The sequence below is a fragment of the Drosophila gunungcola genome, chromosome 3R, assembly GCF_025200985.1.
Source record: "Drosophila gunungcola strain Sukarami chromosome 3R, Dgunungcola_SK_2, whole genome shotgun sequence".
In the NCBI taxonomy this organism is placed as follows: Eukaryota; Metazoa; Arthropoda; class Insecta; order Diptera; family Drosophilidae; genus Drosophila; species Drosophila gunungcola.
In genome coordinates, this window is record NC_069139.1 from 6,137,686 (window position 1) to 6,272,666 (window position 134,981).

General features: G+C 40.3%; 11 protein-coding genes and 1 non-coding gene across 15 annotated transcripts; 8 read left to right on the forward strand and 4 right to left on the reverse strand.

Annotated features, from left to right (window-relative positions):
• Window positions 1-21,819: 21,819 nt before the first annotated feature.
• Window positions 21,820-22,351, forward strand: LOC128262972 (uncharacterized). Its single transcript, XM_052997582.1, has one exon. It carries the CDS (start codon window positions 21,823-21,825, stop codon window positions 22,240-22,242), a length of 420 nt encoding a protein of 139 aa, XP_052853542.1. The 5' UTR covers window positions 21,820-21,822; the 3' UTR covers window positions 22,243-22,351.
• A 412-nt stretch (window positions 22,352-22,763) lies between these two features.
• LOC128259441 (uncharacterized) lies at window positions 22,764-23,884 on the forward strand. The gene has a single exon (XM_052991819.1). The coding sequence runs from the start codon at window positions 22,871-22,873 to the stop codon at window positions 23,294-23,296; it is 426 nt and encodes a 141-aa protein (XP_052847779.1). The 5' UTR covers window positions 22,764-22,870; the 3' UTR covers window positions 23,297-23,884.
• A 5,754-nt stretch (window positions 23,885-29,638) lies between these two features.
• LOC128261295 (pituitary homeobox homolog Ptx1) lies at window positions 29,639-51,083 on the reverse strand. Of its 2 annotated transcripts, XM_052994918.1 has the most exons (5): window positions 50,234-51,083; window positions 45,996-46,777; window positions 38,362-38,502; window positions 37,236-37,489; window positions 29,639-31,295 (listed from the first exon to the last, which is right to left on the reverse strand). In XM_052994918.1, the coding sequence occupies exons 2-5, from the start codon at window positions 46,525-46,527 to the stop codon at window positions 30,693-30,695; spliced, it is 1,530 nt and encodes a 509-aa protein (XP_052850878.1). In that variant the 5' UTR covers window positions 46,528-46,777; window positions 50,234-51,083; the 3' UTR covers window positions 29,639-30,692. The 2 variants fall into 2 exon arrangements, with proteins under 2 accessions (XP_052850878.1, XP_052850885.1); XM_052994925.1 differs by lacking the exons at window positions 45,996-46,777; window positions 50,234-51,083 and adding an exon at window positions 39,903-40,613.
• Window positions 51,084-64,346: 13,263 nt separating this feature from the next.
• Window positions 64,347-72,449, reverse strand: LOC128260679 (cytochrome P450 4c3). Its single transcript, XM_052993867.1, has 8 exons — window positions 72,058-72,449; window positions 68,442-68,557; window positions 68,263-68,379; window positions 67,720-67,879; window positions 67,561-67,630; window positions 65,367-65,655; window positions 65,017-65,296; window positions 64,347-64,862 (listed from the first exon to the last, which is right to left on the reverse strand). Exons 1-8 carry the CDS (start codon window positions 72,290-72,292, stop codon window positions 64,522-64,524), a joined length of 1,608 nt encoding a protein of 535 aa, XP_052849827.1. The 5' UTR covers window positions 72,293-72,449; the 3' UTR covers window positions 64,347-64,521.
• Window positions 72,450-75,318: 2,869 nt separating this feature from the next.
• On the forward strand, window positions 75,319-75,483 carry LOC128252985 (U1 spliceosomal RNA). Its single transcript, XR_008267360.1, has one exon. It is a non-coding gene; the product is annotated as a U1 spliceosomal RNA (small nuclear RNA).
• Window positions 75,484-78,419: 2,936 nt separating this feature from the next.
• LOC128266309 (prosaposin) lies at window positions 78,420-84,519 on the forward strand. The gene is made up of 7 exons (XM_053002748.1): window positions 78,420-78,625; window positions 78,756-78,852; window positions 81,041-81,323; window positions 81,398-83,225; window positions 83,289-83,758; window positions 83,818-83,959; window positions 84,026-84,519. The coding sequence occupies exons 1-7, from the start codon at window positions 78,577-78,579 to the stop codon at window positions 84,028-84,030; spliced, it is 2,874 nt and encodes a 957-aa protein (XP_052858708.1). The 5' UTR covers window positions 78,420-78,576; the 3' UTR covers window positions 84,031-84,519.
• A 70-nt stretch (window positions 84,520-84,589) lies between these two features.
• On the forward strand, window positions 84,590-86,581 carry LOC128266314 (fibrous sheath CABYR-binding protein). The gene is made up of 3 exons (XM_053002754.1): window positions 84,590-84,861; window positions 84,918-85,006; window positions 85,272-86,581. The coding sequence occupies exons 1-3, from the start codon at window positions 84,590-84,592 to the stop codon at window positions 86,144-86,146; spliced, it is 1,236 nt and encodes a 411-aa protein (XP_052858714.1). The 3' UTR covers window positions 86,147-86,581.
• Window positions 86,582-87,162: 581 nt separating this feature from the next.
• Window positions 87,163-92,515, forward strand: LOC128266316 (alpha-protein kinase 1). 3 transcript variants are annotated; one of them, XM_053002759.1, is made up of 6 exons: window positions 87,163-87,839; window positions 89,117-89,672; window positions 90,209-90,318; window positions 90,396-90,758; window positions 90,876-91,325; window positions 91,503-92,515. In XM_053002759.1, the coding sequence occupies exons 2-6, from the start codon at window positions 89,132-89,134 to the stop codon at window positions 91,809-91,811; spliced, it is 1,773 nt and encodes a 590-aa protein (XP_052858719.1). In that variant the 5' UTR covers window positions 87,163-87,839; window positions 89,117-89,131; the 3' UTR covers window positions 91,812-92,515. The 3 variants fall into 3 exon arrangements, with proteins under 3 accessions (XP_052858719.1, XP_052858717.1, XP_052858718.1); XM_053002757.1 differs by lacking the exon at window positions 91,503-92,515 and having other exon boundaries at window positions 87,170-87,839; window positions 90,867-90,999; XM_053002758.1 differs by lacking the exons at window positions 87,163-87,839; window positions 91,503-92,515 and adding an exon at window positions 87,850-88,692 and having other exon boundaries at window positions 90,867-90,999.
• A 912-nt stretch (window positions 92,516-93,427) lies between these two features.
• On the forward strand, window positions 93,428-95,698 carry LOC128266313 (transcription factor SPT20 homolog). Its single transcript, XM_053002753.1, has one exon. It carries the CDS (start codon window positions 93,513-93,515, stop codon window positions 94,770-94,772), a length of 1,260 nt encoding a protein of 419 aa, XP_052858713.1. The 5' UTR covers window positions 93,428-93,512; the 3' UTR covers window positions 94,773-95,698.
• Window positions 95,699-97,970: 2,272 nt separating this feature from the next.
• Window positions 97,971-99,746, forward strand: LOC128266315 (uncharacterized). Its single transcript, XM_053002756.1, has 3 exons — window positions 97,971-98,105; window positions 98,169-98,420; window positions 98,811-99,746. The coding sequence occupies exons 1-3, from the start codon at window positions 98,088-98,090 to the stop codon at window positions 99,633-99,635; spliced, it is 1,095 nt and encodes a 364-aa protein (XP_052858716.1). The 5' UTR covers window positions 97,971-98,087; the 3' UTR covers window positions 99,636-99,746.
• A 2,293-nt stretch (window positions 99,747-102,039) lies between these two features.
• On the reverse strand, window positions 102,040-103,769 carry LOC128266317 (activating signal cointegrator 1 complex subunit 2 homolog). Its single transcript, XM_053002760.1, has 3 exons — window positions 103,598-103,769; window positions 102,963-103,210; window positions 102,040-102,897 (listed from the first exon to the last, which is right to left on the reverse strand). The coding sequence occupies exons 1-3, from the start codon at window positions 103,607-103,609 to the stop codon at window positions 102,447-102,449; spliced, it is 711 nt and encodes a 236-aa protein (XP_052858720.1). The 5' UTR covers window positions 103,610-103,769; the 3' UTR covers window positions 102,040-102,446.
• A 16,779-nt stretch (window positions 103,770-120,548) lies between these two features.
• On the reverse strand, window positions 120,549-123,212 carry LOC128266312 (protein tailless). The gene is made up of 2 exons (XM_053002752.1): window positions 122,308-123,212; window positions 120,549-122,178 (listed from the first exon to the last, which is right to left on the reverse strand). The coding sequence occupies exons 1-2, from the start codon at window positions 122,381-122,383 to the stop codon at window positions 120,899-120,901; spliced, it is 1,356 nt and encodes a 451-aa protein (XP_052858712.1). The 5' UTR covers window positions 122,384-123,212; the 3' UTR covers window positions 120,549-120,898.
• Window positions 123,213-134,981: the final 11,769 nt, after the last annotated feature.

Below are 134,981 nucleotides of genomic sequence, written 5' to 3' on the forward strand. Positions count from 1 at the left end.
CAACTTATAAAGTCCACTCGAAAAAAAAGATTTGAAAAAAAAAAAAAACAATTATACATTTTAAAATTGCTTTAAACATCAATATTTAAATATTAACCCAATAAAATTAATAATTTGTGAAAATTTGAAAAGAATCTATTTTTTTTTTCTTAAAAAAAACAGTTTTTTTGCCAATTCTATTTAAATTGATACATTTTATTTGAGTGCATGCACTCGAGCCAAACAATGATTTGTAATATGCAAAATTCCCCTGCATTTTTATGGAGTGCCTTTGCGAACTATCACCCAAAACCACCCACTTTCCCACGAACATGTGTGCTTATATGGTCGGTCTTTGTGCTTTGGAATTTTATGCGTTATTGAATTTCACTTAAAGGCAACTCATGCTCGCTTATTTATATTGTCTGTGGGCGTGGGAGTGGTTGTATGGTTGGGAAATGCCACTCGAACCAAGTTCAGACATAGTTTTTGTCTTCGGGGGCCATGGGATATATATTTTCGCATGTGTCTGTTCTGCTGGAAAAACCTGCAAAAAATAATATTCATATGAGAGTGGCTCGAAAGTCTTAAAACTCTATGGCCCTAGAATCTTTGGTGTGGCGAATATGATGGGCTAAACGTTGGCTACTCATTAAAAGCTTGAAGAGGGTTCGACACTACGGCAGTTTAAGAGTTGAGGTGTCGAAAAAGTTTGTTGGCAATTAAAGGAGTTTCCATTATATTTCTCCATGGAATAGAGTCGCTTTCCTTGGCAACATTTTCCAACAGCATACCAAATGGGGCAACATACAGAGTAGTTGTGGGGCAATTGACAGAAGCGTCAAGCCGACACGACCATGGCAAATAGAGTTCTGTGTGTGGCGGTTGGTGTAGCCAAACACACACTCCAAACAATTGCCAAGCAAAAACACCCGGCCTCGCTCTGGATGGCCGACAAAAGGTTTCCAGTTTCCGGCAGGCGGCACTAACTGAAATTAAACATGAAAAATGCAGCAGATCGAGTGGCAGTAGCCTAGCACACTGCAAAAAATATATGGTATATATCGTAATATTAAAATTGTTAATAAAACAGTATAAATATTTAATATTAAAACAACATTTTAATATTAATGTAGACAACGCTTTTTTTCTTTGCCTCATATAGATGCTATTCAAATATAGAAAATTTAAGAAATTAATAATTCATTTTTAATGTCATTTTAATCGCTGTGCTGATGTCGCTTTCAGCTGGCGTTTCAGTTGTCAGTTGGTCCTGGCCAACCAAAAATAGCAGCCGACGTCTAAATATGTATGCACACTATGTTGTTGGGTTTTCGCTGATGGATTCAAATTGTAAATTATGCAGCATGCCAAATTTGAAATGCAAACAACTAGACGGAGATCACAACAGGCCCACAGCTAAGGCCATGTGGGCAATATGCTAGATTTCAAAACGGACTGAAGCCAGAAGTTCCTAGAGTCAGATTCACAAATATAATTATTGGGCATAATCTCTGATAACACGACTGCACTTACAAGCTTCAATGAACTTGTGCAGCCATATACAAATTTAGTGAAACAATGCATTTTGCATGTCTGCTAATAATCCTTTAAGCTTGGTCTCATTAGTGTATTGCATCTAAATACAATTTAGCAAGTTTGTATTTATTATCCTCTTATAGGTAGCTTATAGATAATAAGCAGGAATGTAATATTTACTTGCATTTAATATAACAATAAATATGAAAATTTAATTCAGGCTTATACATCTGAATTGAATTTGTGCATCAATTAAGAAAATACACATTTTATGCAGACTATGCTTTTAAATTTATATATATATTACTGGATACGATTAATAAAATTGGGATTTATAAATTCATATTATTTAGTTAGCTATTAAATATATAAATTGAAGAGCAGCATAAGGTTTTTATTTTAAGTTATATATTAATATATATTAAAATATTATATATTATTTATTTTTGTATTTAAAGCTTTAATTGCTGCTTAAACCCTACACCCAAATGTCAAAACAGTGTGATGATAGAAAAGAGTTATTGAGTAATAATTTTGAGGATTTTCGGAACACCCAAGCCGCTGGCACTTTAGTTGGCAACTGAGAGAAAGTAGAAATGGCACTGAAAAGCATAAATAAAAGCGAGGGTCGGTCAGTTGGCCGAAAAATATGCTTGTTCGCCATGCAAATTGCGAGTGGTAAATGGCAGACTGCGGAGGAGCAGAAGATTGGCCAAAAAGTGCTCCCCGTCGGTCTGCTGATGCGCTCATAATTGCCACCAAATGCACATTAAAGCCAAGTATTTTCCGTGAGGGCGAAATGCTATCTGTGGACAGGGCTTTTGGGCTGCTTTTTGTTCCATTTCCGCAGCACAATGTTGTATTTCATAACCCGGGCATCCTGGGCGACCATGTAATCAACTTGCTGAATTAGCATTATAAATGCGAAAATGTGGAAAGTTAGATGAACGATGGGAGGTGGTAAGTGGAAAGTGGCTCATTAGCCGGCACAGCGTGAACTGCACTTAATGTGCTCTGTTTGCGATTGTTTTTTCGGCATTCTGCTCCTGCGGTTGCACTTCATTGTAATGAGCCAGCAATCCGGGGGCTTTGAACCACAGATCCCCATCGTTTTTTTTTTTTAGTTTTGGTTTGGCTGCCCCACCACAAACCGCAAATGCCACAATGAGCGGACAATAGATACAGATACAGATACAGCCAGGGACAAAGATACAAATGCATAAATAAGAAGCTGAAAAAGAAGCCGCAGCAGCTGCAACCCAGCAAAATGTCAACGAACAGACATGCAAATTCCAGCTGAGACAACAGAAAACAACTTAACTGGGCAAACGGCACATGAAGTAAAACCAAGATACCCGCAACCTCGCTACATTGTGAGAAACATCGTAAAACGACGGCAACCCGGGGGAATTGGTATCGATGCGACGAGAAATGAACCATTCGCAGGACATGCACAACCTATCCAGCTTGAGGCTTCAGTCCGCTTGTCACTCACTAACTATACCTCCTCTCCCTCCGTTTCGATCCCGGATGAGTAAACGGCACTTCAGGAGCATCGGGTAGCCCAGCAACCAGCACAAAGCGGGAATTCCGACCGGCAGCACATGAGCAGCTGACAAGGAATAGGTGAAGCCGTCGATGGAGACAAAAAAATCCTGTCCCATTCGAATCAGAATCGCATAAAAGGGGCACAGAGAAAATAAATGTGTTCAAAACATACAGTTTTAAATATTATTTAACTTGGAAGGAAAAATTATTTGAGTCAAATAGTTTTAAAGGGAAAATGTCAAGGTTGCATAGCAAGGTAATCGTCTAAACTTTAAACAAAACATATAATTAATTGAATATATTTTAATTAAACTTGAATTATAATGTTATATTATATATATAAATATTAATCAAAGGTGTATTTGGTTTACAAACTATTTGTATTCATAACCTTACTATTAAAGAGTCTTAAGAACTTATTAAAAAAATTATTAAGAAGTCTAGAAATCGTTTAAAAAAATAAAAATAATTATGATAATTTTCCATATATGAAAATGTATATACAAATTATTACCTTTTTAAACTTAAAGTTAGTTAAAGTCATAAATAGAGTTGATTAGCAAATAAAATAAATTTTAAATTAGCAAAGCTTACTGAAGGGCTTACTACTAGGAATGAAATGTAGACAATTAGGAAATGCTGTAAAATAACTTTTGGAACCCTTGCCTTCTCTAATCCTGTTTCATAATTTTATAACTTTAAGTGACAATGCGTTGTTGTTGCGTTCAGTGTAAACTTTGCGCCACTATTTCTTGTTGCACAAATGCCTTTGGCTGGTGTCAAAGGCGGAGCGAAAAACGTTGCAGGGTGCCAACTGTGCGTGTACCAGGGTAAAACCAACACCAACACCCGCAGCCCAACAACAAGGACATCGGCGAAAGGAAGCGTTTGCTAAATTGCCGGCGAAGGCGTTGGAGCCGCTACAAAAAGGTCACCATTTCAGGCTGGCGTGACATCCTCGAAGTAGCAGCAGGCACACGTTTTAGAACCCCCAACTACACAGTACACAATACACACTGTGAACACACACACACGCACAACTCAAAAATTGGGTGCACTTGAACGCTTTCGTGTCTCACATTGCGTATACGTGATGTTTGCGTTGTTATGCCCTAGAATCCAGATGGACTCGAAACGGAGTCAACAAGTCTGTTGTTCCGTGGGCGGCATCTGGGAAAGGGGTATTCACCCATCGACATGCCGAATGGCAGTTGTTTACCTACCCTTGACCACTGCACAGCATGGCCCTTAAATTATTTTAATGCATTCCCAGTTATTCTAGCCTCTTGTCGCCGCCGAAATGACACACAGAAATAATATATTTCACAAACTTTTGTGGCACGCAGCTGGCAAGTGTCCGGCTATCCAGCTTGGAGTACGGTGTCTGCAGTCCAAACTATAAAGGCAACATTGTTGCCGCAATGAAATGTCCTGTCTTGTCACATGAAAGTGGGCAACTTGCGAGAATGCTGAACGCCTCTCTGCTGGCCAGGCGAAAACAAGTTTTCGCAGCATGGCCCGCTCTCCACTCCCCCAACTTTCACTGTTCCTCCAGCGACATACTTTCGCAATGCTTTTATTCGGTTTTAGTCGAAAGTAGCCGGCCCAAGAAAAGGACAGTTGCCCTTGGGCGGAATTTGGTCCGCTCCTAAAAGCATTTGTCTGGTTGAACAACAAAGGATACGAACTCGTGTTCCTCCCTGAGTCAATTTTTAAAAGTGCGGCACCGTATAATGGGCTCCCAGTCCTTTGCGTTATTAGTCGGGTATGTGGATATGGGAGAAGTGGCTTGGGAGAGCTCGAACGGAGAAATAATTAGATTGGACCCACCAGCGGGCATTCAAAGCACGACAAATTCAATTATCGGTATTGCAAACGGCAGTTTCTTAATGATGACAGCGTAAATGATCAGTTCGCACGGATTAGGTGGATGCAAAACTAATTCTATCATCGTTTGATATGATTTAATCACATGTAAGGGAAATTCAAAGTACTTCAGAGTATTTATTTCAGAGTATGCATATATATGCTTTAAAATGTAAAAGGATTCCGTAAAACTAAACGACAATGATTGGCTGTATTTACAATAAAACAAAATGCTATGGAAATTATATATTTCTTGTAGCCCATTGAGTTTTATTTTTCATTGCAAAATAAAAAAACAATACATAAATTATTGCCAATAAAATATTTAACAAATTATTCCGATTACAATTTAGATCAATATAATTTATGTGTCTAAATTAATAGGATTCATGTGCATGCCTAATTAAATAAATTAATCATATTTCCATAATGAGTAAAAGAATTTGCAATATCCAATTTCATAAGAGAAACATGTAAATGATTTTCCCACTCATGGAGTCAAATCATATCCAATAAGCACCCTTGAACATTAATTCACATCACACCCATATGCATAATTTATTAAATGTCTTTAATTGCTATATCATGTCGAAGCAAATAAAAAAAAGCCTGTTACGATATCATAATGTATGCATTTGTTTATCAATTAGGCCTCATGCATTTTTCAATTGCACCCTCTGAAATATGCATCACGCAAGCTCCCGCAGCCTTAATTGCGCGAAATAATGTATTGATTATTGATTTAGTTGGACGTGGGGAATGGTGTAATTGAAATGCAGGAGTACGTGACTGGAAAATGGGGGGTTTTTCAAAGGGGGCAGAGGTATCTGGCCCCGGAGTGCACTTGAGTGCAGAGTTATTCTACTGACTAGAAAACTGTAAGCAGAACAAACAGCAAAACTGAGGACAGACACTCGCGGAATGCGAAATAAGCTGCTTTATGGAGAGCCCATCCTGGCTTCCTGTGGGGTGTTTGCCACATCTCCTTCCTTATTTGCTGGCTAATGCATCGGGGAGGAGTCGGGCAGAAACAAAACAAAAGTCCGGCATTGGAACTCGCCATAAATGCGGAAGTGTGCGCCGCGCTTGAAACTTTTGCAGCACCAGGCAACAGGATACAAAGGACGAGACGAGTCACAGCCACATGTTGGGAGTTTGCTGGCAAAGTTTTGGCTTTTAAATGGCTTTTACTTTTTTGCCGTATGGCTCCCAGTGGCGTAATAAAACACAAAGGTAAAAGGTAAATCGAAGTAGAGCCAGCTGCCGGAGCAACAGCAAACTGCCAACCGACGTGGTCACTTTTATGCTTGGCCTTAAATTCCAGTAGATGAAGACGTGGCCCCATAATCGTCGGCTCGCAGCTGCAGCGGCCACCAACAATGAACCCCAGATTGGACAAAGTTAGCTGGCCAAATTGTTATTAATTGAGCTTTATAGTTTTTCGAAGCAAACTTCGTTAAACATTTACCGTTCACATTCACCTCACCCCCTTTTCAGCATTCCCTGCCATCGAGTGTTCGAAAACGTTAATAGAGTTTGCTGAATAATGCATCCATCAGGGATGCTAATGACAGCTTCAGGGGCAAAAAGGAGCGGCGGGCAAAACTGCTAACGAGGTAAGTGGACACTGCCAAAAACATTACTATAGTTTAATTAATTTAATTAATAGGATCTCAAAATTGAGAGCGAATTATATAAACGAGATGCAGAACGCTGCTAAAAACTTTTAAGATGGGGTATGTTAAATTCAAAACTGCTATGCTACATTATATATATAAAATATTTTATTTCTTGTTTCCATATATATTTATTGAAATTTGATTAGCAACTTTTCTTATGTGTATTCTGATACAAAAAGAGCCCATAGGTTTAACGAGTCCAGTATATTTTTTTTTTATAGACCTTCCGATAGAATGGCTGCATTATCCCCCGCAAATTCTTCGTTTCACAATGGCCAGGATATAATCTAATTTCGGTTTGACGTGCTGGCAATTTCAATTTGGAGAACTGGTCACACACGCAGTGGGCAGTGGGCGTGGTCGCGGTCGTAATCTGGTCGAGAGATCCGCCCCCCAGGGCCGTTGCCAATTTTTGGCGCCTACATTAATCGAGTTCCTGGACCGAGAGTCCTTTTCATTTGTGTCCGGGTCACAATGGCGGCGGTCACAAAGGTCTGCGGCTTGTATTAACCAGATGAAGGTTATTTCATTTGCTTTTAATTTAGTTTGGCAACAAAAAGGGGCAAGGCCTTTTGTGGATTTCAATGGCTACTTGTTGCTGCCGCTGGCGGTCTTGGGCTTAAATCGCAATGTAATCCCTTGTGATTTCTTAAGACCAGGCTCACAGTAATTTTTTAATGCGCCACAGGGGAAAGGTATTTGCGGACAAAAGGATTCCGAAAGGCAGGGACATGTGGGGTTATTTTGTGGCAGCCCCAGAGGCCGGGGTAAAACTCTTCCTTTTTTCCCGCTGCAGTGTATGTTGGTGGGTGGACCGCAGTGTGCAACTAATTAGTCGAATTGTGCACACAATAGAAAATTGCGGTGAGCATGGGAACAATGGAGTGGCCAACTGGCTCATTAATCGGCCCTAATTAGGCGTGCCAAGGAAGCCGGACTTCCTGTTGACTGCATGCTAGCATGTATCTAAATGGCGCTCCATCGAAATACTGTTCAGCTTGCCAGCCACCGATTAAGTACTGCAAAATCACATTGCGTATACGCACGGTGTGACCATAAACGTTGTTTTCGCCTAGTAATTGGTGGTGGTTTTGAAGAGTCGTAGTCCTAAAATTGCGAATAGCCTTTTGGGTCAGAACATCCATCAGTGGATGGAAGCCACAACTCATCGGGCAAGCGAGCTCATTGAACCGCAACTCAACCATCAAGTGGCGTTCCCATCGAAGGCAAGTGGCATTCCAGCACTGAGCAAAAAACATTTACTAATGAAAATGTGCATTGAAAAGAGCAGTAAGAAACCTTTACTTTTAATCTATCTATACAGTTTTCAGTTAGAATTACTGACTAACTCATCTTTCTGATGAATTTGGTGGAATTAACCCTTCTCTAAATGTAACATGGTTTAATATTTTGTCGAGTGAAACGAAATAAAGTGAATTGGCTAGCAGGCAGGGGAATCTGGGCCAAAACGACCAACAGAAACAGAAACAGAAACAGAAACTGAACAGGATAGGGCTGCTGGAGATGGAGACCGCTGGCGGGTGGAGTCGAGATTGCATTCGCCGGAGCGTAGGATTTGCCGCTCGCAAAGGGCCTCTGGTTGTTCCCAACGCCAAATCGTCGAAACGAGTATTAGCCATGTTGCCCAGTGGGCCAAGTTCAGGGCATCACTCACCGTCCGAGTTGGATGCGATTTTGAGTGCCAAACTGTGTCGATAATCAATCAATGTGCATATTCCTCCCACTCAGTATGGGAATACATACTATATACGCCGAATATATACTTAAGCCATTCCATTCCGGACCCACGCTTCTCCGCAGGTGTTTCCTTGGCCACAACGCCAAAGTTTGCAGGCAAATAAACAGCGGCGGCGATGAAGGGTTCGTTTTGAGGCGGGCCAAGAAATTGATTTATTCTGTTGGCAAAGTTCGGCTTTCTTGAAGAGCCACGGCAACAACAACGAAGAATACTCGAGAGCACTTCCATTGTTCAAGGACTTAATGAGTGAAACTTTTAGCAGATTTTAGCCGGCCACTGGCATTATTCATTTGGCACTTCTCCGAGCTGAAAGCAACTCCTTGTGAGGCTACGCAAATAGCGGTCGTAGCTGTTTGACTTCCTGCCAAGATGTTCACCTTCTCCTTGGATCCTTGTCCGATTTTTTAACCTCCCATCGAAACACCAAGTTGCTGCTGCAAAAGTAAACTGCAATGCTTTCCAAGCAGCAGACCGAAGTTTTTTCCAGCTTAGCCGTCGAGATAAAAACTTCTACACTACGAAATATATTTTTATTAGTTCCTGGTAAAGTTTTTGGGAAACTTATAAAAATTAATTATAGACGGTATTTTCTTTTCACTAATCCTACACAGTAAAAATGATAATAAAAAATGCTTTACACCACAATGGCAATTACTGCGTTGTCATTTCTTAGTTATATTTCATGTCATTGGGGGTTTAGTTTAAGTTTATTTGAAATGTTAGTATTAAAGATATTTTTAATTAACGAATAAATTCATTATTTTCCTGATACGATAATTTAAGTTTTATTTACTCTTTAGCTTTTAACTTTTTTAAGTATAATTTAAAATTGATGAAGGACAGAAATTAGAAGTATACAAGATTTGCGTAGGTATATACAATTTCTTGAAGTGCATGCCAAAGTAACCAATGTTGACCAGGCCAAAGAATGTTGCATGCTAGCAGGTTGAGCTCGAAAGACGGTTAAACATTTTAACCAGAAGTGCTCACTGGGCTAACGAAAAAATATGGCAGCCGATAAGAGTGGCCACTTTGCACCCCAATCTGGGTGCCGAGCTGCCATCTTCCATCTTTTTGGGCTGCCGTAAAAGGCTGCAGCAATTTATTATGATCATTTTGAATAATTCATAAAATGCGGCCTGCTCGGTCCTTCAGCTCCTGCACCTATAACCCGTATGCTGCCCTCGAATGCAAAAAGGTCCTGCTTTTGCCTTTGCTTGTGCCTTTGCTTGCATGACAAGTTAAGCCACCAGGGGACAATATCACTTTGCCGCTGCCACAAGGAGTGGCAGAAAGCAAACAAGCAAAATGTGTAACTAAATTTGTACCCCACATGGCTACACATTTACATGGCTATTGCTATTGGTATGTGGGCCTGTGCATGTGTATGTGAGCGGCATGCATCGTTTTTCATTCTACGGATTTATGATGAAGATGCTTTTAAAATGTTTCAACTGCGCTGCGCTGCCAGTGTCACTTTGGTCTTTTGGGGACTCCTGTCTTTGCCTTTTCCCCGTCCTTTTGAGTGGCCCAATACGATTCGAAGGAAACTGGGTGAATAAGTGATTTGGGAACTCCTCCTGTAAGATACCTATTACCCAATTTAAAATGTTGACTATTTTCTTTGCCTTAAAATAAATAAAACTATTAACTATTAACTCCAGAGGGTTAAGAATCTAGTCGTCAACTGATTTTCAGAACTATTGTAAAATCTGGTGGAGTATTGCTTACTAAGATTAATTCTGTGCGCCGTGGTTTAAATACATATTATATAATCTCAAATGTAACCCACTTTGTGCGTTTTAAGTCTGCACTTATCTAATATACCCCTTAAGTCTCTGCATACCTTGTGTAAAAAGGAAGCTCACTGTAAGCTGCGTTGAAATCTAATTTGTAGCCCTGCCCCTGACCGAAGTTACCACATATACCCCCTACTGCCACTCCCCCTTCGCCGCCACCGCCCCTCCCAAAGGCATTGAGTCAAGCCAAAATGGGTTTTAGCGTACGAATTGTGGTCGTGGCAGGAACGCAAAGCCAGCGAGCAGCAAGACTATACACCTATCGAGGACGAGGATGAGGACCAGGAGGAAAACTCGAATCCGAATTGGCAACCTACCCGCTCAATGGCAGTTTCACGGACCGCTGCCGCCTCCATTCGGAGTTGATTGTGGGATGCCCACTTTTTTTGGCCACCGGATTATGACCCTGATCTGGTCATGTGTGCAGCTGCGTGTACTGCATCGCGAAGCTTTAGTTTCACTTTGCCAACTGCATTCCCATCGCCATCGCCATCCCTGCCCAATTCCACCCATTCAACCCATTTTGCAATCTACCAGCCAGCGCCAACGCCACCTGTGTTTTTGCTAACTTTCTTGTTTCTCTTGGTTATGGGTTTATGGGTCTCATGTGATTGTCCGCTCGGTGTGTCATTAAGTTTGGTGTTTTTGCATTCCTGCATTCGAGAATCATCCCCTCGACAAGGACATATCATGGCGCAGGATGCTTTAGAGAAGAGGGTCAAACTTGCATACCAAATCCGTTTTATTTTTGCATATTTGACGTTCTGGTCGCTTGGCCAAAGCTTATCAGATTCGGTTCTTAGTGCTTGGGTACACATTGAATTAGAAGCTTAAATGCCAATGTCATGTGAATTTAATATTTGTTTTTTTCAAAAATCATCTGTTTTATTAATTTTTTCGCCAAGGATGAAAGAGTGAAGGAAGGCATTTTCCGTGCATCAGCAACTTAACTGAGCTGCATGAAAAGCCCTGCTTCGAGTTCTTCGACGAACTCTACTTTCACCTGCGGGAACTCGATTTTAATTTTTTTCGATTTGATCTTTTTTTCTGTTTGGTAAAAGCAGCCACTTTGAAAATTTGCCTTTCTGAAATTCTTCACTAATTCGGTAAATGTTTTCACTTTCTGTACATTTTTTTTACTTTCTGATTTTACCACCATTATCTACGCGGTTCGTGTCTTCGATGTGTTTAGTTTTGCTTGAGTTTTTACAGCACTGTATTCCGGCAACGAAAAATAGATGGCGGTACCGTCGTCTTATCCGATACTAGAACCTATATGTACTTTATGTAAAATACTATGTAGAAAATAAGTTTTGTACATTTGTGCTAAAGTTTTTTCACGCACTTGGCAATACTATGCATTACTGCCGTAAGGGCACCAGAAAAATTTTAAATAAAAAACAAACAGTAAACTTAACAGTTTAAAAAATAGAGAAAGTTTAACAATAATGCAATTCGTCAGTAAATAAATGATTATACAAAATAAGAGTTATGAAAGCCCTCGTTTTTCCGAACACCACAGAATCTGAAATCTTTTAGTAGAATGTCTATGCTAAGAAAGTGATAAAGAAAGTCCCTAATTCATAAACAAATATGATATTCCCTTTCAATGAACTTATATTTGGGCAGCTTTCTAGAGATTTTCATTATAACACATTTTAATTTATTTAAACTATAATATAAAACTAAAACAAAAATGCAAAGAATGTGAGTGATATTGTTTAGTTGTTGAATGATCAAGGTTTTTTTATTTCTTCTTTTTGGGGTTCACTTTCGATCCGTGCAGCAGAGGAATATTGCCTGACTCGTCGAAGAAAGCTGCGTCGCACAAATTACATTAAAAATGCAAAAATTCATAAATTCATGACGTGTCGCCGTGCCAGCCCCCCAAGCTCCTTTTTCTCACCCCTTTTCGCACCCCTTCCATGTTGTCCATAGCCCCCTTGTTGCTCCTTTCGTTCCATTGTTGTTGCTGGTTGTTGCATGGCATTCCTCTTGGCAAAACAAAATGGCGCATGGCAGGGGGCGGCAAATGGGGCTATGGCACCCCCATTCCTACACCCTACGCCATCCCCACCCCCCTCAAAACGACTTGAGTTAATTATTCATGCAATGTCGTTGGCAGCCAGTGCAAAAGGGACTGGGACTGGGACACAGGCAGTGTTGGAAGGACCCTTTTTAATATTTATGAACACAACCGATTCTCTAATTATAATTAGGAATTGAAAAGTTAGCACAAAGCAACAACAGCAACAACAACAGTGGTGCGGCGCACGCAACAAAAGTTTGTGTGCACTGAATCATAATTAAAGGGGGGAGCACTCCACCCTTAAAAAAGGGGGGTTGTTCGATGGGGGTGAACTCTGGCAAAATGGCGCACACAATAGCATTTTAATGGTGGCACTCGAGTTCCGCTTAAAGATATACTCTTCGAAACACGAAGTGTCTCTTTAACTGGAGTTCAGGACTCAGGACTCAGGACTCAGGACTTGGGACTTGGGACTTAGATATTCCAAGCATGCGACGTGATTCTCCGGCCGAACCACTCACGTTCCATCCGATGGAGCGTGTCGCCAGCTCAGAGAACGCACAAAATATTGACACGATTTAATTTCTTGTTTGTTTGTTATCCCTGCCAGCAGCACAGAACCAGAACTGAAACCCATTTGAATATCCCTAATCCCCGGCCGCCGAGGCAATCGCTTCCTGCTCTTCTAATTACCCAACAACTCAGGGGCGTAATGAAGCAGCTCGTGGCGCGATTTGCTCCACGTCACGCTTCAATTTTACCCAAAAATTGAAAAAATCACCGAAGAAATTCTAATTTGCCCCCGTCTATTTGTGGCAGCGCGATCGTATTTCAAATGAAACAATTGAGCGAAGGCGAGTGGGCTGGCGGGGCGTGAAATTGATGCCAATTATGGGGCACGCCGGAATCTTCATAACTTTCATCAAACTCGCTGGCCTCTCACTGGAAAAAGTCATAAGGAAATTGTTGTATTGGAAATTAGTTTAAAAAGTCTACAAAATGGCAGGTTGTTTGGTAATGAGATACCGGTGTCTCTTTTATTGGAAGAGTTAATGATTAAATCAATTTAAAATACATGAAATGGTATAATTTTATTAAAACTCTATATGCAAACGTTTCTTCCAGTGCCATGCCATGTCAACTTGCGGCGGAACCTGCCATCTCGGCGAAATCCACTCCACTTGATCAGCATCTTCGCTGGATGATGGGCAGATTACGAGGGCGCATCTATTAATAGCGGACATCGGAGCGAATGCGAACGAACCCATAAGTCACATCGAACGGCAAGAGTCCAAAAACGTCGAGGCGTCTGCTGCCCGATTTCCCGACTTTCCGCTTCCCGCTTCCCGCTTTCCCGATTTCGCCGGCTGTCTCCGTCTTTGTCCGCTCTGTTTTTTAGGGCTTAAGTGGGCTTAGCCCGCTCGACAAATGGTGCAGCGGCATCCGAGTTTTGTGTCCCGTGCCTGGAGCTGTTTTATGTTCTAGCTGCAACTGAGTGCCACAACTGAATGCTGCACGCTGCATGCAACATGCAACGTGGGCTTAAGTAGGCTTAACTCGCTGCAGCAGCAGGGCGCGTTTTATTTTTAGTTGCAATGCGGCGCATTTTCTCCCACTGCAGTCCATAATTCCCGCATCGACTGCAGTTGATTTTCCCTTAATTTGTCTCAAGTTCAGCGAGGCTTTTCCTGCTACTTTTCCCGGCTGCCACTTTCGCTTTCCTCCATTCGCGCCATTAACTTAATGCCTCGAATGTCCTTGCCGCGATGTCTTCGCCCCTTCTCCTTGTTCTTTGCCGAAATTAAAGTGTTTTCCTCACGACATTTACATACAGCATTTAGCAAACATATGGCTGCGAGTAACTTCATTTATTTCGTGGCAGCCACCCCGTGGAAAAAAAGCATTGGAAACCGAAGCGGGCCGGCCGCAATATCCATAAAATGCGAAGATAACCATAAGTCCTGCTTAAGTCGCCTGTTTTGTGGCCTTTGGGACGGGGAATTCCGCTGCAGAGGGTGCACTTGGAAAAAAGAGTGTAAAATGTTAAAAAAAAAAAAACAAAACATAAGTTATCTTTAAGTTCTGATATATTACAAAATATATTAATAAGTATAATGAGCATTAAAAGGTTAAATTTAAATTTAAATCGACAAGATGTTCGATTAAAAAATAGATACCAAATACACACTTCTTACATTTTTTGTGTAAGGAGTTTCTGAAATATAATTTTAAAATAATTGTTCACAAGACTTTCGAGGTGGATAATAATACATGATACATTTTTTATTAGATTCAGTTAATAATGTAACCAATTGGTGTTGGCTCTTTATGAAATATGTAATTTCATGAATGTTTAGCAAGGATTCAACATATTTTTCAAAGTGTACGTATGTGCCTGGGGTGCGTGAACGTCCATCCTGCCCCAGGACTCCCCCAGTGCCTCCCCCCTTGCTCCCGCTCCCTTGCTGTGTTGGTTCATCTACATAGCAATAAAATAAAAGGCGCTGGCGCTTCTCCTTCTGCGGATGCTGCTGCCAAGGCATTAACCTAATTTTATATACATTTAATTTTATTTTATTTAATTTTAACACACACACACGAGGGTGGGAATGAATTGGGTTTGCCCGGGGATAGCTCACTTAATGGGGTGCGGGGAAATCTGTATAAGGATATGTGCTCACTATTCGCCAATCTGGTCTGGATCAGCGAATCATCCTGAACAAACTCGATTATCCTGCGACCAGTGTCAAGTGCATTCGCGGACAGTCGTAAAGCAAACGAGGCAGCATATTTCTGCACGATTTCCCGGGGCCTCTCCAGTGGGAATTTTCATCCTCTTATACCCCATTTATGCCACTTTTCCCAGCCGTCGACAATTTGTGCGACGCTCGTGCGCATATTTCATAACTTTTCGCATAAGCTGCCCCAAGATAAATGTGCACAATCGAAAGCTGCATGGAAACAGCGGCAAAACAACAAACAGAAAACACAGAAAGGATATAGAAGGGGTAAATAGGGGGTAGAAGGGGCTAGGAGGGGGTGGGGTAGCCAATTTAGAAGCGATTTTTGAATAACTCGACTTGCGAGAATTGTTCGTGCGGCGTTTAGACTTTCTGAACAAGATTTATACAGCAAATGTGTTAACTTGTACATCATTTGATGGAGTTACTGCAGGCCGCAGGCAAAACTTTTTTGGCCCAGCTTTTTATTTATGGCAATTGGATTTGTGAGTTATGTTTTTCTGGTGGGAGGTGGAGGAACAAGGATCTGAAAGTGGGCGGCGTGGGCTTATGAAACTTTTTACTCAAAAAATCTAATTTAAACGGAGTCTGCCGAGTTTAACTGCGGCTTTGGTCAGTTTTATTGTTTTCTTGGGAGCGGCTTTGTGATGAATTTGCATCTAAATCGAATGGTCGAACGGCTCCATTAAAAGGAGTAAGGGAATGGCGCTGGTATTGCATTAGCATAATCAGCCGGACTCAGGGGATCAGGCCTGGCTTAGAGGTGTACCTACATATATATGCATATACTTTTTCCTTTCAATTTAATTTCAAATATTTTTCTGCATTCCAAGCTGCTCCAAATGGAGATTCATAACTGGCAGGGCTTACGGCCAGTGTCTCGCTGTTTGTGAATTTCGAATGGTCTGGGCATTCCACTGGCCATCCGAAGGTGCAGTTGCTTCTCTCCTTTTGACCGATTACATGGCCCGACCTGCACCTCAGCCTCCCATTTTCCAAGGACCTCTATCTACGAGTAACTTTTACATTTAAATTTTCATTAAGTATTCTGCATACGCATAAATAAACTTGGAACGTGCTCGAAAGCGCACACATGCAAAAAACAGGATGCACATCCTTGCACATATATGCAAACTGACACAACAATCCCTTTGTTGTCCTGGTCGGCGATGGGCGGTGGGCGATGGGCCATGGGCGGTGGGTGTGGCATGCAGATTTTCGGGTGGTCCAAACAAAAACATGAAAAGTTTGCAAAAATAAATTTATATTATGTTCATAAATTCATAGAGCCGCTGGCACAGCCAGATCCTGCAACAGGACTTTGGTGGCCCATTACACACACACAAACACACACACACACACACACACACAAAGAGACAGAGAGGCGATGTCCTGGCCGTTTTTGATATGCAAATTTCAGCAGTCGCCTCCTCCGGCTGCGTCAACACCCAAAATAACAGCCAATCAACTGTGGCAGGACATGGCCAGGATGGCCAGAATGGCCAGGATGGAATGGAGCAGGCAAATGGGTGGCACACAGTATGTAGGCCTGTTCATGGCGTAACTCGCAGCAATCCTTTCAACATGTTGGCCTGCATGGCTCCGCTCCGCTCCTCCTGCCTCCTCGGAGGCCATTAAAATCATCATCACACACCTTGGACAAAGGGTTGTCCGCCAGGGGAGGAGTGGGGCAGGATGGAGCTGGAGTGGCTGGCCGGAACAGGGCTGCGGCATGTTTGCTGTTTGCGACGTCCACACCAGGATAAACTGTCCTCGCGAGGCGAAACTACGACACTGAAATACCTTACACAGAAATCCGCGAATATCAACAATATATATGTTTCTGCTTGTACTTTTATATATTTATCTTTAACTTTTTTCGCAGCAAAATTAAAAATATAGTTAATTATGACATATTTTAAAGGGGAACATATAATTTTTCGATAGAACCTTTTTGTCAAATTTTTGCCAATATCAGAATGGACACATTTAATCTTCCAAGCATGAACAATTTTGCCAATACTCAGAACTTAAAATCATTATTTATATTGCCGATAGGCTAAGAAAAAACTTCAGTTGCTTTTATTTGTTCAAAGCCTCGGGAAATAATGGTCGGAATGTGGAATTAAATTACATTCACAGCTAAAATGATGTAAGTTTTCGAAGTAAAATCATGATGTTATAAAAAAATGCCAAAATTGGTGTTTTTCCAAAACAAGATCGAAGTTGGTAAGGCTGGTTGGGTTAGTTTCCGAAACGAACTTTATGGGCCTCATAGCCACGATACCCTTAGCCAGAAAAAGCAGCGAATGACAACAGCAACACTGCCATCGATGTCCTGCTTCTGACCCGCCTCCCTGCCCGCCCCTCCCCCTTGTCCGGAGTGTCGACAATGTTGCTTCAAAAATATTGCCACCGCAGCACATTTCATGTTTGTTGTAGCCGGGCTCTGCTGTTTCTGCTCTTCTGCTCTTCTGCTGCTGCGTGCATTTATAAATTATGCTGAACATGTAAAGTGCCATTTTGAATATGAAATTTGATGCTTTTTTAAGCCCACCAGCCTGACCAGCAAAGGAGCCAAGGGAGCAAAGGAGCAGCCCCGTTCCGTCGGAAAACGATGGTCGACGTCGACTGCAGGCGACACATCCTTTGTTGACTCCGGAATATTTTATAAGCGAGCTGAAACTGTTTTCACATATTTTAATTACTTGCAGAATGCAGTGGACATTTTTCTCCATTGCCCCGCCTGTCTAATTTGGCCTCATCCATATCCATATTATTTTGCTGCCCGTGAGGGAACCCCATTTGTACTCATTTCGTGGAGCGAATTATGGGGTTCGGGGGGCCAGCTGCAGCTAATGGTGAGTCATGGCTGCAATTGCTCTTAAGCCAAATTGCATTTTGGCCTACTCACACCCTGGTGGGCGACCAAAAAAAAAAAAAATACGTCCAGAAAAAAGCGAAAAGGTCAGAAAATCAATCGGCCGGCCCGCCCAAAGCAACTAATTCATTTAAATCTAGCAAAATCTGAGAAAATCCCTGGCAACGACCTTCGGGATTTTAAGAGATTTCACGAATGTCAACCGAACGCTTCAACGCCAAAGGCGAAAGCATCTCGCCGGAGATGGGAGCGGACAGCCGGATGGTTGGATGGCTGGATGCCGGACACGGGCAGGAATCCGGCCGGAGAGCCCCGCCCCGCCAATCCGCCTCCGGCCCCCCGAAGTTCCGGGCCATGGTAAGCTAAGCAAGCAAATCACCCGGCCGCGCAACCCGTGTGAGCTTTTGGCTAAAATAGTTGGCAACACCACATTAAACAATGGTGGCCCACAAGCGGAGCGAAAGAGACAGGGCATGCGTATAGAAAGAGAGGGAGCATGTGAGCAGAAAGAGAGGGGGCTAGCTAGCTTGCTGTGCGTGCGAGAGAAAATGAGGCAACATCAAAAGTCGCAAAACTTTAGCAATTTGAAGCTAATATGTTGACAATCTAGCCAAGGGAAAGGAGCGGGGAAAAAAGCTGGGAAAGGACGAGGAAAGGACGAGGACCAGTGGCGCCATCTATGGTTATGTGTATTTAAGTCACTGCCAAAGCCACGCGAAAAAGAGGGGGTAAGGGGAAATCTGGAGGAATAGGACCTGCTAGTGATGAGATTCACTTGCCAAGACTTCTGAAAAACTATTTCCTGTGATGCTTTTTTCTTTACAAATAAATTAATTAAAAAATATATTTTTATATTAAAAGTTCCGCAGAAATCTTAACAATTCCTTAAATATATTTGCTCATACATGGGTTTTTAGATCAGCTTTCAACAGATTTGAGTGACACTTTGATTTGGTTTTTGATTGGAATTCGATTAGAATTCTGTGACACCTTTAATAATGTCACAATAATAATTACATTATCTGGTCTCAACAAATTTGGTCAATAATTCAATATTGTGGTTAGGAAATTTGCCTATTTACATTATATTATTGTGATTATACAAATTCTAGTATTATATTTGTGATAATAACAAGAAATTTGAGTATTTCTATAATTATAATTTTAAACGGTTTTTTGCCTGATATATACATTTCGTTTATATTTATATTTTATGTTTTAAGTCGATCTTCTTCTTGTTCTCCTCTAGCCCTGCAATATTTTATTAATAAATTTCAGCTACTGAATGTGTGCTGCTGGTTTTTCTTACGCTTGTAGAAGGAACACAAAGCTCCCAAAGAGGGGGCGGAACGGAGGGGGCGTGGCCGGCAGAGGAATCCGGGGACAACTCGTAAAAAGTGGATTTTACTGCTTAACTCGGGCACATCAAATGAAACAAATGGAAAACGCACACAGGGCCAACTGGAGTCACGAGCGGAAAATGCAGAAAATGCGGAAAAATCGGAAGGCGGGGAACGAACGAACGAGCTTTCCATATAAATTCGCCCCGTCTTTTTTTGCATAAATAAAATAAAATGCAATATTTTCCGCTGCATTTCCGCTGTGGCAGTTGCAGTCGGGCCAAATCCCTTGCACAAAAGTCAGCAATCAAAACAGATTAAAATATGATTTGACAGCTCGGCAAACAAATATAAATGCAGGCAGCAATGCCATATAGATATTCATATCGCGTTTGGCATTCACTTGCAAGTTTCAGCCGATTTCAGTTGGCATTTCGATATTGTTTCCATATTTAACTAGAGCCCCCGTCAGGACTCCGGGATCAGGATATATCTTTCTGCAACGTAAGCCCACGATTGTGCGCTGGCATTTTTATCAAAGCGCCGCCGCTGCCTGCAGCCTATTAAAAATTTAAATCAATTTTCAATATGGATTCCGCATATCCTCCGATATCTTTGGCTGACACTTTTGTTTTATTATTACAATGCCCCTCCCCTCCAAAAGCCCAATCCATAGCCATTTGCGCGTTAAGTTCCTATCGCATTTCTGAACTGTCACCGTTTGTATCTCTCGTATCTTGGCAATGAATGGCGTTATTCGCGGCTTTGCCCGCTTTATGTTTTATGAACCCACCTCCGCTCCGGTTGCGATTCCCATTTCCACTCACCTGGTGGCCGAAAGCCGGGTGATTGCAATTATCAGTTAATAAGGACGACTAACTGACCCCAAGCAGATTTGCTGCAATTAGCCAGGCCGCAGGCTCTCGTTCGCAGGAGTGCGTACATAAGTCGCCAAAGCCCGAAATGCCGGGCAATAATTAAATTATCATTAACGATGTCGGTTTAGCAGGGTCACATGGACATTAGTTAGGCGGGGTAAATGCGGGGGACTTTGAAAGCCTACTAATAGTAAAGGCTAGAAGGGTAACTATCCTGTTTAGGATTTATAATGGGCTTCTATATGATCAACATTATAAAAATAACAACTTCAATATTATATTCAAAAATAATAATTTTCTAAATATTTTTCTAGCCCTAGAAACAGTTTCAAGAATGCCAAATAACATGAAAAAAAAGAATTTATAAGAAACTAAGTTACAATATACGTTGAAATTAGTTAGCAAGAAAAATAAATAAATTGTACAAGTCTCTCAAAAAACAGACCACCAACTTTTAACAACCAATTCCGCTCCAAAAATCCAGAGCCGCACCGCAAATCACAGATTTGTGCAGTTTCGACTAACAAATTAGAAATTGGAAAATATATGAAAAGCAAAACCGAAATGCCGCTAAATTGGGCTCGAAATGTAATTGTATTTGCATTTGTGCTGAGCACAACTGTACTTGGAATTACGTGTGCTGTGCAAATCCACGCAAAATTCCAAAATTCCAAAGGGGGTGGGCTAAAATCGGACCGAGAGGGTTGAAGTGTGCTTAAATTCTCATTAGACGCATTAGTGGCGTTGACCAGCTGCCAGGTGAAAACCCCAACGCCCACGACCACGGCCACGCCCCCTTTTTGCACCTGACCAGGCCCGAAATTCAATAATAATAATTGATTGCTTATTACAAACGCACTGCATATGTGTCTCAAATTTATGGGGAAATTAAAGGGGCAGGGTGGGTGGTATTTGCTAATATTTACGCATTAGTTGTTTGCCGATTTGCCTCCCTCTAAAATCCACCCTGTAAATTCCAAATGACCAATGCACCTGAAATCATCATTAAATTTTAATGTTTTCATTTCGGTTTTGTGCACGCAACAATTTTAATTATTAACTTTATAATTATGCAAAATCACGAATTACATTAGAATCACTTTGTTATGCCGATTTGGTTTACGGCCTCTTTGAACGAATTCGAGTGAGTTGCGAGCTGATGTGGCACTTCTAATCAAGATCCAGATGAATTTCCCTATCTCCTCGGAAATGCTGCCACAATTATTAAGCCCAGTGGAATTCAATAATCAACTGAAAGTAATAATAGCAATGCGGTGATGGAAACTTTGTAATTTTTTAAGGCGATTTAAGATGCTCTGTAAATTGTTATAATGCTGGAAATTAAAAAAGCATTACGTACATTAACTTTTAAGATTAATAATTAATCTATGTTACAACTGTAGATATTCGAAAATATAGGAAAATAATAATTAAATATTAAATAAAAACAAATGGTATTCGATTTACACACATTAAAAAGTAAAACATGTTTATTTAAAAGTATTTTTTTTTGTTTCTAATTTAATTTGTAATTTGTTATATCAAGCAGAAAAAACCAAAAAACACAAGGTATGGTTAAAATTTTTTTTGAATGTTATACATATTTTCGTTTTTAAGTACTATATTTTTGTTATCTCTTTATGACCTCTTGTGTGTGATTTGTTGGTCTGCGAAATAGTTCCTTGGGGAAAATTAGGGAAAATACAGTTGGACTACAGCGATAAGTGGTCTTTATAAGGCCAGCTTCCCTAATGGACCGACTTCAGTTGAACAAATTACGCGCAATGAGAAACCTCTTAGTTTTGAAGTTGATGCTTGTTTTCCTACTCGGAAAAGTACTGGCGGACAAATCCCAGAGTTCCCATGCAAGTGTAGTGCTGGAGTCCATTCCAACCAAAGTCCTGATCATCTCCAGCGTGGTCCTGATCACCTGCATTTGGCTGGGATGCGCCTATTTCATGGCCAATCGTCACCAGAAGGCAGTTCAGTATCTGCAGAAACAAGTCGACGAGCTGTGGCTGCTGCAGGCGAAGCCCTCCGTCTGGCCCCATGCCCCTTTCATCCCAAATCCCCGGGAGCCGAATCCACCGGAGTACATTCCGCCAAAGGATCCGCAGGAGCAGGAACAGGAGACCATTCAGACGCAAGAAAGGGCCGAAAAGGCCAGGGCATTAATGGAGGCCAGAAAAAATGAAAAAGAGTGAGGTGAAATGTGAACTGATAAATTACCTCATTTATTAATAGATTTTTTTCAAAATAAATTATTATGTGTTTTAAAAATGTATACTTTGGAAAACAAAATAAAAACAACAATATTCAAATAAAATAACCTTATGTAAAAATATGTACATATGACCCTATGTGGCTTGCAAAGAACTTTTCTGTGAAATAAATTTACACTACCGTACATTTAAAGTGGCTATTTTTATTGTACACTTTGCTAAGATACAAGTAAAAACAAAAATATATAAATTTATACTTTTGTTAATTAAATTAAATAAAATAGATATTAAACCATACTTAACCGGGAATTTTTTTTGCAAGAACTTTTCTGTTATGTGTTTTGACGTTGCTAAAGTTGTGTTTAATACTAAAATTTTTTTTATTTTTAAAACTTTTTATTTTACTTAAACATATCATATACATTGAATCTTTTTTATTATCATTTAAAGCAATCTATTGTGAAACATGTATTGTTTTCCAAATCAAATATAAATGGATTTCCTTAGTAGGCCCTGAGTTTGGCTAAAATTTAGTGTGTATCTTCAAATTAGACTTGAGTTTAAGGCATGACTTGCGAGTTGTGAGTTGCACGCAGCGAAGGAGTGCAATATGTTGGCCTATCTGTTGTCTCTGGGATGGCTCTTGGCCCAGCTCATCCTTCCACCCGCAATGGGCTTGTCGGAGCAGTTCGAGTCGGTCAACTGCTCCAATCCCTTCACCGAACTGACCTCCTGCGGCCGCATCAGCCCAAACGGATGCTGTGCCAAGGGATGTGTGAGGAATCTCCGCGGAAGATGTGTCCCCGAGCAGTGCACTACTTCGTGGAATGCCTGGCTCCGAAAACCGGTAACTATGAGCTGCTATTTCCACTGGTTCCTGGTGATCTTCGCCGGAATCATCACCGCCGTGATGATGGGCCTTGTGGTATGCAATGTGGGTTTTGAAATAAGGCGACACCTCCGCCAGCGAAGAATCCAGCGGTTCAGGCGCTTCAGGGATTTGAGTGGAGTCTCCATCGGATCCACTCAGTGCTAGGACACGTGTGAGCAGCCAGGAACTTAAGTATATGGGACTGGGTCTGGCACTGGGACTGGGACAGGAAGTGCCCGAGGGATTTACCATAATCTGCAATACATTAGCGGCAGCTTTGCTCTGGATTCCAATTCAATTCTTTGGGTATCTTAGGCCAAAGCCATGTAAATTACGATTCGCCACCTCGGAAATCCTATTAGTAGTTAAAACCTGATTAGGAAATACTTGCGGCTGGCTTGGGTTCACATTCGACATCGGCATTGGCATTGGCAACTCGGGTTCGTTGAAAGCAAATAATAATAAATGGCTCACATGCGAAATGCTTTGTGGATGCCCTCCAGGGTGACAGCTCCAGTCGAAGGTGGAGCTTGGCATTCAGATGGCGATGGAGTCGAGTCAAAGGTGCAATAACCCAACCGAACGGGCCACATAAAACTAAATGGCTGCTGGTTGCGTTGCGCTGGCACTCCCCAAACCGCCACAGAAACCCCATCTACGAACCCTACGAATCCACTAGCTATTGCGGTGGTGATAACACCCATAAGGGTACACTAGAGGTCAGACAGAGAGGAGCTTAGCTGAAATTATACAAACCGGCTTGAGAAAATATATTTTGATCAAAGTTTACTTCAGTTATAAATTCAATAGTTCAACAAAGCTATAAAACTAATAAAATATGATTTGTATACATTACTTCTGATTATTTTCTTGTTTTTATATTATTTTTAAAATGTAACTTAAAATATGTTCAATTCTAATTACTTTTTACAGAGAGGTTTCAACAGATTTCCAGCATCAATTTTCCTTTCAAAGAGTTTTCTTTCTGTGACAGAATATTTTGAAAAAGATATTCAAGTTTCTTTGTATAACCCCTGCTGTATTTATATGTGCAGATATAAATGTATATGTTTTTAGTATAACAAAAAGTCAGTCAGGCATGCAGCCAAAGCTAAACGCGCTGCCAACCGCGCAGAAAATGAAATGGAAAATATTGCTGGGAGCTGGGAAAAGGAAAAATAAAAAGGAAATAAACGAGCCAAAAAGGAAAAGCTTTGCGAAAAGGTTGCCCCCATCCACACACATATATGTGTGTGTGTGTGGGGGGTCCTGGGTAGCAGATTTAGAGGTTGCTTATGTGTGATTTAGTACAGCATGCGCGAATATGGCGGCGATAATTCTTTAAAAATTGGAAATTGTTTTCCAATCGATTTCGCATTTAGCCAAAAAGCACTCAACACAAAGACACACAGAGCTGGCCAAAAAAAAGGGGTGGGGTGGGGGTTGAGGAGGGCAGACGAGTGTCTTTTATAAACTTGTGTAGTTGGTGGCTCACACACACACAATTGCAGGGCCAACACACAGATACAATCACTCCCCCACACGAGTGTGTATTTATATTTTATAAAAATGTATGAAAAATACAATATTTCGTTATTTTTCACCTGGCTGCAGCTTTGAAAAGGATTTGGCAGCTGAAATCATGGATTTGGATTTGGCTTTGGCATTGGCTTTCTGTGTAGTTTGTTTATTTCCCTGGCTTGTCAAGTGAAAAGCGTTTGAACGAATTTCAGGGCAGGGGAAAAACGAAAGAGGTTTTCTGTTCAAAAGTTCAGGCGCAATTCAATTTGAACACTTGTAAAGTCACTAAGATTACAAAACCAAATATATAACGGGAGGAAAATGTAAGCATGGTTTAAATTTGGTTCTGTTAATGAGATGTATGGTTTTTTAAGATTCGGTTTAAACGAACTTTAATAAAACCGACTCATAGTAATCAAAATAAATAAACCAGAACAAAATTAGAAGGAACTCTTTAAAAAGAAAACAAAGATTATATGTGCATTTAAATACTTTTTAAATATATTTAATTTGTTCTGTAGTTTTCCAAAAGCTATGAGTGTTGAAAATTAAGAAAAACCTTGTCAACATGAATTTTATAAATTTTTTTTCTAGTGCACTGACTGCCTTTTAACCACATCAACCGCCTATCCTCATTCACCCAAGTTTATATAAAAGCGATTCCCATTTCTTGATGCTCGTAAGCAACCAAAACATTTGCTATCATTGTGTGAGTCCTGAACAAAGGACTACAATGGGCACAAAAGGTTAGATACACACACATAGCAGGGGGCGTGTTTCGGTTTTTTTGGGGTGGACCCAAAGGCGCAAGAAGCGGAGTGGGCGATTCGTGACATATTTTATTTGCACAATGACAATACGAGTTACTCGGCAGCCTGAGAGGAAGGCTTGGGGGAGGGGGGAAGGACACCCGCAACCCGCCATTACGCAAACACACCCCCTTTTCCTTTTCCTGTTCCTGTTCCTTACCACCCACACCAGCCCACAATTACAGTTACAGTTGGGAAAAGGAAAATTGGGGAGAGGAAAACAGAAGCAGTAGCGCACAAAGTAGTAAAATAAGTGCAAAGGATAATGCGAATTGAAATGACAAAACCCGGAATAATCATTGGCTCCACACTCTCAAAGATACAACTTACCAAGGACAAGGGGATGGGATTCTTGCGGAGATGGGGGCAAGACCGAATGGGGTACACAGATAAAGGGCAAACCTTTTAGCGTTTTGCCGCCGGCTTTTGCACACAACTTCTTGCCCATTGTATCAACACCAAGACTGCTCTATAAAAAGTTAGTATCGCAGATAAAACAAAAGTTAAGATTCGCGGCAAAGTATATTAAATGAGAATTAAGTACAGGGTTTTAGAAAACCGAAAAGGCGTTTATTACTGATTATTTATATGATTTTCGTATGCCAGGTTCTTGATTTTTATTAACACAATTTAATTGGCATATCAGATAACTTCCAGATTAGTCGCAACTTATTCATTTATAGAAAATTGTTTCTTAATTTATTTTAAATACTGTATCAATTTTAAATAAAACTAAAAATATTACATTAAAGATGTTATAGATAAATGTCAGATTAAACGTAACTTTTATACTTTGGTAATGTTACTTTAACTTACTTTAACTAAAATGCTTTACTAATTTTGATATAAGCTTATACTTACAGTAAAAGTAGTATAGTTACGCTCATTTTTGAATTTTTCTTTAAGGTATGCATGATATGTTTTATCTGCTAAATCAGTTTTTATTTTAAAACCCAATAAATTCTTGTATACAAAAAACTATAAATATATTTTACCCTTTTACGTTTCTCACTGAAAGAAAAAATATATATAAAATAATTTTTAGAAACAAGAATAGCCTCTGGTCCCAGGCTCTCCGGTTTTCTTTATGCCTTTTAAGTAAATTAAAATTTACTCATTTTGTTGCCAAGTCCAAAGCCCCCACACACTGGCAAAAAATCGCGCGCATGACAATATTGTCAATTTTATTTGCCGCCATTTTTATTGCAATCTAGCTGCGCTGTCCCCTTCTGTTTAAGGACTATCCTATAATTTTCAGCTCCTTGGGCTCCATCTATTCCTTCTATTCCCGGGCCTCGGGCCTCGTAAAATATTTTTATGTATTTTTTATTTACCCGGGGCTGCCATGCATGACCCCAATATGATACGGTGGCCAGAGGTCGGGGCTTGATGGTGCGGGGAAGCCACTGCAATTGGTGGGGCTGCTTCTTTTGGCCTGCTTTTAATGTGCGCCATTTTATTTGCCACAAAACCGACACACGGCACCATTAAAAAGCCATAAGCGTTGAGCCTTCTGCCTCCGTTTTCCCGCTTTTCCTCCTTTTTCTTTTTGGGCCGGACTCGCGTTTAGACGATATTAGAATTCTCCCCACTTCTGACCAACCAACCATCCACTCTCCTGACCCTATTTTTGTTAGCCATAAACTGGGGAAACATTTTGATTACAATTTTTATGATTTTTAGGTCAAAATTTGGCATCATAAAATGGCCAACAAGTAAATTTGAAATGAATAAATAAAGGCCAGTCAAATATGAGTTGTGTTTTATGGGCATCATTTTGATTTTGGTCATAAATTGGGGGGCCAGCAGATGGGACTTTATCTTCGTTTCTGGGGTTTGTTTATTGGTAGACACTCACACTGACACTGGCAATTATTCAGATTTCCCTTGTTAATATTTCAGCTTCTTTTAATGAGGCCCAAAGCTTGTGCAGTAAAAGCGGCTCAGGAATTGAAATTTAAATTGTCGGCGACTCATTAAGCCGAAAACCCTTTGTCTAAGCAGGTGCCATAGATCCTTCAGATTTACGGAAAAGAAGAAAAAGCACTGACATATGGCCCAGTGAAAGTCAGTTAATGGGGATAACTGGGAGGCTGGATGGGGCAAATCCGAACCCAAACTGTGCCTGGCAGATAAGAGCGTCGAAGATTTATTGCCAACGCAATGAGTTAAGAAAGACAAGTACCTAAGGGAAAAATACAGCAGCCAAGATGGAGACGATGATGATGATGACGACGATGACGATGATTACGATGACGAGTTTGTATGTTGCAAACAAAGAAGCGGGGCAGCAGCAATAATAATGATGAAGCTGCCGCATACTGACAAAGTAAATGATGGGGAATCATCCAAGTGCCGGGGTCCCAACTAGAAGAAGGCCAACTTGCCTGGTTGCTCGACTGGTTCTCCGATTGTCTTTATATCTCTATACATGGAGTGGCTGGGGATGTGGGATCCAACGGGGTAGCACAGGCAAATAATGGCTGACAGCATGCGTCGTGTCTTAAGACAGTTTCAAGATGGCGCTTCTTTCGCGCAAGTCGCAGAGATGCTAGAGTCGCGAAAAGGTTTTGCAATGGAGCGGGGATAAGTATACACAACAGGAAAAAGTAATCTTAAAAAAAAACAAAACGAAAACGTAACATATTAACCACATAATTGTTATATCCTACAAGAGCTTAAGGCCTCCCGTTTCTAAAGCTCCTATAAATCAGTCTCAGCTTTAAATAATAATAATAATTTATGTATAATTTATTTAACTATAAAATATTGACCAAAAATGTAAGTCGTTCACATAAAGTAACACTTTATACTTTTAAACAAAAACTTAGCGCAACTTCAGATAACTAATAATTTGCTTATACCCCATATTTTTCTTCTATTATTCCTATTACCCAATTTACAAGCTATTTTTTATTTCAAATAAAAATGTAAAATCAAATGAATTTTACATTTTAAGAGTTGCTTAAATATAATTCAACTGTCATCTTATTTCGCTTCTGCTCCCATTTTAATACGAAAACGTTTTCTTAACTTCGGAGTATGGTAATTTAAATTTTATATATCATTTTAATTCATTTCTTTCATTTCTGACTCACACTGTAATCGCAGTGCTTCCCCCGCCATATATAGGAAGTTGATTTTAATTGCGGCTCATCTATTATGCGGCCTGTTCTGTCTGCTCTGCCTGGTTAACAGCCTGAGCTTGATTAACAATAATTAGGCTCGGCATTAATTACGCCGAAAAGTTAATTACGCGAGTGTGTGCCGATACGAAGCAGATAGCGCAGTGAACGCCCCGCAAACTCTTAAGTTCGCAAAAAATCTTCCAATTTCGAGCCGAAATTGAATGGCAGCATGGAATGGAGACAATAATAGAGTTCCTAAAACAGCTGGAGCGCAACTTATTAACCCTTTGACTCCCCAGCAGGGTCAAATCCACCCACGCACCCAATGACGATGACGACGACGACGACGACGACGACGACGACGGAGGTGGCAATAAAATCAATCTTATTAAAACATTAACAGCGGGCAAAGGGGAATAAAATAAATCAAATGGTCGCCGGGTCGCAGTTTAGCCCCCCGCACCACCCCCGTAATGGATGCTTAACGCAGCGGGAAATCTTTTTTCCCCCCAGATTTTCCCTTTTCGGGCACTTTATTAGCCGACTTCAATCAAGGCTATGAAGGCAGCATATGAAATTCAAATTTGATGCCCCGACCCGGGGCAAAATCAACCCCCTCGACGCGGATGTCCTTTTATTATTATTTTTATTGTGCGGTGATTTTCCGGGGGGTTGTCACTTTGGCGGACGGCGGGGTGCATATAAATGCGACATAATTTCGCTGTAATGAATAAATTGATGGATGGATCTTTTTGCACCAGGTCCACCTTGGAATTAAGCACTTGCCCACCACCCAAGAAACCAAAACAAAAAAAAAAGGCCGCCTACTTTCGGGGGAGGAAAGGCTGCTGTTTTAAATTAAGTTCCCCACAAAAAAAAGGCGATTGGCATATATCGTTTTACCCCCCAGTGGCTGTAAATTACAATTTGATTTTTTAATTTTTCCATTTCCCACTCCGCTTTCCCAGCGGGAAAAAAGCCATTCGTTATCCCAGCGGTTGACCGCAATTTGCCCTCTTACTATAATTCATTCACCGCTTTTGTGTGGGTGTTTTTTTTCCATAATTTTTATTGTTCTTTTGATTCAATTTCTATAACTAGTAATATTAAGTGTACAATTATTAAATAGTTTATATTTATAAGGGGCTCTTTAGTGGGGATATACATGTACATATACAGACAGACAAGTATATGGCAAATGCGCATCTCCGGCGGATTTCTATACGACTAGACAACTCCTTAAAAACTGCTACGGCTTGATATAGTTTTTCTTTTTTTTCTTTTTATTTAGCTTTACTTTTTTCTCGGCCTAGGCTGTTTACAATCTTGATACGTTTCTGGTTTATATATACGATATACGATGGGGAACTGAAAGTGGAACTAGGAGTGACTATATGTTCTTTGGGCTTTGGGCTGCTGGCTATTTTGCTTGATTAGTTAGGGTTCCGCTTCTTACAACTAGATATTTGCTTTTATTTACAAAAACACTTAATTTCTGGTTTCCGGGGCGATCGAAAGTAGTTGGCATTTAATCTCAACGCAAATAAAATAGAGATATAACCAGCGATTCAGCAGAGCTCTCTCTCTCTCTCTCTCTCGTTTTGGTAAATTTAATTATTGTTCTTCAAAAAATTGTATCTTTGGATAAGGGGACTCCTTTCTCTAGTTTTCTTTCGTTTTCGTATTATTTATCCTTAGATTAGGCAAACATCTAAAATTATTTATGAATGCTTAGGGCTGGGCTGCCTTTTAGTTTGATTTTTAGTTTAGAGCTTTTCAATCGATGACGTCCTCGTCGTCGTTGTCGTTGTTGTTGTTGTTGTTGTTGCTGTTGTTGCTGTTGGCCAGTGGCGCCTCCATGGGGGATTTATTGCTGCCCTCCAGGCTGTGGTTGCCCTCGTCCGGGTGACTTGAGTGGGCCAATCCCCCCACCAAACCCAGTTCGGAGTGATCGAGGAGCAGGCTGCTGGCGTTGCTGTTGTGCTGCAACATGTTGCCGCCGTGCTGCTGCATCCCGTTCGGCACCCCGGAGCCCACCGATCCGCCCGAGAAGTGCTGCAAGTGGTGCTGGTGCTGGTTGAGCAGCGCACCCAGGGCGTTTTCTCAGACCACGTCCGTCACGCCCACTCCGGTGTACTGGCAGGCGGACAGTCCGGCGGAGTTCGACCGCGACACTGGCGAGGGGGCGGAGTAGGGACTGCCGAAGCCGGCGGAGGCGTGCTGCTTGGCCTTCAGCCGCAGCGTGGCAATGCTCGAGCTCATGCTGCTGCTCATGCACGGCTCGGCGGCGGAGCGGTACATGTATGGGTTGGCGGGGGTGGTGTACGGACAGGGGGCGCCCACCGCCCCCACATTGCTGCTGTTGCTCAGGGACGAGCCCATCGACCCCGGCAGCATCGAGGCATTGTTCATGCTCACCGCCACCCCACTGGCCCCGGTGTTGAAGCAGTTCACCGAGTTCTGGTGATGATTACCGGCCACCATGGAGCCCAGTGGGTTGACCGGCCACGGGAAGGGCTTGGTGCCCAGCGGCGACGGCACCTTGGTCCAGTTGTTGTACGGATACGAGCTGTACAGCGAATCGTCGGCGAAGGGCTGCATGAACTGCGTCCCGAAACCGGACTTGAAGTCCGCCGCCGCCACCGCCGCGTTCATCGCGTTGCGCTCCCGCTTGCGCCACTTGGCCCGCCGGTTCTTGAACCACACCTGGAAAGACGAAAAAATAAAGTACTTAATAAATTATCATGAAAAAGCTTAATGTACAAATGCACATAATTATTTTTGATGTTTTTGAAAATTACAAAAACTCTATATCTAACGTTATAGTAAGTATTCCTATTGAGACATAAATTTTCCAAATGCATCTTTAGCATTTCCTAAGATGACTGATTCATAACTTTAGTAAATAATTTGTAACCTGTAAGCAATACATAATGCTAATTAAATTTACAAATTTTGAGGGAAAGATTGCCAATGAATTAATAAAGATTAATGAAGAATGTTAACAAAAATATGTTTATTAAAAATTATGCAAATGGCCAGGACAAAGTTGCCTTCAGTTTATATCATTATATATGCCAGGATATATTGTATATTTAATTTTTAAAAAAAATTTTATTTGTAAGATTTTGTTTTATATTTTTTTTAAATTATTTTAATTGTTGTAAGCACAACAAGTAAAATCTTATTAAGGAATAATAAATTTGATATAATTTTTTTAAACATTTCAAATGCATTGCCATGAAATCATGAAAGACACCCTCGTTAATATCCTAAATCTAAAAGTTTAAGTTATACTTTATAAGGCGACTTATTTGCAGTTTTTAAGCTGCACCGGCAGCCATTTTCTTTTATAATTTATTACTTGAAAATTTATGTATCTGGCTGGGCAAACGGCAGGCAAAACTTCCCCCAAAAAGCGCTCCCCCGCAATACGCATGTGCAGTAATTATAAATATACAAATATATACATAAATACTCCCAGTCAGCCGTTGCCGTTGCCGTTGCCTTTTTTAATGGAGAGCTTTATATAAATAAACTTGGCTTGCCACCACCGAAAAGACTGAGTCTGAGTGCCGTGGGGGAAAAAGTTGCGAGGGCGCAAAAAATAAATCAAAATTATTTCGCACACAGAAAGTGCACGGAGAAGAAAAAGCAAAAGAAGATAAAAACAAAATGGCAACTTTGTAATTTATTGCTGAAGTTTGCACAGATACGGATGTTGGGGGCAGACAAAGATACTCGTGCCCACATACAGATACAGATACAGATACAAATGACAAAGAGCTGCGCAGACGTTGGCAGCATTTTGATGAGTTTCTTGCTCTTGAGTCGCCGAGCTTTAAGGTAGGTACATTTAAGATACATTTGCCACGAAGGCTCACGTTCCCACAGATTGAGCTACAATTTGGTCGGGGCAATTAAAGCTGCAAACTCGAATTTCATGGCTTGTTGCCGCATTGCCACATTGTCCCTAAATCAACGCGCCGGTTGCCGGTTTCCAGTTTGCGGGGTTGCAGATTTATGGCCAATGCAGGTCTGCACCCCTCACTACACACTAAGTCGTGTATATACTGCGTCCTGTTAACTCCCCAACCCCCTATTAGCCGTGACTAAAATGCGACACGCGTTGATCTATGCAAAAAGTGTTTGTTTTCGGCTGGGAAAAGTCAAATTGAGATATTCCGAACTTTGTTAATAAGTGAAAAACTATGGCCGCGTGCCAGCAAAACAAATTTAGTGCGGCAATTGCCTTAATCTAATTAGTTGCGGCAGTTAATTGAAATCGCATGAGCTGGTCGTGAAAAACGAAAGTTTTTCCATTTTCCCAGGACCTAAATCAAATCCCCTGCCTGAAGGCAATGTGTCAATTTGTCAAGGTACATCGCTCAGCCCCATCATCATCATCATCATCAGAATCTACGGTAGCATCAGCATCAGGAGCTCAAGGATCTCCTGCATCATCAAGGATGCAAAACTAACGTCATCGATCTCGTCAGCTGTCATTTTCACGTATCATTTAGCAAGTTGCCAAAGTTGCAAAAAAAAAAGAGAAGGAAAGAAAAACCAGGCAGTCGGAAAAATGGAAAATGCTGATAGCAAATTGATGTGCCTGCAGACAAAAAAAAAAGAAGGGAAATCGGGGGACACTGCGCAAAAGTGAAAAAGTGAAATATGAGAGAGTGCAAAAAAACTGTGCAATTTTCCACTCAACGGGGCAGAGTCCTGTGGAAAATCCTAATTGGTTTTGATGAAAGCATCAATGGCACTCGACGGCAAGTCCTGCAACGCTTCATCAGGTAAATTGTGGACCCAGAAAAAAAGCAAGCAAACGACGTCAAATATGAGTGGCCAAAAAGTGGCCATGTGGCAGAAGCTAGGGCCTCATTTTTTGTGCGGGCTCTCTCATGATTGATGGCCGCAAATTGCAGCTAAATACGTTTTTATTTGCCGAATGTGTGAAACGGGACGGGGTCTCATTTCCGGGGTTCTTCTCCTCGGGCTGATAGCTGTGCCCAAGTGAAAATTACCAGATAACATCGATACGTGGACTACTCCACGCAGGGCTGTCTCTTTGTGTGCTCAACTGTCTGTATGACTACACAGATATATTACTATAACTATACTTCAGTCAGAGGGCCAGTACTAATTGGTGGTCCGATGTTCGACTGCAGCTGCAGATATGGGCCCATATGTTAACAAAAAAGTAGCCCAATCATTGCTATTACAGAAATAAATAAAGTCAAAAGGTTAGACTTTGCTAAAACATTTGCTGAAATTATTGAATAAGATTCTATATCCATCGGACAGCTTAACTTTCAGATAGTCATATTTAAACTAGTTTGTTTTTATAAATTTAATTTAGCTTCAATTCTATTTATTAGCTCAAAAAGACAAGACTTTCAAATTATTTTAGTCTTTCATATCAATTTACCATAATATTTTCCTGATTCATTGAATATAATTCTCTATTAGACTGATCAACCTTCGGATAACCAAATTTAAACAAGAATATTTTTCTAAATTATAAGACAAGACTATTTAATTACTTTAGTCTTTAAGATTATTTTAACAATTACGTTTCTTTGTTTCAAACTTTAAATACATCAAAAACGATATCATTCAATGATAAATGGTTTGAAATGATTTCAAAACTTAAAGGACATAAAAAACTTGTTCAAAACATAAAGGACATAAAACATAGAAGATGTTAAAAACTTTAAGCACATACAAAAATCAATCTCTACAGTTTATAAATAACTTAAATTTGTTTTGTAATTCCCTCCTTTTCACAGGCACCCCTTCTTGCACTTATCCACTACATTAAACCATTGTAACTGCAATCATCCCAGCATATTGTGGCTCCTTTGTGGCCGCTTTCAATGGCTTTTTTATACACTTTCAGCGATTGGCAAATGCTGTTCCCATTTCCGGGCCATTGGCGACACCTGACCATAAAAGACAGAAAAGAACTCACAAAAAAAACTGTCGATACAACCCCCTGGTGTCCACATCCCAATTCGATTCTATTTTCGATTGAGGGCAGCGACAAATGCTTTTATGGGCCTTGTTTTTGCCAGTCTTTGGCTGGTAATTGAATTAAAAAGTGAGTTTCATTTTGACACATTAAAAAGTGGAAGAGACAGGGCGATGGGAGCCAGGCAGACAATGGGACAGAAGGGGCGAACATATTGCCATAATTGCCGGCGCATGTAAATCCCCGGATTAGTAGCTATCAGGGCCCGAAGCAACAGAAACAGAAACAGAAACAACTCTCCCTCAGACAAGGCTGCTCTTTTTTGACAGTTTAAAGCCCGGCCAGATTTATACGGCCCAGCCCGGTACGGAGTTGCACTGCCCCGTAATCCTTTTGTATATTTGATAAATTTTATTGCCTCCGCTATTACAATGGGCATCCGGAGTCAAAGTCAAATGTGAGCCACCCCTTAAAAGGCATGATCGCGATCATCATTAATTCGTGTGCGGTTTTCTAATTCATTAAACAACCCTCGGCAAGCGATGACAAATAGTCTGGGCATTGTTTTGCATTTTTCGGAGGGTGGAAAAGAGTCGGAAAAGTGAGCAAACTGAGCCAACCGTTTTGTCATCATCATATAATGGACCATAAAACAAACTGTATCAATATTTTATGCATTTAGCTGCTTTATGCGAGGAACACATGTTTAGATTGACACCATTCCCGTCACTTTGGGCCGCAGCTAATTTCTTTATAAATGTTGTCAAGTGCACGGGGGAGTTTCACTTCCAGCTCCAGATCCAGAGATTTTCTGGGCATATGCGCTGGGTCGGGGTGTGAAAATTTGCATAGAAAAACCATGAACTATTTGTCTTTTCTCGCAGATGTTCTCCCTTTTGCCGGCTAATTGCACCTCGGCGATAACTCCCATTGCCCGCTGCTCAACCACTTCTAAATGTACAATTAATGCCACGCTGATGTCGCCATACGTCCAATGACAATGATCACAAACCCGATCACCATCAGCGATCGGCGATCATCGATCATTTGTCTATCATATCTCCTGGCTGTCTGCTGATTGTCTTTCCATCCTGACCGACTGTCACAGCAAATGGAAATGGAAGTGGAAATGGAAATAGATACAGATACAGATATCTTCGATATCAGGAGTGTATTTGCCGCTTGGCGCCACAACTTCAATTGTTTGCCCAACTAACTATCGTGTTTACAAACAATTACAACTGTTGTGTGGCCAAGATATCTTGTACAACTCCAGGCCCCTGTTATTAGTTGTTCTACCACATTACGCATAGACGATAAAAGAAAAAGTTTTTTTAAGACTGACGGGGTACCTAAGATATTTTTGTATGCTTAAAAACCTTTTTGCATTAATAGATGAGAACAAAATATTTAAAGAAAATGAATTTGATAAAATAAAATTCAATCTTTTCTAATTTTTTGAATTAAATGAGAAATGTTTTTTGTTAGCCAACTACAATTGTATTGTTAAAGGAACAACTTAATATATTTGGAATCGAAGAAAGTTCTCTAAACTGACACTGTTTTCAAGTAAATATTGTAATGATTCAAATACATAATGAAAAATAAATAGTAATAATTCAAGCGTACAAGTGTATGAATTTATAAATATGTTTCTAAGCCCTGAAATAATATATTTTATTGATCAATTTTGTATTTTGATCCAACTCTATAGCCAACTACTCTTCGGTACAAAATAACTTGCTAAACAAATACCAGTCAACCACTTTTGTATCTCGGACATGGACAAATGCCCAGGCCCGAGTCAATAGAACGGATATTGAGCAAACACTCCGATTCCGTGCCATGCGATGCAGTTCAGTTGAGGTCGGCCGTTCGATAAGCCCGCGGTTTACAAACAGCAAATGCTGCAAATTCTGCAAACGCTGCCAACTGCAGTTTTAGCTGCGGCAATTTATGGCAACACCACGCCACGCCACGCCAAGCCACACCACGCCACACCACGCCCCTTTACCCCCAATACCGCCCATAAATCGCCGGTGGCGCAGGGAAATTGGTTGTTCTTTTTTGGGGCGAGTATTGACCGTATTGGCCGTATTGGGGTTTAAGCCAACGCCAAACGGGGCGACATATTTACGAGTCTGTGCGGCTGCATTGCGGTTGCGACTCCTACTACTGCGGTCCGTAATATAATTGGGCCTGGGCTATAATAGCCGCACAATGTGGCCGGAGTGCCCAGAAACCGGCGATTGTTTGCCGTTTGCGGCTTGGTTGGCAATTAATCGAGCATCAGCGCGGTAATGTTGGTGCAAAGTTTGAGAAAGGGGGTGGGAAGGTTCCCAGCATAATACAAATGTTTTCGAAATTTTATTTCACTTTTTAAGAATTAAACTAAGAAATGATTTGTTCAATATACATTTTATGTATATTGGAATAGTTTCCAATTTTTTAAGAGCTAAACTCAAAAATGATTTGTTTTGTAATGTTGGTGCGAAATTCCGAGCATAATAACAATTGTTTCTTCTTTTTATAAAAATTGGTAGGGTATTTAAAATTTGATTACAAGATCGCAAGTCCTCTTTGATTGTGGACTATGGCCTTTTGCACTTTGGGCATTGAAATAAACACTACTTAACACTAATAAGGTGTTATTCTCCAAGTGTACTCACCCTAACTCGAGCCTCTGTAAGATTGGTCCACATGGCGATTTCCTCGCGGGTGGACATGTCCGGATATCTGTTCCGGCTGAAGGTGTGCTCCAGTTCCTGGAGTTGCTGCGAGGTGAAGTGCGTCCTTTGGCGCCTCTGCCGCTTGTTCTTCTTGTCGTTTTTAGGCTCCTCGCCACTGGTGGTCATCGGCTCATCGTGTCCCGAGCTTGATATGTTCTCGGTCTTGATCGTGGTCTCGTTCACACTGCGATTGCCTATAGGAAAAACAATGTTTTGTATTACTTGAATGGCAATAAAGATCAATCAAGGAGACCATATAACTACGACTATGTCCTTTTGAACTTCACTTCTTGGAGGTTGAAAAATAAATAAATTTCACATAACTGATCATTTTCGGAACTCTGACTATATAATATACTTAATTTAAAAGCAATATGCACTTTTATGTGTCTGAATAAAGGGTGGCCAATGTGTTTACCCCGCAGTTGCAGTTGCAGGCGCTAAGCTTTTTTATGCCGTCTGTCTGGGTTTACTTGGGTAAGCGGAAAGGGAAAGGTCTGCTGAGCGGCTTCTGATTTCCGGCGTCATCAGACCACCGTTACTAATTGCCATGCAACCTTCAGGCGTCGCCAGCAAACACCACCCACCACCCCCAAAAAACTTCAAAGGCGCACCGCCTGCAAACAGATTTATAACCAGTTAATGTATGTTCCCGTAATGTCATCGATCATGCGGCGTGCTTTTTGTGTTTCGTATGTTTTGTAGGGCCCAGAAACCGAGACCGACACCGAAATCGAAACCGAAACCGAAACTGCCGAAAACTTAATCAAATAAACTAAATTACTGCCCCTGTGAAATATCATTTTCGTTCGGCTCGGCTCCATTCTCACTTTCTGTCGCTGTCGTCGTGAGGTCGCAAATCAAAGGCAGTCTAATCGAAAACTAAACGGACCAGGGCGAGTAAATTTCGCCGACAAAGGTGGAATCGTTGGCCACGCTTTCCGAAATTATTATAAATTATGTTCCTTATCGATGGGGCCCCCGGTGATAACATATACGGGCTGGGAATACTGTTTTTTTTTTTTTTGGGCCTAAATTGGGGGTTACGAATAGTACTCCTACTCACCATCTTTGCGATCCCGACTCCGGTTCGTTAAGGTGGATGTCGATGACGTCTGAAAGTTGTTCAAGTGGGTGCTATCCAAACTATTTGCTACGGCGGTCATGGAGCTATGACTATCACGAAAATCGCCGGTTTCGGCCCAAACTGAAAAGAACAAGCCAGCGCAGGCAAGAGAAAATTACAAAAAAATTTATGTTTTAACAGAAGTTTGTTAAGAGCCCAAAAATATAGTGCTGACCTAGCTAACCTTTATGTTTTTTCTAGCATAACTAAATCACTTTTAAGTCTCACAGATAATAAAATATTGTACCAAATATTTGAAAACAAATGTTGTACATTATGATTCATTTAAGAGATTGATATAACTAAAATACAAGAATTGAACTATTTAAAATTATTTTTCTTCTCTGTATAAATACTAAAACAAATCTTTCAGAACGTGAAAAGCCCCAAGCCATTGAAAAACTTCTTACATTCCTTGCTCTGCTATTTTCTAGGCGAGAAAAGAGGAGCCCGTTAAGGAGCTCATAAAAGGATTTATGACACCGCAGCGTGCAATGGGCTCTTGGTTAGCCCGATTAAAAAGCGAATTGCTCCTGGAGGAGTCCTGAAGGAGACTTAATTGCTTCCAGGGGCTAGATTATAAGAACTTTAGTTCGTGCTGAAAGAGTTGCCATGGGCAAAGTTAATCGAGGGAATCGCCCTGCACTTTTGGCCCCATAAATCTACCGGCGCCAAATGAGTCAAGTAATTTGCTGCCGCGCCACATAATAATTGCCGTAGTTAGTCACGCCTATTTTGATATTAATTAGTCAGCCATTGCCATGATTTCCCTCATTCCCAATTTCGGCCCAGATTTATGGCCGTGGCAATTGATTTCTGGGGGTTTTCCAGCGAAGGCGAAGGTGTGCACCCATATGGTTCTGAGGTCCCAAATTCCCGACTTCCCGACTTCCTCCTAAATCTTTTGGACCCACTTCCTTTGCATACCGCTGGTAATTTATGGCCTTCTCACATGCTGTCATTTTAATGTGGTTTTTAAAGTGCCAGTGCGTAAAGGAAACACCCGCGGCGTCATTTGAAACAATTAGCCATCTTGTTTTGGGGGAAGGAAAAATGGGGGGTTCGGTACCCCTAGGAGTCACAAATGTCATCCCCTTTGGAACTAACCCATGGCTCAATTAGTTTATGGCCAGTTGCATAATTTATGCCGACGACAACAGCCTCACATGCCGTTGGAAATTCAAATTTCTTCGTGAAAAGTATTTTTATGACCTCTAATGAGTGCGTTTTAAGGCAATTAAAATTTCATTGCTTTATTATGAGCGCGTCGATGTTGGGCGTAAATTTTCTAAACAAACATAGTAGCAGTGTTTTGTCAAGAATGATCAAGTCTGATTAACAAATTAAAAACATGCTTGCCTATAACTGAAATTTAAAATATGAATACAAAATAAACAAAGGAAATGAAATGGTGTTTTGATCTTCGCGTTTATTTGAAAAATAATTTAATTAATCGAAAAATATCTATTTAAAAAACTTACTGGCAAATGTTTTTCAGTTTTTAACTTGTTATGTATGTAATCTTCATCCCCAAATTTCTATATGAGACGATACTTCTCGCATCAATTCCACTGCATCCTCATTTCCACTTTCATTTTTTAGTAAACGCCTCATTGCAATCTTTGATTTGGAAGACACAGCTGAATGCATTTTAATAGATAGTCGCTGCTCCAATTCCCAAATCCGATTTCCGACCTGAGTTAAATGGGTCGTCATCGCCCATTCTTCGTATCGTAAAAATATTTTCCTAACGACACGCTCTAAAAAGACACAAGCTGAGAAAAAAATACTGAGAATTTGGAAAAAACGCAGCAAAAATCACGTAGCACGGCGATTTTTATTTGTGTAAATATTTCCCGAACATTTTGGCCAGCGGCGACTAATTTGAGTTTGATTTTCCTGCATTGGCTGGTGTGTTTTTGTTTTCCCCGCCTGACAGGTCGGAAAAATTGTCGTCGTCTGTCAGCTGGCGGTGACATTTGTCGACCAGTTGTCGCCCGAGTTTTACAATGTTTTCAAGGTTCTGTGAGTGGGTATCAAATTTGGATGAGTGGCAAGTGTCAATAGAGGTGGGCGTTGCCTGTCGAGAGCGTTTTGCACATGTCAAGAGTTTCAGTTTTGTGTTATGTGCTATGTGTTTTGTGTTTTGTGACAACAAGTGTCGGCGTCACTTTCCGTTTTCAGGATTTCCGAATTTTTCGATTTTCCGGAGGCAGCCATTTTGCAGTGGCATTTAGCCGCTGTGCAAACAAATGAGCAATGTGATATTTATTTGACTTGGCGACTATTGTGATGGGCCCGAACAAAAGTCAAAGGCAAACACTCCCCGAGGGCGGGCACAATTAATCAATCGAGGGGTTGCCGTTGCCCTGAATGAAACTGCACAAAAATTTGAAAATGATTCGGACTTTTTTTTCCCTTCTGCTCGAAGCATCCTGCGCACATACGTACGGCTCATTCATAGACAGATTTCCACATAAAAACTTTTGACACACGACACGGCAGCCGGAGCAATAAATTACCAGGGAGCGGAGACGCAGACGGAGACTGTCAGGAGGAAACCTCAGCAGTCGGGAGGAAAGAAAAACCTCGCCAGACCAAAACAAACAGACATAAAAGGACGAGCCAACAAAAGGACATGCCCCGCAAAAAGGGGGAGGAAAATGGGAAAAGGAAAATGTCAAGCATAAGCAACGTTTAGTTGGTGACCAAAAACAAACGATTAATGTGACAGTTGAAAGGGGATTGGGACTGGGATTGGGATTGGGTTCTGGATTCTGTGTTCTGGGATTGGAATTGAGATTGAAATTGGAAATGGGACGAGGATGAGGACGAGGACGAGGCCAAGACAGGCAGTTGCTTTCATTGTAAACCACTCGCTGGGCCACCAAAGGGTTAAACACTTGCGGTGCTCCCTCCACCGCAAATAAAAATATTTTTCCAATTTCATGCCACATTTGCCGTCGAGGTGTTGATGTCCGTGGAAATTGCTGGCCATATGCCGTAAAAAAAGTCCAAGAGCAACCCTCGCTGCAAATTAGCCCAATTCGGAGTCATGAAAATTAGGCAATGCCTGGCAAGTTAATTTTTATGCCTCGCAGGACTAATCCTTCGGTCGAGACAATGGCCCCTGGCCATATGTTATGGCCCTATAATGAGCTCCAGGCACTTGACCAACCGGACAAAAGTCGCATAAAAATCTCGGAAATCGCATTGACATGTCCCAAGAATAGAGAGCAACCCTTGGCCAAATGGCCCTAGTCCTGGCCAAAAACCAGGACTCATTAGTCGTGGCTGCAGATAAGACAAAAGGGAGATCCACATCCCCCCCACAAAAAAAAAAGGGCAGGACTTTGTTTTTCTGTCCAGACTAGATTTCCCCCTTCTTTTTGGCTTGTAGTTTTCCACTGCAATGACTTTGGCCAGTAATTTGCTCGACTGTCAGCTCGAATTCCTTTCCTGCCATTGGGTCAGCCAACAAAAACCGGCCAAAGGACCAAAACCAAGGGACCTGCGAGTCCTGTCTGCCGGACAAGTTTGTTTCCTCAGATAATCTCTAATGCGACATTTTTACGAAATTGCACGATGCCTGGATAATGAGAAAAGAGGCGGAAAAGCGGAAAAGCAGAGAGAGAATGAAGTTTTCCCGACGAACTTCTGCAACGAGGTAATTGCCTCGAGTAAAGTGGGGAGCGGCGAGGATTGGGGATGGTGATTGAGGGTTGTGGATTCCAGAATCTGGTTGTGGCTGGTTGCCATAATGACATTATAATTTATATAAACGAAATCAGTGCCAGCGAAGAGGAAACGTAGAGATAGAGCTGTGCAGATGGGTTGATAAATGGCAACTTTTGCGGTAGTTACATTGCCATATAGAGCACAGTGGGGCAAAAATCGTGAATTTTAGGCAAAAAAAACTATGTCTATTTGAAAATATAATAGGAGTAAAATAAAAATAAGTGCAAATATATTTAAAAAATGTTCTTCTTAAGAAAAGACAAATGAATAAATAATATAAGCTTTGTTAAAAATATATTTATGACTTATAACGTTATTTATTATTTGTATTTGTTGTTATTTTTAAAATTTGAAATCTATTTTTTCCTTTATTTTTACTTTCGATAAGCCACTGTGCTGTGCTGATTATCCCGAGCGGTCAGCAAGTGCAATTTACGCGGCCTTCGGTGTGCTTGTATTGCCAATTCGAATGTGATCCTTGTATTCGCCAGTATCCGATGACATATGTGAGCAATTTGGCAGAGATTTGCGGGCAATGCACTGGCTGTGTCCCGCAGGATATGGTCCTTTAAGGCTTTAAGCGGCGAGCCAGGGAGCCGAGCAAAGAAAATCGATAAAAGGTATTTATATTCATAAAGACCAGGCCTGACAAATACAGGCGTTGGTGCGGAATTTAAAGTAGCCCGGGTGTCCTGAAGGACCCCTCCCCGTTTCGTGTGTATCTCCTGGATTTCTTCGTCTGGGAGCATTGTTTATGTTGTTCTGTTGTGTTTTCTAGGTTTTTTGTTTTTTGTTTTTAGAGCCCGGCTAGCTGCACGTGCCATTAACACTTAGTGGGAAGATGGGCATATACTGTCGTGTAGACACAACAGATAACAGCACGAATTCACCAGAAACTCGAACGCAAACGCGAACCCAAAATCCAAAACAGAAACTGAAGCACTCTGGTAATTTCATAATTTTATCAACGGCATCAGCCACAAACATTGTCATGGGCAAATAGTTTTCCATCTCGTATCTGTGGCAACAACTTGGCAAACAAGCTAAGGATTGCCTCTAGCTGGCCATAAAAAATAGGAACAAAAAAGAAATAGGAATGGAAACAACATTCTATTATTTGCCGAGCAACCAAAAAAGAAATGTAAACTGTTCTGATTTGGTTTCAGTTTCGGTTTCGTTTCGGGTTCTGTTTGGTTTGCCTGGGGCAAATAGATGCCAGTGGATATGTGTTGATATAGTCACTGATACAGCCGAGATAATTCCCTAATTGCCCCGATGTTGAAATATGAATATGAAATACAAAGTGGAAGGGACAAGGTCGGTTGTACCAGCTGCTGACAGCATAATTTAGGCGACAATCTCGAGCTATTAAAGAGTTCGTGTTTACCAATAAAAATCTCTTTCCCGTCGGGCTAAATTAGTGTAAAACGTGAACTTGAAATCCTTTGAGCACCGCCAGCGAAATAAAAACACGCACCGAAGCAATAAAATCATCTCCCAAAAATAAAACGAAAGAGTCGAAACTAAAAGGTGGAACACTGCCCATAAAAAAGTGCAATCGTAAAAAATTATTACCTCCGCCGCACATATAAATACATATAAATAAATATCTATAGAAGAATGGCTGGTGTGGGTGTTGGTTTGTAGACCATTAAATTGGCCAATAATTGAAAATCCGATTGCAGCAGCACTGCAATTCTGGAGTCTGATGAAAATCCTGCCGGCAGTCGGAGCAGAATCACGTTGCGTGGCCATTATTTAAACAAGAGCGTAAACAATAACGACGACAACGCAGGAACATGGGGGAAAAACAGGGAAAAGCGGGGAAAAAGCAGGGGAAAACTGGCGGACAGGAGTGGAAATTTGTGGCTCTGAGCTGTTAACGTGGCCCGCACCTGCAGCTCGAATATCTATGTGTTTGTACGGGTGTCAAAGGATAACTGCAGTCGTGCATATTTTAAATGCTAACCATTTTTGTGCTAAATTGTTTTGGCACGCAAATAAATGGCAGGACATCTGTGGCCATGGGTTCGCCTCGGTTCAGTTCGGTTCAGTTTTTGGTTCTATTCGGGCATTTCGGGATGCAGACAAGTGCAAAGTTTGCCAGGGCTGTTAACCCCAAAGGGGCAGAGTTGAGTTGACAGGGCGACTGCCAACAAATCTCTAGACGAGGGCAGACAAATCTCTTATGCAAATGGAAATTTTGTACGGAGGCTATTGTCGGAAAAGAAGTATAACTTTGTTCAAAATATTATTACAATTTTTCGGTAAAGTTTTATGGATTTCCTTGTTATTTTGGCAGCAAGTTTTTCCTAAAAACAACATTTTCATATTGCCTAAATTACTTTATTATAAATTAAATTTAAACGATTTAACCTTTTAGTTGATTTAAAAAAAAAACTGTTTAAAAACTTTATCGCACCATATCGTTTAATGATGTTAAGAACACGATTTTACTATCATTTAGTAGAAAAGTGGAATTATTGTGTAGCAAAACTTAGAATTAGATTCTTCCCTTCTGCCATCTATTATTAAATCTTTGTCAAACAGGTTCGCTGCCCATCTGGTGAGTCCTGACTTCTTCCCAAAATCTTCCCCAGAACCAATTGAGTTGTCATGTCGAGCACTTGAAGCTGTGGCATTGCTCACTTGGCTGCCTCACATCCCAATCCCAATCCCAAATCCAATCCAATCGCACTCCAACATCCTCCGAAGAGCCCAAATTCCCATAACAATTAGAGCAATCGGAACAACAAACACTTGACTACAATGCACATATCGAATAACCAAGGGAAACTTCCAAGGGGAAGTGGAAACTGAGCAGGGTAGAGTGTTGCTTTCGGCACTACGCCAGAAGGGTGCTCAATTAGCCGTGACATGCGCACAAAATTGAAATTTGTTTAGTTATATCTCCCATCTCCAAGCTCCTTTTTTTTATTTTTTTGGGCTGTTCCCTTTGTAACGCTGTTGTGGAGATTATGCGCTAATGATTGCACAATGATTATGAATATGCATGAGGGGGAAATGCGGAGCGACAAGTGGCCAAGGGAGTGAGCTTTTGGCACGGAGCGTGAATGATGGCCACAGCGAATCGCATATTGAAATGACAACAGCTGCCACTGACAGAGGCAACCAAAAAAAAAAACAACTAATAGAAACAAAAACACAGAGTGAGCCCACAAAAGAGCCATGAATAGCAATGAGAATGTGGACACTTGTTGATGTGTCGGATCGAAGGGGATCTCTTTTAGTAGGGCCCCACGAAAGTATGTGTTCTCGACTAGACTGAGTTATGAGCCCACTAATTAGCTGTCAATGCGTGAGGCGGCACTCACAAATTTGACTACAAATTGCCCACCAAATTGTTAGCTATTGTGCTAGGGAAAATCATAACTTCTAAACTCGGGGCAATTCTCCCCAAAAGGAAACTGATCAAATGGAAATCTTTGCCTTACAAAGTTTTTTAACGGATAAATTTAGAATTTAGAATATAAATATTAAGCCAATCACGTTTCTGAATTAGTAAGTATATAAATGGATTGTATTTTCAAGATATTTAGTTGAAGATAGTAATTTTTTGTACGTCAATTAATTTGATTTAATAATTTATAACTACTATTCAGATTCATGTTGACAAATGTAAAAATTAAATGTTTAAACTAAAGAATCTGCCATTTTAAGTACAAACTACTACCACAAATAAATATTTTTCAGTTGATAACTGATCTTGAACCTTAATCCTAAAATTGCTGATCAAACAATTTGACTCTCTAAAATAATCCCATTAACTTTCCATGACAACGTACATATCCCTCCCTGGATTATTCGATACTTACTTCTGAGTTTCTCGAGTGGCTCGTGCTTGGGCGTGTGCGGCGGCACCACCGCGTGGTGCGGGTGCTGCGAGTAGCCACCCACCAGGTCCTGCCCCGCGGAGTGGTGCAAGTGGCTCAGGCTGCTGATAGGCATCAGACTCGAGATGGCGGGTGAGATGCTGACCGACGAGCTGGAGTCGTGCAGGCTGTGGTGGCTGTGCAGGTGCTCCGTGCCCGAGGTGCTACTGCCTCCTCCGTTGACCGTGGAACTGCCGGTGCTGCCGCTGCTCAGGGCCGTGCTGGTGGTGGTGGCACTTTCCGCCGATCCGGCGGATCCGGCCCCATTCGCCGTCCCAGCACTCACCAGATCCTGCAGGCACAGGCCCGTGGACTCCGCCGACATGGCCTCCAGTCCGTTGAGGGCACCGCTGACCACTCCGCCGCCCCCGTTGGTCAGGCCACCGGGTCCCAGGGCAGTGGCCGAACTGGTGACCACGCCCACGCCCAGACCGCCGCCCCCGCCGCAACCGCCTACGGCGGAGGAGCGGTCCATGCCTAGATACGTGGGGAAAATGGTGGAGAAGCTCTGCTGCTGGTGGTGGTGGTGGTGCAGCGCCGACTGCTGGTGCGCCGGATGGGCGGGGTGGGCGGGGTGCAGCGGCGGCAGGTGGTGGTCCCTCCCCGTGAACTTCGTCGTGACGACGTCCTTGAAGTGCTGCAGGAAAGTCGTCGTCTTGAGGCCGGTATCTTCCAACTGTGGTGAAAGCAAATCCAAGATGCAGCCGTTGCCAGAGCCCGAAAAGCTGCAAAATGAAAAGTTAATGATTGTTAGTAACCTGATGAAAAATTAAATCCATTTCAATATATTCAACCATTTATAGAAGTTTAAAGTTTCATTTTTTTTGCCATCTTTATTTCTTGCTATTCATAGATTTACTTAAATATTTCTAAATTTTCCATTGTTGCTTATATTTATCTTCCATATTTTGTACTTCAAATTTTATAAGATACTGTTGATAGTGTAAACATTATATAAAGAGTCGCAATAGCTTAAAAGTACATTGAATATATGCGAGTCCAATTGAAAGATTTATTTATTAACCATTTTCTTTTAATTTAAACTAATGATACATTTACTTATTTTAAAAGTTCTAGGGGCCAAATGAACCTGAATTTCAATTGCGTTACTAAAGAATGTTAGTATTTTATCGACTAATATGAGCTGACTTAGCTTGGAATAATTAAAGCTATTATTCATGTCTATAATTCGTTTGTTCTGTTTGAATGAAAATATATTTTTATATACTCCTTTGATTAAATAAAGTTTCTAATGTGCAAATAAATTTGCATAATACAGAACACCACAAAACAAGCCTTTCAATTTTTTATGTAAATTTATTAATTTTTTTTTAGCATATTAAACTATTAATAGATCTGAAAGGTACTTTGCTATTTAAGTTACTCATTTCGAGTTCATTCCTACTACAACTTAATTATCGTTTGGCTACCTGGTAGGCAAATCAACTGGTGAAACTTTTTATCGCCTCAACGGCAAAGGCAAACAGGGAGCTTAACCCAAACACCAGCAGAATGGCAAGTTAACACCAAACACGTCAAGGGGTTAATACCACGGATGCTGGAGCCGTCGGCGAAGGGAGTGGTAGAATGGACTGGTTCACTTAGCGTCGTAAATTGTGGGGATGTGGTGGTGGTTGGGCACAAGAGGGGTATCTGGTGGGGCACATGAGCTGACAAGCGCACCACCGATCCACCGAACCGCCTACACCGCTATCAGCAGACTGAGGAGCGGTGAAGAGGGGGCTTCCGAGTGATAACAGCCTTATCGATGTAAAATATTTACATTTCTGCGAGCATTTCTCCGCTATTATTGTTTAATTTTGCACGTACACTGAGCGATTTTGGCAAATTGAATTGTGAAGGGTGGGGAAAGGAAGAAAGGTGGACTAGGAACCACTAGAGCGATAAACTGTGTCATGGCCGTCTTATAAATTCGTTAAAAATAAAAAACAACCCACTGACAGTAGCACAAAAATAGCCATAAACGATCGTAAATCAATTAGCAAAAAGGGAGGGAACACCTCCCCAAGTTCCTAGGCCCCTTTTCCCGATATCGGGGAAGCCAGGCATATATATATGTATGTACCATATATATGTATATATTGGCTGCTATCTGAGCAAATGAAGCTAACGAAACGAAACGAAACGTTGCAATAAATGGTTATCTAATCTCAATCACAACAAACTAAAGGCATTCAAAGGCGAAATGAGAATGAATTTCATAAATCTAGCGGGCAGCATAAATTCGCAGTTGAAGTGAATTTAATTTAATTTAATTGGAATGCTTTGGATTGAGTTGTCACTTTCGATTTCGTTGATAATTCATGCCCGATAATGCCGCTTGATCTGCACTTGATCCCCAGTGGATTAGTGCGGCTGTAATATTAAATCCATTTGCGGTTGTTTAACAACAATAATAGCAGCCCGTCGTGATAAACATAATTTCACTTGAAGCGAATTTATGGGCAACTCTTTGATGGGTCAGCAGTCGTCAGTTGGCAGTCGGCAGGCGTTGAAATGCAAAGTTTCTGCATTTATTGCCGTGAAGAGTATTTATAACACTGTTATTTGCTCTGCTTTTGCCGCAGTTGTCTCAAATTCTGACTAAATTATCTGCCGCAGCGTCTAATAAATAATTCGGTTGCCAGTTCAAAGTGCCAGCCGTCATTGCCATTGTTTCCATTCCACAAAAAAAGAATATTCTTCGCTCTATTTCGTGTGTGCGTCGAGGAGCTTTCTGCTTTTCTGCCTCGTCATTTTCTTTCAAAAGTGAGAATTTATTTACATAATGATTCCCTAAGACAAAGAATGCCAGAATTATTTTATGCCACTTTATGGCCGCGCAGATCTCATGTGTTTACGGCCTCTTCGTCGCGAAGGTGGCAAGATTCCGATGTTTTGCCAAGGCTTTCCACATGTTTTCATTTCTATTTAATTTTATTATTTTATTCTAATTCGAGTTTAGCGGCTGCCCGGCGATCCCAGCGATCCCAGTACTGTGTACTTAGGTTTTTTCCATACCTTGTTTGCCCCACCGACGACCGAATCTTATTTGTTTATGTGACGTCAATGTGCCAGCGCTACCTGGCCGGGCTCTCCTCCAATTTTTTGGCAATATTCCGGGCCAGCAGCCCAGAGGCCCCCTTACGAGATGGCCGATATGGCCGAGATGAGCTTTTATGGCCACTATCCCGGAACCGGGTCTCACTCCGCCGTGATTTATGCGCGGCGTGAGAGTGCCCCGTAAACTTAATTCGTGGACCAACAATTCCTTTATTGGCGTGCTTGGAGATGGGAACCTTTGCTGATCTTCCCTAGAAACCCAGCCTGTTTCCCTTAGCATCAACCGAATTTACATTGTCGTTTTGGAGTGCTTAAGTTCCTAGGAAGGTGTTTACCGGGAAACTTCTGTTTGCGATGACCTAACACATAATAATTGTTGTTATTGGGGGCAGCTTTACTTTCGTTTTTATTGGATTTTTTGAGGATTTCATTATTTAAACAGTATTCAAAATTCAATCTTTCTATCAGTATTTAATTTTATTTTGTTTAACGAAATCGATTCAAAAATGTTTACTCATTTATCTTATTGGTTTGTTTTCAATATTAAAAAAAGAAACTTAATTCTTTGAATTCTTTGGCATTTTCTATAGTATTTTAAACAATAGCTTTCTATGAAAATGAATTAATAAGTATATAAATTTTATATGTTTTGAAAAGCAATTTTAATGTTAAAAAATGAATAGCAATAACTATAAATTAGAGCCGAAATGCTATACAAGTTCAATGTGAACCAATTCTTATATACTTATCCATTTGTATTGTTTGTCTTGGCTTTGTACGATATCAATGAAAAACTGTTTTAAGACCAATTTCGATAATTAAAATTGGGTATATATAATATAATTCAAGTATTTTATATAATTTTCAGTTATTCTACTAATTATAATTCAACATAATTCGTTTGACTTTTAAATACTCAAAATATTTTAAAATGTTTTTATATGGTCATTTAACTATATTTTATTACGACATTTTTATGCCTTAGTTATCTTTTGCGTCAGCATAACAAATAAATAAAACTGTTTATCATTTTTATAACGTTTTATAATAACTAACAATGCCTACCAGTTTGTATATAAGTTTTTAGTCTTAAATAAAGTTATTATAGTAAAACTCACCTCTGAATGATGGGAGAGGAATTGAAATTAATCCACTAAGTGGTGGGAACGGACTTCCGTCGGTTCCGTTGGTTCCGTCGATACGGAAAATCGAATTCGAACTTTGCAGGCTTTTCTTCCGGAGCAAATGTCGTGGGCACGTCAATAAATCAGATGGCCAGCATTTCAAACGCACGGAGATCTTGGAAAGTCTCCGAAAGTCTTCGCGTGGGCAGCGGGCTATAAATCTCGGAGATCGGTGTTGGTTTATGCTGTTGTTGCAACAGTTTGCTAATCAAAATGCGAAGCGGCATTTAATGGAGCCCCCAGCCGTTAAACAGTTTTCGCACACGCGATGTTGACGTTGGCAGATCAAATAATAAAAATCACAGTGATTATGTTAGTGATTAATTTTAAGTAACTCGGGGATATGTTTTTAATCTCGCTGCCGTGGCCACACACAAACACACACGCGCACAAGCACTCGCGAAGCACTGGCTGTGATATGATATGATTTGATTTGAATCGAATTGATTCGATGTGATTTGATTGGCAAATCCTAGGCGGATTTAAGTGTTTTATTAATTTAATCCGCGTCGTAATTAGGCTAAGTATCTGGGCACTCGAATCTCTGGTATTTGTAGCTCTCAACCTGATATTGCTGGTATTGGTATGGTATCACACGGAGGCGACGCGTCTGCATTCGTAACAGGACGTAGCTGGATTGAAAACGAATTCGAAAAAGTATCTGTTGGATGCGTGTACAATGTGTACAGCGAGTATCTCTATGGGTGGTTGGGGTTTGCGGGGTGGTGTTGGTGGTGGTGTGCCAGTGCTAACGGTAAACGTTGTGCTGGCGACGAGAACTCGAGGCTACTGAACGCAATACCCCGGAATGTCAAACGCAAGAGCCGTGCACGACGGGCGCTATCTTATCTCTCTTTTTTCAACAGTTCCACCGGCGAGAGGGTGTGAGGGAGATGACTGCCCGGTCGGCGAGTAGCGAGTGTTGGTAAGGTGTTGCGGGTGCGAGAGAGAGATGAGATAGCCCCGAGTATCTGGTGGACACACCCCCAAAGTCGCATAGCTTGCTCTCTCTCACTCACACCCCTTGTGTTTGCAGTGCGCCATTGCTGTGCTCTCTCCCTCCCTCTCTCTCTCTCTCTCTCTCTCTCTCTCTCGCCCTCTCTCTCTCTCTCGCTCTTCAGATGTATATTATTATTTGGCTGCTCTCGAGGGTTTGATTTGTACTTTGTGGGTCTGTTTCGGGGTCCGGATCCTTTGTGTGTGCGGCGAAGAACCCCCTTTGAACCTCGGACCCCACCCCGCCCCTGGACAATTGCTACGTGCTGTGTTCATAATAATAAGGCTACTTTTGCCCACTTTTTGAGGGCTGGCTGTCTTTTTACTGGGTGTCAAGGGCGTTTTGTTATCCCATTATTCTGCGTTAGCCCGCCATTGTTGTTACTGTTCACTGTATCTGAGCCCCTCGAACCCCTCGCAAATAAATAAATAACTGCTCCTTTTGACGTATCCTTTTGTGCGAGTGTGTGCGCTTGTACCTCCTTCCTGGGACTTCCCCCTTTTTGATTTGTTCGCTCTGCCGCAGTTGGCAGAAACACAGCTACATCTACAGATACAGATACTTTCAATGGAAACAACAAGCAGCCGCACCAGCAGAATTTATTAAAATTCACAACAGCTTTTGTGCAGTTCATAATTTTCGTTTTTATTTCACATTTGCCTGCCTTTCCCAGCAGTTTTATCTTGTGCCTTTGCTGCGTGACTCGAGTGGTGGAATGAGTTGAAAGGGCAGAGAAGGGGGGAAGTCGGGAGAAAGGGTGGCGGAAATGGCCAGGAGACAAGCCAGCGGATGTAAATGATGCCAGCTTTATAGCCTTTTGTTCCGGCAGTGACATGCCAGGAAACTAATCAGATGTAATTTCCGATGGCCATGTAATTCATAACTTATAACCCCTAATCTCTGGGAAAAGAGTTTTATTATATGTTAACAAAATAATTGAATACACAAATACTTTGGAGAATAGAACTCAATAAAGAGGAAATCTAACCTAAACAAAATTGACTTTATATTTAATGAGATTATATTAACTATCAGGATTGTATAAGTATGACTTTCCAGTCAAACAATTAATAAAAAATGGTAATAAAAGTGCATTTTACATGGTTATATAGAAAAAAAGAGGACAACTATAAATACAAAATATCTTCTAACTTGTACATGAAAATCTAACTACTTTCGAAGTAAATAAAGAATAATAGCCTTTGGATAAATTGTCTTCTTTGGTAACCTATTACACCATATGATCATTAAAACCTATTATAGGAAACCTCGTCTGATTGTTGTAACCTCTTAGGACGAGTGACTGGCATAACCTAGATTGCGTATAGACTTCAGCTAATAATCGCCTTGAGCGAAGGCTCTCGAAATACTTAGCCACTCGAGTTCCTCAGACCTGCTCGAGTTGCTGCGGCGGATAAAGCTCTTTGAACTCACCGTCGCGCACTCCAGACTTACATAAATGTGGCACAATGTTAGAGAGGCGCCACTCGAGCGATCCACCCACTCAAAAGGGCACAAGGCGCACCTGAGCGACGATAATATTTCCCAATATCATGAATAAGGGGTTCTCCAGCTGTGGTGCAAGGTTCGACTTTCACTGCTGCCCGCTAAAAGGGTTTTTAGCCCCCTGGGAATTTTGGCCTTGCGATGGCGTAATTACAAACTGTCCTTTGTACCCGGTATAATCCCCAACTTTTACATTGATGACATGCTGGCTATTTTCGTCCCAGGGCTATGGGAATTTACCGCACCGTATATCAATTATAAGGGCAACTGAAATTAGACTTTCGACTTTCCGATATCGAAAGGGGGGGGTATTTTCGCAGTATCTATTGTTATCTAGCGAATTCGAAAGAAAATGGCGTTTGTTTCCTCTTTCTAATGGGGACTACGTGCCGCGGAGTGTGTCTTCAATGGGTGGATCTCTTAAGTGTCGAATTGCAGGGGGCGGGGGGAAAACTCATCATCCTTTGATGCTGGCAACAGGAAAACTTAATGCCGAACATTCGAGTAGTCGCACGCACCTCAAGAAATTGAAATGCCAGGGCCCGCGAAAGTGTCAGAGATCTGGAGAAATGTGGCCTCCATGCCGTCCAACATCTAATGGTCCCCCCTTTCACATTTACATCCACACATTCGCGTCGTCACATTTTCCGCTTTTCTTTTTTAAGCAACTACCGAAAAGTTCACAAGCAGCGCAGTTGAAAAGTTCAGAGCATTTCGGAGCCATTGCTCAGTCGCCAAACTAATCCGGCCTAATCCCGAAACATGACGAAATGAAATACGATGGTGCGTAGGGAGATGCGACAACAACAGCAACAAAGACGTGGGGTCGCTTTTCCATTTCTCATTCCTATTTTCACGTCCATCCCCCCAGATTCCCCCATTCACTGCCCATTTCCCAGCTCACAATCCCCCAGCCGACTAAACTAATTTTGTATGCCTTATGATGATGGTGGAAAACCACGCGGGTAGCGAGCGAATTCCGGCAACTCTTTCTCAAAATGGCGGCATTGATTTCCCTTTCCTGCCTTTCCCCAGTAACCCCACCCCCTCCCGTCCCTTTTCCACCACCACCCCCGCGCTGTCCTTGAGGACGAAGTCAATTTTCAGGATTTGCGGCCAGTCTTACATTCCTTAGCGAAAAATCTCTCCGTTTCTCTATGGAAAGCACTTCCCTTCAAGTAGTCAATAAACTATACAAACACACGCACAGTGAGCGAAATAAAATGGGAGATACATTTAGGAAAAGTAAGGGTATTTAACAACCTTAGCAGAGTATGTAAGATAATTATTTTTACAACTCCTTTACAAATTTTGCTTGAAACAATATTATACTTTTTAGGTATAGATATTTAATTGTTAAGTTTTTTAACGTTATGTTTTAAAGATGGTTCCGAATAAAAAAGTTTGGATCCGTAAAATTGTTAGTACAAGTAGAGTAAGGATAATACATAAACTTACAGGTATACATTTGTTTTAATGAACTTATGAGCCTATAAACTTAGATCTTTGAAAGTCATAGTTTTGCATGATTTAAACAATTCTAAAACTATATTCTCTATTGTAAGATTTGTCCCCTACTGCATAGTTTTTTAGTATACAAGCATATATACGTATTTATATTTGTTCTTTGTGCACACATGACAAGGGTTTTCTCATCCTCCAAAAACGTGTGCTAGTATGTGTGCTTAGGGTATTAGTTTGCGTGGCATGTCCTTGTTGACATTGCGATTGGAAATATCAGAGATACGCGGGAAACTCGCATCGCAGAGAAGTTTCTGCCACCTACAGCTCAATCAAACCGCCAAAATAAATTACGATGCTAATTAATAAAGAATGCCACACACAACCCACCCGCCAGCCCACACCACCCCCACCATCGCACACCCGTGGCCACGTAGACAGAGCCACTCTGGCCGCATATCGATTTAAATTAATTTCTGTTAGAGGATGCTCAAGCGAAAATCCTCCATTACCGTAAAGTACTTGTAACCAAGTCGCAGGCACACGTCGGAAAAAAGGGAAAAGAAAAGAAAGAAAGGAAGCTGGGAGAAAAATAAGGGAAAATGCGGAAGGGACGGGAAAAACAAATTAAGCGACAACGAAGGAGCCGCATAATTCCGGAACCTGCAGAAATATGATGACATCTGTTCAGGACTCCTTCCTGGGCACAAGTTGCATCGATTGCTGGTCGATTTATGCACGGCACGTGGAAAAAGGAGCGAAAAACCGGGGAACGAAAAACCAGGAGTGAAAAACTCACGCACATTTTGCTCCGGATATTTTGTATTTCCCTCCCCGCACGCTTATCTCCAGCCACTCGGCGCCGCAGCTGGGTTGCTCGCTGATTATTCGCTCCCTTTCGATTGGCTTATTTTCTTCGCTACTCGCTGCTCTCTGGCCACGCCCCCCGATTGCGTGCTACAGTCAAGGGGGCGTTGGCTCTACATTTGCTATGTGTTACATGCGCACAGGTCGGATACGCAATTTCCCCAGGACGAGAAAGAGAGCGAAAGGACTTCCCCGCTGGACTGTTGCACTTTCTTGGATTTTTGGGACCCACGTTTGGGACTTTGAATGGGAAATCAGCTGTTTGAAAAGGTAATTATGTCTTGCTTTTAGAGAGACGGGCAAAGGGAAGATGTTGGGGGTAGAGAGATGGAAATTGGACTCGAGAGATAATAAGCTAGACATAATCACTTAAGGGTGCAGATATTCGGACAAGATATCAATCGGATAATGGCAGTTTATCTAATGGAAAATTGTGAATGATGTAAATGGGGCTGTCATTTCTGACACAAAGGATCTATATAAATAAAAATGTATATCAAACCTGGTTTTATGTTCATTAAGTTCTTGTTTTCTTTTGCGGTATTCTAAATCTAGCATTAATTGAATTATTTTCAAAGCCATGTCTAAATTATTATTTTTTGTCATTTACATGAAATATTTAAATACTTTTTGTAACTCCTGTTTTCTATTTCGATAAATGTAAATGCAAAATGTAAAGAATGATAGATTAAAAATGTTTAAGATATTAAATCTATATTATAGAGCTTAGAAGTACTGATGCAAAAAGGTTTCTTCCAATGTAATTAATAGGTGAAAAGTTTGCCGCAACCATACGAATTAACTAGCCCCATTTTCGTCAGTTAAAGTTAGTTAGTTTAACCCATTTTGCATTGCTCAACCACTGGGCGGAATGACTTCAAAGGCATCTGGGATCCTCGGCAATGGAACTACGCACAAGAAAGCTCTCCCAACCACCCACCAAACCACCCAAAATGCCACATCAAACACAGTAGACCCTGAGCAATGTAGTCTACGGTGGTGGTGGTGGTGGCACCACCAACGGCTCTTTCAACTGTTGCCGCCGTGCCGATTGAAAAGGGCCGACGACAAATGATCTCGCCCGCCGAATCGAAGTTATCGCGCCCTATTAGCCATTTTATCGATACTCCGCCACGTAGTGACGCAGTTTCCGTCCCCACATAATTAATTAATAAATCAAGGCGTCCAACAAAAGCAACAGTTGCCACATCATCATCGGCGGGAGTAAAAAAAGCAACAAACAGAGGCTGAAGAGTTCTTATCACCTCGTTGTTTTCGTGGGGCGGGCAGGGGGGCCAAGGTAATCCATCAATTTTTTTGGGGAAACGAGCGAAAAAAAAACACAACGAACGAGCGAGAAAAACTAACAAAGCAAATGCAGAAGGCACATCACAGACACCGCCGCCCATGTCGAAAAGTTTGATTTTTGGCTTTTTATGCGCAAGGATTAAAATGAGGATTACAATATCAAAATGTTTGCTTATGATTTATAGCAGCCGAAAGACAGCAGCCGCACTCGCAGTGGGCGGGGGCGGTGGGCGGCAGTGGGTGGCAGTGGGTGGGAGTGGGAGTGGCTGACAGCGGGAGTGAGAGTGGGAGTACCAGTCGGCTGACTATATCACATATACTCACCCATAGACTTCGATGTGACTGTCGCATGGTCTTAACGATCCCTATGGCTGCACTGAAAAATTAAATAGCTACCAGATAAAAGACAATGAAATTAAAGTTTGACATTAACAAGAGTTTCTTTAAATATTTTAAAATACTACAAATTTTTTTAAGATTTTTAAAATATTATAAATATTTTAAGGTAACAAATAATAGCTTTTAGTGCCAATTAATATTTTTATTTTGTATAGTTATATTTTAAATTGCATAATATTATCAGAACATGTTTTTAAAATAAGGTCTAAAGAATATTTAACACAAACTATATGAGTTAAAAATTTTTTTTATGATCACATGATTTTTATTTAACTAAAATACAAAAAGAAATCGAAAACATAGACTGATTTGCAAAAGTCTTTTAAAAAGTCTTAGGCTTTTCAATTTAAATGCCCAGCAATTAGCTCATAACATTTTATTTTGCTATAAAAGACATGCATTATTTTTTCCAAGTGCACTCCACCTCCGTCGACTCATATTCCTTCCCCATTTGTCCAACTCATTGCCCCGCTGCGTGGGGAACGTGAAAATTATTGGACTGCCTTAGTCCGCTGGTTCAACTGCGTAAGCCAGCGGATCAAAACGGCGGCTTCCCCGACGAAGTTCCGACGTTGATGTAGCGGAGCGGTAAGAATGTGTGATTACAGATTTATCCATCACACTCGGAAGGTATTTACCATATTGCATATTCCATATTTTGGACAGGCAGGTGCCGGTTTTCTACGGCATTCCCACGGCGGTACTTCGTCCCGAGTTTTTTTGTGTGTGTGCTCAAGGATTAAGAGATGATGTCTTGGGTTTAACTACTGCATTTGTCGGGGTTTTTAGGGGTGCTTCTGGGGGAGTGGTATCCCACGATTTCGAACCCACCTCAATGTGCAGCAGTGTTGTTGTCATTGCTGATCAGCTGTTGGTTCGGATTCCGGGTTATCTTGTTTACACAATTGGAGGTGATAATCCCCTCTGGAAATAGATTCCGAAAAGTTCTCAGGGCGCCAATGCCCGACCAACCTTGACCTTAATGTAATGTGAAGTGCGTGGCGTTACAATGCGTTTAATTCTTTAAACTTAAATAAATTGTTTCTCACACTTTTACGTAACAAATTTTAATCGAAATGTATGCAGGGTTTAGCTGTGTTTATAATAAATAGTTCGTATTGAAGTTTTATTCTAATATTCGTTAAAGTGACGTTTGTTTTTTAATGTATCACATACCATTTCAGCTAACTAACTTTAAATCCTTTTAAAACAATTCGACTTTTTCTAATAAACGAAGCAAATAAAATGTAATTTTTCATGACAATAAATAAGCAAAATGTTTGTTGCCATCGGGGCTTCCTTTCAGATAAGATCCCCATTCGGTGACTGATTTACAAGAGAATTGCCGCAAAGCCTCGACGCCGCAATGCAAATAAGTCTTCTCGATTTCTGGGAGGGAAAGGGTGGAGGATTCCGCGAGACTTTGACATTTGAATACGCGTGAGCGCTTTGTTATTTTTATATTTTCAAATTAAAAAAGCAAAGGCACGCGGTATTCTCTTTTTCCCGCCAAAAGGACGAGGGAAGGTGGTGCCGGGGGTTTTCTGCCGAGTGACAAAAATGTACTTGTACTCCGTGCCAGGGGTTTGTCATCATCGTTGGCTGGTGCGCGTGAGAAATCCTTGACACGCGCGAACGCTTTCAAAATGCAAAAATAAATAATTTCAATTTAAATTCCTTGTTATTTTATTTTTGTTTTCTTTTTTAGAGCTTTGTTTTTCTTTGACTGCGTGCGGGTGGGAAGTGCAATTGTGGATGGAAGCGAAACATAAGTTTTTCTTTTGTTTTCGATCTGATTCCACTCACTTGCTGAGGGTGAAACCAAAACCACATCATCTATCCTACCCTGTCATAATTTTTGGGTGGTGAAATTAATTAGATTTTGCGAGGGTTGGCTGGGAAGTTAAATCTAGGAGTAAATTCATTTATGCCAATCATTTCGAGTTGGAAAGAAAACCTAATTATGTATACCTTAATATTATAATTAAAATTTTAAAGTTACCTGCACAGCTCTGACTATTAAAAACACTTTCGAAATCATCTTAACTTTTTAATTGCATTCGCACTGTCAATTTCTAATTAAAATAATTTGTTGAAATATTATTATTAATACATGTACAGTTTACCATACATTTTTAAAGAAATTTCCAGCTGCTCTTTGGCTGTCTTTAATTTCCCAATCAAATGCTTAACTTTAATTGCCACAAAGTAAGCTAACTACCCAGCTGGCTACTGTATGCTTTTCGCTAAAATGTGCACTGTTTATTGTTAATTGTTTATTGGGCCGTTGCAGTACAGTCCATGAATGGCCTATCGCCTTTGCCTTCCAGTTTTACCACAGCCCGCTCCATCGAAAGAGGGTGGCTATCAGTAACTGGCTGCGGCTAAGCCAGCTTGTCAATTTTGTATAAAATTTATTATTTTATTTTGCGTTTTTGTGTTGCCACTTTTCAGACGCTCAGCCTGCTGTTCTGTTTCGGATCGCAGTGAAATTATTTACATTTCGCTGATTGCGCCAGTTTTTGCATTGCCACGGCTCGGAGGTTTGCCAGTCATAAAGCGAACTGTTTGCCCTCGTCTCGTACTCGAAATCGTACGACTATATATATACGAGCAAAAAATATTTATATATATAGTGCGCCCTGGAGAGTATCATAAAACTTGCAATGCAATTGCACGCAATCAACACAAGAGCAACAGCCACAAATGTTTGCTCAATTTACGATCGCAGTTGCTGACGGAGGTGACAATCAGTAACTGTTGCATGTGGCTTCAAACTGGCCAGGGTCATCGGTTTGCCAAAGATCGAACATAATCTCACTTAGCCGAAGAACTAATCAAAACTGGCAGCTGATTGTCGGCTGACTCAGAGTCATATGATGATGTCGCAGGGCGATGACAGCCGGCGGACACTTCATTGACGGCTTTTGCAAGCAAAAAAAAAAAAAATGAAAACAAAATATATGGGTTGCACTGGGAAGGGGGGACACACAGCCGGGGAACCCAACTTGGCAACGCTGCGTATGAGTAATGCAGAAGCAACGAATCAGAACGGCTAGCACAAACTCAACGACGGCGACGCCAAATGAAGCAACAAAATTCAGCAGCAGCAGCCGCAGATTAAGAACCTTTTAAGGGGATTAATGATTTTAATTTTTTCCGTGCATTCTGTTTGCCTTGTTTCCGTTTTTCTGCCAGTCTTTCTCGCTCCGAGCGTATCAACTTGGGGCTTAACTTTGAACAACGAGCAGGAAAATTAAAAAAAATCATTAGTTTAAAAAGTGTTTAAATATATATTTGATATGATTGGTATAATAAAGTACATAAAATACCCAATTTCTTTTATTGATTAAGAATAATTTTAGCACAGGCTAACTAATAAAAAATGTAATTTTGCTTAAATAAAATTTAAAAAATTGCAAAACCATTATTATTGTTATAAATTAAATATGAAAAAAACTTAAAAAAGAACCATAAATAAAAATAAAAATTTCAAATATATTAATAACTGTTTTAAGATATTTTACGTTTTAAAGCTCTGATGGAAATAATCATCTTAATTAACAATGCCTGAACTACTATTTTATAAAGTTCAAAAGAGTACTACCTATGTCGTTCTGAAGTTTTCTATAATTTCAGTCATTTTTTCTGGCACTCTGCGGACGGCTCCTGGTTCACGTTGCTCGGACATTTGTTTGCTTTGCCATTGCCGGTTGGCCTGGCTAAATGCCAGGCAAGGACATGCACGACCAGATCGCTTTCGATGGTAACACGGACACTTCGGCTTCCGCCCTCCAAACGCCCCGGCCTTTTCCGGTTTGTTTGTTGCGCGCATTAAGCTAATTATGGCCAAATAAAGTGAGACGAAACGAAACGCGCGCTCTGAGCAAACAGGAGTCTGTATCCTCTATCCCGAATCCCGAATCCTGTCTCCTGCATGCCCGGATGCATGCCGGCACTTAACTTTCACTGCCCTCCTCTTTCTGCGGCTGGGTTTTTTGATTGTTTTTCAATTTTCTGCATTGTTAAACTTTTGCTTCCCATGTATCGCCTTGTTTAATTTGCCGCCTGTGGCACGTGACAGCGGCGTTGGCAAGTGCAGCACCCAGCACCATCCATTCATCCATCCACCCATCGCCGCCTGGCACGTGTCCTTGCTGGAAAATCAGGAGCCAGAATTTTCGAATTTCAGCTCGAGCAGCAGCAGCTGTTTAATGGCTGCTGTCTTTGGCAAATATTTTGCTTGTGCTACAACCAAATCAATTTTGTATGCTCGCCCAAATGGAATACGAATACGAGTCTGCCGGTGTCCTTGTACCACCACCCATTGTCCCACACCACCGCCACCCGCCTTTTGCCAAAACTGGTGGTCACGTGTCGCTGCAGTCGCGCCTCTTTCGCTTTGTCTGCTAATCTATCAAAGGCGCTGGCAGCAAACCAAATTGAGTTTGTTTGGATATCATTTCCATTGGCCGGGACACGGACTCACAGAAGGAATAGGAACAGGAACAGGAACAGGATACGAACCCGGACACTACCTGCCACAAAAGCGGATAAAGTCTTCTGCCACTTGTGGTCCGTTGTGAAGCCTTTTCTTTGCCTGCAGAGAGAAAACTCAAGAAAATAGTTTATTTTAGTGAATCAGTCACAAGCTTCATGAATTGTTTATTCTATCTTTAAACGTATAAATCTTTCTTCAAATTAGAAATATTACTTTAAATCTGAATGAATTCATTTAAAAATACAAAAGAACTATTGTCCTTTTAAATATAGTTTTCTGGCAGACAGGACTTAAAAAAAAATTTTTAATTTAAAAAAAAAATTCAATACTCTACGTATTATTTAAAAAAAATCGCAGTATTCTGATACTTAATAGTAAAGTTATATTTTTTTTTCAATTTTTTTGTCAGTGCATCTGCATTGCTTTTTCCCACATTTTCCGGGCGCGTTGACGTCAATCAAATTAGACCCATCCCAGAGCGTCCTGCGCCGGCCAAAGTTCACACATCAAATTATGTCAGGGTGGGTTTGCCCTCTCCTTTTCGGGATAACGTCGTTGCTAACTTGCGATTTGCGTTTGTAAATGTTTTTCTAATCAGATTTGGTGCTATCCACCAGGGAGTGCAATTTGTTTTGATGTCGCAGGCGCAATCCGGTTAAGTGACATCCGGGGGGATGTCGGGAAATGAGGGGGTACGCATAATTACTCAAGGGCTTGGAAAGCATATGCTGCCGGGGGAGCTGCTCCGGAAAAGTTCACGGGATAAGTTGCTGGCCAAACTTTCGTTCACATGACACACATAACTCAATTGGTCGGTGGCCAATTGTGATCGATTGGTTTTAAAGTCTGGCCGTAAACTAAAACAAACAATAATCGCTGGCATTGTAAATGCATAAACCCATATATAAAAGTGCAGTTGCAGTGGCAATCGATTTATTACCACGGCTCGTAAGTGGGTGAGTTTTTTTTTAACCAGACATCGATAGGGATCGTCATGATTTCAGGGCCACTCACACTCCACTAATTTTTCACCCAGCGGTGATCACCCTTTCCTGGCCACAATTTTCTAGCTCGGGAATTACTTTTTAAGCCCTTTTGCGTTCCGAGGATTTTTATTGCTTTTGCGAAGATTTTGCCATTCTAATTGATTGTTTGCCCATTCCGGCCGAGGAATCGTCATTGGCCACGTCCCCACTCTCCATTCGCTTATCATTCTCGGTTATCGATCTAGCTATCTATCTATCTATCTATCTATCTTTCTATCTATTTATCTAGCCAGCTATCTGTTCCTGCTCCGATTCGAGTTATCTAACGCCGACCCGGGAAATATGCGCATAATATCCATTTAGATATATAACCAATGGCCGACCACCGCACCATCATTTTATTTGCTCGACGCATTTATTTGTGCATTACAAACTGTGAGCACACTTAAGTTGCCTTTAAGCTCTGGCGCCGCTCCATTTTGCAAAAAAAAAATACAAGAAAAAAGTTGAAAATTATGGAAAAGGGCACAAGCACTCACATAAATGTTCATAAATAGTTACAGGGAAGGAGCAGAGACAAATGGCGCCATTTCTTGATATCAACTGGCACCTACTTTGCTATATTTTTTACGGAACAGAAATAAGCAGAGAGGCCACCATCATTTTTTTAATTAATATAGCTAGTAACACTTTCATAATAATAACATTCACTTAATTTGCTTCTCACCACTCTAAGTTTGCTTAGGTCATTGTTGTACAATGTTACAGTACCTGGCTGTGGGGACTTCCAAAATCAAATTTATTCAGTTGTCCGTGAAAATAAACATTTAATTGGCCAATAGATTATATTGAAATTTTGTGTTTTGTTTATTATTTGAAGGCATCAAAGTTAAATTCAAACAATTAAAACACCAATTAGAACATTTGAATGTTTAATTGTTATTGACGATTATTGCAGTTTAATTACTTAATATTACTGTTCTGTCCAACCATTTAGTCGCATTACATTGTTCCGCTTGTTCACTCATTCAAGATGAGTTTTTGAAATTTGTATATACAACTCATTGTCATCTGTTTTTTCTCACGGAAATAAGATTAAATAACAAAATATATTTATAACTTTAAAATTAGTGTTAAATAGAATATTTAACATTTTAATACATATTCTAGATCACTTGCAAATTGGAGTTTACTAACGTAAACTTCACTTCTCTGGACCATGAGTTCTATGTTTTTGAATATTGCCATTTACTTTTTTACTTTTTTTTATTTTTTAAAACTTTTAGAACTCTAAAACATAAAGTATAAAAAATATGAGTTTAATTGTCATATATCTAATTATTTAAATAAAAATTACCAATCCAATTAAATTTTTCCATTTTAATACCAAAAACCAAATCTATTGTGTTTAAATTGTGCTTGATAACTTTATAAGCGCTTTATGAGCATTATTTAAATGTTGACTTGATTTCTGTTTTAGTCGGTGGTATACGTTTAAAATGTCATTACAAAACTAATTAGTGAAGAAAAAATTGTGTTCAATTTCTTTATAAGCGCTTTATGAGCATTATTTAAATGTTAACTTGGCTTGATTTCTGTTTTAGTCGCTAGTATACGTTTAAAATTTTATTACAAAAATAAACAGAAAAGAAAAAATTGTATTATTTTATTTTCTACGACGTTCTCGAAGAATAATCTTATTAGCATTGTGATACTTTATACAGTCAACAAAGTAAATTATCTTGTGTATGGGAATATAATAAATTTAACAAGCCTTTGTTATAGATGTCTGCCCATGTCGAGTCTGCAACTATAAAGTTCACATCCTTGGATAAGAATATATATAAATATTTATATATATGTTTATTATTTTAATAAGTGTAATTTATTCATTTAAAACTTTAATACAAAAAGCTTTTAATTTTGTGAAAAAATCTTTGTGAGTAAATCAACATTGGGTTTAATTACTTTATAACAGCATTCTTTCTGTTACTTACAATTTTAACCAGTTTAAAGTCTGAGTTTTATAATATATTATTCGATGAGGTTTATTCTTAGTCTAGAACGTATTGCAACGGTTACAAAGTTTAACATAAACTAATCTCTAGTTCTACGATATCCGGTTAACTCTAATTATTTACAATGTACTTTCGATCGAAGCAAATTGGGCAAGTACTGTTTTCTGTTTATTAACTTCTTAATCCCTTGGCGTAATCTTAACCCTCAGGCCATCCTTAGGCCGCAGGATGAGTTCACCCAGCAGCGTGAGATCCTCTCGCCTATCCACAGCCTCTATCTTGTACTTTCGCAGCACGGTGGAAATCACAGCCTTCTCCTCCAGAATGGCGAATTTCTGACCGATGCAGTTGCGCGGTCCGGCGCTGAAGGGAATGTAGGCGAAGGGGTGACGTCCGGCACAGTTTTCCGGCAGAAAGTTGTCCGGATTGAACTGCTCCGGCTTGGGAAAGACGCGAGGATTGCGGTGCAGGGCATAGGTCATGATAATGGCCTGAGTTCCAGCGGGTACGACTTTTCCGCCTGTGTGGAGAGTTTGTTTAAAACATCGATTAATGGTTTAACAAAATAATATATTTTGCTTTTCCTTATTTCTCTTTTCAGTTCAAAAGAACTAAGCCCAATAAACAAATAAATACAAGGGTTTTTTAAATAGAAGGATTGATTTTTAGCTCACCAATATTCACATCCTCGCCCACCATTCTTGCCATCATCGGCACACTGGGAAACAGACGCAGAGAGTCCTTGATGCAGCACTCCAGATAGCGCATGTCCAGTAGGTTCTTCATGGTGGCCGGCGTTTCCTTATCATCTCCAAAGATCGAATCCAGTTCCTCCGCTACTTGCTCCTGATATTCGGGATGGCAGCCCAGTAAAAACAGGGTCCAGGAAATGGCCGCAGATGTGGTGTCGTGACCCTCGAACATGAAAGTGTCCACCTCCTCGCGGATGTCCTCCTAAGAAACGAAAGTATTAAACTATTAGAAAAATATTTTAAAAAGAAAAGAAAAATGTTAGAAAACTTACATTTGACAGCACCGTTCCTTCTTTGGAGGCATCGATCAGGAGATCAAGGAAAGCCAGTCGCTTCTTCTTGCCCAGATCATCATAGGCATCGGGAGCATTATTATTATTGTTGTTATTGTTCTCCTGGAGAATGGCCAATTCAGCCTTGCGTTCACGGATTACCATATTAGAGAATCCATGCAGAGTGTTTATGTAGCTCTGATGCAATTTGTAGTCCACAGTTAGGCGGAAAATTAGGTCGCTTTGCAGCCAGATCTTCGACTGGCGACTCTGCACAATCGAGCCAATGCTACATAATTAAAGAAATAAATTAGTAACATAAAATTGATGGAGTTATTTGCCTATTTCAAAAGTTTTTGCAGCATTAAAAAATATTTACAAATAAAAATCTTTTTAAATTTTGATTTGGAAGTATTTGGCATTTAAAAGTTATTGATTTAACTCTCTTTCAATATGCAATTTAACTATTGATAAATTTGGTACCAAATAGGTAATGGTGTAGAATTTTAATCACTAACTCGCTTCTACTACAAAATATAATACAATGTACTGATATTTGGAGAATAATTGTAACATAACATTACCTTTCACTCATTAAAAAATATGCATTGAAGTACTTAAAATCATATAAAACTATATGTTTTTTGTTTTAATGAGTATTAAAGTTGGGTATTAAAAGTGTAAGTCGATGTAAAGTGTAAACTGCTAAGAGTCCCTTTATATATAAATAAGTTTTTAAATATGATCTGGTAGAATACATTTTTTTGTTTAACATATTCTCTTTCCTTGAAGTTATAAACAGGGAATGGGGAATGAGAAAGTGTTGCGTTAAATTGAAAGTTAGTCAACTGTTCAATGGCTGTGTTCTATGAGGCGTGGCTGGAGTGCGAATGTGGGTCCGTTGGTGTTTGTTATCAGCTTCGGAGCACTTCAAGCATCCCATTGACATCTTAATCTCGCATATTTTGCGCTTCGATGCATCCACCACCCACTGCCCCACGCACAGGGCAGAAAATGGGAGGAAAATGAGGGGAAAATGGGTTCAGAAGGTGGAAGGACATGTGTATCTAAAGGGTGTCTCGTTCCCTGACAGCTGTTCTGACAGCTTTCGATATTAAACTGCTGCCACAGCGCTGATAACTCTTCGCCAAATGAGGAAGAGTTGCGTATGCTATTGATGTTATTATTCCCAGTGGTCGCCAGGGTTTATGATATATTTTATTAATGCAGACAGACAAACAAATAGATGTATCCTTGTCCCTACAGTATGGGCTGCATACCTCGATTTGGAAAACTGCGAGATTCACTCTATAAAATTTCACTTAATATAAAGATTAAGATCATTCTTATAAAGGATTTTTAAACGTCTTTAACAACTACAAGAAAGACTTAAAGTATGCAATGGAAAAATTGAATATACCATTACGATTCTACAATTTTTAATAGCATATTTTCAGGCATAAAAGAATAAGTTATTTATTACAACAATAATAGCTATGCAGTAAGTCCACGATATATATACAACCAACAATCAAAAAGATTTTACAAAATCATATCCAAACTATACATTTAAAAATAAATAAGTTGAAAATAGTTTTGGTATATGTATGTACTTCTATAAAGATAAATAAATTTAGTTTATTTAGGTGTTAATCTGGGTCTTATTTACATACTCAAAGACTCAGTCATTTAGTTAAATTTTACTGAACAACATAATAAAAAAAATGTTTAAGCATTTGCGGTGCACAAAATCAATTTTTTTTGGAGCAGACAATGATTTTGCTTTAACAACTAGACTGTAAGTGAAATGATTTGTGAACAAATCTTTGTAAAATAAAGAGGAAATGGCTCTAAATAACTAATAACAATTTTAGTCAATTTCGATTGAAAATGTGTATTTTTTTGTATATTTTTGTTTTAAGTCTGTAATCGAAACCATATAATCAAGAAATCTATCACACTTTGCGGCAGCGTCAATAATATGAAAAGCCAATTGCTCTAAATGATTGTAAGCAATTTGGAATAAATTGAATCATAATGAAAACATTTCTGCCATTTCAATAAATAGTTTTTGTGTGTGGCAGGAAGTTTTTCAATTCGACCATAGATTGTATCAGTCAGTAATTTTTGATTTCAATAAATCCATGACACGCAAACTCCCCATCTTACTTTCTAGAAATGGTCCCAATCTTACCCATAGACCGCCTTCACATACTCCGATTCACTATTGCTCTGGGCATAAATTCTGCGACCCATGGCGGTTTCTGTAAATTGAATGACGTTTGCAATTAGCCACGGGTAATGTCACCCAATCTGGAAAATGTATCCGATCTTGGCCGGCACTGGCACTCACCACAGACAATGTCCAAGGTGCAGAGCGTGACGTAGGGGAACAGGTTGAACGCCTCGCTGCCCACTTCCACCGCCAGTTTTCTGGCCAAAACCGCGCTCTGCTCGTTGAAGACGTCAATAAAGTCATCCAAGATTTTGAAGTGGAAGGCGGGTGTGAGGATCTGTTAATTTAAAAAAAATATTAAAGGTTTAAAGTATGTAAAAAAGGGAGAAGTTTGTTGTAATAAAAGTAGTCACATGTCTCGTAAAATATTTAAATTGATGGCTTAAATTATCGTCTAACATTTCGATGTATATACATTTAATGAATTTGTCTTATTGACATCAATATCTATTGTTAATCAGATAAGGTAACTAAAAATAGACAAACGAATATGCAAGTAAACTTTTGTTGGATACATTTTTTTCTGCCCAAATTCTTTTAAAAATAATCAAAACTAAACATCTTGACCACTTTTGTATTCAACAATGATCTTATTACACTCTTTTTGGTTAGCAATGAGTGTAATGAAACTTTGGTTCTGAGTTATGGAGCCCAATTCACCTTTCTGCGGGAGTGCCACTTGCGATCTGTGCTGGTCAGCAGACCCTCGCCCAACCAAGGATGCAGATAGTCGTAGTCGTGGCTCTTGTTCACAAATTTTTGGCTGTTCAGTATGGGCTTAGTAAAAGAACAAATTACATTAGCTTTAAATTGGGGGTTTTCTTCAAAATCAAACTCACCTCCACAGTTTCGGGCTCAAAGAGAAGTACGCGTGGTGCTGTCCCCTGCCATACACGATTGATTCCAATACGCGTGCCCCACAGCTTTTGCATGCCGATGACGCGGTTAAAGAGCTCTGCAAAAATAATAGGAGTTGGCCAAAAACCAGTTTAGATGCTTGCTTGAACAATATGGGTGGGAGATTGATTTACGTCAGCATTTTGTGTTATCACTTTTGCTTCATTCGGAAACATTTCCTTCTTTTTTTGAACTTAATCATATTTTCAAGACTATGATTAAATAAATTTTTTTTTATATATATTTTTCGTGTACATTTTCCAGACGTCACGGTAATTATTTTCGGTTTGCTACTGTCCCTTCTTCGACCCCATGAAGGTCGCCTCAATTGCTTTCTTTATGGCCCAGTTAATAAGTCGGGGCTTTTCTCACCCGAAACTCCGGCCAAAACAGACCCGACCAGACCACGTTACTCATAGATACAACCATGTAAACACCGTCGTATAAGCAGCTCATATGTGTTGCATTAATTAAAAGATGAAACACACAACGCAAACAACGATGCGCGGCCATTCAGCAATCTCTATCTCTAATAATGATTTTATGTAACCCCACCGCCCGAAATGCGAATCGCTGTTTCGCGACCATTTCTCAGGTGGGGCATTTCTGAGTTGAGTTCGACTCTTGGACCGCTCTGTCATCGGAAGCTGGAAGTTGACTAGCGAATTTCGTACTGGCCAAAACAAAGCACTTTTCATGCAATCTCTTTTGCCGGTCCATGGGTCCCTTTATTATCATTTTGTTGGTATGAGTACCAAACTAGACATTTAATTATTTTAAAGTAATTTCTGGCAAGTGTAAAGACATCAAATTGTGCATAATTTTACTATACTTAAACATAATTTCGGAAAATTAAAAGTGAATGTGTTTTATTTTCTTTTTTACGCTAAAGCTATTTCGCGACAATTATTTAATACTAAATACATTGTTAGCTTATGGAATATACAAAAATTTAATAGTTTCGCACCTAATATTATAAGATCAACCTTAAATCAGTAGTGAAAAAAAAATAAGTAGAACCAACAGTAAAAAGTTCAAATGGTGTAATAAGCAAATTGTTGGTGTAATACTAAATACATTGTTAGCTTATGGAATATACAAAAATTTAATAGTTTCGCACCTAATATTATAAGATCAACCTTAAATCAGTAGTGAAAAAAAATAAGTAGAACCAACAGTAAAAAGTTCAAATGGTGTAATAAGCAAATTGTGACTAAACCCTAGTCAAGTATAGAGAGACACACCTCGATGTTCCGCACCCTTATTTAAAACGGGGATTTTCCTCTTAAAACTAATAAATGTGTAATTGAAAATGAAAACAAACCTATTTGCTTACGCCAGGTAGCAACAATCTTCCCCGAATGGGTAATTTGAACTTTCCCTTTAATATATGTCACCTGGAGGGCAGCTGTGCTGACTAAAATTGCGTTGGCAATTTGAAATAATTTGCGTCTGGCACAATGTCAGCACATTGGTAGTGCATATTAAAAAGCAGTTACCAGATCTCAAAACCGCACCACAGAAGCAAAATAAAACCCCAAAAACACCCACAACCAATGAAAAACCCAACCGTGACCCCCGTTTTGTTAGCAATAGAACTCGGAAAACACAGAACTGGAAACCCGTTTAAGCTTTGGTAACACTCCACATCATTCCACTCCAAATGTTGCCAAGCTGCCTCTTCAACGGCCCGAGGTATCTTGGAAAAATTAAATGATTAAGAACCGCTTGACCTTCAGCCATTTGCTGCAACATCATATTTCATTTTCATTTTTATTTTCAGTTTTTAGCATTTAACAAAAGCCTCGTAATTGCGCAGGCAAACAGACGGCAGCCATTTGAGATTCGTTCTTAAATTAAATTTTGAAAAAATTAATAAAACCCCACTGGTTGCTAATCGGTCCATAAATTATATGCAAGCTGCTCGATTGCCTTGGCAGAAATATTCTTGAGCAAGTAATTTTATTATACGATGACCTTAAAATTCTGCAGCAAATTTAGGATGGAGATGTTACGAATTAGCAAAGCATTTCACTGCTTAATAGAACTGGTTTGTAAGGTTCTTCTTGAGTTATTAAAAGCAGGTTGTAAATCTTTTAAATAATCAACGAAACCTCTGCCTATGTAAATGTTAATTGGGCTTGATGAGGAGAATTCAAAGGCCTAAAGAACCCTCAAGATAAATAACGAAAAACTTGATTTGGGTTTTATGATCGCGAAGGCAAAGACAAAGAACTCTAAACGGAAACGAATCGAATCCATTGGGGCTTAGCACCGATCGAATGAGTAGCAATATTTTATACATTTCATCAAAACCATTTCCTACACGACTCTGCTGCAGTTACCAAGAGCCGAATTTGTATCTTGTATCTTGCGCTTGCGCTTCCGCATTTAAATTTATGTTAATTTGCTTTGTTTGCAAAGAGGGGGGTTGCAAAACGCCGGATCCGCGGAATGCGAATTAATCAGTCCCCACGATCGATTGAGAATCGCCAATTATGATGGATATTCTGCTATTCAGTGTCAAGATCAAGTCCACTTCCATTGTCAGCGTTTTGGACCTTTTTTTGTTTATTTTTAAGCCTCAAAGTCTGAGCCCAGTCTGTTCACAGTTTATAGCTATTTTTATCTTTCTTCGAGTGTTTTTTATTTTGTCGAGCTTGTTATAAGAGTGGTTTATGAACGGCTTCTGGCTGATATTTTTGCCGCCGATTCTTCATTTTCGGTAATTTTTTCGATATCGGAAAACCAATTCATATAAATTGCGGGTGAAATGCCGAGTTAAATTGCTCTTTGTCCGGTGAAAGTCGGCAGATCCGGCCTCATATCAAGATCAGCACTAACTCGGGTTATAATTTGTGCGTTTTAAGGTTGTTTTATAATTCAACAACGCATTTAAATATTATATTATTTTCGGCAAATTAATCTTTTACAGGTTCAAAGGTGAATGCCTCTGGTTCGAAAATTTCCCGTAATTAAAATTCATTAGAATTATACCAACGCTGCATGCTCAATTGCCGATGACTTTTTTTCAATCTTATTTGTCTCCTCCAGTCGACGATGTGGCGTATCGCAAACAAATACAAAATTTGTTAATTTAATTATGTGTCTCACCGGACGACAAAACAAAAGGCAAACAGAAAATGCATAAATCACCTGCGTATTGCAATCTAATTTCCAACAGGTTTTTGCATTTCAAAATGTTTGACGAGGCAGTTCTATAAATCAATTAGCGGCCCTTCTTTTTGGGACCACGAACTTGGCCACAATCTTCCGCAACGAAAGTGAAGTTCGGAAAGTAAAGTTCGGAAAGTAAAGTTCATTAACACTTGGGCTTGAACGGGTATTGCGATTACTACTACGAGACCACGATGGATGCCTCATTGGGAGCTGATCACAGAAATTAGCACCTGCTCGGCAATTGTTTGCCATAGCAATCAGAGACCCCCGTAAATGACTCAGGGTCAATATCACTAACTGGAGCACCCACAATGTCGAGCAAGCTCAGAATTTTAGAGCCACAAATGCGCTGGGTAAGAATTTCAATCCAAAACTCACCGTCATGATCCACATTCATTTCAATGGCATTGCCCAAAAAGGGCATAGCTGCTGGTCCAGGGATTTTCTCGATAAGCTTCACCAATCGGGATCTACGCTTATTGTAGACCACCAGAAATATTACAATTGATCCCACTAGAAAAACCGTAATCGGGGAGTATCCCGAAATCACTTGGGCCGCTTTCGAAAGCAAAATGCTCTCGGCCATTAACGAAGTAACCACTTTCGAGGACATCTTCACAGAGTCACTTTAGATCTTATTAGTCTTCAGCTATAACTATATTATATATCACTTTCTATGTTATGTATCCTTATCGCACGGAGTTTCGAACCGGACCCGGCTAACTGGCGATTCAAACGCTGCGAACTCCAATAGACAACTAACCGAAAATCCGAGATTGCACAAAAATTTAAAAAGAAGTGCTAAAACAAATTTCGGGCCAAGCGTTTCGGGTTTCGAGCTCTCGTCTCGCGAACTCGGCTTTGTATCGCATTTGTATCTGAGGCTGTATATCTGCGCCAGTATTCGTGAGTATCTCGATCTCTTAGCCGGCTTTTACGGTGTTTGTAATAGACACACAGATACAGATACAGATACAGATACAGATACAAAGACGAGGCAAAAAGGTGGCCAAAACATCCGACTTGCAGTCGCATTGTTGCCTAGATGACTGGGCGTTTCGGCTGTTTATGGGACCCACAAAACGCCGGCGCTGCAGTCGAGATTACGATTTCATATGTGACGTTTGTGTACTTTTCCAGTCCATTAGAGGGTATTACAATTTTTATTTAAGGTTTGTCAAAGCAACGGATAGTATTTTCCATATAGAAAGGAACGTTAAGCCTTTGAACATACCTATGTATATATATTTTTTCCAACAGGTTTCTATGCAAATAAGTACCAGTCTTTAATAGCCATAAAGATTGAACTTGAACCAATTCTTTTCATTTAATAAATCGGTATAAGATTTTTAGAATTAAAAACCTGTATAATAAAACCTGTATAATTTAAGAACAAATGGTTTGCTTTATGACATTACTATATCATTTTTTGTTAATTGACAAGTATTTGTGACTGCTTTAGGAGATTAAATAACAAAATACTTTCTTTTAAATACACTGAATTAAGGGTAGTAAATCTTCGTCGCGTCTAAATTTTTATTTCTCATAATTTCTTATTTAGCGCTTTAAAAGCGCGCCCTTGTACCTGAATAGCAAACTTTCAACACTGAAAGATCTCCATATGGAGTCAATCAAAAGGGGCGTGTGTCCGTGTCAACCCTTTTTGAACACGGTTGAGGCCCGCCCAGTTATAGCCACATAGCCTTGGCTAACATTTGGCAAGAAGGTTGGCACTGGGATAAAGCCGCTCGATTCTACAATCGCCCATTAACTGCAGGTTCGGATCTCATTATAGGAGTGTAATTAAAACGAGCTTAAACGCACTGTCATGTCCGCTAGTAGAAACTTCGCAATGGGAGCGTTTAATTCAAGGGGTTTAGAAATTAAAGTTACTGGTAGACGGCAACCGTCGTCAGAAGATTCTGGGACAATTAGCAGATGGAGATGGAAATGGAGATCGAGATCTGATTGTCTACAGTATGTTAAATGTAACTCAAGGTTAGAGGGAAGTTTCGTTGTACCCGTCAATATTAAAACTCGTGCTCATTCTTATTGGTGATGATCGAGGTGGAACCAGCGTAACCCGTTTTTGGGTTCTTAGCTAACAAAATTAATAAAATTTCGCCGTCTGCGTTATGTGTTTCGTTATTTGTTTTGTTTTGTGAGCCACGGAACCTGTTCTTTTAAAACCCATAGAACCTTGTACTACTGATGCATAACTAAAGACTGAATTTTAATCGGAGCTTCCCGTCACTCCAGAGATTTTGTGACATAATCCCTGAAATAGATAGGTTTATTTTGACCACATAGAACCGGAGCTTAGTCGTTAGGGGTTTGAGAATTCCAGAATATTCTTTTGCATAAATAATAAGAAGATGCCAAAGAGTGTAAACAAAAGGTCAGGGACCACATTGGAAACCTTTTCTGTAAGAAATCTTTATTAAAATTTGAAATCAAGTGATTACGAAACACCAAGAAAATAAAGTCTAGGAAGTGGAAGAAACCGACGTGCGACTCGTTCTTTAATTAAAGAAGAATTAACAGCTTCGGGGGGGAAAAAGCGGATTGTTAAAGTGCCAAGTCATTGCTCAAAACCACTTCTGTTTTCATTTAACCATTTTATCATCTAATTCTTCGTATTTCTGTTTACTTTATATAGACATGCAATTCCACAGCAGATTAGAGCACAACATAGAGAACATCGCTCTTAAAAACTTAAGTACCAGGGGCTTCCCCCTTCGCCAGTAGTTGGTTCGCCAGTTATGATGGTCTTCTTTGTTTTGTTTTGATTTTCAGTCTTCTGGTGGATATACATATGTATGGACGTTGTATATGTTAATATGCCTACGTGCAGTTGATCAATGACTGATTTGCAGCGGATCCAAAATCCGATAGCCGAGCATCTAGCATGTCTATGCTAATAGGCGGCGAACTTCGTGAATGACTTTATGTGGAGGGCCATCTGTCCTCTACCTCAGGCATTTTCAAGATCAAGGGCATTGAAAGACTGGTATTCTTCGTTCGTCTTCCTGCTCAGCCGGGTTTCAAATAGAGCAGGAAAACATAAAAAGAAGGCTGGAAATTCAAGACTATTATATTAATCCAAATGTTTCAATAGCTGCTGTGGGATATAATTGAGGTTAGCTTGGCGAATGAATTAAACATTTTATATTTGGAAAATGAAGTGTCAATTTAGATCGACAATTTATAGGGACCTTTTAAAATATCTCAGGTTAAAAGCAAATATTTAATGTCAAACAAAACAATGTTAACAATCTCCATGGATTATTTGCTAGTTAAAGATTTCCCAAAACTAAATTGGTTGACCACAGCAACTGGTTATAAATAATTTAGCTTAGCACTATAGAAATCTCAAAATAGAAGGACCTTGATGAAAACTTAATATTATAATTCATTCATAGCCTGGTTTGTTAATAATAGTACCAAGTGCTCACTACTCTTTTCGAACAAACTAATATAAGCCGAAAAAACGCCATCCCTAAACAGTACATACACACACAAACCTTAGCGTTCAGGGTAGTTTGCAGTGTATGTAGCGTATCTGCCTGAGCCCAATGTAATTCCCAACTTGTTCTAGCACTTCCCAGATGGAAACCCCTGAGTCGAGCCGAAGAAAGCATACTTACCTGGCGTAGAGGTTAACCGTGATCACGAAGGCGGTTCCTCCGGAGTGAGGCTTGGCCATTGCACCTCGGCTGAGTTGACCTCTGCGATTATTCCTAATGTGAATAACTCGTGCGTGCTATTTTTGGTAGCCGGGAATGGCGTTCGCGCCGTCCCGATCTTAAAAATACATTTAAATAATACTACTAAACAACATAAGTTATTTATCGGGTATAAGAATGGTGAACTATTAGTTGAAAAGCTTTCAGTACATCTAAGAAGAAAGCCCATATGAGCATGACCGTAAAAATTCTTATTTTATTTTTAAGGGAGGAAAAGCTGTATTTAATAATTACATGAAACAATAAATTTCCTTTTCAATTGTTTCCTTATTTGCATACTTAATAAAGGTAAACGGCTCTTTGACACTTTATATACATACTTTTGAGTGTTGCTCATTCACTTTTGTATCATATAGAAATAAGCGTGCCAAACGTGTTTGGTTTACCATAAGCCAAAGCATGAGCTAAGTATCTCACAAAGCAGTTCAATGGGTCAAAGCTAGCATCTGAAGTTTCAATGCTTCTAGTTGGCTTACTTCTTTCATCTAAAATCTATACTTGAACTTGATCTGGATGCCGATGTTGATGCTGGACTACGAACTGCGTGCGGAGGAAGAGATCGAGAAGCCTTCGCCAAAAAGACAGCAATAAAAGAGTTGTAGATTTTAACTATAAGTTCAACTGTTTCTGCTTTTGCTTTTGTTATTGGTGCGGTGCGGTGCGGTGCGGTGTTCCGTTCGTTTATTGCCATTAGCCGCAACATTTGACTCACTAATTATGGCTAGCAGTTGTTGCTGAATTGATTAACTCGCATTTGGCTTTGGCTAGCGGTCTCTGTTTCCCTCGATAAGGTCAAGTTCATTTCCGCATGGTGAGCACAGAGTTAGCAGCTTGATCTTAAAGCGAACCACCCCAAAGTAACTGGAGTTTGGGCCAATTTCATGGGAAGGGAAATTGAGATTGCCCAAGAGGTCAGCCGGAGTGGCCATAAAACAATTAGCCATTAGACGTGGCCTTATGTGACGCACTTTGCAATCGCCGCAATTAGAGTTGGTAACTCATGGTAACAATCTCTCCGCGAGTCACGCAACATTATCTACCTTTGCCCCTTGATTTTATCTGCCGGCGTGTGAGCTGCCGCAAATTTCCCTTTCATGGATGAACTTAATTCTTCTTCGTCTTGTAATCAAAAAGAAAGTGTGGTGAAAAATGTTTCAAAACTTTGAACATTTTAAATGAAATTCAAAAAAGGTTAGCTTTGATTGCTGCTCAAAACCATTTCAAAACATGGTTGTTAAAAAAAAAAAATTATAAAGAAAGATAAAAAGCTGCGAATGACAGCGGTCTTAAAACCTCCGAAATTAAATGTTAGTCAAATGATTTACTGTTTTTACTTATAAGCGTGTTAATTGCTCAAAATTTCCCCTTCACAGTTGAACTTGATTGTTCTTTGGCGGTCCACTTAATTGCCATAATATCAGTCTCGTTGCAAGACTTCACTGTCAATGGTCAAGTGCAGTGTCTCGCGACAATTAACCCTCTGCATACAAATGAGGTTCGAGAATTAAAACTATAAAACAGAAACATTTTGGGCTAAATTACATTTGACAAAGCTTTAGAATGATAAAGGTAAAATGATAAATTGGCTATATAATATCAACTAAACTTGTACCTCTTCCAAGATGGCTTACAACCTTTATTCCGGCTATATATAATTTACAATAATACTTTTTTTATTTTCAAACAATATTATGAATGGATTCCAGAGGGTTAAACTCCGTCAAAGAACCAAAATGCACGCAGGCATTGCAATCCACGGTCAACACGACCAGTTTCAGGTTTCCTTCTAAGCCCCTGAACAGCCAAATCGTTGGTTTTGACACAGATATAGCTATGTTATGGCCGTATTGGCTGGATCGGTGCTAGCATTTGGCATTTCGTTGGCCGAACCACCGACTTGCGGCCACCAGGTGACCTCGACTTTCAATCGCCATGAGAATGTGTCTGGCATTCTTCTCAAGTGTAATGTATCTCTAAGATGATTCTCACACAGAGCTTGATACGCACCCGAATCCGAGAATTAGATGCCGATAGGCATCAGTTGAATATTGTGTTTGCCGACAATTAAGAGTGAGATGAATTTTCCCCAACATTAACAAGCTTTTCATCTGGGCAGGCTCACATCAATTAACCCGCAATTACAATAGAATTTTCCCAGCTTCTCGACGACTAAATCATGTGCCTGCTAGTTGAAGTCGAGTGGTTGGACAAAGGGGGTTAAGCGATGGGGCTGGGCATAAAAAGGGGGCGTGTTAATAACCGCGCTAAGTTCAAGAACAAAGCTGATGGTTATTGTCATAGTTTTGCGGCGGCAATATGCAATTAAATCTGCGGATTGCAATCGATTATAAATACGTTTTGAGGCGTTTGCGCGTAGTGAAGGTTTCGCTCGATTAGTGAATGAGTGATTTAATAAATTGTTATGAGCCCAAGAGCTATAGTTTCCTTCTTTGCTGACAACATGGGGGTGTACATATTAAATAGATTAAAAGGTTCAGGAAAAATTTAACTTTGTGTTGTTTAAAGTGACTTTGAAGGCGCGAAGCATTCAAAAAATCTTCTTAAAACTATTAAAAGAAAATGCCTATAATGGAAGTGAGGATTTCTTTGATATATTAGGATTTAGACGTCTAAAATTCTGCATGAATATGTTTGTTTTTTTAATTTTGTACCGTTTTATGTTGTCTGTTTGCCGATTTATAATTTAGTAAATAATTAATATATTTACGTTTAATTATTAAAAGTGGTTAACAAAACCAGGTTCGAGACATTGCTAAGCAGGGTTGTTGTCAATGCTATCAAAGTTTTGCACCACATACATTTTACAAAATATCAATTTGGCTTACGAGGGCTGGACAATCTGGCAGCAATTGTTTTCCCTGAAATAATCGTTGTCGATACCCAGAAGGAGTCAACGCAGTGTGACAAGCTGACAGTGGGTCAGAAATACTTGCCTTTCTCGGCCACTTTGTCAACGCGCTGTGGTATATTCATCACAACAGGCGACGGTCACATTGCAGACAAATAAAAAATTTACCCAACTTCGTTACAATTTCAATTGCAGTTTGCAATCGACAGAAATAAACCGTAAACGCAAGAAGAGGAACTAAATCACCCGACTTTTAAGCAGTGCATAGTTAAAACCGGGAAAATGGAGCGAACTGGCCTTTTGGCCATTTTGGCACTTTTCTGTGCCTTCGGTGAGTGCAGAATTTGGATGATAAAAGGGGGCACTAAATAGTTTAGTCATAGCTTATTGCGTATTCAAACTGTGCACTCTGTCTGTTCCTCAACTTTTCGCCTCTTTGTGTTTGTCTTCTTTTTTCGCAGGCTTCTTCGCCGCTGCCACGCCCATTGGGGGCGATCAAAACCTTTTGGGGGCGAGTAAATGCACCTGGGGACCCTCGTATTGGTGTGGAAATTTCAGGTGAGTGCAGAATAGTGGGTGGTATAAACGGAAAAACCGGATAAAACGCTTTGTCATCGTTTGCATCGGAGAAAAGTTCTCGAAGAGTGCTGAAAAAACAACAACAACAACAACAACCACCGCTAACCCCCTTTAACCCCTTCGCGTATCTTTATTATTTTATATTATTTCTCTGTCTCATTTGTTCATTGTTTGCACTGCAGACTCTTTTGTTTTTGTTTTCCTGTTGATAAGACTATCACTCAAATCGAGAATCGAATCGTACGGTGCTCTAAAAAAGCTCTATTTGCCGATAACCCCTGTTATTGCAAACTTAATACCAATGACGCCCTAATTGCGCCCTCTTTTTTTACTGTTATACTCCAAGACATACAACCCTGATCGCATTTTTGAGCTTAAAAGATTAAATCGTTATGTTCCAGATTTTATTTTTTAATAGGTTTTAAATATCAACTATAAAGTTAGTTTATAATTCGAAAAGATTATTATTATCAACTCTCGTTTTAAAAAATAAGGTCAGAAATAAAATTGTTCAAGGGTTTTTGTGTCAATGCCTTAGTTGTTTTAAAATTTGTACTCAATCAAAAATAAACTGACCATTAATTGGGTAATTTTCTGGAGCGATTATTCATTATTAACTAATGTTCTTAAGGATTTTCTCTGGGTGTATTTTTTCGCAACGCTCTCTTTTCCCACTTTTTATATTTCTGCATTCCCTTGTTTTTGCCTTTTCGCTTTAAATTAAATTAACAAAATGCAGACGAAGCTTGCCGACAGCTGAGCAAAGTTGGGCTTGTTGGGGGTAAAACTTTTTAATTTGTATGAGTAATCCTAAAGTCCAGATCATTTTGCAGTCGTTCTGAAAAACCTCCCTTTCCCTTTTTCCATTCACCGCCGAGTGATGCGCATGATTGGTTTGTTTATCATCGTTAAATGTGTTGTAAGCGGGAACAGTTGTTCCTTATCAAGAGATTCTGACTAATCCCAAAGGCATATAATGAACACAGGGGAACATACAAATGTCAACCTTTGGTTTTGATAGAAACTAGTTATTTAATGAAACTTAAATCAGAATTCGAAAGTTAAGTCATAATAATTCCACATATCATTTTTAATTAAATATGCCACTATATGTTCTAAATTTTACAGAAGTTCATGCGTATGAATACAGATATGTAACATACAAATCAACAGCAGAGAACAACTTACAAATATTCTCTATATGGATTACTTGATTAATAAAAACAATCCGTAGTCAACTGAAAACATTTGTTAAGTACGCACCGCTTATCGCTGGTTGTATTTCCTTTGTTTATTGATTGATTTATTTTTAAATGCAGAGGAAAATCCGCCATTCCAGGCTCTTAACTGTTTCTTTGTTTGTCAATTAACGGCGAAAAATTGTAGAGCCACAAAAATTGAAAACGTCGCCATTGCTGAAATTTCAAATATAATATATACGTATTTGAATATAATATATACGTGGATACGTTCCGATATACATTTGTATGTATATAATGTTTATTTCCGTGCTTATCTTTGCTGTTTTCTTTGCTTTCTAGACGCTTTTGTTTGGTATTCCTCATGATACCAACACAGACATTTTTTGATGTTAATAGAAATTAGCACTTTTCGAAGTGGAATACGTGATCGATTCAGATAAATTGATTGGAACTGAATTACAAAAGGGATTGCTCAGATAAAGCCAAATTGTTTGATTACGGAGTGGGTAAATTATTATTGTGATGCATTCAAGTGTTTCCGTTTCGGAATTTATATATAAATATAATAAATGCTGACTTTAAAAAAAAAAAAAAACCAAAAACTTATGTTAATGACCAATATAAACAGTTTCTTGTGTTTTATTTGTATAATTTATATGATTATTCATTTCCTGTTCATTCATATATCCAATTCAATACAACTAATCATGTGAACTGCGGGTGATTTCTAAAAAGAGAAAAATAGGGCTGTGTTCAGCAGTATACTCCCTTTCGAATGGACTCTGATCTTAGCTGAGTCGTCGGTTTCGAATTGGTCATTTGATTACGAATGCGGGTCATTTGATTCAAGAGGCAGCATTTTGCAAGATCAGCTTACACCCCGACGCTGTTTGTCATTCATATATGTTTATCGTTTTAGTAAGGGTAAATTCCTAAACAAAAAATTGTATCTTTTTCCGGCGCAGTAATGCCAAGGAATGTCGCGCCACCCGCCATTGCATCCAAACCGTTTGGGAGACAAAGCAGGTGCCCGTAGATACGGATTCGATCTGTCAGATTTGCAAGGACATGGTCACCCAGGCCCGCGATCAGCTGAAGAGCAACGAGACCGAGGAGGAGCTGAAGGAGGTCTTCGAGGGCTCCTGCAAGCTGATCCCGATCAAGCCGGTGCAGAAGGAGTGCATCAAGATGGCCGATGACTTCCTGCCTGAGTTGGTTGAGGCCTTGGCCTCCCAAATGAACCCAGATGTGAGTTTTGATCAGCTAAATAGAGATTTTCTGTAGTAACACTACGCATTTCTGATGTTTCCTTGAATTTTCAGCAAGTTTGTTCTGTGGCCGGACTTTGCAACAGTGCCCACATCGATGACCTGGTCAGGAAGGGCTTCCAGTCGGCTCTAGATGGCACTGCCACCGACGACGATGACAGCTCCGAGGAGTCCGAGTTGACGCTGCAGCCCAATCAGCTGTCCTGCGGCAACTGCAACCTTCTTTCGCGCCTGATGCACTCCAAATTTGCGGCCGCCAATCGCGATGACATGGTGGAGACGATGCTCCACATGTGCGGATCCCTGTCGAGCTTCTCGGATGCCTGCGCCAACATTGTACTGGCCTATTTCAACGACATCTACGACCATGTGAGCAAGCACCTGACCACGGATGCCGTGTGCCATGTTTCGGGAGTGTGTGCCTCGAGATATCACCAGCATGAGGAGCAAAAGCAGCCCCAGGAAGCTCTGGTTGCTCTGGATGCCGGCGATGATATTCCCTGCGAACTGTGTGAACAGCTGGTGAAGCACTTGCGCGACGTCCTGGTGGCCAACACCACGGAGACCGAGTTCAAGCAGGTCATGGAGGGCTTCTGCAAGCAGTCGCGAGGATTCAAGGACGAGTGCATCAGCATCGTGGACCAGTACTACCATGTGATCTACGAAACTCTTGTCAACAAGCTGGATGCCAATGGAGCTTGCTGCATGATCGGCATTTGCCAGAAGAATTCCGCCTCCGCCATGAAGGATGCCCCCATCATGCCTCTGCTGCCACTCATTGAACCCGCCCAGGTCAAGATTACCATCGAGAAACTGGAGAAGCACCAAAAGAAGCAGCTGGGTGCCAGTGAGCCCAAGTTCAGCCAGCAGGAAATCCTGGACATGCAGCTGCCCATCGATCACCTTATGGGTGCTGCCAATCCCGGAGCGTTGGTGGAGGGCGGAGAGCTTTGCACCATCTGCGAGTACCTGCTGCACTTCATCCAGGAGACCCTGGCCACCCCGGCCACCGATGACGAGATCAAGCACACCGTGGAGAACATCTGCACCAAGCTGCCTGCCGGAGTTGCCGGTCAGTGCCGCAACTTTGTGGAGATGTATGGAGATGCGGTGATCGCTCTGCTCGTCCAGGAACTGAATCCCCGTGACGTGTGCCCCATCATGCAGATGTGCCCTAAGAATCTGCCCAAGAAGGACGACGTCGAAGTCTTCCATCCCAAGCCAATGAGTGACGAGCAGGATTCGCCCACTTGCCCGCTTTGCCTTTTCGCCGTCGAGCAGGCCCAGATCAAGATCCGTGATGACAAGTCCAAGGCCAACATCAAGAACGTCCTGGATGGCCTGTGCACCCACCTGCCCGGCAAACTGAAGGACGAGTGCGTGGACTTTGTGAACACCTATTCCAACGAGCTGGTCGACATGCTGATTACGGACTTCAAGCCGCAGGAGATCTGCGTACAGCTGAAACTCTGCCCGAAGACTACGGATGCTCTCGCTGACTTGGGCATTAGCCTGGAGGACGATGTCGATGGCGAGGACAAGTCGAGCAGCGAAGAGATGAGCTTCAACGATATCGAGTCCTTGGAGGAACTGCCCATTCAGCTGGCCTTCGACGAGGGCTTCAGCGCCGCTCCCAATTGCCTGATCTGCGAGGAGCTTGTGAAGGCCTTGGAGAAGCGCATGGGCAAGCACCCCACTAGGGACAGCATCAAGCAAATCCTGGAGGAGTCGTGCAACAAAATGAGGAAGCCGCTGGCCGGAAAATGCCACAAGGTCATCGATAAGTACGGTGACCAGATCGCCGATCTGCTGCTCAAGGAGATGGACCCTAAGCTGATCTGCACGGAGTTGGGCATGTGCATCCTGGCTGATCTGGATGATCGTGAGTCTTTAGTTTGGATTAATATTTAAATTTAGATTAATTTAAACATTGTTTTGTAACTAGTTGAAGTGGATGAGGCTTTGAAGTACGACGTGATTGCCCTGCCGCATCCGGAAAACAAGGCTAGCATCAAGGAGCCGCCCACCTGCGTCCTTTGCGAGTTCATCATGACCAAGCTGGAGGCCGATCTGAAGAACAAGACCGAGCAGGATGACATCAAGCGGGCAATTGAGGCCGTTTGCAAGCGTCTGCCAGCCACAGTTCGCAAACAGTGCGATGCCTTCGTTGATGGATATGCCGCTGCGGTCCTTAAGTTACTCAGTGATGTGCCGCCCAAGGAGGTGTGCCAGAAACTGCAGCTCTGCTTCAGCGTGGCTGTCACCGACGAGGTTGTGGAGTGCGGTGTCTGTCATGGGGTCACCCAGGCGCTTCTGCCCTTCCTGCGCGAGAAAAAGGATCAGGCAGAGGACATAACCGCCATGCAGATGACATCGGTGGCATGCGAGAACTTGCCAGCCAAGTACTACAAGATTGTAAGACCTATTTACATTTCTATGTGTTACAAATTCTTATAGTTCTCTAATTTTTTTAGTGCTCCGAGATGATCTCCATCTATGGCAACAGCATTAAGAACCTGTCCAAGCGACCCTATGTGGATCAGTCGCATATCTGCGCCGAGATTGGCAAGTGCTTCGATAGCGAGAAGTCTTCGCTGGCCTTTGCCAGAATTTCAGGTAAGCCAAGCCACTCAAACCCGGAAAAGTACCCATATAACTCTCTGTATCTCTGTATTCAAATAGCTTAAGAACATCCCTTTGAGTGATGCGTTGTGATGTGCGAAAAAGGCGGGAAGGAGTAGAAGGATAAGATTTGAGAAGGATAAGGAGATGGAGAAAGCCGATCCTACGCTTTATATATGCATATACCTTTACATATATCTGTTTAAATTCTATAACGATTTACTGTAAATGAAACATAATTACTTACTTTTCTTTTCCGTACCCCATGTTTTTGGCTCTAAATTTGTTAGGAGAATTTGTGATGAAACTGATTTTATAAACGCACTCAACCCGGCTGAAAAAAGTGAAACTTAACTAAAACTTACACTAAGCATTAACATAAACGTACTTTCAATACACAAATTAGCGAAATTCGCCAGCAGCCACTAACTTTGTAACGATATCCCCATCTGTCCGAAGTCAGCTGAGCAGTGTGTGTAGTTTAAGATATCAAACAAAAAAAAAACTGTGTAAAATACGAACATTGATCTTATAAATCATAAAGAAAACATAAACCGACAAAGCAACTCGTTATTGAAAATTCCCAATTGTACATAGCTTGATACTATACATTTCCCAACTGATATGTTTGAGAATTCGCTGTTGATCATAAAGTCGGACTATCTGCACAAGCGGCGTCCGGTGCTTCTGAAGTTGCTAGCTGAGGGATTTCAGCTTCAGGGCAATCGTCGGATTGCATTTTCGCCGGAATCTGCTGCCGAGTTCTATGCTGATTATGCCGACGAAAAGGGCTTTATGTTGGAGGTAATTCTGCTTTCGAAGGGCGTTTCCGAGGCTTTTATCGTTACCAAAGACAATGCCGTGCAGGAGTTGCTGAACATCATGATTTGTTATTTGTGAGTTTAGTCCGGGAATGTAAAATTGCTTCGTTAAACTTAAGCTGGCTTTTCAGTGGTTCGGCTTCGGATCTGGAACGCAATATTCATGTTACAAAAAATAGCCGCAGCGTGGCCCGTGAAATAAACTTTATTTTTCCCAACTGTAAGTAGGATTTTAAATATTAAAAAAAAACACATAAGTAACGTGACTGTTAACAACTGTTCATAACTTTAATAATTAAAAAAAATAATTTTTAACTACAGTAAAATTACTAATACATGTGGTAGTCACTGAACCATCTTCAAAACTTTCTTTTAATGGTTTGTTGAAAGAATGGCCACCACGAAACAAACTTTTTGTACCTACATATCGATATAAAAATATACCAAGTTCATATTTTATTTATATTTTATATACTTTATCCCAGATATCCATGAGCCCCATCAGATGTTCGACCACAATAACTTCTGCAATCGTCCTATGCTGAAGCCTCTGATCGAGGAGATCTACAGTGTAATGCAGAATGTAGACTGCAGCCAGGAGAACTGGAAGGTGCGGTTGTCCGATTATTTGGTGCGCAGCAACCCAAAGATGCCCCAAATCAGCAACCAGTGTCAACTGCGACCGGATGTGGGCATCCAGGACAAGTCGCAGCAGACCACCATGACCTATGCCCCGATGCCGAGTGTAAGGGGTGTGAAACCGCGAGCCAAAAAGTCACAGAGCAGCAGTTCGCCCTTGTCCTCGACCTCACCGCACTCATCCATGTTGCTTTCGTCCTCCTCCTGTGTCACCTGCGGAGGATTCGAAAGGACCGAGACCTGCATCTCGGAACTGGATCTCAATAAGCGAATGGAACCGCACGACGAGGAAGCCGTTTGTGTGGACGAGGAGATCCTGTGGAAGGAGGTGGTGGTCTATGAGGAAGTCCAGCCGGAGGAGGAGCAAGAGTCCAAGGAGGGACCAGCTTATGATTTGGAGGAAGAGGGTCAGGGAGAGGCGGATGGGTCGGATGTGGAGTCAGACAAGAGTGTCCATGAGGCAGCACCTCCACCAGCCGCAGCAGCTCAAGATGTGGAGTCGGAGCCAGGTGATGCTGATACTGGAGAACCCGTTCCTCCTCCGGCAGAGGCTCCTCCATCGGCAGAGGTTCCTCCCCCGGCAGAGGTTCCTCCCCCGGCAGAGGTTCCTCCCCCGGCAGAGGTTCCTCCCCCGGCAGAGGCTCCGGCTCAAGAAGCTCCTCCTGCTGAAGCTCCACCCGCAGAAGAAGCTCCTGCAGCTGAGGAACAACCCGAAGAATAAGTTCTATTCTCCAGTACACCTGTTGCCACATCGTTTGTTTGGCTGAAACATAGAAAAAAAAAATGGACTTGAATGCGCGCAATTTCAGCAGCTTCCCATTGCACCAGTAAAACCACCTTCAAATGGCAAATGCGCACTCGCAGAATTCGGGAGGAGGTCCTGTATTTTTTCCCCCGAAAAGTGCAACCTACACAGCGGCAGTATCAACAGGAGCCACAGACACGACAGCAACAGCTTTGAAACCTCAAACTTCCCGCCAGCAAAATTGCAAAAAAGCGGTTCATGTTTTTTTTGCGCACCTTTCAAGTGTCCAATAAAAAACGTAGAAAAATAGAACAAACAATGCAATCAAATATAATTTATGGGCCAACTTTTTGTGCAAAAGTGTGCGTTGCAAGTGGCACACTTTTTCGCAATGCAAAGTTCCCTGCAATTAACCCAATTATAAGGATAACAATAGAATTTGATTGGTCTAATTGCATTTAATTGCAAATTTTATTGAGTTTAACAATTTGCTAATTAATTGGTTAATGTTTTGTTAAGCCGCCAGTAAAGAAAACTATGATTATTTATACGTTAGATTTTCAGGGCTATCTGTCACTTCTGATTTTTTAAGTCTTATTATATGTATAATATGTATATATCAACCCGGAAGTTCAGGACCTAGGCATAGTTCAGCCATGCGGGTCATGGATGTCCGTTTACCTGACGCAGATGCCTTGAACTGGGCTAAGCACAGTGGTCTATTGAAAGCAACTAATAACATATTTTAGTTTACTAGTTTAAATGATAGACAAAAATCCAAGAATGCATTTAAAGCTTACTAACAAAATTTAAAACAAAACATTTTGTGATACTTAAAACCGACCAATTTTAAAATCGTTTAACCCTTGTGCTTTATTAGATTTTAAATTGGATAAAAAGCTTTTTTCAGTTTTTAAGTCTGCTTACTTTTAAAACCTTTCAAAGACTTGCTCTTTAAGGCCTCTACGTCGTTCATGATTTTTTTAAGGCAGATGCAAAAAAAGTTCTAAACACATATATTTTGTTTTTAATATGTGTTTCATCTTCATCTGCTTATCGGGATTTTGAAGTTTTTTAATGAAATTGTAGATAGTATTCATACCACGGTTGTCTTTTGAGCCACCTCAGCAATTGTGATAGCGAAAAGGTTCTAGTACTGCAGTTGTTGTTGTTGTTGCGGGTGTGTGTTTCAATGCCGGCCGTTCCAATGCTCCCAGCAACTACCACCGGAACAGTGGGAGTGGAATGGGGGGCGGGAAAGCTTTACGAGAAAAAATCTCGGCCGGTATGCAATGCTTTTCGCCTTTTCGCCTTACCGCTTCAAATGCGGTAAAGCAATAGCAAAAGCAAATCGACAGTCGGTATCTGTCCACCGATTTTGCCGTCGCTCTTGCGTCCTGCCAACTGCGTCCATCCAAAAATAACAAATAATTACTCAAAATAATAATAAGTGGGGGGTGTGAGCAGCGAAGCTTTTGCGTCGACGTCGAGTCAAAAGTGGAAGAGAAGTGAATCGGTTTCGGTTTCGCAATACATACACAAACAATAGGCGCTGGGAAGTAGACGACGGCGAATATCCTTGGCGGCTCAGCATTTCCACCGAAATCGCGTCGAGGAAAAGCGGAAAATCGGAAAAGCGGAGACCATTTCGTATTGATTTTTAAGTGTGGTAAGCGGAAAACGCAACGAAAACGTTGGGAAAATACGGAAAACACGAGAAAACCCCACCAACTGGCACTGAAAATGCGAATGAAAATGTCAATGGCCAAGCAAAAGAAAAAGGGGGCGGTGGTGGGTTAAGGAAGTGCTGTAAAAAGTGGCTTAAACTCCTTAAAAGTGACTACAAATAGCCAAGTGACATAGTGCAGTGTTGACAATATATGGTGGGAAAAAGGCAAACTGAAAAGTAGTGCCTAAATTATAGCGCGCTTAAAAATAAATCCGGGCAGACACGGAAAACCCTCAAACCACGGTCCAAAAAAAGCTAAAGAAGCAGAAGAGGAAGCCCGAAGAAACGGAAGAGGAAGAAGCGGCCGGCATACACACACAACCACAAGGGGGTGGTAAGCCCAAAAGTTGGTTTGGGTTATGGGTTATGGGTCTGGATTTGGGTTTGGGCTTGGGTTCGAGTTTGGGAAAAGCTCAAGTCACAAATTTTTGCGCAAGGGCAGGCCAAATCGAATCGAGTCGAGTGCTTTTTCGCCAAAGGGGGGTGGCAGGCGCCTCTGCCACTGCCACTGCCACTGCCTCTGCCGCAGTCAACGTCTCCGTTGACGCTGGCAAAATTTCGCAACACTCGCACAGTCGCACACACCCCCACAATTTACAGTTCCAGCGCTCGTTTGTTAGGGGTGGCATTGCTGGGGTTCCGGGAATGAAACGGTATTGGACTAAACGGTATTGCGAAAAGACTAACGATGTCTGGAATACCCTTGAAGAATGATAGATCCCAAAAACAAATTCCATTCAATTAATGTTATAGCCAACGATAGGGTAAGACAAATAGTCTGAAGAAATTATGGGTACGTAATTAATTATTACTTGATAAGTGCTCTTGCTTTTGCCATAGTTTTATTAAGGTATCTCAGTGGGAACTTTATTTTAGCCAAAGCACAATCTTAAAAACTAAAACAAATATGATGTTTAAATTCTATGACTGAAAGCAAAACGTGTTTAAAGTTTGCAGTGATACTGAGGTGTCAGAGAAATCGTTACAGATCTCTTAAGCCTTAATAAAGTTTTGTAATTAAGTAATTTTGCTTTCTAACACAATTTCAAATAAAATATGAAGTGAAAAGGAATGAATTCTTGATTAATTGAGATAAAATAAGATGAAAACTTACTTTATTTCCAACGATGTTGATGGTTAAAAAGCATTGTTTACTTATTGTGTTGTTGTTTTCCTCTTTCTTTTCATTAAATCTAATCAAACTCCATATTTTACAGAGCGGCGCCGTTAACATGGACAAGATGACGGTTGCCCAGAAGAACGCATATCTCGAGGCGCACATGGCCGTGCAGCAGCAGATGGCCCAGGCGGCCATTCAGTTCAAGCAGCAGCAGACATCCCAGCAGCAAAACTCCCCCACAGCCAACAACAACAACAACAGCCAGAACAACGGCAACATGCAACAGCAACAGCAGCAACAACAGCAGCAACAGCAACAGCAGCAGCAGCAGCAACAGCAGCAGCAACACTATGCGGCCACCATAAAAGTGCCACAGATCAGTTCCTCAAGTGTGGCAGCTGCGGCGGCGGGCGAGAGCACCTTCACAGTTCCGGACGATGGAATGGGCTTCGAGGGAGGCGTGCGGGTCCTCCAGAGCCTGGGCACATGGTCGGCGGCCGAGCAACTGACCTACAACATCCCCAAGCCGAACCTCATCCCCTTCACAGAGCCCTATGTCGAGGGCGGTTCGATGCACCCCGCCAGTCGACTGAAGGCCCTGCAACAGGTGCAGCAGGCATCCTCGGGGGTCCGCAAGACAAACCCCTCAAAGTGTAAGTAATGATGACAATATAAATGATTCATAATATTTGGATAGGACATTCAAACTATATTTGCATAAGTCCGTTTAATGACCATTTATTAACAAGTTCTTCCAATAAAGTTACCAATAAAAACTCATTAATGATTTATAATAAAAAACTCCAATTAAATATTTGCAGAATAAGTCTTTACATGACAACTTAACATCAACACTTTAATATATACAGTTTTATTAAAAATGTTAAATGGGGCTTAAATAAAAGTTTATCAATGATAATGAAAACACCAAAAATGTAGAAAAAAATTATATTATTCTCGAACAAAAGTTCACGAATGAGACCTAAATGAAATTCAATTTTGATAAATAACGAATAAATTCAGTCATGACCATTTTGTATTTAAATCATCAATGACATAAACATTCCGCTATAAACTTGGTGAATGAATATGGGTTCTTGATAATTTTACATATTTGTATCTCATTCAAAATCTGGAATTCTTGATTCAAAAGCTTGTTTTTAAATATTTAGTTTCCTTGCTTTTACAGCCACCAACAAGGCGTTCGAATGCACGGTATGTGGCAAAGGACTCGCCCGCAAGGACAAGCTGACCATCCACATGCGCATCCACACCGGCGAGAAGCCCTATATTTGTGAAGTATAAGCTGCCCTCGAGCCCTGGCACCTCTAAGCCATATCATTCTCTAACCCCTATTCTAAAATTCATGATTTCAGGTTTGCAGCAAGGCGTTTGCCAGACGGGACAAGCTGGTGATCCACATGAACAAGTTCAAGCACGTAACGCCCACGAATATTGCACCGCTCGGGAAGCGATTGAATAACATGGTGAAGAAGAAGGAGCAGCCAGATCCTCCACCGGAGGACAATAAGCAAAGTCTCGAGCTTCAGCTGCAACAGCAGGCGGTCCAGGTGGCCGCGCAGAACATAATTGTGCAATCCGCTCAAGGAGCGCCGGCGTCGATTCCCGGGATCATCATCCCGCACCACCAACAGCAGCTGTCCTGGACATGCGAGCTGTGCGGCAGGATGTTCTCGAGTCGGGACGAGTGGTCCATTCACGCTAAGAGTCATCTGGAGGTGAGAAGATGTCGGTAGGCACTCCTGGATAAAGTAAACCCATGGAGATTTTGGGAGTTTTGTAGAACGAACTTAACCCTGTTGTTTTTTACTCGCTTTAAAATATAGTATTGACAGCCGGAACGGCTAGTCGCAGAGTCAACAAAACCGGCAGCAGCAGCAGCGGCGGCAGGAGTAATTGCTAAGATCACCAGCAGCAACAATAATCGCAGCTACCAAATGGATTCCAATCAAAATCAAATACAAATGGAGGCCCAAGCACGCAAGCAGAAGATAATCATACAAAACCAGATGATACTCAATGCCAGTCATCAGCAGCAGCAACAGCAGCAACACCCTCAGTCGCAGCAGCATCAACAGCAGCAACAGCAACAGCAGCAGCAGCAGCAACATGTGGCCCACGGCAAGAAGGCAGCCAGAAAGCACCAGCAACATCTACAGCAGCAACAGCAACAGCAGCAGCAACAGCAGCAGCAACAACATCAGCAACAACAGCAACAGACCAGTGCGCCTATGTACAATAACAATAGTAGTAGCAATCACAACGGCAACAACCAGGGCCAAGAAGTAACTACCTATTAAACAAGACCAAATAATGAACTGAAAAACCACAGCAACACCAACAACAACAGCCAACAGCAACATAGAACACCAAAAACTGTAGACAATACGCATTTCCGCATTTCCGCATTCTGTATTCTGTATTGTGTTACCCTTCCGTTTCCGTTTTCCTTGCAAATTCAGGTGTCGGTGCCGGTGTCGCACATCATTGCCAATTCGCCCACCGCCGCCTCCTACATGCAGGCCCAGTTGAGCGAGCACGCCAGCAACATGCAACACGGCATGCCCATTGTCACGTACAACGGGAATCAGTACTGCGTGATCACCAGGGCCCCGGATCTCGATGTGGAGGCGATGCAGAAGCCTCTGGAATATGGCCACTCAGCCGCTGGAGCCACCAATATAATAGTAATGTCGCCGATGCAACTGCTGCCCCCACAGCAGCAGCAGCAGCAACAGCAGCAGCAGCAGCCACAACAGCAGCCGCAGTAATTCCCGGCGAGGAGAAAGGCCGGGTCAACAGCCTCGTTGGGGCTTACTGCCACCAGCTATAAATACAAATTGTAAATAAAGTCTTAAGCAGCCAAGAGCGAACCTAAGTATATGTTTAAAAACTCTACCCCGCTAAAAACAAAGTTTGTAAATGTCAGATTATAAAGCATAGATCCCACGTGTCAGCAAAGTCAACTCCAAATCAAATGTAGTCTAAGCAACCTAACATATCCCCCCGCAGAACTCGTAGTACCATCTAACCCATAAGGCAGCCACCACACTGAGATATACATAATATATATATGCCATTTCGATGGAGTTTTCAGACCTCCCCCCTCCCCCCACAAAAGTAGCATCCAGCAATTCAAATACCAGCAACCCATATTCAATCCGCGTGTAAGATATTGTATGTGTTTCTATGGCATTGTTTGTAAATTAAGCTAGTTACGTACACCAATAACGTCTTCGACTAAAAAACGCAACTTGGGTGGTAAACCAAAATGAAAACGATAATGAAAAGGAAAAGGAAAAGGAAAAGAAAAAGCTTAAGAAAAGCAAAACAAAGTAGCAGTAGTAGTGTCCATCAGCAAAGCTCCCCACACATCTCCCCACTCGATTCCAATGGCAAAACATGTAAAGATCAAGCGAAAATAAATTTAATTTAATTAAATAAATTGGGAGACGTTTTTAATGAAGGTTAGGGGGTAAAATGTTAAGTACTTGCATAAGTGCAACTGTAATTTGTGTCGGCTTGGGACAGAGATAAGAATAATGAGAATAATCATGTAATATTACGTATACGCAGTGTCGGCCATATTGAGCATCATTCAAGTGACACTCACATGTGACCAAGTTCTGAATTGAAGCCATTAAAGCACCCAATAATTGGCAGCTTTTGTTGTTTATTATTCTTGGTTTGCCAGCTTTGGCGGCATTCTCGCATTTGGTCCATTGACAGGCCAAAAGCGAAGTAAAAACCAAAACATTTGGTCAACGCTGAGCTCACGAAAATCAACTTTTCGTTCCAAAAGTGAAAAATGCCGCGGTCTGACCTTAGATGGAAACTCGTCTCAGTCGCAGCGCAGTCGACGTCGCTGTCGACGTCAACGCTGCACGGGCAGCAAATAAATTTCTGCCTCGAAATGCTGTTTGCGTTTGTTGTTAATAATACAAGTCACTTGTAGAGTTTTCGCAGAGGTATAATGAAATTTTTAAGACTCCTGCGACACGTTGGCCTTAAAAATTATGTACTTAAGCTATTGATTGATATATTACTCCGATATAAACAATTTATTATAATAATTATTTCTAATTAAAAGAATTCTTTTATCCCTTAACTAATGGAGTTAAAGTCTAGAAAAATTTTAAAAATCCACCTATATAACGAAAGCAAAGATGTAAACTGAAAACATTTTCCTTTGTTAGAGTATCTACAAGTTAGAAAATGGGTACTATAGTTGTTATTGACATCTCATGTTGTTTTTCGCAAGAATCGCAAATTAGTCTGAGCCCGAGTATGATCACCTGAGCCAACTCGAACTCAAAAGCGAACGCCTACGACAAATGACAACGCTCACGGCGACGCCAGCATCTCTGCTCGCAACCTCCGCCGGATTCTTTTTGTGTCAGTCGGTTTTCGGATCAGTCGCCGATCAGTCGAGCTGACCACCAATCCGGGGAAGACTGAGTGATTGAGTGATCATGCTGAATGGAAAATTCTACACGGGCCTGCCGCCCAAAATGGTGGAACGTCAGGGAGTGAATGTGTGCAATCGCCAGGAGTCCCACTTCTACTGGCCAGATGACTCTCGAGCCGAGTCTGCGGTGGAGAATCGAGTGAAAAGGCGGAATAGCCAGCAGTTGGAAAAGCCTGTGCAGAGGATAACCACCGTACAGGACTCTCCCACTGAAGTGGACACAAGGCGAATGTTTCACAAGGAGTTTGCCAGCTCATCCATACAGTTTTATGATAATCTACAGTCGAATCCCAGTAAAAGAGTTCCCCTGGGAAGAGGACTGCGCAGGGAGTTGACCCCCAAGCTCACTGAAGTCAGAGCCCAGGAGTTGGATAACAAAGCTGAGGATACAAGCAATCGTCGCCAGCAGGCCTATAGCTCTAAAATCCAATTCTACGATTATGTAAACGAAGCGGATAATGCCACTCAAAATAATGTGAGAAGACCCCAGATGGACTTAAATGACAAACGTGAAGTGGAATTGAATACCAAGAACAGCCCTAAATTACAGGTGAAAAGAAATGTGCGCAGTTTTAGTGTGGAACTGGAACCCAAGGTCACAAAGAAACCACTGAATGACAGCCCCGAATGGCGACGACCACGCCCACTGCCACAGCCACAGTCACAGGCACAGCCCAAAAAGATACTCAAGCAAATGCCACAGGATCAGGATGCCTTTGATTATCTGGAAAATCGGGTGAGAAGATTGCAGCTAACTAGGAGTCCGGGTTTGCCCAAAAAGCATGTGACCTACAACGAAGAGGCTGCGGAATATGCCTACTATGATGATCGCGAGGATATTGGGGAACCCATCTACGAAACTCGCCCACGCCAGCCGCCTAATATGCCGACAGGAAGTCGTCAGCAGCAGCAGCAGCAACATCAGCAACATCAATTCCAGCAGCAACAACAGCAACATCAGCGTCAGCTGCCGCGTTCGTTTATGGAAACTAGTCGGGCCAAGCCATTAAATAATAATAATAATTACCAGCCCAACGCCAGCGCTAGGAAAATCTTGCCAAAATTGCCAGAGAGCCCAGCAACAACCATACATATGGTCGATGACAATGACCCCCCCGCGCCCTCTGACCCCCGCAAACACCTGCGCAGCAGCCTCTGCTTCAGCGGCGACGCTCTGATGGTGGGCGGCCAGCCCGCTCAATCGACGGCGCAGGCGCGGCGCAGCTCCGCCGGGCAGAGAATCAGCGTGGGTCTGCCGGACTGAGAGCTCCAATTTGCATGCTTGTTCAATGCAGCTACACAGGGAGAAATGCTGCCAAAAATACGTTTTTTTTATATCTAAATAGGTTCTCTTTGTGTCATATTCAACAATTTTACCATAAAAAGTTACTTAATTTGAAATACTAGTTTGTTAGGCAACAATTTTTAAGAGAACTTCAACAAATTTAAATATTTCTGAAACTTTAAAAAACTTAGTTGTGTATATTAATTACGAAACTGAACCAAAATTTTCAATTACCATAAAGTCTATAATATTTTTAAGGCGATTTTTATAAAGACCTTATAACTTAAAAAATTTAGAAATTTTCTGAAAAAAAGAATACATTTTTTTGGTTTTTTTTTCAATTGTAATTAAAAATGTTCAGAGAGAATTTACTTTTTTTACATTTCTTAATAATCATTTATTCGTAAAAAAGCTTAATAAAAATACATTTTGGTAATAGCCAAACTAAGACTAGATGGCAATTCGTATTCAATAGTTATTATTATTTTTCCCTGTGTAGTAAAGTTGAAAAAAAACAACCTGCATAGCTAATTGAATGCAACAGTAAAGAAAAACACCGACTGCGACTGCAATAGAAACAGCACGACAGCAATAGCAAAAACAACCTAAGCCGACAGCAACAATATCTCTGGCAGCAACTAAACCCACTTTATGAGTTTTACTTTTACGATCGTCTGCTTAACTTTGACTTCACCCACATCCAAATGAATGAGTCGACTTTTGTTACTGCTATGGAAATATGCGGTTGAATATACATAAACAAACCTTGATCTTGACTAATTTGTGAGCATTGCTGTTGTTGTGAAACCCGAGCATGTATTAATTTGGCTTTTAAAGCCAACGCAGAATAATCTATAATTATTATAATAGAGATATGCTAATAAACTGATATATAACCAAACGAATTTCGAATTTGGAAGCATTCAATTAAGCCTAAAACTTATTAAATATAGAGACTAAAGCGTATATAGATAAAATGTCTGAAATTGTGTTACATTAAGATTTCTCTTACTAATAGATGTACAAACTTTAGGAGCTAAACTAATAAAGAAATTTATAATCCACAAATAAGGATTTATATTATAAAAAGTAAATTTGTTTTCACAACTTTCGAGGTGAAATTGTGAATGTACGCATTTGAATTTATAAACGTTAAAATGTTAGGCTTAGAAAGGCTTGAAAATGCAGTGATTAATAATGTGCAGAGTAAGTGTATACTTTTTTAGTCATTAATTCAAGTGATATGTCTGTAATCAATTTCAAAATTGCTGTGAATAAGCATAAACTACCTTCCAATCGTGAAGCATATTGGCAAATCGGGATATTAACAACGCCAACTAATGTAATTTAAGGCACCCTTTCGTGCCGTTTTTTTTTTATTGGATCACTCGAATTCCCAACAATTTGCTGGTCTGGACAATCAAATCAATGCTTTAGGCAGCTCACCAGGCCTTGCCCATTTTTATTGCCACTTGCCACTTGGAGGTCCCTGCCCCTAGCTCCTTTCACAAAACTTTCAGCCATTTGGGCAACAAGCAAAAACCGTTTTGGTGGCATTGTTAAAAAACCAGCGGAAACTCAACCAGCTCGAAGTCAAGTTTAAGTCCAAGTGCAAGTTTAAACGGCGACTGGGCGGCTTTTTGAGTCGCTGTTTGACAAGGAAGCGGGAAATTATGCGAAGTTGCAACAATTGTGGTTGCAATTGTCACGCGTGTTGAACTTGAGCTTGACCTTGTCTTAAAAAGCGGGGAGTGGAATAACCACCCATTGTCCATCTGACAAATTGAAGCAAGTGCAGCAATTATGCATCATATGCCACGCTCCAAGCTTCAATCAAGGCGGCATTAGCATCGCTTTAATTGCCGGCAATCTGCGACTGCCATGGGAACTCAATTTAAGAAAATCCAGAGACAGGATAAGCGTGCAATGAAGCGTGGTGAAATGTTACGCAAGTCCCTGTCCATATCCATAGCCATTTCTTCGTCCATTTCCATTTCCACTTAAGCCAACTTTTTAGACAAAACAAACTGCCTCCGCACATGTACGAATATACAGATATATAGCATATATCTTCCGCATTTCGATCGCGCATCCTGGCCGATAGAAAGTAGTCCAAGCGAGCCGACAAAAATGGCAAAAAAGGCCAAATAGCGGAGCCACCTGGCTAACATTTCCTCGTTTGTGGCCCCGGCTGAACCTGAACTTCGGGCCAAAAGCGAAGATAAATAAAAAGCGCTGCATTTATTGGGTAACCGATCGTTTGGGCGATTACTCGTGGAAACCCGTTTGCAGAAAAAACTGATTCAAATAATTCGATAATGTGGCTCTTCTGCTTTTTATGTGGGTGTGTGGCTCGTGCCAGTACCCCCTATGCACTTCAAGAAATTTTGAGTTTTTATAAAAGCCTTTATTTATTGAACTTGTTATGCGACAATTTTGGTTTATTAAATTTTAATATTTTCTTAGCTTAAAATGTTAGCCTTAAAGTTAATGTTTTCAACTTTTCATATTGATTTTATATGAAAAGAAAGTTGAGAGAATTAAACCAATAATTGCTTTCTTTTGAGTTGTGTAAAACATAGAACAGTTTGAACATTAAAAAAATAAGAAGCTTTAAATGCTGTCATAAATAATTTATACAAAAACAATAACGTTTTGATAAAAGCACTTTGAATTTATTTTAATACTTTGTTTCATAGTCATAATTTAAATTTCCGATTATTAAATAAATAAATAAGTTTCAAGTTATTTCATACCATCTTAAAAAACTATCAATCTTCGCCTATTAACTTTATTGTCGTACCTTCTTGTGTACATATATAATTTGCTTACTTTCCTATTAAGTCACAGAGCAAAACCGAAACCGAAACCCCCTCCGCGGTCACAACTTCAAAGTAGCAAATGGCCCTCGTTATGTGTAATTGCGGGCATAAAGAAACATTTTATTTATGCCCCCCGCCCCGTGCGATGGGTTGGCGCTCTATTTCCTAGTGGAAATGCAAATGAAGCCTCAGTCTGCGAGTTGTAAACTCTGTGTTGTGAGTAGCAAGTCCATGCGTGAAGCGGAGATTTCGATTTCGATCTGCAGACTACTGCATACTGACTAGCTCACCTGGCAGGTTTCAATTGCGATTGCCATTGCAAAACATGTTGCGGCAGGTTCGAGGAAGCTGGCATAAAACTGTTGCGTCCGTTGGCCGAACTTTCAGTTTCGTTGGGGCCACGCTGGTGGTTAATACCGTTGAAGAGAGTTTTTAAAAGCCATAAAACCCCCGAAAACACAGCCCACTCAAGATGAGACTGTGCCGCAACGTAAGCTGTTACACCCGGAATTATCAATCTACATTTAAGCTAAAATGGATATTAACCCCACAGTTCTTGGTGGTCGCGATGCTGTTAGTCACGGTCACCGTCACTTCTGGCCTGAGACCTCCGAGATCCTACTACCGCAGGAGCTACTTCAGTGCAGTGGCACCAGGACACGGACAAGGATCAGGTTCTCTGCCAGGACCAGTGCGACTAGGACCTGCAGGATACCTGCGAGCCGATCTGCAGACAAATGAGAGCAAGCACCGGCCCGTGAGCAAAAAATATCCCAAGAAGAGCCACTACAGACCCTACGGATCGGTGAGTTATGACAAAAATGCCAAGGTATAAATCATTAAAGTTTATATCTGTATGTTGGAAATTTCTAAAAAAGCTATTACTAGCTATTACTAAGAATATTTTGGCATTTAAATGGGACTTAAACTTCAAAGTAACAACTTGGCGTTTTTTAATTTATATGTTTGAGCATACTAAAACTAAAGAGATGCAGCGGTGGTCAAAAGTATTAACACAATTTATGTGCACTTTTTTATTTGATTTGTGTCCCTTTTTTATACAACTTCTGATAATTTGTTAATGAACAAATGCCAATATTTATTTCTTTTGAATTGTGTCTACAAGTGTCTTATTCAGTTCCCAAAAAATTTAATTTAAATATTTAAATTTTCTTATTAAATGCTTGTTTGGCAGGAGGAAGAGGACTATTCCAGTGAACGCTACAATTCCGCCGAATACTCGGGGGAGTCCTCCGTTCAGGACAGTCGGGAGTACACCATTGGCACCCAGATCCGCGTCCAGCATCCGATTACAGTGCCCAAGAAGTCGAGCAGCTCTGGTTACGCCAAGCAGCCGAAATACGTGACGGCCATTCCATACAAGGCCACTGGCTATGACTCCGATCTTCACAAGCCGATTGGTTATGGATCCGATGCTCACGTTCACATTGGATCCGGAGAGGATGTCGGTCCACCGCCCAAGCGATCAAAGTGGAATCCAGTGCAATACGATGCGGAAGCCGATCCCTTCCACCTAGTGCCACCGCCCAAAGCCACCGTTGCCTCCAGCAGCAATTCTTACAGTGTCTACGAACCCGAACACGATGACTACGATGTGGTCCCAGTGCCTCGACCCAAGAGCCACGATCGCTACAAGAGTGTGGCCTCCAAGAAGCAAATAGAGGCGTATCTGGAGGACCAGCAGAAGCTGCTGGACGAGGCCATCAAAGTGCAGCTGCTGAACAATCCCAAGCTGCAGAAGTTCTTCAAGGCTCAGGCGCAGGAACAGGAGCGGGAATCCCGGCCAGATCTTGAGATCGAGGACTTCGAGGCCTATCCGCCAAACTTTTCCGGTCCGGGACACCTGCGCAGCAAGTACATCGACCACCCGCTGCCACCTCCGTCCAAGGGATCCCGATCACGCCGGCGTCCTGCGGCCGGAGATCTCAACCGGCCGCCCAAGACCATCATCAAACCTAAACGAAAGTACCGATCGACAGCACTGGTCATCAATGTGTGAGGGGATCTACTTAGTCTTTACCTAATTACTAATTTAAATATCGTCTAAAAATTTTTAGTATAGTCGTACTGTAAAGTAGGGTTGTAAATAATAAAAGACCATTTACTTTAATTAATAATTGGTATAAATTTCAAGCTGGTTAAAAAGAAGTCTTTAAGAAGTTATGCTGAACAACATTTAATTATAAATCGATTTTTCTTTCCATAAGTCATTGAACTACATATATAAATATTCATTTTAATTCGACACCATTTTGTTATAAGGAATAAGAGTATTATGGGGAAAAGTACTTTTCTGAGTAATATTCAGAATTTTCGGGACTTGTCTTTGAAAATATTTTGAGTGATTTCCAAAGTGCCACCATTCAAATTAAGTTTTAATTTGTGTAAATATGTTTGTAAGAATTATTTTATACGAAAAATTTTCTGTCTTACCGTCTTTCTACACACGGTGCGCCATCTAGCGTTAGTCTAAAAAACCTGGATGCCGCTGGTTTGAGTCTCAGCTAACAGGAAAGGTGACACGGATTTCTGATGTAGAATCGAAAATGAAAAATTTTACGAACGCAACGAAAATTTACCAGATAAGTGAGAAATTTTCAGAATAACAAAATTTTCAAGGGGGCGGGTTTTCCAAAATTAAAAAAAACAGTCGAGGGCCACGAGGCACGAGACCGTCTTTAGGGTGCCCAGCATGTGGCCCAAGCAGCAACTTTATAAAAATAAATCAAATTAAATTAATATAAAATCACTTAACCCAATGACAAATTAACTCTCAATTTAATCGTGTTTACAAGTGTTAATTCGGCAGTTAATTAAATATATTAATTACTCACTTAATAAAAACCTCGGTTCGTCACACCCACGACCCATAAATGGAGCTCGACATCTCGCGACAAAATCTGGCGACGTTTGCCATTCAATCATAAACTAGAATGAATCATAAAAATAGTCGTTTAAAGAACTCATTAAAACCAACACACCCATATGACACCTGTTACGATATTCCGGGCAAATTCTTGACTTTTACCTCTTTCGCAAAACCGAACGAAAATCCGCAATTGAGCATGCCAATCCAATCGATTGCGAATGCCGCAAAAGTGGGTGCACAAAGGCACGCGGAGAAGAAATCATAGAAAACAATAAGCAGCAAGAAACAAAACCAAATTGATTTTCTTAATTGACTGGGCAATTTCAACAGAAGCCAGACCCCAAAGCCCAAGTAAAGGCAAAAATCCAAACTCTGAGCCGGACTCTCGAGTCCACAACAAAACTGACCTTGAAAGCTAAGCTCTGAAAAGTGTTGCTAATATTGTTAATGTAACCGTTGCTGGTGGTGAAAAAGAATGCCAACCGGTGGATGTGGAAAGTACAGAGGGAAAAATAATAGCAGTGTTTAATTGTCTCTAAGTTGTTTTAAAATTGCCATGCCATAGCTTCAATATTTTTTAATACATTTAGTAAGAAGTTAATTATTCGATGGAACGTCTGCATAGCAATTCATTGAATAGAAAAAGTAGTAAGATGCCGGAATAATTTATTTTTCTCGGTGTAAAATATTTGTGTAAGATACTTAAGATTTACATTTCTAAAAAGGGTTCACTGCTAAAAGCCATTTTTAAAAAGCTGATATGATGAAATATTGCTGAAGCCAACAAAACATATTTGGTTCAATCATCTACTTTATTTTATTGCAAGAAATTCTTAGCCACATAAGAAATAATTTTAAATAAATTGATATATTATATAAGTAATTTTCCTGCTTGCGTTAGGTATACAAAATAAGTTGTAGGTATAAAGCTGCACACATAGTGATTTTTGCTAAGAACTTAACAAGTGAGAGGAAGCAGCCAATTAGCTGGCATTCTTGCGTTCGGTGGTGCATAAAACTGAGCAAAATATTTGGTTGTAATTAAGTTGCACTAACTGAACTGGAGCCTGACGGATTGAAGTAGCATTGGGAATTGATTTAGTGCCCCAATCCCCTATTAAACCTCTGCCACCCCCACTTGCACATGGTTTTCCGGCTTAGCCCACATATATAGCCCAAGCTGATTTCATTTTCGTTGGAATTTTGCACAATTGGCCAAGATTACTGTCAAATAGGCGAAACCAGTTTGAGGTCTTTCCTTGTTGGCCGCATAGAATCGAAACAGAAACCGAACTGAAACTTGTTTTGCATGTACGAAAGTTGGTTGTGTAATGCAGCATTTAGTGGGCGTTCACCACCTGAGGTGTTTAGATAAATCTGCTGGAAATTAAATTTAAAAAATCGTTGGCTAAAAACAAAAGACTGCAGGACACGAACTTGGATTTTCTTTAACTCGTTATCGTATATTGCTCTTAAACATCTAAGGTACAAAATTGCTTAGATGTCCCAAGGCCCAAAACACTACAGTTCTAAATTAAATTGGAAATTGGATCAACATCTTCGATGTTTATTAGCTTCTCTTTTCGATGTATTGAATGGGGGATTTTGGGAAAACACAGAGTTTCAAATTTGTTTTATATTTCACAAATATCCAAATGATATTTTGAATATTTCAAATTTTAATTGGCATTACCCCTTGGGTAGTGACTTATAATTTTCTCTGTGTAGGATTATAAATTACAAACAAACAGTACGCATATAGGAAGTACGATACATAGTTACAATTTGCTCTTAAACATTATCACACAAGAGTTTTGATGGAGTCAAGAAGAGAGTAAAGTTGTGATAGGGGAAATAACTAAAAGGGAAGGGTGGTGTCCCTCATGAAGAAGATGCAACATGTCTGAGTTAGTAGTAAGTTGGAGGAGGGGATACTAAGACCTAGACCTTGTTGAAGGAGTAGGTGAAGCCGTCGGGCGTGCGGTTCAGGGAGAGTTTTCCGGGTGGCGAAAAGCGATGGGGGTTGGGCGTGGTGGTGGTGTAGTACGCCTGCTGTGGCTGCTGCTGCTGGTACTGCGGCTGATACTGCTGCTGCGGCTGGGGTTGCACGGGCTGCGGGTTGTAGGCGGGCTGCGGGGCGGGGCGGTACTGGGGCTGGGGGGCGGGCTGCTGGTAGCTCTGCTGGTTCTGCCCGAAAGAGGGATCGTTGTAGCGGGGATCGTAGGATCCATCATCTCCGTAGTCGTTGCTGCGGAAAGAGGACTGAGGCTGTGGTGCCGGAGCCTGGTATTGCTGCGGCTGGTACTGCTGCTGTGGCTGATATCCGGCCGTGGGCACGGGCTGCGGCGGGGCAGGTGGTGCCTGCGGCAAATGATCTCCAGAAGCTTGGAAACTAATTTGGCAGAGTATTTCAAAAATTACTAAAAACTTCAGGCTTAACCCCAATCATATCCCTACCCATTTTTGCCGGCGGTATAGGAAATAGTGCGCCTCTGGCCCGAGGGATCCACATAGCTGTAGCTGCCATGACGTGTGCCATCCGCATCGGTCTCCTCCTTGAAGTTAATACCATCCTCCTGCTCGTAGGCAGCTCCAAATTTACCATCTCCGGAGAGATAACGCTGCTCACTGATAATAGCTGCCGTCTTGGGATCCTGGTGATAATGCTGGCTGGAAGCCAGAGCCACCAAGGTGGTCAATGCGAGCTATAAGAAAATGCGCTATTTATTATCAATCCGCAAACTAAATAAGTTGACTATTGTGATTTTAAATGTAACATTTTATCTTCTATTAAAATCAAAGAAAAAATATTTAACTCCGTTAACAAGGACTAGCAATAACATACAATTTAAATACCAAAATGTACCCAGGAAATGTTTAAATACATTTAAGAATAAATCTCACTGCATGCATAGTGTTTTTTCATTTAATAAAATGATATGAAAGACATCACAATTTATTCAGTAATCTGATTCTTAAATGATAATTTAAAGCTGTTCACAGTTAATCATTAACTCTATTGATCAAACAATTCGTAAATTAACATTTATGTGGCTTTTTAAGCTTTCACCCTTATATAAAACACAACTCACAAATCTGAACATTTTAGTGGGGAGAATTTAGAGTATCCTTGTCAAGCGTAAACTGCACACTATTGTTTATCTTTTTCAGGGGGATTCACACGCGCCTTTACGCTTACAAGTCGGTTACTTAATAAATGGGACCGACGACCACGGATTTGTGGAGTTAACTGCCTTCCGCAACGGCGCCGCCCATGCTTTTTATAGTCCGAGCGGGAACCTTGGATCGCCGATCGACTCCGCCTAGGCACTCGAAGCCGTGTAATTGTGTTGGTACTATTAACGGCAACAACAAGTCGGCCAAGACGGCAGCAGCCAGCGTAACAATAACAAGAATCGAGCTAAGTGCTCCAATAAGTCAACTTTGGTCGAGTATTGGTATCGCGGTCGTGTTGCCAAGTCGTTTTACCAGTTTCGATCTCTTTCGCTTGGAGCGCAAACTTTTGCTTTCTATAGCTATATATATACTATATGCTATATGCACTCAGTTCCACAGTTTCTGGCTGCAGCCCAAGCCCAAGACGAAACTATTTTTTAATTATTTCAAAAGTTTTCCAGTTTCGATCCGGCGCCCAGGTATCCTCATCTGTGGGGGGGATCTGGCGAAAACCAGGAATTATCAATTGGTTCTGCTGTGAGGCACTGCCTTCGAATGATGCAATTTTTATGGCAATAGAGACCAGCACAGGCAAAAAACAAAAAATAAATATAAAGAAAAAAGAAAAAACAAGGCTTTGTATAAAAAAAATGTAATATGGGATATCTAAATTGCGCTATAATTAAAATTATATTAATCTGATATTGAGAAAGTTCATTAAGGCCTAAGAAATAAATAATCTTAAAAGCTGTGGCTTTTCTTCAAATCTTCTTAAAAGGTTAGCTTTAAAGAAAGCGTGTTATTAGTTGCTACAAGAGAATCGTAAAAAAGTGAAGATAATTACTTTTGGACAACAATTTTCTTGCAGTTGCTAGTGACAATTAACAACTTGAAAAGAGTTTTTAAATCTAGCTTGTAACAATTTTCGCAGTGTTAAAAGCCCCTCAGAAACTGCCGATTTTGATGGATAACTCTGCCAAGAAACAAAACCATCAGAGCTTGGGAAATTCGCCGAATGAGCGTTGTTAACTTCGCTGCCATACAGTTGTGAAGCTGTATTTGCATTCTGCATGTGCATGGCCAGGTTGATTTATATCTAGATCGCACTCAAAGCTGGACTTTGTGGTGTGGCCAAAAGCGCTTGGCAACAATCGCCAGTGCTGCAATGTGTTTGACTTGTTGACTCCGCGCTGGCTTCAATTATTTATTGTGTTTGAAATGTCTGGCATTGTTTGGGCTTGTTTATGGCCAACAGTTGGCTGCCACCCACATGCTCTACGCCCACTCCCACGCCCCCACCACCCCCTTTGCATAATGTTTGCAGAGAACTTTTAGCATTAGTTATGATCAGTAACGATCCAAACGGATCTGCATTCAAAAGACAGGGCCATGTGAATGTTAGTTGAATTACACAGGAAATTCGTATTTAATTTGATTAAAAAATGAAATTCAACTTTCACAATTTTGTTTTAAATTACAAAAAAATTTAATAATTAAAAGGTTTAACCCAAACGTTTTAGTTTTTAAATAAAAAACGTACGTTTAAATATTAAAAAGTCATCATATACTAAGACACAGCTAAAACTACATTCTTCAATGGGCCTATTTAAAAAAATTATGTAAAAATATACCAGTTTTTTAAACAAGAGTTCTGAAAAAATATATTACCTTCGGCAAGTATTTTCTCAGCAAACACCGTTAATAGATTAAGAGCATTTAGGTATGCAAATCGGTTTTCCATATTTTAATGAGCAATTTCCACACACCGGCACACTCTCCATTGTTTTGTGTGTGTGTGTGTGTGTGTGTGTGTGCGGCACAAAGTAGCCGCATGTGGTCGAAGTTCTCGAGTAGCAACACTCTCATTTACACCGTTATTTGCCCTTTTGCAAGTCGCCATCGCCATTGCCATCATCATCCGCCTCATCGTCATCGTCATCATCATCATTCGGCGGGTTTGTTTGTGTGGCCAAAAACGGAGAACGCCCTCTCGCAGCAGGAGGCGGTAATCAGTGAGCGGCAAAAAGGAGGAGGAAATTAAATCAGTTGTCAAATAACAACAAGAAAAGAAGCCATAGTATAGCATTTAGCTATATAGGAACAACATGGCAAGGAGGCGACAGCCAGAGCAAGAGCAGCCCATCCAAGGTGAAGTTGAGCAGTTGAGCATGGCCGGATTAGCTTGAGGGTGTGCCCACCGGAGGGTTGAAATGGTCCAGCAACAGTAAACACTCTGAAAAAATTGATTGAGCTTATTCTTAAAAAAAAAAATACATATTTAATATTTTAAATATTTACACGTTTATGGGATTGATTTTTTTATTGGAATACAGCCTGGCACTAGTTAAATTTATTGTTCTAAAAACCCATTAATTCCTAACTTTAACAGACATTTGAAATAATCCTAAATCATATTAAAGCGCAAACTTTGAATTTGTTTACATAAAAATAATATATTTAATGAAGAATCATTTCAACTATTATCTTTTATATTTTTACCATTTTTAAAATATTTTTCTTAAACTATTAAAACACAAAATTTCCGCGTAATTTTGTTTTAGGGTTTGCAATTTTCAGATTTATCTCTTTAGATAAATTGCAATTATCGAGCGCTCACTGTACGGGTTAGAGTCCTTCTTCCGTTGGCCTCTCTGCTGCTGCTGCCTTTTTGATTTCCATTTCGATTTCGAGGCGTTTGCCTGATGCGACGATACTGCCACCCAGGAATTTCGAAGGGAGGGAGTTATATTAGAAGGTTGATTTTGTTGTTATTTTTGTTTTGATTGCGCCGTCATCTCCATTGGCCAGAGCGAGATGGATGCGATTCTATTCAGCATTGCATTTGTCAGGCTTTTACTTTGGCCGAGTTAATCACAATCGGCGAACAGATAATGAGGGTTGAGCCCTCAGGGAGGGGGATGCATGCAAAGCAGAGCATTTTCCGCATCCATGCTGCCATAATTCCGCGTTGTCTCTCAATTATTTCAGCTGCTGTTCCGAACCCAAAAGTCTGAGTCAGAATTCCAAACTAGGAAACTACCACCCGAACAAAGCGAAAAAGGGAGCCGGGAGATTTGGGCAGACAATTGCGATTATTTGTAATTCAAGATGCAGTCGAGCGTTCTCTGAAATCGAGCGAGTCAACTCCGCGCGGAAGGTTAACAAAAATTTAATGCTAAATGCTTATCGGTTCCATCATCATCTACACATCTCCATTTCCATCAGAAGTCAAAACCGAAACTCGCTAAACTTGTTGGGAAATACGATCCATTTATTCCTGGAGGAAGAGAGAGAGCAAAATAAGGAGATGGTGATTTGATAGCTGATTCATGGATGACCCTGCACACTCGTCAAAAGTCAGTCAGACAACTCTCTATGCACTGGGAAAAAACAGCAATTTTTACAAGATATTTACAGATAATATTTGCACTAAAACTTATTTCTACCTCTTTATTTATGCAACATTTTTATAAAGAGCAAATACTGAAGTAAATGGTTAATTCAAAATGCTCGTTATGCTATTTTCAGCGATTTAAACCTAAAATAAATCTTTTAATATAGGAAGTTTGTGGAAATTCTTTTATAACTCTCAATATACATTTTAAGAACTTCTTTGTGCATTATACAAACGTCCGCTGTCTTTCTGTGTAATCATGACTAAGTACTGACAATTCAAATCCGATTTTCCTTTATGCATGCGTAATATGATACATATTTCTAACTCCCGTGTAAGTGCCCGCTAATTGCGCATCTGCTGAAATTTCACATCGCATTTTCTTGGGCTAGGTTTCACTTACCGTTTGACTTTTCCTCCGGCTTAGCCTTACCCAGAAATCAGTTGTCAGTGGCCATTTAAGCCATTTAAATGCCGCATAGCAAACGTGGTTTATAGCGCCACTGGACCAGTTTCCCCACACGCGCACACACGCATTGGTCCGTTGGCAATATCAAGGTCATTTGGCTTGGATTATTGCGTGTTTTTTTCTTGGGGCTGGAAAGGAGGCGGTGGAAAACGAGTTTTTCGCATGCGTAGCGGTTTTCGCACTGCACCCGCAGACTTCCGCATTTCGGGGGCTTGATATTGGGTTCGGCTGTCTGCGCAGTGTGCGAATATGCAAATCCACTGCCGAGTGACGTCAAATGTGGAAAAGGAAGCGGAAAACTGGACACTGAGAGAAAAGGAGTTTATATTATATGATGTGTACTTACAAATAAAAGAGGCTTAAAATTCGACTGCTAGATAAAAGTCCAATTTAAAACTAGTTTTATTTAGCCTAAGATGTGCATATTAGTTGATTCTAACATATGGAACATATGTTAGTTTTGTTGTGTTTTGTTATTAAAATTGTAATTACAAACAAAAATAGCTTACAAAAAGGTCTTCCAGACCTGTTATTAAAAATTATTTAGCTGCACTCTTCAGAGTCCGACTGAAAAAGTGATTTAAATTTCTTATAGCATATGGGAATTTAGTTTTATAATTTGTTGTGTCGCTTTTTGGATCAAGAAGGTGATCCAGATCTGCAATTCTTAGTTACATAACTCCACCTATTAGAAACGGCATGACAAGTAAGTTGATGCATTATTAAATTCTGAAAAATAAGTTAGTTTTATTTCATAAGCATAAGCCCCAAAAAATGTAATTTAAATTTCAATTTTTTCATATGTGCCAACTTTAGTTTGATTTCCCGCTAAATGTAAGCAGAAATGATTTTTGTCTTCCTGTGCCTTCCGTGAAATATCAATCTGCCCTTGTCCTTGAAATGTGGCATGCCACTACCCAGTTGCAGTTAGTGCACTTTTCGAAAGTTGTTTTGCAGCCACCCAAATTGTTGACCTTGTCGAAAGAATCGGTGCATTGAACCCTGAAGATTGAAATTACATGGGAGACCAAGAGGCAAGAATTTACTGTTCGATTTTTTGGAGGGAGTAGTTCAAAGCTCACGGAAAGTTTTCCACTTAAACCAAACACTTATCTAAAGACCAAGAAAAAACTGCGGTAATTTGAATATCTTTATGAACAGCAGCTACGTGACTTGATTGCAAAGAAGGTCAACTCACGAGTGAGACAATTAAACCGATGCTGACATCCATTCATTGGCGAAAATGATTCATGACTCAACGCACATTACACATTAATTACCGGCGCTGACAAAATGCTATTAACCAATTTATGATATCCATGCATAATCGCGTTTTCAATGTCACATCAGATGGGGTTTATTTTTAGTGGTATTTCGGTGTGATATGCAAACAAGTGAACGATTAATTGCATTGGCAGCGGCGACAAATCAACAAATCGGAATCGCTCAAACAATCCCCTGAAAATGGGCATTGAATTCCGGTTAATTGTGCGCCATTGTGGGACAATGTCAAACGTCAAAGTGCAAGAATTTGACAGGCCATAAACAAACACAGCCTTAAATAAAAAACAAATAAACCGGCAAGTCCACCAAGTTCCGCTCTCATGACAAGGCAGTAAATTATTATCGAAAAAAATACGTCCACTTGACGGGCCCACTTGTAATCGATTTGATATTTAGACCTCACCTCCACTCAACTCAACTCAACTTCGAGCCACTCAATTCAAGTGTTTCGGCCGAACGCTCGCCTCCTTTTTCACAGGTGATTAGATGTTGGCCACGTCTGCGGCGGCGGCTCAAAGTGCTTAATTAGCCTACCGTTTCTTGCCGCTTTTTTTTTGGTTATTACTCTGTTGTTGTTACTTTGGTTACTTTGGTTGCCGACTTTTCAAAACAATCCAAAACTTAGGCACCGAGAAAAAAGGTCTGAAAGTTTCATATTCAATTTAGACCAACAGATAATTTGTTTTTTTATTTGGTCAATTTATTTCATTAAATTATAGTTATTAATGAACAGAACTGCTTTAAATGTAACATGATACTTATGTTCGTTTAAGGTAGATGGCAAAATGTAGTAAAGAAATAATAAAAAATGGTCATAACAATGCAACCTATTTGGTGTTTACAACACTATTATTTTTTATTGATATTAATCAATTCATTCTTACCTATAGTATTACTCATGTTTTTAATACTTAAATAACTATAAAATTTTAATGAAAGTATGCATTTATTGAAAATCTATCGGCCAGCAATCATGAGCATTTTGCTTAAGCTTTAAGTTTGTTTTGGAGATTAATTAATTTATAATGCTGCATGCATTCTTTTAATATTATTTTGCGAATCTAAACAAAAAAAATCGTTGGTTATTTTGCATAGTGCATTAAGTCGAATTATAAACTGAAATCGGCATGCGGTAATGATATGCCAATCACAAAACTTAAGCAACATGTAGAGCGGATCAGCTCATTGGGTTCATTTAGAGTAGAATTAGCAGCGAATTTGGAAACCGAAACATTTCGAATAGTTGGCTAATTACAGCCGTGGAATTCGGCTCTCACAAACAAAAACAAACATTCAGACCCACACTCAATAAAAAGAACAAGAAAACATGGTTTTTGTGTAGGAGAATTCCCATAGCTAATCATTTCCTGATTGCATGAAACTGTCGCAATTCGGAGTTTGTAAATCTTCGATGTAAATTTGTTTATTTTACCGCTGATCCTTGAGCCTGACTGACACAACAACGGGCCAATTAACTGCTGCCAAGACGCTGAGAATCAAAAAGTAAATAAATCAACAGAAATTGAGCCCGAGCCCCCGTTAATATTTCCTGCGCCTGTGCAATATTTTGCAACAATATATCCAACTACCCACACGAGTTTTGACAGCCATCGACAGTTGGCGAAAAAAAAAGAAAGAAAACGTAGACCAGGATTTCAGCTTCTTTCTTTCGCGGACAATGCCTGCGGTTGATTTTTTGTCTTGATTCTTTCTATTCCCTCCTACCTTTGTCTTGCTTTTTTCCTGGCAATTATTTGGCAATTTTCTTTCACCGCTTTCGATGGTAAAATGCATTACAATATATCCTTATGCCGTACAGGATTATTTTGGTCATTGCCATGTTCTCACAGCCTGGCATTGTCCTGTGCTCCTGTGCCGGCCTATGAAAATATTTACTTAAGCCCGGCATTGAACACACAATTAAAAGGTTTTTCCAAGCTAATTGGTTTCAATTATTCCGGGTCTCGGCCAAAGACCAAAGCGCAGAATCCGCCCAGATGATCGTAGTTTTTCCTGAATCTTCTTGAATCGGAATCTGGATTTCGGGCAGCGGCTTCTGCACTGCGCGATTTCACAGATCACTTGCGTCGAGTTAATTGGCTCGGACGGTTACTCAAGATGTTCGACATCGATAGGGGCGAATTGATATGAAAGATGCTCGCTGCCAGATAGCCCAGGCAATAGTAGTTCACTAAAATTCGTACTATTTTTTTAAGAAAATATTACGATTTTTGTTCAAAAATATGTTTTTATTATCTATTATTTGTATTGTTTTTATTGAACGTCTTTAAGGTATCTATCTTTAATGTTTCACATTATCAATTTTGAAAGGAACGTAAAGAGTAATTTATAAAAATAGTTTGTGTATATTGTTACAGGCACTTTGTCGATAAGAAATTTTATTAAATCGGTTGTGGAATGGCGTTAAGGCTTAAAAAAGGCACAGTTTTGATCGAATACATCCAAACTTCCTATTTAATCAATAAATGTATTTAAATGTTCGATTAAGTAAGTGTATTTCCTATTTTGTCAAACAAATAGAAGTTATATCAATATACACTTTAAAAAAAAACATATCTCTTATAATATTAACAATTTTAATTATCCAAAATCATATGCCGCAGTCTAGCAAATAATTTAATCCTCAACCAACATATCCCAATTTTTAGAAAGTTTCAAGCTATACCTTCGTGGGTTTAGTTGGCCAGAAGCTGGAGTGTTCTTCACCACTTTAGAGCATTATAGTCCTTAAAGGACTAATCTCACGCATACGCTCACGCCTTGCGGATGCGAGTCCGACAATTAACCACAACAAAGCACAAATTATGACATAGGCGTTTTCCTGCTGATGGCTTTTCCATTTCCCAGGGCTGAGAATTATGACAATAATGTGACAATTTACATAGCAGCAAACAAATCGCAGGGTGCAAATGAGTTTGAGTTCAGATGGGGAGGGGTTGGCAAAACCACCCCTCGAAGAACTAGTCCTATAGCATAACCAGTTGAAACAGTTGCACTTTCGGCCAACAGTTCATTGCTCATCCTCGCTCATTCTCTCATTAAAATTGAACAGGCCAGCGCACAAAAGTGGATTCGGCACAGCCGAATCTAAGGTCACCCTTTTTCCGCTTAATATTTATATGACTGGAGAGATATACCCAAACCTTCTGCTGTAGGACATCAGGATGTTGCCGCTGTTCACGTGACATTGTCACATTATAATTGCCAGCCCCCGCGCGCCTGGTTCCCCCTCGAAAATATGTCATGGACCGGCGCTTTTGGAACCCGGGCTTAACCGTTTTGTCAGCGGACCCGGCCCTCAAGTGTGATCCGCACGGTAAACAGAGTCCGGCCAGCGTTTTTTAAGCTGCTCAGCACATGCAGCACGCGCAGGAAATTCTGGCCTAAAAAGCACCCCACGCACAGTGGGACAATGCAAAGAAAACTTTATAGAAAATAAATAAATATCTCCATGTGTTAAACAATATTGGTCACAAAAACTAGCCAAATCTTACTTCTGTTACTAAATTTAAAGATTTTTTACAAATACGATAAAATCTTTATACTAATAATTTAGAGTAAATAATAATAACAATACCAAAAGTACTCCTAATCTTACAAGATAACTAAATAAGATTGACCATTAATACAAACTCTTATGTTTCCAGTTAAACCGAAATATAAATTCAAATGCTTATAAATATGACACATTAAAACATTGCGAGCTATTAAATAAAATATATAATAATACTATACTACTACTTGTTAGTAATTGATTTCGAATCTTGAAAATATTGTTCAATATTAAATAAAATGTATAATAGAAAATATTAAAATTAAACCCTTAATATAAGGTTGAGTAAGGAAAAAACAAATATTTATGTTTTGATTTTAAAAATGTAGCTAATATATTACACAAAAATAAATTTTAAAAAATAGTTCAAATTGTTTATGGTGATTAGTTAGAACTTTCTATTTAATTCTTAAAGTTTATGATTCGGTTTCAGTGGTAAAAGCTTGGGATCCTTTTTAATTCAGATTTTAACAAATTTTACTGTTGGAAAGCCATATTGAGAATATTTTAACCACTGTCTCTTTGCCACAGTGAAGCTGACAAGCCACGGCAAGTCAGTCACAGCTCGCGTATTCGCCAAATACTTTTTTGGACTTTTTGGGCTTGGGTTTGGGTTTGGGTTTGAGTTTGGGTTTGACTGTCGCCATGTTTGCGTTAGTGCTAATCCCCGCAGCGGGTTGTCGCTGTCGCCAGCCGCTTGCCGCAGATGATGCAAATATTTTATGAAGTGTTCGAGGGCACTTCAGAAATTAGTTCCCATGTAAGCGCTTAAATGTGGATGTGCCATCCTCCTCATCGCTGGTCCTCTCCTCTAATCTCCTGCAGGAAATTGAAAGCGGTTCGTCGTCTCCCTCGCTCAGCAGCTGTTGTTCCACTCGCTTGTCAATTGCGATGTCAGAAATCACGCGCCCTGCTTTGTGTCTCATTTAGGTTTTTTCTATTTTTTTATCGACACCAATTGGGCGGCAGGCTCGTTAGGCAGCCGCAGATACATCGAATCGCCCTCTGCATCTTTTTTTTCGTGGCCCGGACTTGTCCCATTTTCGGATTAGTGGCTAAATCCCCTTTATTTGACAAAATGGCTTCGATAAAAAGCGAAAAATCAGTAGATTGAAAACGAAATTAAAGTTGATTTTGTTGCTGTTGCCGTCGACAGCTGGCGATAAAAAAATGTGGACAACCAACCAATATTTGGGCATCCACACGATCATTGTCGCTCAAATTTGTGTTCCCTTACCGAAGGTCTTATAATTCTGTCAAAAAGTTGGCAAATGGTTTTGAGAAGTGTTTTTGCGTTTGTTTAATTCTGCCACAGATTTATTGTATCGTTTGTATGAAAATATGTCATTAGCTTTGAATATCGCTTAGCTTATTCTTATAAAAAATGTACAAATAATATGATACTCTAAATAGCCAAGTATTTTTATTTAAATTCATAAAACTAAATTAAAAAAGCATCACAAAAATGTAAGTTCAGCGAGTTGAAATTTGGTTTTAATAATCATTTTTTAAGCATTTTCTTATTCGTACTTTGTACATTTCAAGTTATATGAAAAATATTAAACAATGGAGATTTGAACAAGGGACTATTATTATTGTTAATTTTATTAATTAATTTATAAATCTCATTGCAAGGGTATCCCAATCTTCGCTTACCTTACCAAATTGAATGTCTTGTTATTTTGGAATATATTTTAGTAGTTGGCTTGGTGGAAAATTAATTTACAATCGTCGGGTCCAACACTTCAGACTGAACTGAAGTGGCTTGGTTGCTGGCTCTACAAAATAATTTTCGAGCCTTGTTGATCCTTTGTGGCTTACTCGCGTCGTTCAGCGAAACAAAAGCCCTCGAAAATTGGTTTGCCAATATCCCGAATTCAGCTTCGAACTGGAATACGCTTTTTGTTACAGTTTCGCTGGCGATTTGAAATCGCTAACTACCCCTTTTGTTTTAGGCGCTCCACACATCCTGCACACATTTCCTTATATCCTGGGAGCGTAGTGAACTTTAATGAGGTGATGGTGTGAGTGACGTGTAGCAAGCTCGTTCCCGATTTCGAGTGTTAAGTGGCTACTTCACAACTTTCGAAGTGCCTCAGAACCACGGACAACTCAAACCCGAATTGAGAACCGAAAGCGACAGTTTGTGTTTGGTGATTTCGCGATTTCCCAGGTCGAGGTTGAGTTTTTTTTCGAGGTTGAGGTTGAGGTTGAGGTTGAGCTTTGTCAAAGTCGATTTGTTACATTTCTCAAGTGGCGAGTCCTTTTCATCGTCCTGTTACCCCAGATCCTTCCTGCGAGCTATTTCAATATTTGCCGAGCTCTCATCGAACTGTTGCGGAATGTGAGGGCAGGGTTGGTGGGTCTCTGGTTACACTGAGAAACGTACCTTTAGCGTTGGAAGGGTGCTCTTGAATGTTACGACAGCCAATGTCAAAAGTGGTGAGAAATGTAACGATTTTTTATAAAAAATGTGGCACAACTTGAAGGCATTTTTAAACAGAAAATCTTAAAAAAGTTAAATGTATTTGTGGTTTTAAATATTTCTTTTAAACTCTAAAAGTTAATTTAATATTTTATTTGGTTGTGTTTAACAACAGGTTTCTATATATGTTAATTCTGTATTTTCTAATAAACTGTAGGCTTCTAGTTTTTTAAATCAACTTAATATAAGTTTTTTTTTTAATTTGATTGGAACTTTACATTATTTTTTAATATTTAGAATAGCTCTGTAAATTTCCCACTTGACATTTAATTTAACAATAACAATTCAACTTAATTATATTAACTAAAGGCTCTTAGTTTGCCAATAAAAATCTTAACAAAGACTTTTTATCTTACTTTTGTTAGATACAAGTTTTTTGTTGTTTTCTTCATTCATTCATTCTGCTTCTTAGTTCTTCTTCTATGATACATATCGATATATTTTTTTTCGGTGCATCCCGGCATTTATAGTTAGTTCAGTAGCTCATTCAGGGTTGATCGGACCTCGTTATGATGACATATGGCCTCCCATCGCTGAGGATGACGCGACGGCTTTTCACTTTTCGCCGTTGCTGGTCAACTTCGAGCCCGAAGAGTTTCCAAGTTCCCAGGACCGTTAACCGTTAACCGATGGACATCGCGTGACCCCGTAATAATGGCTTCATTCCGGGGATGCACCTGATGACCGGCCACCTGCTTTCTTGACCGGAAGTTGAAAAGTTTCGAACTTTTCCGACCAGCGAAAGTGGAAGTGGCAGGAGAGCTTCGTGCGACAGCTTAATTAAATGATATGCAACGCCTTTAAAGGCCAGTTGGCCGCCATTTTTTCCCGGAAAGATACAACCCCATTAAAATAAAACTATCTACGCAATCGTTTTTCGTTTACCCGGAGGCCATCGAGCGGTCTGCTTTGTTATGCAAAGAAAACATCAAATGAAAAGGCAACAAATTCAATTACCAGGCTGCGCAATGATTCCGCCCCGGAGGCGAAAATCCATTCGCAGATGCAGCTTCCACCACTTCCGATAAAAAAATTAAATACAGGAGACAGATCCTCCGACAGTTCCGGCTGCAGCAAAAGTTTCTCAGAGGACGACCCCTATTTAATTTAAGACCCACAAGGAACACACAAGATGCTGCAGTCGCGGTGGTCCAGCTTTTGATTGCAAGTCCTTGAACTGGAGGCCCTCAGATCGAAACAGAAAAAACTGTCGCAGATCGTATAACACTTGTTAGGCTGTCGATACACGATGTAAGCGAAATTTCCAGTGAACTCTGTCGCGGGAACAAAAGAGTCCTTCGATCATCGAAATAATGCGGGCAATTGCTACTTTCTTGAGGTTAAACGCAAGTTGCTCTCGAGATTCCTCGAGGACATTGTTCGACGACTTGGCGGCTCAGCGGATTTGCCCTTAATATTTTTCTCACCTCCAGGAGGTCCACTCGTCGCAAAAACCACGGCTATTGTCCCGTCCTCAGATGGCAACAATCAAAAGGATGTGCACAGATTTCTAGAGACTTAGACTCGGGCATCAAGTACTTAGGGGCATAAAAAAGGGGCAGATACAATAGAGGGCCCAGTGCAAAAAGTACTTTGGATGAGGCCACGCTTCGATGATCCTGCAACGCGATGTCCTTGTCCTAATCGCTTTGGATAGCATTGATCGGTTCTAATGATTTAAGACAGCCAGATTTCTAAGTATTCCCACTCCACTTTAATAACAGCTGTTTTATTTGAAGTTGTCTTTCTTATGAGGTAGAAGTCATCCTTTTTCCTTTCATTTTCACATATAAGCTATTGTTTTAGATTGAAAAATGTTTTCAAAATTTAAGACATTTTATTTTTTAAAATGTTAAAAATGTTTTTATCAATGTTTTAAATATTTTTTAACTAATAACAACGTTTTCTTTTTAATTTTAATTTTTCATTTTTTTGTGATTTATAACAGATGATGGTATCAGCATAGTTATTTCAATTTGAATTTTTTGTTTAATTCAAATTTTAAATAAAAAATTTTAAAAACCCAAGAAACTTTGTGTTTCGCCAAACTGTTCAAAATATTACAAACATTATTATTTCCCCTTCTTCCTTTTCACCGTTTGTCTGCCAAATTATGCGACTAAGCGTCAAAGACAATGCCGCCACGGATGTGTATGCAAATACAAAGAAGTCCGTAGAATTTTTCGCCGAAAATTTGCCATTTGCCCACTAAAGTAAGTTAAGCAGAACTTAAGGGAACTAAGTAAGGCTCAACCCAGGAATAGACCAGACCAGGACCAAAGGCAGGCTTAGTTGGCAGTGCATAAGCCACAGAAACAATTATATACCCGCTTATCTCGGCGGCAGATATAGAAAATTGATCTGGCGATAAATCGAGCTACTCAATTTACAAAAACAACGCCGCTCCGGGGCTGCCGCTTTGACTTTTGCTTGCCGCAGGAGCAGAGAGACGTCCTGACTTCAGGTACAACAACGAGGACAATCGGAAGCCGGATTTGCCATATATGTAAATGTACACCGAGGTATACTACATACATATATGTGCTGACCAGGCTCTAACGGATGTTTAATATTTTGGCTTAGAGACATTCTCATTACATTTGAAAACAAAGGATGCGAGATTTTTGAGCAGACCGCCCGGCCAGGATTTGGGCATTTAGCAAAAGGGTAATCCGGCCCATTAAAATCTATTTGCATACTCATATTTTTGTTTCGCTAGGTAATTGCGCCTGGATAAGGATCACAGAGTGAGAGGGCACTGAAATGAGGGAGCGAGAGCGTGAGCGGTCCTGTGTGGGTTAAGCTTGCGTTACCTCTAACCTGTTAACACACACCTGCCTTGGGGTACAAAAACGGGACAGCCCGCTTACGCGAACTGCGCTAATCGGCCGGCGGTCGCCTCCATTGAGTCCTGCGCAGGGATTACTTAATCAACGAAAATCTATGAATTAAACGTGTTACCCCAAATCCACTCGCTTCTTACTTACTTGTTTCGAAATTCCCCAGAATTCAGCGAGATCTCGGCAGCCACTTGAGATTTCGCCCAGATGAGCCAGTTCCCACCCCCTTCTGGACCAGGTAAAGATCGCGGATTTAAAGCAGTTCAAGTGACGCACAAGTTAGTCCCCGATATAGTCCAAGTCCTAGTCCTAGTCGTTTTCCAGTTTCAAATGGATTAAAAATAGTCTAGTCTAAGAAGGGAAGAGTTTACACAATCTTCATTCGAATTGATTTGGAAAGGACTCTTCACTTAACAACATTAAAACTGGGGACTAGCATAACGATATATTTGACTTTATTTAAAGGTATTTTGTTCGATTTTTATTGGATGAAGTTATTCCGTGTTCAAGAACTTCCCTTATTGTTAAAGAGGTTTGCAGCAAAATTAAATGCTGATTATTATAGTACCTTTAAATGTCAAGATCTGATTCGTTATATACTCAGAACCAAAGTCAACCAAGGTATAAAAAAGGCAGAAATATAGTCACATAAAAGATTCACTTCAACTGAAGATAAAGTTCACAATCATGATCTGAGCCTCTTTTTATTTAAATGTATTTATTTATTCGACTATTTTAATTGTGGTAACTTTGCTTAAAATAAATTATAAATTGTGTTGTTCTACATAATTTAAATTCATGATAGCTATGACCTTTTTAATCAACAATAATAAAGGTAAAACGGATGATAAGAACACAATTAATTTAAAACTAATATTTTTATTAAAAATATCACAAAATAAATTTGGAAAAGCAACAGTTAAGAAAAATAAAAAATGTAAGCCAGAAGCAATTCAAATATACGAGGAAATGACCTTTTTATACTACCGTTTAAAGGGTTATTATTAATATACATGGATATGCATAAGGCTCTCTTAGAATTTAGATATTTTGTTTTCATTTAAAACGTTCCAAAATTCTAGACAGAATAGTCACCCGCATGTTAGTATCACACCCGATGTCCAAGTCGTCTTAAAGACGGTCCCTTTTTTAGGGACATTATAGAAATCAATAAGTGAAAAAAGTGAAAATCCTTTGCCTTGCCGAGAGTGCAAAAACTACAAGAGAAAACTGCAAATTAAGACCCAAACAATGGCTAAACAACAATGTGCAGAAAAACGTCACTGATGACAGAATGATGAGGATTAGGCCAACACACACATCCGCAGCAAGGAAAGGACTACGTACTGAGTGCTGTGTACTGTGTACTGGGTGCTGCTTCTCTATGTTTCTGTCCTGGTGCCTGAGTCTATTAAAAGTCTAAAGGCAGATAATAAAGGGCCATTAGGACTTAAAAGGGCTCAACAGCGCAGGGAAATAGAAATATCACAATTTGTTACCCCGGGTTCAACAGCATCAACGGCATCCGAGTGAACCAGGGAACCCAGGACACAGAACACAGAACACAGGGTCCTTGCCGAAAGTCGAAATGGCAGCACCAACGAAGCATGCTTAATTCCCAATCCCAATCCCCGCAGGATTGGGCTCTGGACTGTGGACTCTCGGTTAGGGTAGGTTTTTGCACATCCTCGTCGCCACGGATGTGTGTCAGTGGAATATACTCATCTCTGTTTACTTTGGCCAACGCAATTCGAACAATTTGGCAACTGTGTGTGCCGCCGCTCTCCTCGAGTTTGTTGTTTGTTCAGCCTTTCGTTGTGAAAACTCATTTCACTCCGGCTGCACGTTGGTTGGCTATTGTGAAAGGATTCAATTGTCCTTCCGGCAGAGCGATCCCCGCCGAATCCCTGGCAGCAATCCAACGATCCAACACCGCTCGACAAAGTCACAAAAGTGAATTTTTGCTTTTTAACTTTTCGAATTCGGGTCGGGGAGAGAAGATATCAGAACTGGAGCGGCCATTGCAAACCGTCCAGGTTTCCCAAATTAATCCCGACTTTGGCCAGGCCATGCGGAAAAACTATGCTAATTTTTTCACCATTCCTTTTGCGATCCAACACATTTCTTTGTTCCCGTATTTGCATAATTCATTTGTGATTAACTGGGCTGCCTGTGCGGTTGCATATGACGTCCCGAAAGATACGAAAAGCATCACGAAATGGCCATAAAAAAGTATGATAATTCGGTGTGTAATCCATGTTTGGCATAACACTTTCGGCTGCGAGTGGTAATTGTAAAATTATCAGAGGTTCTGTTGGGAAAATAATTAAGATATCTTTTTTTAAACGGTTCAGAGCAGTTTTTTCCTAAAATTTTGAAGATTTTACTTTTATTTTTTGTAATGCGCAATTCTCTGAAAAAAATTATATTAATTCACTTTAAATTCGATTCAACTATTGATTTGCAAATTTATGTGATTTTAAAACTATTCCATTATCTTTAAATGTGAGCTGTGTTTTCAAAGGAATGGTTTTTTTTTGCTTGAAAAAAGGTTCGACATTTGCCAATCGCAATAGATGACAGTAAAAAAAGTGTTAATCATTGTAGTCTATTCTTTGTATGTGTAAAATACGAATACAAATAAAATCCTCAAAATTTGTTTAAAACATGGTAACTGTGTGTATTTTACAAACCCTGTTGTAATCATAGTAATCCAAATTAAAGTTCTGAAAATAAAATTGACCCTCCATATCCATTTAAGTTTGTGCCCAATCCCAAAGAAGACCAGTAAATGTTCATTTTGAAAACCTTTAGGTTTTATTTTTAATAAAATTGTTCAAAATCTTAAAGCTAATGATATGCACTTATAACTAAAATGTTTTTAACTAAGCTACGATTGACGTATTTAACAGGCAAAGTTGAAACTTTTGCGAATGCAATTTGAAACACATCTGGATGGTCTAAGAGACGTTAACTAAGATTAGTTGCGAGTTGGGTTAAGGTAATTAAGGTGAGTGTTGTGTGTGTTTTAAGGCTCGACTCCTGGAGATGTTTAAGCGCGTTCACCGATTGAATATTGTCCACAGCGCTTTTTCCAAGATTATCACAGTTCCCAGCACTTGGAAGGCACTTCGAGTGCGGCGTTGTTAATCTAGGCTTTATGTTTTCTTTCAGATCTTGCGCTGGCTGTACATGTCGGAGATCAGTCGCACGATGGTGATATCGCCGATGGTCTTCCGGAAGAACAGCTCCTCGATGGTGAAGCTGGAGACCTTGTGCATCAGTTGGACCACGCCCAAGAGAGTCTGGAATCGCAGAGGCTGGGCGGGATGTGTCCTCTGGATGTAGTTATGCAGCGCACTCCTGGCCTCATTATGCATGGCCGCCACCTTGCCGGACTCCAGCAGACCCTTCGATTCTGCCGAAGCGGAGGAGTTGGGACTGCCACTGCCGGTCAGTATCGAACTGTTGGCCAAATCCTCTGTGGAACTGGCTGCCGGCGGGGATTTGCGGAACAAAGAGATGGCCCGCAGACACTCGTACTCCGTGCTATCGATGTTCAGGTGGCACAATTGATTGAGGACATCCTGGAAGGCATGCACCTCGCGGGTCACCATGCCCATGATCTCGCGATTGGCATTCTCCGACTCGTAGACAAACAGCAGCTGGGCGAAATTCATGGGCATCAGGTACTGGGCCATGGCCAGGATGAAGAACTCCTTCCAGGACTCCTCCAGCAGAAGCAGCTGATCCGGCATGGGCAGCTCGGTGAAGGCCCTCACACTCTTGATCCAGTTGACGTTCTTGAAGAGATGCTCCGCCGCGGTCTCCTTGATATGTTCAGCAGCCATCAAAGGAGGAGTTGGAGGCAGGGCCCGAGTGGCCAGGGCATTCATGTAGGCGGCGGTGGGCGAGAAGAAGCCGTGGTGACCCTGATGCACTGGATGGTGGGGCACTCGTGGCACAGACAAATCCAAGACAGCCGCAGCCGATGGTGGAGGCTGGAAGCCGGCCATATGTCCCGGATGATGGGGTCTCTGGGGCAGACCAGGCATGGGCATAGGCACTCCCGGAAAACCGGACAAGGCAGCCGTGTTCATGAGGATTTCAGCGGGTATTTGGGGCATCTCGCCGGCACCCATCATGGCATCCTTGTACATGGCCATATGGCGACGCAAGGTGGAGTTCCTGGGTCCCCGTTCATGCTGCACGGCGTCCTTGTTCATGCCCACCTCGAAGCATTTCCTTAATCGGCAGGCACGGCATTGATTTCTGTGCGTCTTGTCCACCACGCAGAGTCCTTGCTTCTGGGACTTGCACACGTATTGGCGGGATCGGCGAATGCTCCTCTTGAAAAATCCAGCACAGCCATCGCAGGCATAGATGCCATAGTGTTTGCCGGAGCTGTGATCTCTGCAAACTTTGCAAGGCACATGGTATAGGATGCGACCTAGAAAATCAAAGAAAAGGGGGAAAATTGTATAAGTAAGGGTTTATTTTTTTAATGTACTCATAAGGAGTATTCGTTCCTTCTTTGATTTGTTTTTTATATATTTTTTTTTTTTGTAGCAATACTTACTTGATGCCGCTGGCGAAAGGCGCACGCTGTTGTATTTCTGATCCATCATATCTGGCGAACCCTCCGACGACTGCATACCGATGTGGGGCGTAATTTTGGCGATTTTTTAAAAACTTTGGGGTGTTTGCACAATTTTCGGTTTTCACTTTGGACACTTGGCACTAAGCACGAATGTTTTTGTTTAAAAATGGGTTTAATTAAGTGTTCGGTTTTTGGTATGTTTGATATATTCGATATATCCTTGGTTACTCCGATGTGGACTCGCTGAGATCACGATGGGTTGTGTTGTCTGCTGTGAGGACCGGCGGCGTTTTAATAGTCCTCGCCAGCAAAGTCCATTCATCGAGCAGTCGATCACCCTTAGGTAGCGAAACGCCACGTTCATTGGTCGAAATTCGGGTGAGGGTTGCTTCTAACGCTCTTCTTGCTCTCTCTCGCATCCTCTCTTTTACTCTGCCGTCCTGGAGAGTCCTTCGATCCTTCGGCAGGCTGCCATTGCGAAAATTCATTGAGCAACGAACGCAGCAGCCGTCGCTCATTCTCAACTCTTTGGGTTTTTATGGCCTTTTTCCGCAGGACTCGCTACCTGCCTGCTCTCTGTCTCTCTTCCAGAGTCCTTTTGCTACCCTCCTCCAGCAGGCGGAGAGAATCTCTGCGACAGTTGTTAATGAAGACAGCGACGGGGACATGGACATCCATCCAGCCATATTCTACCACATCCATGGCCGGTCTTTTATGGCGCTGCCATTATTGCCGCTTTGTGATTTGTGTGAAGTACCTGTGGGTTCGCCTCTAGTTTTCCTATGCGAGTCCTGTTCGAGTGGCGATTGCAGCAGGGGTTGTATGCGCACTATTGATTGTTTTCCATTCAGTAATTAGGTTTTTATGATGCAACCATATGAACGTTATAGGGGAACGTCGAATTAAATAAATTTGATAGATATCAAAATTATTGAAATGTCAAAATAATTGAAATAACTCGATTAGGAACTTCTGTACATGCTTTAAACAATGTTGTGTAAATTGTTATTTATAAAATATATCTATATATCATGTAGCTTACAAATTTTGTTACATATCACTTTTTACAATTTACCATATGAATATTCAATTAACCTTTTATGAATTGGATAACAAATTATATTTTTCTTTAAATTTTACTCAACAGTTTGGTCTTTTCAAAAGATATATATTTACAAACAGTGTTAATCGTATATTCTAAAAAAAAAACGTAGCCAATCCAAATATTTGGTACTTTAATATTTTTCGCTTTGATTTTCTTCCATTGCGGTTTTAAGTTATTTCAAATATGAAAATATTACAATTCCTAAACAACATATTTATTTTACTATATTTCGAATTGATTATAATGTGTGAAATGTAGTTCAAATTCAAACCAATATTAACTTAACTTAAACACTTTTAAATTAAATATAAACTTTTCAAAATCGTATATATTTCACTTTATTTTAAATACTGAAATTTTAAATTAATATTTAATTTTTTTAATAAATAACTATTTACTATGCCATTTTTTGTTCAGTAGCGCTAATTTAACTTAACGCAAACAATAACAATATTAACCTAACAACGTATTAAGAACACAAGTCATTATTATCAAAATGATTTATATTTTCGACATTAATACGAATCTCACAAGAAATAAAGTTGGCTAAATATAATTAAAAGTAAACTTCTAGAGTCAAGGTATGGATTGTGCAAAATCTCTTACTAGCTTAAGTCAATGTTCCACATAAAATCATACGATTAGGATAATGGCTAAACTTAAATCTAACATAAAATGGGAGCAAGCCGGATAGAGACATTAGCCTCCCTCTGCAAAGCCAGATTAGATTAGGGGTTGCCTTCTGAGAGCCTTTAAGATTCAAGTGGCCAGTGCGTCTAATCTCTCGCAGTCCTGCCAAGTCCCGCCGAAGGACCCACCAATACCTTGTCTTAAGCTTGCCGCTTAAGCAGATTACGGATTTCAGCTCAGAGGAGGGCTGCCTGGAAAAGGCACGCTGATCGGGATGCTGCTAGATCAAGCTTTTCTCTCCAGGATCAGAGAATTCGAAAGAAAGATACTGTACGGAGCTCCTAGCATCAGCCGAGTACTTAATAATGTTAAGCAAGATCCTGTAAGTCTGGTGCGATTACGCACCAACGCCTAAGGCCATATGATCCTGATCCAGGACCTCGAACGTGGGAACAGTCCTCGTCCTCGTAGGACTCAAATGCAGAAGGGCGGAGATGCAAATGCAATTCATTTGATATATGATAGACACTTGAAAAGAGCAATTATATTTCGATTCGTATTACGGATGCGTAACTTGATCAATAAAATGCTTGACATGATATCAACAATCGCCGGGGGTTGCAATGCGTTCTAATTGGACTAGTCAACCCCTCTGGATGATGCTGTTTGTGTAGGGGGTGGTTAATTGGAACTCAGGTGTCCTGCATGGGAATTCGCTTGCGTGTGCAGCTATTCCAATCATTAGCCGGACTTTCAAAGGGGAGGATGCTCTACTAAACCAGATGACGATGACATATCAATTTTTGGACATTTGCTTGACCATTCATTGAGTGGGAATGGGGACTTAATTGTGGGAACTCATGAATATGCAGATGAGGAGGCTGCATCTGTCAGATCTTCCCACGTTTTATTGAAAAATGTTATTATGTTCATGTTCGACCGTTCTTATTTTACTCTTTAATTTTTAAGCACACTTAACAACTTATTTCATAATTTTTTTCATATTTCATTGTTATCCGCAGAATTTATTCCAAAAATTATGTTTATTAAATTTTAATTCTGATTGTTAGGATTGTACTACTATGTATGTATAAGAGATTAACAATTTTCAGCATAAATGTCATTTTTCGTACTTTACAGCCTTGAACATGTTTTTGTTAAAAATAATATCATCTTATTAAAATGTATAAAAAACTCATATATTCGCTTTCCATTCTTTTCATGTTAAATATCTTAAAAAAGACTTATTTTGGTTGTAATAGGTCGGGTTTCGTAAGATGACGTTGAAGCAATAAAAAATGTGCCATTCATCTAGTTCGAGTTACGACTTTAGGAAGTTCGAGTGATGTAGTATTTCCCCTCTTCCTTTCATTGAGACCAAGTAGAGCTCCCTTGCTTAATGAGCTCGGGACGCCGGCGAGCCGCTAATCCGGCGGATTAGCGCTTAATCCACCACAAGAATTGAAACAGCAGTCAGCGGCAGGTCAGAATATTGCAGGCTATAGTTGATACCTACGGCAGGTAGCATCCCACCGCCAACCCACCGGTCATTCAAGGTCGTCATTGAACAAAAAATGAATTAAAAAATTCCCGGTAAATTTGCGACTTTTTAGCAAAGTTCTTTGAGGAGGAAAAGCGAAAGGGGTTTTAGGGTTTAAGGAATAGGTAGCGATTATTCTTCTTAATGACGAGTTAGCACCTTTTTGTGTTCGAAGAATGCAGGTAGCTACCGTTTATGTGGGCTTCGATTTTTATTCCACTTTCGCTGCGTTTTTATGAATTGCTTGGCGGCGAAAGAAAGGGTTAAGACGCCACACGGCTAATGACACATCGAAGTTCGAACGAAGGAGAGGGTTAAATAGTTGGGAAATTCACTTCATTTGCATGCTGGAGGTGGAAAAATCCCGCTGTTCGATTTTATGGCCCAAAAGTTGCCGCCGTCGCTACGCATTCATTGAGCAGAAAACTCCTTTAGGGATGACCGATGACCGACCCTATTTCTATGGTTATTTCCCCAGATACTCGTATGTTACCTCCGACCCTGCTCGATGGTCATTATGAATCGCTCCAGACCAGACTTTTGATGGGAAAGACCCGGAATGTCATTAGGTGAATGTTTTGTTCCAATTTTATGGCTTGTCGCTATCTGGTGCACCGAATACTCCTGGTTCGGTTGAGTTGTACACATGTCTGTAGAAATATGCTTGAGTGTGACTCAATTGAATAAAAATTTTTATTCATATTATGTATGATCATTTGGCTAAAATACAAGGCTGTGCCTTGTATGATTCGCAAAATCTAAACTTTGTAATCTTATAATAAACCAAAAGGGCCCTTAGTTATAGAAAAATATCCCTTGGATTTGTAAATCCTGGGATCGGCCTTATTTTAAATCAGACCATCGTGGAAACTGAGACTCTACAGCTCATGAGCATTGCTTGTTATTTAAATATATAAATTTAATAAGTAATTAAAATCCTCGTCCACTAAATGGTAAATAATAAAATTAAATTAAAAGAAACAAGTGAATATTATAAATGTTCTAAAAACATTTCAGTAGAACTTTTGGCGATAAATTAAAAAGGTTAAGGAGATTACTATAATCACCCACTTTTAGAACCCCAAAAAGCAATTCCAACCGAATTTTGGCGGGGCTCTTCTTTTTCCCAAACTGTAACCGAATCCATTTATGACAACCAGCAATTATTTGTTTTGGCGCCAAGAAGACAAACAATCGGAAGGTTTTTGGCGCTCATAATATGCAAATGCACCCAGAAAGTGCGGAAATGGAATCCTTTGACAAGAACAACTTCCGCCGGAGCGAGACGGCAAAGTTCATAAAAGCAAAAAGCATGTCAAACCCAAACTGAAAAGTGCAAACCGACAGGGGAGAGAAGATAACTCTGAATATCCTTCCCCGGGAACGAGATCCACAGGAAGCGACTCGCAAATCACGTCAAACTGAAGTGCAAATGGAACCCCAAAAATCCCGAAAGCAGGAAGTGGACTATTAGACCCTAAAGAGGACAAACAGCTAGGAAAAGCGCAATAATTACACGGCAGACAAATTAAATCAGAGGCAGGGACACAGATAAGCAATCTGATCTCGAGAAATCATGCGAACAATCCCAAAACATGAAATTAAAGTACTCGGATGTCGCGGGGAAAAAATTGCGCAAGTCGGGAGGAGATGCAGGCAGAAAGTTGAGCAACTTTTGTCAAATTCTCGTTCTCGTTCTTTGACAACCAAGACAGTCTTTGGGGTTCCGAGGTTCCCAGACCTGCATGTGCAAAATCAAATCTTCCGAGATAGGTTTCAAATTCGTGGCTGCCACGGAAACGCGGCCAGGACAATGGGACACACCTCCAAGATTTGGCCGGAGATCGGCCACTACCAACCCGATATCCCATGCAAGATTCTCCGCCAACTTCTCCGATTACAGGCTGTTGAATGCCCCCGAGATTATTTATGCAACAGGAGAACGAGAGGAAACAAGTGATGAAGTCGCTGCTTCCATTTCCAATTCAGTTTTGATTGTTGTGTCCTGCACAAGGAGAAACATATACAGTTTTCAATTATATTATATTAAAAAAAACTATTTGGAGTACATAATAATATAATTTTCTTAACTTCATAACTATATTCCTATCAAAAAACCTGTATTTAACTTATATTAAGTTTTCTTTGTTCTTAACTTCAGAATTAAACTCCTATTAGATATTTGTATTTAATTTATATTCATTAATTAGAGTGCTTAGCATAATCTTTTAGAAACGTTATATAATATATTAATATATTCTGTTCAAATCCTTCTAATTCAATAACTTTTGAAAGTGAGAACCAACTATATAAGCTCTAAATACAATTCACAATTTTCGAATATTCCTTTTTATTCCATGATGTATTTTCAACGAAAGTCATTCGTTTCTCTACGTGTGCTAGTTTGGAACTTGCATAAGTGGCAGTGCGTCAGTATTGAATCTGAGTTTGAGGTCCTTTTGTGGTGCTCGCAATGAGGAGCCTCTTTGTTTCGTACTCAACATTTGCCAGGCAAATAACTTAAGGACTTTTTGTTTGCCTTTTTTACAATTGAATCCCAGCTCGCTGCTGTTAAGTAGGATGTCCTGTTCGCTGCTGGCCTTTTGTTTTTGAGCAGATATACAAAGCCGAAAACCAGGCCACGTCTCGTTTGCATCTTTAAGCCCCGAAGATTATGTCATACGCAGATTATTCGATTCCAATATCTGGGGCTTGGTACATTGCGTTACATTTCTCACGCCCGAAAAACTGTTGGCAAAAGTTTCCGATTTCATTCCCCGATACGCAGCGAAATTTTGCACATTTCCTGCAAAAATCTATGGGCAAAACGTGTTTATGTTTTCACTTTCCCAACAGCAGATAGACAATCTCCACCGCCTTACCGAATTTGTGTCATTTTTCCGGATAAAAAGTGTTTAAGTCCATGCCCAGATCACCAGATATAGTTGCATTAGAAGCGGTAACTCTCTTTGATTAGATTAGTCGACCTTATGGCGGCGTTTTTCTAAATGAATTCGAGTAACAGGAAATGCTAAAATTGTAGTATTTGTATTTAAGTATCATGTTTCCTTGCAACCTTAATAATATAAAACTGTTCATCACTTTAATTTTAAATATCTTTTTCTTTACTATTTTATAAATGAAATAATTATGTTTACCTTGGATTTTTGTAATAATTTTGGAAATTAGTTCGATTGTATAAGATTATAAATTTTCACCGTGTTCAGCGTGTTCTTAAATGTCTAAACTCTCTTCGCTTTATTCAGTTTCTCATCTCCCCAAACACATCAATTCAATTGTAATTATGCGAGTTCGTTAACCTTCAACCTTTCAACTTACACTTTGCTCCTTTAGTCATCATCAAATAACAAACATCATCGCCTTTTTTCAGGTCCGTGGGAAGATCGATGTAAGCTTCCACTCAAGAATCCACGGCTGAGTGAAATTGAATACAAAACGCTGGCAATTCGGAGTCCATTATTCCGCACAATGCACCTGATGGCACCTGATGCCCTAAGATTTTCTAACAAGACCTAACAATCAGTTCCCTAATCATGCGGGAAATTTTAAATTTTATATTTTTCACAAAAAAATATAAGTCTTGAAAAGAGAGAAGGTTTGAATAAATAGCGAATGTTGAACAACTAACTTCCACGAACTGAGCAGAAAGGGGTAGCCAAAAAAAGCAAAAGGATGTGTGTGGATTGTGAAAGGATTTCCATTTCTTTGGCCTTTTTTTAAAGGATTTGAACAAGTGGGCGATCAATCTAGCGTGCGCAATATGCTTTTTGTTTCAGTCATGAAATTATCTATCCAGGAGCAGGAAAATCCATGGAAACCCTCATCAAATCGCTAACTGGAGGAAGCTGAAAAGGGGCAATTCTGGGCATGGCTTATCGATTATATTGGATCTGTGGAAGGTGGAGTTGGAGCTGGAGATATAGTCCACAATGGACTACCAGGGAAGCGGGTGAGTTGTCATCAACGCAAGATTTCCATGTAAGATAGCTGGTCAGAGATTCTGTCTTCATGAATTAATGTAAAAGTTGTATAATTGACACCCTTTGTTATAGGAGAAAAATAAGGTATATTGGTGCAATAAGGTGCCAGAATTTATATTTACCACAATGTTGTATTTCTATTATAAATATATTTAATATTAATAAACCGAAAACTTATTTTATAATTTAATTTTATTTTGATTTATTTAAAAGATAACGAAAGGCCATTAAAAATTCATTAATTCTAAAATCTGCTGTGCTTAAAACCTTTGTTTACAATTTTATAAAACCATTTGAATAACCATTACATGATTGTAATATAAGGCTACATATTTTAATTTAATTTTTTTTTAAATATCAGATATCTTTCAGTCGAAACACTTACACTATGGGATTTTTGTCGTCTTTTGAATTAATTTTCTCTAACGATGAACGATAATTTGTTTTCTGATTTGTCTACCAATTAATGCACGATCATGACTGGGCTACTGACTGACGGCATTTTGATTTCGCCTGCCAACGAGTATCGAATGTCAGCGACGTGGGAAGCACGCACAGAATTCCAGGATCAGAGCCCGAATAAAGGAGCCCAGTCCGTCAAGATGAAAGATATGCGAGATCAACATGTAATCTTTGGCATAAATACGAGAAACGCTTAAGAAAAACTGACAACAACGGCGGGACAATGAGCGCATGTTGCATGCCCGATCGAATGTCCTTTGATATCAAACGTTAAAGGAGCACCGTGCGGTACTTGAATTTCATTATGCGAAAAGGTAGAGGACGCTCCATCCTTTGTGTGCTCCGTTGTCGAGACCTGTTGTCGTCTGAGTCCAAATTTTTCAACTTGAGTCTGAGTCAGCGCACTCAGAAAAAGTATTCTATTAAGTTAACTAAGAATTTAATGTGACTAGTGAAATATTCTAAAATTCTTGTTCTAAAGTATTAATAAGCAAACATTTTTTTAAAATCTAAGTTAAGACCATTAAAGATTTTAGGAATTGTTTTTTTAAGTATGAATGCAATTTGAAATTAGATTGAGTTTTAAACTTCAGGTACATTTTTGTAAAAAAAAAATGGGGATTCATATATTTTACCTAAATTTGTTTTATATGATCAAAAATGTTTAATATAGTTATTAGTATTAAAAAAAAGGTTAAGACGTTTAATTTGTAACTATATGTTTTCTTACAAAATTAATTAGAAACTATTTCTAATATTATTTTGAGTACTTAAGAAAATTTGTCAGACGTATGAGTGTTTTATTTAACGCTTTTGATTTTTCCATATTTGTGTTAATTTTAATTATTATTGCTAAAAAAAAGAGTAAGAATTTTCGAACGTCTTTTCTTGAGTGTGGCGAAGAAGCAACCCTTGCAGTTCAGGGGAATTTTGAGGTCGATGCTGCCGGTGCGGCTGCCTCGGTTCTTTTTTAACCGGAACGCACACTTCAACCCCTCCGAAACCCGCACCCGTGCCTGTTGTCCTGCCCCGAATGTCCTGCCTGTCAACTCCTTTTGTCACCGCCATCATTTGCGACCGCTTGACACTTGCAGATTAGTAAAGTGTTGAGTGCGGAATACTTTTCCTGCTAATTGCCGAAGGACAATTAGTCGTGCTCCAAATCGATTGCAGGCTGCAGGACTCGCAGGACATGGGCAATGCAATGATTTGCATTCTTCATTGTCTGAACATCTGACCCGAGTTCAAGGCACTCCTTCTTAATTTTTTTGTGCGAGCTGTTGAATTAACTTCTCTGTTTGATTCATGACTTTTGGTAATTTTAATCTGTCTTTCCGGTGTTGCACTTTTTTTGTGGGCGTTTTGCTTACCCTGTTTCTGGTTAAGGATTTTACTTTGATTTAAATATCTTTAAGTGGTTAGGGAAGTGATCTAAATTACCTTTCAGGCGAGAATTGTTTTTAAAGACCATGACTATGGAACATTTGTTATTATTAGATTTTTACTGCATTTTAATATATTTTACACTTGACATTAATTTAGGTATCCAAATAAAAATAATAAATGCACATCGAATATATGTTAAATTAAAGGTTGAGAGTTACTACGATATTCTTTAATAATTTTCACTATACTCACAAATATGATTTATAAAGTGTTGCATACTTTCAGGCATTTTCTTGCCTGTGCTGCCACAACTACAGAATACATATTCAGGCCGTGTAGATAAATGTACACTAAATTAAAATGTAAGATGTAATGTAAAATAATTAAATATTAAAACACACTATACTCTATGTAGATTATAATTTCTTAATCAATATATAACCATTTGAGTTGATCTAGCCATATCCGTTTGATTCCACTCAAACTGGGCTCTAAGTGCTAAAATTTAAAAAGAGTCCTTTCGTTACAAATATAAAATGTTAAAAGCCCCTAAAGAGTCCTTCAAAAATTGTAAATTTAGAGTGCCGTTCTTTTTAATGGAAATATAAAATACTGAAGTGCATATTATTACTTATGCCTTCCGCTCGTTGCAACATTGTTTTATGTTTTATCACCACAACGTCCTCTCTAAAAATAATCCCCCCAATATGCATAAATTAGGCTCTTCGATCGGCTGTGTCTGGGCTGTGTACACGCTAATTATAATGACAAATCGGTCAATTATACTGCCATGTTATAAATTTCCGAACCGCGATCGATCAACCCCTCGACTGGACTCCGAATATTGAATAAAATGGCTCGTAAATTGTGAAAAACATGCATGTTCACTGTTCACTGGCTCACCAGCATTCCGCATGGGGGCGACTTCATTAAGGGGCAATCTTCTCTGGTTCCCGGGCTCGAAATAATTAACAGGACTCGCTGTGCTAGACAAAAGTGCAGATTCTTGTAAGCCAGATCAATGGGGGAACAATCTGCCAGCAGCTCAAGGCAAAAGTAAAAGGAAGCTGGACATGCCAAGTGGATGCGGATGCAGTTCGAGATTGGGAGGCTTTAATGAAGCCAATGGACGGCCTCCTCGAAAGCTGTCAGAACGATCATTTCGGGGACACGCCCTCCACATTAAAAAGCCACTAACCAGGACATGGGGGCGGGGGCGTGGCAGCGTTCAACCTGTCATAACGATCGGCGGTCGTGTAGTTTTCAAATTTATTGTCGACACGCAATTCTACGCCCCCGAAGGCGAGAACTACACACCGAAAAACAACATCAAGATAAAGGTGAAACATATTTTTACATTTACAATTTTTTGAATATAAGCACGATGTTCAAGTAATTCCGGTTTTCCTTTTCGATATAGTCGTATAATATTTGATTTGACTTCGCCTTTATGTTTACTTTACCCAAAAATTATGATACAAATTCCATAAATTAATGAATTATTAGTTAAGTTGTTATAATATTATTATTTTTAACTTAAAAAACTTAAAACTTTATTTACATATAAAATTAATATATCTGAAAGTATTTAATCATATAAAATTAATCTCTATCCCAAGATCATAACAAATTATTAAAAAACTTATCTCTGCAAAGTTACTTTGGCAGTTTCGACCTAAAAATAATCGATTTTTTCTGTGCAGCGATGGAATGGCAACGTGTTTGCTTGGTATTCATCATGCTTTATTTCAGTTAAGTTCTTTCACTCCTGCTAAAGGCGAAGAAAACTGCTTCGTCCCGTAATTGACGCACTTCAGCGAAGCGGTTCGCAACGGTATAACCAGTTCCTGACCCAACTTCATCTCCATCTTGAAAGACTGCTCCTCCTCTCGAAATTGTCCATCTGGCAGCTGACCGCAGAAAGGGCACGGCTGAGTCCCCATCTATGTGTCTGGCTACAAACCCATCCCATCCCAACCCATCACATCCCCAACCCCAGCACTTTTGTCTCTGCCTCTCTGGCATTTCGCATTAAATCTGCAGGCTGGCCAGGCACATTCTCTTTTTCCATACCCTTGAATAGGGGTATCGTAATTGTTTCAAGACATTATATACGTTATAAAAATAAGCAATTAAAGGTAATACTATTAAAACATATTAACAAGTAAAAATCATTTAAAATGTTAACCCAACGAAAAGTTAATTTCCTAACGTTAATCTTGATTTACACTGTTTGTTAACGACTTTTATTTAACGATAACGATTTAACTCTCTAGGGAGTGCGACTGTGATGAAAGTTGTCAAAAAACGTTGTGTTATAAAGATTTATAACCAACTATGACCTCGAGCTTATATATATAAAGAATTCCTTTTTCAATGTACTCGATGATTAATAAAAACTTTTAATAAAAGAGTAGTTTAAATAGTTTAAAATTGCTTTTTAGCAATCATTAAGTTGAAATAGTGTTTTCCCATAAAGTTAATATTTATTTTAGAATTTTACTCACTGTTATTATTATAAAGTTTTAATTTTTTAGGTACTCAACAGCATAAAATCGATTTCCAAGAGTATTCTAAGTATCGGTGCCGGATGCTCTGGCTTCCTTCGTGGTTTTTATGGTCATGTGCTGTATTTCTTCACGCAGATCGCGTCGCCGATGCAGCCGGGTCAGAATCCAAGTCTCCCCGACTCGAACTTGGTCTGATTGCCGGTTTGCGATAAGACAGCATACCAAAGCCTGAACTCCGATTGTCTTACATATCTAAAAATAGCCTGGGACTTGGACTGGGCATGAAACCGAATCTGAATCTGAAACTGCAACCTGGCACTGGCCCATGCAATCATTAGTGGAAATTTTACCGGCCACTCTCCAGTCGGTATTGCCATATAGCCAGTCCCCGAGGTGCAATAAAACCAGCCAAATGACGACACGCAGACGCCGAAGAAGCTGCTGCTTTCGAGGAGGAGGCATCCCAGTGGAAAGAAGGCGACCGCAAGCAAGGTCGTTCAGCGACCTTCGCATCCAATTGCCCATCCACTCGGTTTCCCGTTGAGTGCCGCATTTACAGTCTTGATTTCTTGGGGCAGATCAGTAAACAACCGCTGGACATTTATGGAAATGCTGCTCTTAATTGGCCAAATGTGGCTCTATAAAGGCCCTAAACTGCCGCCTTGACTTTGTCACAGGTTCCTTGGCCCCGATTGTCTCAGCTCTCAGATCTCCGATTTCAATTCTCGTGGTCTTTTCAGCTTCCGCGTTTCACTCGGAAGAGTGATAGCCCAGCAGGTTTAAGCTGCCAGGGCATTATCATTATATCCCAAAGCAGAAGAGCTCTTTGATCCTGGCACTTGGAAAAAATTAGGGGCAATATCAACCTTAAATTTCAGTGATAAATTAAAATTCTATTAAATTTATAATTCCTTTCTATACCCATAAAGTTATGGCTGAAGATTATATTTAAAATGGATTTGGGAGAACTAAAGAAAGTGATTTAATCCTCTACTACTCTATATTAATTTAACCAATTT

Bases quoted from the DNA above. Each gene is read 5' to 3' on its own strand.
- LOC128259441 (XM_052991819.1), top strand. From the start codon at position 22,871: ATGTTGGCCTATCTGTTGTCTCTGGGATGGCTCTTGGCCCAGCTCATC.
- LOC128261295 (XM_052994918.1), bottom strand. From the start codon at position 46,527: ATGGACCGCTCCTCCGCCGTAGGCGGTTGCGGCGGGGGCGGCGGTCTG. The intron at 37,490-38,361 runs GTGAGTAGGAGT...TTTTTCCTATAG, and splicing joins GAGTCGGGATCGCAAAGATG to GCAATCGCAGTGTGAACGAG. The intron at 31,296-37,235 runs GTGAGTACACTT...TCGTCTTTCCAG, and splicing joins TTACAGAGGCTCGAGTTAGG to GTGTGGTTCAAGAACCGGCG.
- LOC128266309 (XM_053002748.1), top strand. From the start codon at position 78,577: ATGGAGCGAACTGGCCTTTTGGCCATTTTGGCACTTTTCTGTGCCTTC. The intron at 78,853-81,040 runs GTGAGTGCAGAA...TTTCCGGCGCAG, and splicing joins TATTGGTGTGGAAATTTCAG to TAATGCCAAGGAATGTCGCG. The intron at 81,324-81,397 runs GTGAGTTTTGAT...TTGAATTTTCAG, and splicing joins CCTCCCAAATGAACCCAGAT to CAAGTTTGTTCTGTGGCCGG.
- LOC128266313 (XM_053002753.1), top strand. From the start codon at position 93,513: ATGCTGAATGGAAAATTCTACACGGGCCTGCCGCCCAAAATGGTGGAA.
- LOC128262972 (XM_052997582.1), top strand. From the start codon at position 21,823: ATGAGAAACCTCTTAGTTTTGAAGTTGATGCTTGTTTTCCTACTCGGA.
- LOC128266316 (XM_053002759.1), top strand. From the start codon at position 89,132: ATGGACAAGATGACGGTTGCCCAGAAGAACGCATATCTCGAGGCGCAC. The intron at 89,673-90,208 runs GTAAGTAATGAT...TTGCTTTTACAG, and splicing joins CAAGACAAACCCCTCAAAGT to CCACCAACAAGGCGTTCGAA. The intron at 91,326-91,502 runs GTAACTACCTAT...TTGCAAATTCAG, and splicing joins GCAACAACCAGGGCCAAGAA to GTGTCGGTGCCGGTGTCGCA.
- LOC128266312 (XM_053002752.1), bottom strand. From the start codon at position 122,383: ATGCAGTCGTCGGAGGGTTCGCCAGATATGATGGATCAGAAATACAAC. The intron at 122,179-122,307 runs GTAAGTATTGCT...TTGATTTTCTAG, and splicing joins CCTTTCGCCAGCGGCATCAA to GTCGCATCCTATACCATGTG.
- LOC128266314 (XM_053002754.1), top strand. From the start codon at position 84,590: ATGTTTGAGAATTCGCTGTTGATCATAAAGTCGGACTATCTGCACAAG. The intron at 84,862-84,917 runs GTGAGTTTAGTC...CTGGCTTTTCAG, and splicing joins AACATCATGATTTGTTATTT to TGGTTCGGCTTCGGATCTGG. The intron at 85,007-85,271 runs GTAAGTAGGATT...ACTTTATCCCAG, and splicing joins AAACTTTATTTTTCCCAACT to ATATCCATGAGCCCCATCAG.
- LOC128260679 (XM_052993867.1), bottom strand. From the start codon at position 72,292: ATGTCCTCGAAAGTGGTTACTTCGTTAATGGCCGAGAGCATTTTGCTT. The intron at 68,558-72,057 runs GTGAGTTTTGGA...TTATTTTTGCAG, and splicing joins AATGAATGTGGATCATGACG to AGCTCTTTAACCGCGTCATC. The intron at 67,880-68,262 runs GTGAATTGGGCT...TTAAATTAACAG, and splicing joins AGTGGCACTCCCGCAGAAAG to ATCCTCACACCCGCCTTCCA.
- LOC128266315 (XM_053002756.1), top strand. The intron at 98,421-98,810 runs GTGAGTTATGAC...CTTGTTTGGCAG, and splicing joins ACTACAGACCCTACGGATCG to GAGGAAGAGGACTATTCCAG.
- LOC128266317 (XM_053002760.1), bottom strand. The intron at 102,898-102,962 runs GTAGGGATATGA...CTGCCAAATTAG, and splicing joins TATACCGCCGGCAAAAATGG to TTTCCAAGCTTCTGGAGATC.